The following is a 144,179-nucleotide window of genomic DNA, read 5'->3' as shown; positions in this document are numbered from 1 at the left end:
TCATCACTGAGCGCCAGACTGGATGGCTATTTAGATCGCCGGCTCTCACTCACATGTGTTCGTTCAAACTGCTTTGTGCCTTGATGCTAACCTGTCTTGAAGCTCACATGCTTGCAAGCATACTTCGCTGTCGGAACCACGCTGCGCTGATCCCTGTATCCCGCTACCGGATCATCCGCTCTTGCCGAACCTCTCCTCTGCTACATTGCTATTAGTGATAAGTACCCCACAGGGGAAACCTCTATAACCTTTATACTAAAGCTTACACTATCTAGCTCTGCATACTAAGGACTATTACTACATCTGCATTATCTAAGATTGCTAGCTCTTGAGCCTACTACCACCTGTTCTTGCACTGGGTTGATCTCTCTTGTATGTCCACCTGCTACTCTGTCATCTACTACCATACATGATTGCTAAACCTATCTGCATCCCATCTGCTACTATCTTATTTTCAAGAACATTTCCTTTCAAGTGTCTGTCATCTACCATCTCTACCCAACCTGTCTCTTCAGCCTATCATCACTGTGTTACTATATACATAAGTCACTCTAGGAAACATCTTATTGAGTCTGTGTATTTACTTGCTGAATTGAGATCATCCACACATGATGAGTCATTGAGAGTTGGGAATGGTGTCTCAGCGTTTCTCTACATGACTACTGAAGTGGAATATTTCTGCAGCTGAAAATCCACATCATACGTAAAACGCAGGAGCGTTACAGATTGAACGAACCACAAATGGATTCAGCAGAAATAACCACTCAGATGACACAATTAAAACAGCAAGTAACTGCGTTAATACACACACTTGCTGAATTAAAAGAAGACAATCAGGCTCTGTCGCAGCAGGTAATTAGACTGACACAACTTACCTCCAGTGTTAATTTCGTCGACTAAAACCGACTAAAACGTTTTCGTCGACTAACACAATTCAGATGACTAAAATACGACTAAAACTAAAATGGCATTTTAGTCTTAAGACTAAAATACGACTAAAACTAAAATGGCATTTTAGTCAAAAGACTATAACTAAAACTAAATTGAAATTTGCTGCCAAAAATTAACACTGGTGCATGCTCAAAGCATAAATAATAACATATTAGATTTTTCACTCCAGGACCAGCAGTAGTATATAATGAGTTTGGAAATTGTAGAGAAATGCTTAAATAATGCATTACAAATTACAATTGAACTACACCCATTTGATTATAGATGACTAAAATTAGTTTTAGTCGACTAAAATGTAGGGCGTTTTAGTCGACTAAAATATACTGGAGTTTTAGTCGACTAAATACGACTAAAACTAAAAAACTTGCAGAAGACTAAAATAGGACTAAAACTAAAATGCCATTTTAGTCCTAAGACTAAGACTAAAACTAAATTGAAATTTGCTGCCAAAATTAACACTGCTTACCTCTGCTCAGTCCCCTGAACCCAAAATAAATCCTCCTTTGGTATTTACAGGCGATCGCAAAAAATTTCGCGAATTTAAAAACGCATGTGAGTTACTTTTCTTGCTAAAACCCCGTACCTACCTTACTGATCACATTAAGGTTTGTACTATTATTTCTTACCTAACAAGCGATCCTCGGGCCTGGGCAGACTCTCTTTTTGAGAAAAAGGACCAGCTTCTCAACTCCTATGCCTTGTTCCTAGCAGAACTCACTAGCCTATATGATGATCCCAATAGGCAGAGTACTGCCGATCTTCAATTAAGATCCTTGAAACAAGGTAGGAGACCTGTAGAAGACTTTGTCGCAGAATTCAAGAGATGGACCCTTGATTCAGAATGGAATGATGCATCTCTGAAAACCCAATTTAGGCTTGGCCTATCAGAGGCCGTTAAAGACGAGCTCGCCCGAGCGGATCTGCCAAAAACCCTGGATGCATTGATACAACTCAGTATCACCATAGATAGAAGACTACGAGAAAGAAAGGCTGAGAAAATGGGAATGCCATTATCCAGTTCTTCTCGGATTTCGGCCGTTGACCCCGTTCCTATGGAGGTAGGAACCATACGCCCACCTCTATCAACTATGGAAAGAGCCAGAAGACGATCTGGTAATCTCTGCTTGTACTGTGCATCCCCGGATCACAAGATAAACGTCTGTCCCCTAGTCTACAAAAAGAAGGGTGAGTGTTCACATGTCCTCCTAGGGGGATTGACAACTTCAATCACTAACCCTTACCTTTCTGTTTGCTTAACATTACAGTGGGACCAGAACAGGATTACTACTAAGGCCATGATTGACACAGGATCTTGTGGAAATTATATTGACATACGTTTTGCTGCTTTAAATAAAGTTCCTATTATTTCTAAACTTAATCCTGTCTCAGTAAGTCTTATTAACGGTGTTCCTTTATCCTCTGGTCCGATCACTGATCAGACACAGGCACTCCTAGTCACTACTAACGGGTCTCATATGGAGACCACTACCTTCGATCTAATACCTTCACCCCACTTTCCCATTGTGTTGGGACTTCCCTGGTTGCACACACATCAACCAACCATAGATTGGAAGGAACGGACCCTGGCCTTCCTCTCTTGCTATTGCGAGGGTACGTGTAACCTCCCGTCTTTCGGGAAGATCCTGACTGTGGTGACAGATGAGATTGCACCACTATGTTATCAGGATCTCTCTGAGGTTTTTCTTGAGAAAAATGCTCAAGCACTACCTCCCCATCGAGACTATGATTGTAGCATTGATCTACTCCCAAATAGCAAATTGCCGTTCGGTCATGTTTATTCTCTTTCACAGGATGAACTTTCCCATCTCAAAGACTATTTGGATGAGAATTTGAAGAAAGGTTTTATTAGACCTTCCACTTCTTCCACAGCAGCAGGACTCTTTTTTGTCCGCAATAAGGACTCAAGTCTCAGGCCTATCATTGACTATAGGCAATTGAATTCTATTACAATAAAAGATCGCTATCCTCTACCGCTTATCCCTGAGCTCATTGAGCAGGTGCGTAGAGCTACCTATTTTTCAAAATTGGATCTGAAAGGAGCATACAATCTCATTTGAATCCGTGCTGGACACGAGTGGAAGACTGCATTCAGAACCAGATACGGATTGTTCGAATATCTTGTAATGCCATTCGGGCTATGCAACGCCCCTGCAGTTTTTCAACGATTTATAAACGATATTTTCAGAGACTTACTAGATGTCTGTGTTGTGGTATATCTGGACGATATACTTATATATTCACGATCCCTGTCTGAACACATAAGACATGTAAGACTAGTATTATCGAGATTGCTTGCACACAACCTTTATGTGAAACTGAAAAAATGCTTGTTTCATAAAGAAGAGGTACTGTTTCTAGGCTACATCATATCCAAAACAGGAATCGAGATGGACATGATTAAGATATCCTGCATTCAGGATTGGCCTACACCAACTACACGCAAGGCGCTACAGCGATTCCTTGGATTTTCGAATTTCTACAGGAAGTTCATCAGAAACTTCTCTGCCATTGTGAGACCCCTCACACAGCTCACTAGCATTAAAAAAACATTCAAATGGTCAGATGAAGCAAATAAAGCTTTTCACCTGTTAAAGACAAGGTTTACTTCTGCTCCCATATTACGCCATTCAGACCCATCCCTCCAATACATTCTGGAAGTAGATGCGTCAAACATGGCAGTAGGGGCAATACTCTCCCAACGACCAACTCACACTTCACCACTTCATCCAGTCGCCTTTTTTTCTAAATCCCTAAGCAGTCCAGAGATAAATTACCCCGTGGGTGAAAAGGAACTGCTTGCTATAAAATTGGCTCTGGAGAATTGGCGACATCTACTCGAAGGCACCCAATTACCAATACTTATATACACGGACCATAAAAATCTCCAATATCTTCAGACTAACAAAACTCTCTCTCACCGACAGGTACGATGGTCACTATTCTTTCTAAGGTTTAACTTCCTAGTGACCTACACACCTGCAGATAAGAACAAAAAGGCGGATGCACTATCACGACTAACTGAAGAAAACTACTTCGAAATCCCTTCCGTTCCTATAATACCTCACAAACGCATTATTGGAGTTGTCCGTTCCTTGAAGGAAGAGGTTTTGCATGGTATAAGTTTGGATTCACCCCCACCACAACTAAATACTGATGCAGAAGGCTTCCTCTACTACAACGACAAACTTTACATACCACCTACCATACGCACCAAGATCTTGGAATTATCGCATGATGTGCCTATGGCAGGACATATGGGTATGACAAAGACTCTTAATCTGATTACCAGACAATTCTGGTGGCCTGACATGAAAACATCTATACAAAAATTCGTCTCTTCATGCAATGTCTGTGCCAGGTCCAAAATTGACACTACGAGACCATCCGGTCTACTATGCAGTCTACCAATACCCCAAACTCCATGGGAAGTTGTGTCCTTGGACTTTATAGTGGAATTGCCTCCTTCCAAAGGATTTAATACCATCTTAGTGTCAGTGGACCATCTGACAAAAATGGCACATTTCATTGCTATTCGCAGACTACCTTCGTCCAAACAAACGGCAGAACTCCTGATGAAACATGTCTTTAAGTTACATGGTATCCCAAAAACTCTTCTGTCTGATCGTGGATCACAATTTATTTCCAAGTTCTGGCAAGAACTATGTCACATACTACGGATCGAGCGGAAGCTCACTTCTCCTTACCATCCGCAAACCAACGGACAGACTGAAAGAGTCAACCAATGCATCGAGCAATATTTACGTTGTTACACTTCTTACCAACAGGATGATTGGGTGGATCTTCTCCCTCTGGCAGAATTTGCCTACAACAACGCAACCCACAGTACGACCAAGCAGAGTCCGTTCTACTTGAACTATGGGTTTCATCCCTCTATTCTTCCACCACGCATCCTTCCTTCAAATAACCCAGTAGCCTCAGACTATCTTACCCAAATAAAGGACTCTCTGGGTTTGCTTAATACTACCATTGCACACGCTCATAGTCAACAAAAGAAGTACTATGATCTTCGTAGAAGACCTTCTCCTCAGTACGCTATCGGGGACCTCGTTTGGCTCTCAACAAAAAATTTAAGACTGAAAATCCCTAGCAAAAAGCTTGGACCTCTGTTCTTGGGACCTTTCCCAATCAAGAAACTTATTGGAAAAGCTGCAGTACAGCTTACATTGCCAATAGACCTCAAAATACATCCCATTTTCCATGTGTCGCTACTGAAGCCCCATGTTCCTGACCAAGGAATAAGGCCTACTCTCCCACCTCCTCCTCCTGTACAAGTTGAAGGTGGAGAAGAATATGAGATAAAAGAGATTCTGGATTCTCGTATCCACAGAGGAAGACTTCAGTACTTGGTTCGATGGAAGAACTATGGGCCCCAAGACGACACCTGGCTAAACACCTCTGACATACATGCCTCTAGATTAATCCGCAATTTTCATGCGAAGTACCCAGACAAACCAGCTCCAGAGGCCTTCAGGAGCCGGCCTTAAGGGGGGGGGGTACTGTAATGTTCTGGTACCTTTGGGTACCCTAATTACTCTTTCATAAGTGTATGCGCCCCACCATTCTCTTTTGGTAAGGTGCGCATACACCTTTAAGACTGATGCTGTCATCACTGAGCGCCGGACTGGATGGCTATTTAGATCGCCGGTTCTCACTCACATGTGTTCGTTCAAACTGCTTTGTGCCTTGATGCTAACCTGTCTTGAAGCTCACATGCTTGCAAGCATACTTCGCTGTCGGAACCACGCTGCGCTGATCCCTGTATCCCGCTACCGGATCATCCGCTCTTGCCGAACCTCTCCTCTGCTACATTGCTATTAATGATAAGTACCCCACAGGGGAAACCTCTATAACCTTTATACTAAAGCTTACACTATCTAGCTCTGCATACTAAGGACTATTACTACATCTGCATTATCTAAGATTGCTAGCTCTTGAGCCTACTACCACCTGTTCTTGCACTGGGTTGATCTCTCTTGTATGTCCACCTGCTACTCTGTCATCTACTACCATACATGATTGCTAAACCTATCTGCATCCCATCTGCTACTATCTTATTTTCAAGAACATTTCCTTTCAAGTGTCTGTCATCTACCATCTCTACCCAACCTGTCTCTTCAGCCTATCATCACTGTGTTACTATATACATAAGTCACTCTAGGAAACATCTTATTGAGTCTGTGTATTTACTTGCTGAATTGAGATCATCCACACATGATGAGTCATTGAGAGTTGGGAATGGTGTCTCAGCGTTTCTCTACATGACTACTGAAGTGGAATATTTCTGCAGCTGAAAATCCACATCATACGTAAAACGCAGGAGCGTTACAGCTCTCCAGGGAGCTGCAGGACAATCGCAAACAGGTGGATATTGTGGAGGACTGGGTAACGGACTCTGCTAATTCTACAGACACTGGAGGCTGACCAACAGGCACTCCCCTGCCAGCTCATAGATGTTCAGCTGCGCCTGGATGATGGTGAGAACCGTAGTAGGTAAAACAACTTGCGCCTAAGAGGGATCCCTGAGGCCACCATGGGACCAGACCTACGCCCCACAGTGACAGCAATCCTCAATCAACTATTGGGAACAACCGCCTACCGCCGAATTGAAGCTGGATCTTGTACACAGGGTGCAAGGCCTCCATGCACCCCCATCATTGCAGGGGGCTTCGAGACATGCGGCCCCTCCATATATGGCGTTCTCTGCAGAGTTAATTTTTTCGCAGTAAAGGAGGAGATTTTGAACCAAGCCGGGGCCAACGGTCCCCTTGACTTTGACGGGGCTACTATCCGAGTTTTCCCGGATATCTCTAGACATACCAGGACCATGCGGGGGATGCTTCGCCCATTACTCAATGTCATCCCTAAAGCTGATGCAACATATAGGTGGGGCCACCCCACCAGAACAGTTGCCTGCCCTGTTCGGTTTCCTTGATAAGCCCGCGGTGTCAGATCCCAACTGGCTGGACTTTCTACTAAACCCAGAACTCTACACCTTGCCCCCACCAAGGCCACAGCTACCCCGTTGCCAACACTCCTGAGCTTCTAGCCGAGAGTCCTGCAGACCTACTCTGGCTTCATCTGAGACCTAGCTGGTTGCAGGCTGTCGCTTGCGGAAATATGGTGTCCTACCCGCTCTAATCTTGTCCCCATTAGGTTTCTTTTTATTGCCTTTCTTTCCGGTTGCCAACTTAGCATTATTCTCTCTGATTTCCTCCCTGTTTTTATTTGTCCTAATTGTTTTTTCTACTCTATTAAGTTATTTTTGTGTGACAGTTTAACAGATGTTCCCCGCGACTCCCCTGGGTGCTGTGTGGGGGAGGTGGGGGGATGTGGGTCTGGGCGGGCCCAGATGATCCAAGTTTGGATCATTTCTTGCCGGTGTGCCTCTCTGGGTCCCCCGAACGTTCTTTTTTGTCCCCCTCCCCATTCTCTCCTTCCATAATTGAGGAGTTGGGCCTTGGCCTCTTGCAATATTTTTTCTTCTTTTTTCTCTGCGCTTCAGGCCTGGGGCGGTCGCAGTGGGCATCGAAATGTTACAGTCTGCGGGTCCTTGCCTGTTCAGGCAGTCAGCAGTGGACATTCACTTGAGATATTTGTCACTGTATTGATTGCGGGTGATCCCCCTGCCCCTCCTCACATTTTTTATTTTTATTGAGTATGCTGAGTCAGGTGCATTTGTTAGACCTGCTCACCCTCTCTATCAGAGGCTTTGCAGTCATCGACTCTGAACATTTAGATTATACTTATTTTGTTTCTCTGTGACTGGGGTGTTGGCATCTAATGAGGAGGCAATGGGACTCGTCTAGCGATTATCTTTGGCAACAGGACCAGGCTACGTTTCAACTTGCCACTGTTGTTTCATTCACTTAGCAGCTCTATGGCTATATTGAATACTAACTGTTGCTGTTTGTGTGTGTTCCCGTAATGTCTCCGTTTTATGCATCTCCACATCTAATCTCTTGTTGCTCTAAACACCCCCTGTTAGGATGGTCACTCGCTTGGGTGCCTTCAGTGCTCAGCTTGGGACCTACGTTTTTCTATTTTGTAGACTACTCCCTCTTCTCACATACCGCCCCCCCACCCCCACCTTTCTTTCCACCCTTTTCTCCCCCCTCTTTCTCCCCCCCCCCTCCCTCCTTTTTTTTCTCTATTCAGTATCTTCCTCACTCTTCTTCCTTCTTTTTCCGTTTATCCATTATCCCCTTTTACATCGCTTTTTCCCCCATTGTTTCGCGCTCTGTCACAACTCTCAATTCCCTTCCCCCGCAGTCTCTACACTGCCCTTTAGTACAGGATCACTTCCTTGTAGAACAAAATTCTACTTACCTTAATCTTTGTAAATCATTTACCCACTGGGAGCTCCATTTCACTCCAGGATTGTTTTACTGTATTTTCCAATGGTTTGTGTTACCAGTCACAATGGTTTCCTTAACGGGAATTACTGGAACTAAACACTGATATTAACTCCAACTTAAGGGCCATCGGCTTGACATGGACCTGTCTCGATTACTACTATAGATTGCCTTCTGTTACTTCAGCAGTTCTAACGTTGTTTACCACATGTTCACAGCAGTTGGACTCGAGTCATTGTATCCTCTTACATCGTTTTATTTTTGGCTCTGTACTTTCGTACTTTCAATGCAGTCTTTTGATTAAATAAAGAAATTACAAAAAAAAAGGTCTTGATAAAATGTTATACCTACCTTTTCTAGGACACGTGGTGTTCTTTTATGCAAATCATGACTCTTTGGAAGATAGTCAAGGCTAGCCTACCCGCCTCTTGATGGCACAGTCTCTATCTATCTATCTATCTATCTATCTATCTATCTATCTATCTATCTATCTATCTATCTATCTATCTATCTATCTATCTATCTATCTATCTATCTATCTATCTATCTATCTATCTATCTATATATACTGAAAATAAAATCAATGTGTATAGTGATGCACTGTAAGTGTAAAACACATATAAAATGTACAAAGCTTTCTGAATGTGCTACAAATAATATCGCTATAGCAAAAAAATTATTAAACATGTATTAAAACACAATTTATGAGACCCGTAATTATTAAAGTCCAAAAACAATCCGTGCACAAAGATCTGTGAGTGAAACCACATCAATGGCCTAAAAAAACTGTGCAGAGTGAAATCCAATAAAGAGTTAAAGGTAAGACCACCACCAGGCACCCCCAAGGGCATGTGCTCACCTCATATGAAGGTTTGCATTGCAAAGGCCAATAGAGCCTTTAAATCAAAAGCCAAGGGTATCAAATGGCTGCTGAAGGTGGCTGTCTTGTGAGTATATGGAGACTCTCTGTGGATGGTCAATGAAGTCAGTAGCAGACCCAGCCTTAGAACCAAGCTCAGCTGAAAAAAAAAAGAAAAGCCACGTAATGTACACCGTATATATCTATATGTAGCACCCTCCTAGGTAGATGCTAGTGAGTATAGTTTTTGGCTTTGTCTGCCTATCAGAGGAGCAGCAGGCAAATCTATATTGCTCTCTGCTTATTAGAGAGCAGGATCTGTTAGTGTGATCTGCTCATTGTACTCAGTATGCAATTCATTCTGTCTAGAGAGTGTTTCACACTGGTCCAATAGGGAAGCATGTTGGACAGTGAGAGGAAACCTGACCAATGGATGCATAGGCTTTCATACAGTCCTGGTGATTGGCAAAGACATGTTGTCTCAGTGCATTGTGGGATACTGTATAAAAGCCAGGAGCACATGTGCTGCGGGATCTTTGGCTTAACAGCAGAGTCCGGGGGGGAGGGTGTTGGCTGCCTCCTCCTCTGTATCAGTGGCACATGGCCTCAGGAGGACGTCCTGAGGGTCAGATGAATGTAGCTGAACCCAGAGGTCCAGGAGAGCTGACTGAGGGGGAGACACTGAAGACCCTGGAAAAATAGTATCGTGAGTACAGGAGATCGTGTCAAGGGGCCTGACCTGAGGGGGGCCACCCCAGGAGTGGGATAGTCAGTGGACGGGTGTCCGAGGCCAAGAAGTAGGATACTACGGAGAGTGTCCTGAAGATACACTTAGTTCATCAAGTCATCTAGAAAAGAGACTTAAAGCTAAATTCCCCTCAGTGGCAAGGTTGAGCCACAGCCTGGTTGTACCAAGAGATAGAAGTCCTCAAATCTTGTGTATAGTTAATTCGGAGTATCCCACTATTCCCTTCTCCCATCCCTAATTTATCAATAAAACACCAAAAACAACTACATACCCCTGGATTGTTATTGAATAAGCCAAGAAGGAAAGTGAGAGACTGCTAATGTTAAGGTTGCTAATGGTAACCCAGGGGGACCCCTAAGTGTGAAATCCAGCAGTCCACAAGGGGGCAGTGCTACATATATATATATATATATATATATATATATATATATATATACAGTAAAACCTTGGTTTGAGAGTAACTTGGTTTAAGAGCGCTTTGCAAGGCAAGCAAAATTTTCAAATAAATTTTGACTTGGTTTACAAGCGATGTCTTGATATACAAGTAGCCTCAAGTCACAGCTGAGTAGAAAAGAGAAGAGAGGCGCCTCTAAGTGTAGCAATATGGTTAAATTTAATGAAGGTACAAACTTTAGCAACTCAGATGGTTGATGATTGGAACAGGCACATCTAAGGATGCAGGCATCCAGGCTAAAGCTGTCCACATAGACCGTCCTCCACACCACCATCTACGTACTCCCTTCCATGCTGCCCCTCGCTTTCAGATCGCTTTACTGCAGGTTGGTCTTCCCGGTCAGGATTACAGACTGGCAGTCGGCGGTGCAGAAGATAGTCTATGTGGACAGCTTTACCCCGGATGCCTGCATACTTAGATGTGCCTATTTTATTCATCAACCATGTGAGTTGCTAAATGTTGTACCTTCATTAAATGGAACCATATTGCTACACTTAGAGGCGCCTCTCTTCTCTTTCATACTCTGTAGCTCCTGCTGGATTTTGCTTCTAATCCCCTTGTGGAAGCGGCTATTTGTGGATGGACTATTTATGGTTATATAACCTCTCGCAATGCTATAATCTTTTTATATGGACTATAAACTGAAGGACTTATGAATAAATGGTTGTGGAACGAATCATCTGAGTTTCCATGATTTCTTATGGGGAAATTTGCTTTGATATAAGAGTGCTTTGGATTACAAGCATGTTTCCGGAACGAATTATGCTCGCAATCCAAGGTTTTACTGTATATATATATATATATATATATATATATATATATATATATATATATATATAGAGCGAGAGAGAGAGAACACTCTCTGTGGGTGGTCACTGAACTCAGTAGCAGACTCAGCCCTAGAACCAAGCTCAGCGCAAAAAAAGAAAAGCTTCATAGAGTACACCATATATAACTACATGTACTGTAACTCAACATCAAGTCCACAATATGGCCTGTTTAATATACATGGTGATCATATCCCCCTTAATCGCTTCTTGTCAATTGTTTGCCTCTCTGCGTAGAACTTCCTTGTACCCATTCCAAACAACTTCATTTGAACAGACCTGCTTGCATTCTTCAAGATCCCCGGGCCTTATTTCAGTCCTCTATGCTTCTCTGAATAATCAATCTTTTTCCACCCCTCTCACATATGTAGCTCAGTGGGAATGAGACTTGGCAACTTAGATAGACTTGGCAGGTTGGAGCAGAGCCTGGTCTTCTGTGGCCAAATGCTCATTTAATACAGCTAACTTGGAGGCGACATATAAGGTGCTTCATAGTTGGTATTGGGTCCCTGCCCATATTGCCCATGCCAATCCATCCTACAGTGACTGGTGTTTCTAGGGCTGTAGCCATCAGGGTGACGTTGTTCACACATGACATGGTGAATGTGCCCTAGACTAATTTGTTTTTGATCCCGTGTTTTTGGCCTTTTATTAACTTTTTTCATCTCCCCATACAAAATAAAGTTTTCCCTATTACACTGCCCAATTCCGGGCCTGTTTGCCTACCAATGGAAGCTCGCTTCTTATCTATTTTTGTCAGCCAAAAGAATGATGGCCCAAGCCTGGAAGAAACTATCTGTCCCCTTTCAGGGGGTGAGATATTGCATGACTGCATTAATGCTTAACAAACAGATGTCTAGCATCCACAACGAAACTCATGCTAAGTTCCTAAAGGTTTGGGAGCCATGGCTGTCTTACGTCTTTCCTACTCTCCCCCAACCAGCTTGTGTCACCTATGATGGACGGCCTCAATGATCGATTCCTGAGCCCTTAACACTCCCACCTCTCTAGAACTCTAACCCTGGCCTCCCTTCCTCTCTAGCTTTCCTCATCCTCTCCCTGGCTCCCTAATGGTCAGGTGCACATTCTTTTTTTCCCTAGCATCACCTTTCTGCCTACCTTCTTCCTGGTTTTGATCTAACTCCTCTTCCTAGAATCAAAATATGTTACATGTAACAACCTAACCCCCAAAACCACATCTCACATTAGATCACAATATACTTTTTCCTCCATCAGCTGTATTAAACATTAAAAATAAAAAACAAAAATCATGCACGATGCTGGAAAATGATTGACCTTTAAAAAAGTAATTTAATTTGTAAGCAAAATACATAAAATCCACTGTTGAAACAATCCTTCCTTCACCATGTGTTCACTTTTCCCCCGGATTTGCTCTCACCTTTTATGACCACTAAATTATAAGGGTCACAATAAGCCTTTGCCCCTCTGGGGTTTCTGTAACACTCTCCACCTCTCTGTCTTCAAGTTTCCTCCTCCATACAAGTTTGATGTAGGTCAGAGTAAAGCATATCCTGGTTGAGCGTAATGACGTCAACTGACTCCGCCCTACGTGTTACATCACATCACGACTTCCTCAGTTCCTCAAGTAATACACCTTTCTAATACTGGGACAGTTTTCTATAATTAATCCTTTAAGTGGAATTCCTGCCTAACACTCTGTTTAGAAATGTCCCCTACCTTTAAAACTGTTGTATATACTTACCTATTTATAGTCCAATCCTCTCAGGTCACATTAACCCCTGTGTCAGTTAGTAGCGGCTGAAGGGGAGAGGAGGAAGTGCTTAACAAAGGCTGGGAATTCCGAGAACCATGATGTCACTCGTAGACTCCCACGTCCCACGGATTACATGACCAGAGTGGACTTATTCTATGTTCACACCCATGCATTTTTGGCTGCATTTTGTGTTTTGCAGAAATGTACCACAGTCCATTTAATATGGTTTCCTATGGATGTTGCTCACATCTGTGAGTTTTGCTGCCCTGTGTTTTTTTTTTTTAAAGGGTCAGGGACTTTTTTTCTTCCAGCAGATTGCGTTTTGCATTTAAAAGACTTCAATGAAGCTGCACCAAAAATACAAGTGTTTGCATTTTTGATGCATTTTGCATTTTTTTCTCTTTAAAACACTGTGTATAGCTGGTTGCTAAGGAGCAGGGCAGGAAGCCAGCCGCCGCATCCGTAACAACAGATGAGTCATCAGCTGTCAACAGGGCTCAGCTGACAGCTGAATATCAAAAAAAAGAATCGCTGGCAAAAAAAAAATCAGGAAAAAAGATGACATGGGGGTCTCCCCCCCCCCCCCCCAAATCCATACCAGGTACTTATCCGAGCATGCAGTCCGGCAGGTCAGGAAAGGGAGGGGAAGAGTGAGTGCCCTTCCCCCTCCTGAACCATACCAGGCCGCATGCCTTCAACATGGGGGGCTCTGTTGGCACCGCCCCCCCTTGACATCATCGACCGGTGCATGCTGGGCTGCTGATGTCACAGGGGGCAGGGGGCGGGTCACCAGCTGATGTCATTAGGTGGCCTCGCTCCTTCCTTTTTAGGAAATGTCAGGCGGGGGAGCGGGCAGGAGCTTTTTTTTTTTGGGTCTGGCGGGCAGCGTGATTGGTAATGGATCTACATCAGGGGACTTATTTTATTTCTATAAAAGAATTGTCAATAACTGTGTGTGTGTTTTTATTTCTTTTTGGTGAATGAGTAGCCCATACTCACTCACATAGGGGCCGCTGGGATCTGGGGGCCCCCTTGTTAAAGGGAACTTCCAGATTCCAATAAGTCCCCTGCCCGCAGACCCTCACAGCCACTGCCCAGACTTGTGGGGAAGAGGCAAAGGTGCTTTGGGGTGGCCCCGCTGCCCCAAAGCACCCCCCCATGTTGAGGGCATACGGCCTGGTATGGTTCAGAAGGGGGTGAGTGTTTGCTCGTCCCCTCCCTTTCCTAACCTGCTGGGCTGCATGCTTGGATAAGGGCCTGGTATGGATTTGGGGGGGACCCCACATTGTTTTTTTCTCAATTTTCAATGATTCATCGGTTGTTAAGGATGTGGTGGCTGGCTTCCCGGCCCGCTCTTTAGCAATCAGCTATACACAGTGTGTTAAAAGAACAAAAAAAACGCAAAAAGAATGAAAACTGCATTCAAAAACGCATCCAACATGCAGGTTTAAAAACGCAAAATGTGCCTGAAAACTGTATCAACTGCATCGATGTGAACCTAGTGTTAAAATAGGAAAGCATACACATCTTTTTTTACGCAGGTTAGGCAGCATAGGTAGCAGGAGAGGGGAGAAGACATTTTTAAACATATCTAGTGTTAGGAGGAATTCTACTTTAATGTGACGGCATCCAATAGGATATATCAGACATCTTTGGTGATCCCTTCCTTTACAGTTTTTGTTGAAGTTGCATTGCAAATGTTGTTAGTTGTTGTTCTATAAAGCAAGATGCAACTTAAGTATACTGGCCCTTTAAGGCACAGTCACCTTGTTAAATGTTTATATGATTTTATTAACGTGCCATTGTGTTTTTATATGAAGAGGTTTTTATATGAAGAGGGCAGGTGCTCATTAAAATTTTTATGCGTAAAGTCAGATTAGATAGATATATAAATATATATATATATATATATATATTTATATATATATATATATATATATATATATATATATATATATATATATATATATATATATTGTATACTTCATAAATAATAACCACCATTTTTTTTTAAATTATTGAAGCTATTGGATTGGCATGATAAATCATCAGCTATCATTTGTTAGAACAAAGTCGGCAGTGGCAACTGGCTTGTTTCTCTTTATATTGTAGAAATCACTCGATATAAATGTATAGATGGTATGGCAGGGTATAGAAACTTTCCCAAGCCATTCCACTTGTGCTATAGACAGGCTCTTTATTCAAAATTCGGAAAGTAGAAGGAAAGGCTAAATACAAAAATTATTTCTGTTGCTTCCAGGGCTGCCAACTGTCAGTAAATTTACAGACAGACAGTTTGTAAAAATCTGTGATTTTTTTACAACTGTCTGTAAATATCAGGGGCTGACAATTTGTCATGCTGTGTTGACTTTTTTTAAAGTATAACTAAAGGCAAAACTTTTAATTTTGTTTTGGGTAGAGTGGAGAGGGATTAGAATACCTCTCAGTTTTTGTTGCTGTCTGTGCCTCCGTTAGTGAGATTCACCCACTCTATTCACCCTGTTTACCATTATCATTGAAAGTATAAGTAAATTTTGGGTAGTCCCCAGAAAAGTAATAGAGGGAAACTCTTCCAATGGGTTCACTAGTTATGGTGACCTCGGGATCTCCAACAAATTCACTAATTTTGCAGGGATTTCATCTCACTTCCTGTTTGGCTATGGGACAGGAAGTAAAGGTAAATCTCCCCTATGGGACACAGATGGCGAAAAAAAATTCTGACAGGGGTTATAACCCTCCCTTGCTCTATCTAAGATGAAATAAAACGAAAAATTGTATCATACTTACCGTAATTTTCCTTTCCTGGTGCCTCCATGGCAGCATACCTGTGATAGAGCTCCGCCTCTACTCCACCTTCAGGACTAGTGAATAGCTTAAAAGAAAGACGCCCCCTACTCCCAGCATTCTCCTGTGATATAGAATACTGAGGGAGGGAGTGTATGCTTCCATGGATAGGCACCAGGAAAGGAAAATTACGGTAAGTATGAAACAATTTTCCATTTTCCTGACGCCTCCATGGCAGCATACCTGTGATAAATAACTAGCTGACAAAAGGGTGGGTAGAGGCTAAAAACACAAGGAAATGTTTTTTTTTTTTATTTAGATGAAGAAAGGGTTCCTGCATGGTCCTTCTTTCAATTTCTACAGTGGTGAGCATTCCAGGGTCAACTCTATAATGTTTTATAAATGTGTGCTGAGACAACCATGGGGCAGTCCTGCAGATGGTATCCAGGGAGACGTTCGCTCTGGCTGCCCATGAGGCAGAAATTGATCTCGTTGAATGAACCTTCACCTGCTCCGGAGGAACCATGCCTTTAGCCAGTCAAGAAGGCATGAGGAAAAAAAGGAGAATGCTGGGAGTAGGGGGCGTCTTTCTTCATTCACTAGTTATTCACTTTATTCACTAGTCCTGAAGGCACAGTAGAGTCGGAGCTCTATCACAGGTATGCTGCCATGGAGGCGCCAGGAAAAAGTTTTGCCTACAGTTCTACTTTAAAGCGGAGTTCCGGGCCCAGAAGCTGTGGAGGAATGCGGCACCGCACCGGAAGTGACGAGAGGGGCCGGTGCGGCGCATTCTGGGAGAAGAAGACGCGGAAGAAGACACAGAAGAGGACCGCGCCGGCTTCAGCTGCCCACAAGAGAGATGGAAACGCTGTGGAAGAAATTTTATAAGTAAGTATTTCTTCTAAAAGGTAAATGCGAACCGGGACAGATCAGAGGCTAGCCATTGTGGAATGTGCTAGCCCTGACTGTCCCGGGGGTATGTTTATTAAAAAATGACTTCTGTGCCTGGAACTCCGCTTTAAGTGTAAACCAGACAAATGACTTGTTATGGATATTGTCAGTGTTTCCATTTTAACCACTTAAGCCCCATCCCTATTTCGGACACTTTTTGTTCACAAGTTAAAATCAGTATTTTTTCCTAGAAAACTACTTAGAACCCCCAAACATTATCTATATTTTTTTTAGCAAAGACTCTGGAGAATCAAATGGAGGTAATTGCAATATTTTTTGTCACGCGGTATTTGCGCAGCGGTCTTTAAAACGCCATTTTTTTGGAAACATTACGAAAAATCACATTTCACTGCATTTAAAAAATACCAAACAGTAAAGTTAGCCCATTTTTTTCTATATTGTGAAAGATGATGTCACACTGAGTAAATAGATACCCAACATGTTACGGTCTAAAATTGCGCACACCCGTGGAATGACGACAAACTACGGTCAATAGAAATCTCAATAGGCGACGCTTTAAAATTTTTTAACGGTTACCAGTTTAGAGTTAGAGTGTAGCTCTTTTTTTTTTTAAATATTGCTCATGCTCTGGCGATCGCGGCTATACCTCACATGTGTGGTTTGAACAGCGATTTCATTTGCAGCTCGACTTCCGTATACATTGTTTTTCGTGCGCGAGCTAATGGCGTTGGGGGTGGCTAAAATTTATTTTTTTTTCCTATTTATTTTATTTTTTTTTTAACTTTATTACAGGTTTTAAAAAAAAAAAAAATCTGATCACTTTTATTGCTGTCACAAGCAATGTAAACATCCCTTGTGACAGCAATATGCAGTGACAGGTACTCTTTATGGAGGGATCGAGGGTCTAAAAGACCCTAGACCCCTCCACTACACTTTCATGTATGCAAAACGCTGAAAACTGCATTTTTGCATACAGCCATTTTTTAAATCTGCCGCCTTTTGCAGCAGAGTAACCCGGAAGTGACGTCATGGACGCCGCCTCCGGGTTACGTCATCGGAGACCCAATCAAAGCCGCTTCCGGCTTTGATCAGGACTCCATCCAGCCGGCGGACGCGCCGGCTGGGTGCTCGGGTCTCCCAGTGGGACGGGAGGCCCGGGCGAAGTCACGGAATGCGGCGGGAGGGGGGGGCGTCCCCTCCCGCTCACCCGGGTAACGATCGAGCGGCTCCTGAGCCTCATCGGTCATTACCGACGGAAAGCCAACCGTTGGCTGTAAACCACGGTACCGGGATGCACCATCCCGGTATTACACCGAAAATTTAGCCGACGTACCCCTACGTCACTTTGCGGTAAGTGGTTAAGTTTATATCGGTTGTCTTAGTTCTTAATCGGAGTTCTGTCATTTTTCAGGTTGTCAGTAAAAAAGGTGCTCTGTCAGTAAACTTTCCATGTTTTGTCGTTTCTAAAGACTACTTGTACTATTTTGAACCAACTTTCATTATTGTATATTGTTTTTTAACAGGCATAGTATATTATTTTTTTTACATTTCTTAATGATGGCACAGCACATCAGGATAAAAGAATGCAAGAAGTTTTCAGTCAAACTACACATTAACCGCTTGCCGACCGCCCACAGTAATATTACTGCGGCAGTGCAGCTCCCCTGGGTCCAGTCACGTAGTACTACGTGACTGGATTCGGGCCGTGGGAGGAGAGGCGGCGATTGCCGCCTTCCTCCCACGATCTTCTGGTAAACGGAGAGAAAACCCGCCTGCTTATGTAAACAAAGCAGGCGGATCTTCTCACTGACAGGCAGGGAGAGATTAGCAGTTTCAGCTATGCTGAAACTGCGATCTCGGTGCCTATCACAGAACCCCCCCCCCCCCCCACACACACACACACACACAAGTCAGTAAGCATTAGGCATACATTTAACCCCTTGATCACCCCCAGTAGTAACCATTCCCCTGCCAGTGTCACCATTACAATAACAGTGCATATTTTTAGCACTGATTACTGTAGTAATGTCACTGGTACCCCCAAAAGTGTCAAAAATGTCAGTTAGGGGTCCGATCTGTCCATCGCAATGTCACAGTCCTGCAAGAAATTGCAGATGGCCGCCATAGCACAGTCATAAAACTGGTTGTCAAGGCTAACTTTTTTTTACCATTCTCTGCAATAATGAAAAAAAAAAACTTCTGTTGTCAGCTCCCCCTCCCCCCCAAAAAAATGTTCTTACCTGATCCTAATCTCAGTCCAGCGGTGTTGCTCTCTCTCTCCCTCCTTACTGGACTCAGCCATTGGCCCCTGCTGCTGTCACACAAATCCAGTGATGAGGTAGCAGGGGACAGGGGCGAGCCACACTGTGTGTGTATATGGACACACAGAGTGTAGCTCAGGATCAAGTCTGCATGAGTGTCACCATAGGAAGTGGCTTCCTACATGGCACATGGAAAAGAGGATGAGCTCAGAGCAATGGTGGAGATCCCAAGAAGAGGGGGATCGGGCTTCCCTGCGTAAAACGATTGCACAGAGCAGGTGAGTATGAAATGTTTGTTTTTTTTTAATTAAAGGGATTGTAAGGTCTCAAAGTTTTTCACCTTAATGCATTCTTTGCATTAAGGTGAAAAACCTTTTTGTTGCAGCCACCCCAACCTTTCCTTTTTCTTACCTGAGCCCATTCATTCCAGTGCCGTTGCCAAGCCCAGCGGCCCCAACCACTGTCTCTCATCTCATTGGACAGATTGATAGCAGCAGGAGCAATTGGTTCCCACTGCTGTCAAACAAATCCAGGGACATGGGAGTGGGGCCGAGTCCTGTGTCTCCCAAAATTCTTGCACAGGGCAGGTAAGTATAACATGTTTGTTATTTATATTTTAAAAAACGGACCTTTACACCCCCTTTACCTTTACGATCATTTTTCTCTCATCTCTTTCTTGAAATCTAGTGGGGTAGATTTACTTAATACAAATAGGCTGTCCACTTTGCAAGGGATTTGAGAGGAAGGTAGGCTGCCTTCCATCATCACCCTTGCAAGCAAAAATTATTTTTATTCTTATTTTCCTCCAGTTTTCAAACAGTGTACAGTATCACAAAAATATTTCTCTTGATAAAAAGGAAATTATGTGGCGTTCTTGAAAAATCCAGAAGTGATTACATCTGCATTATATTTTCTTAGTTGCTTTTAGGTAAACTAAGTTGTAATGTAGGATTTTCATCCTTTCATGTTCATACAATAGTAGTGTATGGCAGTATATATCTACAGTGAAGGATGTGGTTGACTCAGATAAAGAATGTTATTGGAAGACATGGCGTTAGGTGTTTGGTGTGCTGTCCCTGCATGCATTCATATTGTGCTTTTTTTATGCAAAGTAGGCAAAATGTTATCATTTTACCACCTATGCCAAATATTAATCACAAGGGCTGGGGAACAGGCTAACAATAAGGCAGGGCAGCAATTTTTACTAGGGAGTCTAAGGTAAATTCAAGATCAGCAAATCAGATTGGGTCAGGTCTTTAAAGTAGATGCAGGATCTCTTTTCGGACATGGACAGTCAAAACAATAATACGTTAAATTTTTGATGGTGTTTTATGAAGAAACTGACTTATAAAATGTATTTATTTATCTATGGTACTTATATAGCACCATCAATTTACACAGTGCTTTACATATATATTGTACATTGATATCTGTCCCTGCCCTCAAGGAGCTTACAATTTAAAGTCCCTAACTCATATTCATACATCCACATACTAGGGCCAATTTAGACAGGAGCCAATTTGCCTACCAGCATGTCTTTGGAGTGTGGGATGAAACCAGAGTACCCGGAAGAACCCACGCAGGTACAGGGAGACCTAATTTAACCTAGATTAACACACACACACACACATATATATATATATATATATATTTATATGTATATGTATATATATATATATATATATATATAAAGTGCCTTGAAAAAATAATCCGTCTGAGGAAGACACGTTACCCTGTGTTGACACGCGTAGGGGAGGAGCAAGGATGGCGAAGGCAGGTGAACTTATACGATGTTTAAGAGTCTGATAATCCTAATGGTTGTTCGGCTTTGGAAACTTTTAATATTTGTTTGGCATTGTTTGGTGCGCTGGAAGCACCATGAGCATGTGAGTATTTAATTGTTTGAACAAATAAAGGCAATTTTTTAAACGGTAAAAGCACTGTTGGAGCCCTCTCATTTTTATGTATCATCACATCTGACTGGGAGACCGATGTATGTGTGAGCAAAGCGACCATGAGATCTAAATCCCATTGATTGAACCCAGGGAGGTTCGCAGGCGCATTCTGACCTAGCTTAATTGTGGGGTCACATCTCTTAAAGTGAGCCTTCAATCAGGAGGGGGAAGCACAAAGGAGGAGGCAGATCACTTTAATACTGGATCACAATATTCATTGGAGTACCAAATTGGATTAAAAACTTTGATCATGTTTATGTTGGAATAATCACTGCATACGGGAATATTTGAACTGTGCATTATATCACATTTATACTGCATGTTTAATATACACAATTTAAGTTACATTATATTTTTTTTATGCACAATTTTTTGTTGTATTGTTCGTTTTTTATGTTTGCATATCATTTGGAATGTAGCATGGCACTTATATGGATTTGGATGTGGAAGAAGGTGCTCTGGTCAGATGAGACCAAAATTGAACTTTTTGGCCTAAAAGCAAAATGCTATGTGTGGCGAAAAACTAACACTGCACATCACCCTGAACACACCATCCCCTGTGAAACATGGTGGTGGCAGCCTCATGTTGTGGGGATGTTTTTCTTCAGCATGGACAGGAAAGCTGGTCAGAGTTGATGGGAAGATGGATGGAGCCAAATCCAGGGCAATCTTAGAAGAAAACCTGTTAGAGTTTGCAAAAGACTTGAGACTGGGGCGGAGGTTCACCTTTTAGCAGGACAACGAACATAAACCTACAGTCAGAGCTACAATGGAATGGTTCAGATCAAAGCATATTCATGTGTTAGAATGGCACAGTCAAAGTCGAGACCTAAATCCAATTGAGAATCTGTGGCAAGACTTGAAAGTTGCTGTTCACAGACGCTCTCCATCCAATCTGACAGAGTTTGAGCTATTTTGCAAAGAAGAATGGGCAAAAAGTTCACTCTTTAGATGTGCTAAGCTGGTAGAGACATCCCCAAAAAGACTTGCAGTTGTAATTGCAGTGAAAGGTGGTTCTACAAAGTAGACTGACTCGGGGGGGCTGAATACAAATGCACGCCACACTTTTCAGATATTAATTTGTGCAAAATTTGGAGAACCATTTATCATTTTCTTTCCACTTCACAATAATGTGCCACGTTGTGTTTATCTATCACATAAAATCCCAATAACATAAATTTACGTTGTTGGTTGTAACATGACAAAATGTGGAAAATTTCAAGGGGTATGAATCATTTTTTTTATAGGGGCTGTAAGTGTTTTCTTTTTTTTTAAGTGAAGCAGCTAAGAAAGATTTAATCAATGACAAGTAAATTAAACAAAATGTAATAAAACCAAAAACATAAAACTGCTTTACAACAGGATAACAAAAGCTGTATAGAAAAACTATGTAAAGATATAACAAATTGATACATAGAACCATAAACTAGGCAGTGCATATACTGAATGAATTTAAAGACCAAAAAATCTGACCAGTTAGGGGTTTATTGATAATTTTTTCTATGATTAAATTTACTTAGCACCTTGCAATTGCTTGGGTTACATAAAAAATAAAAAAGGAGGAAAACAATTTAAATTAAAATGCAATAAAAATTAAAAAAATACAATGAAGATGAAAAAGTTACAGTAAATTAGAGTATAATGGAATTTGCTTTGTAGAACAGCCATTGATGTAAAGTGTCTCAGGGATGGCAGATAGACGACCCTTTTTCTTTTTGATATTTTTGTTAAAGCTTTACAAAATACAACATGTCCAAAAGGTTTGGCAATGGCAAAGTACATTTAAGAGAATAAAAAAGTGGTTGAATAGGGTAGGAACCATTTAAGGTGCAACTGAAGTATCAAAAATAGCATACTAAAGAAAAAAGGGAAAGGGTCATCCCAAAGAGAAAGAAAAACAATCTCAGGGACAATGAGGTGGCACAAAGCCAACCTTAATGGTGGGTGAACTGTAATGCAAGAAATACCAAAAAAAGGAAGGAGGAGGATGAACAATATCACAATACTCGTCTAAAGGCAAAACCTCTATAGCGGTCAATTACTTTTGTTAGTTAAAAGTGTACAGTCAAAACAGGTTACTCTGTAATATATGTGATTGTTGTTACAATTATCATTACCTAACAGGTTATGCGATTTGCACACTGTTTTGAGGCTTTGCCGCCTTATTTCATTGTATATATATTGTATGTTTGTCATTTTATATATTTCTCTTCTGTCTTTGTCATAAATGTTTTTTTTTTTTGTGAATTTTTCAATAAAAATATACAATTTTAATATTGGTGCCAATAAAGTCCAAATTCCTTTTCTTCTATTTTCTTTATTCCATGATTCAGGATGTGGCACCCTGAACTATCCTCCTTTTTTTGCGCCTAGGTACCCTGTGACCTAGGAGCGCATATACAAACTATTTGATTGAATTTAGGGTGGTAGCACCCGCTGGTGGTTTCACTAGCAAGCAGGACTTTTATATTTTTCTTACCTCTCTCTCTCTATTTGGCTGCCTGACTGTACTATAAACTTGAACCAATAAGTAATACTGATTTTCCTCCTACTTTTTTGTTTTTCTTGGTTTATTTTTTGCTTGGTTTACCCAAGATTAACATCATCTTTCTCCGGGTTTGTGTCTAATCCTTTGTGGCTTATCTATTACTCTATCATTTAGGTTTGGAACCAATGAGTCAAAACATGGAGTTTGTAGGCAATTCATGGACAGGCTACATGGCCGAGATCCAATTAAGCTGTAATACCCCTGTTAGAAATGATATCGGATTAAATCAATATATCAGTACTGCCAAGAGACTGTTGAAACGCAAATCCAATCTCTATTGGCATATAGAGTTCTTTTTAAAATATATCAAAGAGGGGGTCTGCCCATTAGGCCTTAGAATCCAACTTTTCCCCTCTTTTGACAACGCTTCCAATGCCTTTAAAATACAGTGGGAGAACACTCTTACCAAGTGCAGCTTGGAGTTATGTCAATTCCTAGTTGTTCAATATCAATCGGACCTTTTGGCCCTGGACTCTGAACTTGCCACACTCTATACCAAGAATGAGGCAATCAAAAATCATGAATCCTATGAAAAAAGGTGGAATGAGGTGAAACAATATCTTACTAAATTAAATAAGGATATCATATTAATAAGAAGCAAACCAAATTCCTCAAAGACCAACTTGCCTTTTCAGAAGGATTTGCATACCGATGGCAGGGCCCACTTCGGTCCCGAAAATCTCGCCATCCACATGGTCCATCTGATTCAACTGTTGCCTCTGATCAGAGGGACACTGAATGGGAATCAGATTCATCATCAGTATCAAATACCTCACACCAATCAATACACTCTAATATCATTATGACACGTTCTAAAACCAGGGGTGGTCCACGTGCACGTACACCCCATGGGGGCAACCACACATCATATCCTAAGAGAGGACATGACCCAGCTGCCAAATTACATACATCTTTTAACCCACGGGATACACTAACCCACACACAGGATACTTATTTGGGGAATGTGGCCATGCAAGCTCTGCAGATGATGCAACCTGGCCCGGCTGCGACCGAAGCCAGACCATCGAATACTAATGTATTAGGACAGGCTACTAATATATTACCTGGTCCTATACAACCCACACAGGGCACATCAGCACCTTTGGTATCTGTACCCCCGAATATAGGTACCAAACAGACCACCCTTGATACACACTTCAATCTTTCTCCATCACAGGCTACAAATTATCCGTTAAGTCAGACTCCCACACCACCGACCTAAACTTGTCAATAATCAATCTCACTCCATATAACCTGTCAAGTGAGGAAGATGAAGTCCTCAAACTTGGCCTTATGTTCTGCCCAACAGCGCCTCTGGACAGATATGATGTCATCAAAGACCTATATCTGTTCTGTAGGAATTTGACGTACAGATATATTTTTGATCCTACAAACATTAGAGCGAATCAAGAACGTCAAATCTCTGAAAAAGTAAAACATTTTACAATGAAGGAATTTCGCGCACTCCGGGATCTAATCCTCCTCTTGGAGGAGAGTGACCCCGAGGTTTGCAGTTCCTCAACTAATGGGATCCCTACCAGTGCACTGTCCACAGTACAGCCCTCCCCATGAATACCTAAAAGAAAATTCAAACCTAAATCCACCCAGTTCCCGGAACCTTACAACGAATCCAAAGATCTGGGCATTCCTAAATGCGTGTGTCAGCGAACTCAAACGCTGCCACCTACCCCCCTCTCGCTCTAACCTCTCTCCTGAACAGAAACGCATCATTGATAATTTACAAAACCATCCTGATCTGATCATCAAGGCATCAGATAAGGGCGGGAACATAGTCCTAATGACTAGGGAAAACTATGAGAAAATGTGCATGGACATACCTAGTAATGAATCATGGTACAAGAAAATTCATCCATCCCAAACGGTCAAATTTAAGTCTGTCTACAAGGACCTGATTGGACAGGCTTTCCAATCTGGCCTTATCGACCAAGATACTTATAATTTTCTCAACACCCGTTCCCCCAGGGAGGCCACTTTTTATGCTTTACCCAAAACCCATAAGAATTTATTTTCTCCCCCAGGCCGTCCCATCATTTCCGGTATAGGCAATCTTACCGAGAATGTGAGCCGCTTTATTGATTTCTTTCTAATTCCCCATGTCCTTGCACTTCAGTCCTATATCAAGGACACCCTTGATTTTTTGAAAACCCTGGATGGTTTGGTTCTCCCTCCCGATGCCCTGCTCGTGACATTGGATGTGGAGGCTCTCTACTCCAGTATCCCTCACGAGCAGGGTGTCGGATGGTCAAAACCTTCCTCCAGGAACAGGACCATCGGACCTGGCCGCTCAACGACTTCCTCCTCAAATTGCTATCATTTATTCTTACCAACAATTGGTTTTCGTTCAACGGTTCCCACTACCTCCAGGTACAGGGCGTGGCAATGGGCACGTGCTGTGCCCCTGCCTACGCCAACCTGTACCTGGGGGGGTTGGAACGCCATATCTTTTCCGACGAGACACTGGCTCAATATATTAACTATGTTGAGATTTGGTTAAGATATATTGACGACGTATTCATGGTGTGGACAGGTCCTCGTCAGCTCTTGACGCACTTTGTCCAACACCTGAACGTCAACCACTTTAACCTACAATTCACGTTCTCTGTGGATGAACATGAGGTCAATTTTTTGGATGTGACAGTTAGGAAGGATTTGAGCGGCCAGGTCACCACCGACCTTTTTCGCAAAACCTCAGCAGGAAATACTATTCTGCATGCCACCAGTGCACATCCACCAGCACTGGTTCGCAGCATTCCGTACGCCCAGTACATCAGGTTATGACGGAACTGTACATCACTTGCAGACTACAAGAGACAAGCCAACCTATTGCGCATGCGTTTGTTGAAGAGAGGTTACAGCAAGAGTATTCTTCGCAAAGCCTACAATTTGGCTCTGTCAAAGGATAGACACTCCCTCCTTTATCGCACCAAACCTACCTCCCCTAATCACCCTGTTAAATTCATCACCAAATTTTCTAGTCATCAGGGCATACTGTGCAATATCCTCAACCGACATTGGCATCTTTTGCAAGAAGACCCAATAGTTGGCAAACATGTGAACGCAGTGCCTCAGATCACCTTTAGGCGGACTACCTCCTTGCGAGACCGCTTAACCTGTAGCTTCTATAGCCATAAAAAGACCATAGTCTCTGGGTCACGAGGCATTTACAAATGCCGCAATTGTGATATGTGCCCTTGGGTAGCCGAGGGCAACAAATTTATCTTACCGAATGGGGAGACATTTATTCCGACCTTCAGAGCAGATTGTAGCACTGAGGGGGTGGTCTACCTCATGTTTTGCAAATGCAACATGTTTTACGTAGGAAAGACGTTTTGCCAATTTCGACGACGAATAAATGATCACATCTACTACTCATCAGGAGGTAAAATGATCACCCCAGTGAGTAGGCACTTAGACCTTTACCATCGGTTTAATACCACCAATGTCAACTTCATTGTTTTGGAGGTAATACCTCGCGACCCAAGGGGCGGTGATTGGAATCAGCGCATCCTCCAGAGGGAATCCCTCTGGATCGAGCGTCTGAACGCCAACACTTGCCCAGGTCTCAATGAGGCGCACTCCTATAAATGCTTCCTGTGAAGGAATATTAGCGCAGTTCTTTCCCTCTCTGACCTGTAACTATAGATCCCCAGGTCCAACTTCTCTTTTGCCCTTTTCCCCTCTTCCCCTCTCTGGTAACCCCTCCTTTCCCTTCCCTTCTCCCTCTCCCTTTCCACCCTCCCAGTCCCTTCCCTTCCTGTTCAATATGGTTCAAGTTTTTTAAGTTTCATAATCACTGTTTGATATATACAGTGTAGCTAATAGGCACTATATGTATTTTATCGGGTTCAATACTCTTGTACTGATCAACTGCACCGGGTGTCCATGGGTTTGTGACCCTAGCTGCCCCCTTTTGGGACATCTTCGGTCCAACACTTGGTCGGGGTGGCACTCAATCTACCTTATGTACTTTGTAAACATGTCTGCATGTGATAATATGTAGGTATTTTGTCTATGCTTTAAAGTGTTCCGTTCATCTAGGCTGTATTAACGGTGCACTTTATATGTAACTTTGGTTTTGTCTTGTTGGGGGCTTTCTTCCCTTTTATTACCCCCGCTTTTTCTCCTTCTTGTTTTGTTTCATTTTTATTTGTATTTTTATTTTTGCCAATTCCTTTTTCCCCTTGCCCACAGGGTGGCGCTGTGTGTGTGCAGGCGTACACTCCGTTCCCGTGGACTGTCCTGGAGCTGACGTACGGCCGGGTAGCCACGCCCAATGGTCAGGCTGCCAATCGGCGCCCCTGTTGGCGTGGTTAGTAGGAAGCGCTGTGGGTCGTCCAGACTCACAAGGGCTCCCTCACCCCAGCCATGACACGGCCGGCTCTGTGCTGGGTCACCATGGTGACGCCCGTGGCCCGCGCATGCGCGGGGAACACCGGCCGGGGTTGATGACGTCACATGGATGACTCATCGCCCGGGACCACAGCGCTCAAATAGAGCGCGTTACACGCTCTAAGCATGGCGGTATCCCCATCCGGGGGGGTGCATATGTAGTCGTTGGATCGGGAGCAAACTCTTGCCTGAACATACCAGGGTAAGCCTACTTTCCTCATTGGGCTAATATGTCACCACATATTTCCGTCTGTGGACTCATTATTTCCATCGTTCTATAGGTCCTAGGCATATGAGGTCTACCCACCTCGCCTTCCCTCACTTGGATTTGGAGGCCGGGGTTTCCCTCTCATCTGGCCCCTTTATACAATCCTTCTTATGATTGGATATCTATGACAGGGAGTCCTTGATTTGATCAGGATCTATGTGACTCCCTAATGAGTTTGCATAGCTCCTAAGATGCTATTTCTTGTTTTGCTATACTCTGGTGTGGAATGGGGTGTTAAATATAATTGGGATTTTCACATTCATTCTGTGCATTCGACCTTCACTCTTTATTTTGATATTGCATGTTGCTTTACTACCCTGGTCTATCCCTAGACTTGTACCGTTGCTCTCAATGGTTAAGGCATATGTCATTAAACATATTGGACTAGGTGGGACTTTAGATGAGACCCAAGCTGGTGTTGCCCGGCGTCTCCATCCCTATAACAAAACACAAAATGAGGTTGAAACTTTGTACCAAGAGACAGGTCTTATTTGGTTGGTGACAGACTGGAAGGTGAGTACATCAAACTGGGGGCTGGCTGACTTTCATGCACCTCTTACAATCCTTCAACCTCATTTTGTGTTTTGTTATAGGGATGGAGACGCCGGGCAACACCAGCTTGGGTCTCATCTAAAGTCCCACCTAGTCCAATATGTTTAAAGCAACCAGGGATGGAGACACCTTGCTTACAGCTTGGTGCCTCATCTAAAGTCCCACCGTGCGATTTTCGTGCGTTTTTGGTGGATGCAGTTTTGATTTGACCCTAGTGTTTTCCGTATACAGGGATGGAGACCAATAGCATGACCTGCTTGTCTCATATAAAGTCCCAAAGGAAATAAGGGATTTCAAAGGCAGTGTGCTTTACAGGCCATGCCCCATATATAAAATCCCTTCCTATCCATATACTGCATCCACCAAGGGGATGGAGGTGTAATGCTTTTCAGCTGGTCTTCTCCAGTTTGCACCATGGTTATATTATAACCTAATTATTTGAATTTTTTGAGACAACAGCCAGTCGTGCATGGGGATGGGTTGGGGGAGGTTGGGCTGTCTTCCTCTCACCTGTTCCCCATCCACCCATTAGCGGCCATGTGCCTCCAGTGTGAGGACACTAAATTAAGAGTGTAGGACTGCAGATTTAAACAGGGTGCCGTGACGTGGCTCTGCAGCTTTCACATGCGTTTGCAAATGTGTGTCAACTAAACCCCTGTTCTTTGTACCAAGAGACAGGTCTTATTTGGTTGGTGACAGACTGGAAGGTGAGTACATCAAACTGGGGGCTGGCTGACTTTCATGCACCTCTTACAATCCTTCAACCTCATTTTGTGTTAAGGCATATGTCATTAGTCCCTGCATGAACATTGTTGTCTTTTGCACTGGTCTTTCAAGTCGCACTGTAGGTGAGGTCCTGGGTGATGAGTCTCTATCCTGGCCCCCCTTTCAATTCCATCAATATCTAGCTGGTTGATCACCCTACTTACCATATTATCCATTTCAGGTCATATGACAAATTATGTTCCATGTTACTTTTGGCACATGTACTAGGCAGTTTGTACAACGTACAACGTACCGACCCCCTCGTTACTCTCTTTAGCCCACCAGGCTTAGTCTATTACAAAGTCTTATCACCTGAAGTTCTTTTCAGGTATGTATTTCTGCTAACATATGACTATAGTTGTGGTGTCTCTCATTAGAATACCCCATCACACTAAATCATGCAGCCCTGGTCCCTACGTTTGTCTCCATTTGTGTCCGCGGGCCCGGTTTGCACGCCCAACATTCAGGGCTGTTCCCCCTTTTCCTCTTTCCCTTCCCCCCCTCCCTTTCTCTTCCCTTTTCTTTCCCTCCTCTTCCCTTCTCCCACACCCCCCCTCCCCCTTCCCACCTTGGTCACCCTTCTTCCCCCTTTTCCCTGTTTGTTTTCCCTCTCCCTTCCTCCCTGTGGTATGACAAGGGCATTGAACCTAGCCTCAAAATGTAATCATTTATTGGCTGGTTGATATTCCTATCTAGCTGTATGGCTATACAACAACCTCCATGTATATGTTAGGCCTATTTTGTATGTTTGTATATTAGGATATTTATTATTATTGTTTTGTCATCATGCAGATGTTTGTTTTCACCACGTGCTCCAGAGGAAGCTTACTATGTTAAGCGAAACATGTACGGCAACTAGGATTCAACTTAACATCTGTTTATCTACATTGTACAGACGACCTCTAGAGACGGTCACCATCCTTCTCTATGGCCGCCTTATGAATCTGCCAACATCTCCAAGATTCCCAAATTTCCATAGTGTCTTTAACACCTTTTATATTTAAACCTTTCAGGATGCAGCAATAAGTTAACAATGCAGTAAAGATAAAGGTAAGATAAAGGTAAAGGTAACAATTACATAAATTGATACTAAGAGGAAAAAAAAATGACAAAAAAAATTTAAAAAGTCTGAATTATGTAAACTAATCATGTAGCTAGAACAGTGATACCCAGAGACTAATAGCGATGACATAGAGAGAGCAGCTGATGAGGCAATGGGACAGAGAAGAGACAGTGCACTACATGCATGATGACACAGAGGTACAAGCTGACTGGTAGACGAGGAGACGAGGAGCAGTAGATGAGAAAGTAGTATCGGAATCTGGGGTGATTCACACATCTCTCCACCCTATAACTGCTGGGTAGCATGTTTTGGGATAGACATAATACCAGAGCCATAAACAGACGCACCCATGGGTGTCAGCTCCCTGTGAGTCTCTCACACCCTAGTGAGGCATGCGTTGTCAGGCTCATCCTAATTCACAAGCCAAACCAAGAGCTGCCTATCTCCTCCTCCTCACCCAGTCTTATAAAGGCAATCATTTGGTGATTCACGGATCCTGTTCTGAAAAAACAAGTGACCCTCCAGCAGCCAGGATGAGCAGGTCAGGTCCATCAAAGGTCCTCCTGTGCTGGGTAGCTCTGCTAAGTGTCTGCAGTAAGTATCTGAAATAATAGGATAGGTACCTATATAGGATGAAAGGAGATAACTGTATTATAACTGACTGAATGAGATGCTAAACGATTGAGTTACCCAACCAGTTCAAAAGATTTTTGTTAACAAGCAAAAGCCTATTAATAGATTCTGAAGAACATACATAATGCAACTATATATATAAATATTATATGAGTATTGTAGTCATAATTTTAGAATTATATTTTTTATTATTTATTATTGATTAGAATAATATTATGTATTTTTATAATAGCAAATAATGCTTATAATAATATCAATTATATAATTTGTAATGGTGCAGTTATATGTTCATATTATATTTAAGGATTGCAATAATAATTAGAGGATTACAGATATATAGTATTATTACTGTAAGTAGCAGTGGTAGTAGTAATATGTTCTATAATAATAATAATACTCTTTTGGTTATAGTAGTAGAGTGCATATTAACAATTATTATTATTATTATTATTATTATTATTATTATTAATAAAAAATCATCATAACGTTAATAATAATTATAATAATAATGATAATAATGGCAGTAGTAGTATTTGTATTAGTATTTGTAGTGATATAGCAGTATATACCAATAATCACAATATCAATCAATAATAATATTACTGAATAATAATAATTTAATAAATATAATAAATATAATAATAATATTTTATTACTGAATTAAAAAATAATTATTGAACTCAAATGATAAAATTCAAACATATAGTTACACATTTACAAAAAAAATGTAGTAATAATAATAATAATATTAATATGGTTATGATAATTACGATTATAATTCTGTAGTGCAAGTGACCGCTGACCAACATTTGGTTTAATGAAATGTGCATGACATTAAATTGTAAACCGATAAAGGTGTCTGTCCACAGTGATGCTGTAGTCTTTCTTCAATTCCGAGGCTCCCCAGGGATGCTCACTACCCCACCCTGAAACACAAAATTGTATATTGGTGTTAAATTGATGTCTGCATTCAACATCCATATACACGCCACTCATACCAAAAATTTTGTTTTAAGATGTTTTTATTTGTCTTTGTTTAAAAAATTAATAACAGTAACTATCATCTTCATCATCATCATCAAAATCATAATATATTTATTATGCTTTTTTTTTTCTTTTTGTCCTATGGTACAGCACATCGATTCGTAAAGTAATAGGGCTTACATTTATTGATTTATTTATTTATTCATTTATTGTTAATCTTCTGAAAACAGAGTATCATTTATTCTGCTAAATTAATTCATTGGAAATTATGTCAAGAATCTATAATACTACATAACCCATCATCTACTTTAGTGTATTAATTTAATGAACAAAATAGTATGCAACTTATATTAGAAAATGTAGTAATCGTCTCCAATTTATATGGATAGTGGCAAAATAAATATATGAATAAATAATTATATTAGTATGGTTAATTGGTATACCGTGTTGACAAATCGCTTTCAACTACCTTCTTTCTAGAAGAAAGAATCAGTGGTGAAGGGCATTGATATACTGGAGTTTTCTATTGAAATTTGTTAATGGCTTGTTCACAACAAAGTTTCAGCATTCCAGATGTGTTTTTGCCTATGCAGTTTTAAATGTTTTTGATGCATCTGTATATATTTCCAGTGCAGTCCAGTGCATTTTTTTTCCTCCTTTTTTTTTTAATTTTTTTATTTTGACACTTGAAAAATCCTTTTTTTCATTAGGACACGTGTGTTCCAATGCAGTCTGCAGCATTTACAAGCGTGTTCATGCAATCCAGAAGAACAAAATGCCGCAGCTTGTACTTTCGTTAAAAGGACTGGACCTCACCGCACTGGTATGAACTAGGGCCCTAGGGCTGGTTCACACCATATGCAGTCCAGTGCGTTTTATATTCTGCATCAAAAACACATGGACTGTGTTTACAATCAATACCAATGGCCCTATTTCACACCAGTGCAGTCAACAAAAGTAGAACATGTTGTATTTTTTCTGTATGGAACACATCTGGAACACACATGCCTTCAAATGAGATGAAGAAAAAAAGAGGGGAAAAAAATGCACCGGAACGCATCCAAAAAACATAAAAAACATGCCAGCACAAGTGCATTCAGAACGCAGGGATTGTGGTGTTAACCAGCAATACCTCTTGCACACAGAAGAAGTAATTAACTGATGTTCATACTCAGGATCTTATGGACAGAAAGATCCATAAGGACCTTGTGTAAACACGTATAAAGGTACATATGCGTATACATGTTCTTCATCCTGTTCTAGTAGCCAGTGCTGCAATATACACGCATATACACACGTATGTGCATAAATGACTGCACTCAAACATAAAATGCTCTATTTTTATTTTATAGCTCTGCACTCATTGCTGTATTACTGCAGAAGAGCCCTTGGGCCATCCTAGATTTATTAAACAAAATTTTGAGTTTTAAAGTCAGAATTCTGGGCATTTGATGTCTCCTGTTCTACAGATTAGGGATCGACCGATTATCAGCAAAGCCGATATATTGAGAGCCGATATGCACTTTCCCCAATATATCGGAATCGCCCCCAGAGGTTACCGATATTACCGATATTACGGGAAAGTGCTTGTACCGGAGTGATGCCTGCAGCTAAAGGCATCACCCTGGTACTGGCGTCCATAGCCGACGGTCGGCTGTCTTGTCATGAAAACCGATGCGGCTGAGAAGCTGCTCGGCTGTCATTACAAGGAGCTGGAGGGGACGTCCTCCCCCCCTCCCGCCACCTTCCGCAGCTCGCCCGGGTCTCCAGTCCCACCAAGAGATCCGGGCAACCAGCCTGCACGGCCACCGAAGACCCGATCAAAGCCACATTTGGCTCTGATAGGGTCTCCATGCAAAAACCCAGAAGTGATATCATGACATCACTTCCGGGTACTGGCACCAGATTTTTAAAAATGACAGCGTTCAAAACAGCTAAACTTGGCGTTTTAAATGCTTTTAAGTGCAGAGGAGGGGTTTGGGGTCTTTTAAACCCCCAGATCCCTCCACAAGAGTACCTGTCAAGTAAAAAAAAATTTTAAAAAAAATTTTTTTTAAATGTACGAAAATATCGGCCCATATAGGCCAATACTGATGCGTGATGACCAAAATATCGGTATCGGCAATGAAAAAACGATATTGGTCGATCCCTACTACAGATTGCAGCCTGTCAGCTCTTAGTGTGGTCAAAGCAGACATCTCTTGTTCTCTGTCTATGGTGCTGGGTGAAGATGAAATTATTTGAGAATATAGTAGAATGTCTTTCAGCTACTGAGGATCCAAGCTGTAACAGAAGCATTTAATACATGCCAGGACTTGGGGTTCCTCAAGAGCCAAAGGCGTGCAGATTAGCCAGCCTAGTCTGTATATTTGTGGTTGGATGCACAGCCAGGTTTGTGGCCAAGCAGTCAGCATTTTGGCCTTGCAGTTCTGTGGTCCTTGGTCACTATGTACATGAAGGATGTGTGTTCTCCATGTTTGTGCACAAAATCACTGCTGAGAGACCAGAATAAACTATACAGAAGGGCTCCTGTTTGGTTCTACTCTCGGCAGACCAATAGATTGGCATGGAGGAACAGTAAAGTGCATGCACTGTGCAGCACTAGCAAAGATGTCTGCACTCGTGTACATATAACTGCAAATAATACATTGAAATAAATACAATGTGCTGTGTAATATGAAATATTATACAATAATATTTTGTATGCTAATCAGCAGGTGAGGCTCTAGGCTTTCATACAGTATATTACAAATGGACCCTTCTAGTCCTTTTGTATTGAATTGTATTGTAATTGTACTCCTTCCTGTTATTTTGTAAAGCACTGAACAAACTTTTGATGCAATATAAATCCTACTATATAATAATAATATTAATAATAATAATAGCAGACTATCCTTAGACCCTTTAACATCTTGCCACCCACCCACAGTAATTGTACTGAGGGCTGGCAGCAACTGCAGGCTGGGCAACACATTGGTATGTCGCGGCCTCTTATTTGGGTTTGGGGCACGCATGTGTGCGTCCCCAGCTGACTCGTGCTGTGATTGGACACCTCGTGAGTTTGACAGCTGATTTCAGCTAATCGGCTGTGGCCAATCACACACAGGAACAGAAAACTGTACAGGGAACAGCGATCTGGCTGTTTCTTCTCCCTAAAAACAAAAGGAAGAAAAAAAAAAAGCCAGATAGTAAAGTAGAAGCAGCACATAATACACACATTACACATTGTTAGGCACACACAAGTTAACCCCTTCCCAGCCAGTGTCAGTACAGTGTCAGTGTACAGTATTATCACTGATCACTTTATTAGTGTCACTAGCGAAGTCCGTATCAGTTATTGACCCTGCCAGATAATGTCTGTTAGCGCCAGATTGCCTGCCACCCTATCACAGTCACACTATAAGTCTCTGATCACCGCCATTACAGTATAGATTCTATAGCTGTGCAAATTTTGTATATAAACCATAGTTTGTAGAAGCTAGAACTTTCGCACATACCAATTAATATACACTTTTTGGGATTTTTTTTTTCAAAGCCATGTAGCAGAATACATTTTGGCCTAAATGTATGATTCGATTTTTTTTTATTTTTTTATCGGATATTACTTTTTTTATTTATATTGCAAAAAAATAAAAAACCCTGTGGTGATCAAATACCACCAAAATAAAGCTTTATTTTGTGAAAAAATGATACAAAATGTCATTGCATACAGTGTTGCATGACCGTGCAATTGCCAGTTAAAGTAGCACAGTACTGAATGGCAAAAAATGCGTTGGTCATGAAGGGGGTAAAATCTTCTGGAGCTTAAGTGGAAATGGAAAAAGTCTGTTGTTTACAGATGTAAATAGCTCGTAACATAACGAAAAGTCAGGGCAATGAGATGAGTGTTCCCTTATTAGATGGCCGTCTGAGATTTCAGTGAGACAAGATAAGCCTGAAAGGATATCAGTACTGCTATGCTGAGAATCCGTCAGTTTCAAAACATATGAAAAAAAATATAAAATGGGCAAAACACCTCTCCCTATGATTTATTAAAATATATCGAAATATATTAATTAGCCAATTTTCAAGATAATTTTATACATATTCAAAGCTTAAAAAAAAATCCTACACATTCTCATTCCATAGAATAACAATATTGACGACATTGCATTGTATTGCGTTAGTCATCGACAAACATAGAAGTTTGAGGTTAAGTTAATACCATTTATTGGCTAACTAGATTAGTAGTGCAAGTTCTCCAGCCATGCTGACTAGCGTACTTTGAAAGTTTGCATTACAATCTATTTAGTTAGTCAATAAATGGTATCATCCTAAACCCAAACCTCTAATATATTAACCATATAATAAACAAATATTGTTGCTGAGATAAATCACAATACTTGCATCTATGTTCTCATTCAAAGTTGTTTAATATCTGGTTCTTCAATGTCTTTACAGATGCTTCTCCACTTAAATTTTGCAAAGATCCAGGCTACAGGCCCTCTGGTCCTAATGGTAAGTCACACTTGAATATTTCAAAAAACTGTCAAGAGGTAAACAAGGACACTGCCATCGTTGACCTCTGCTTTCAAAAGTGCTAGTTGCATGCTATTATCTTGGCCCTCTGGCTTCAATATTTTGACTCAAACATCGAAACAAGCATAAATAAGGACATCTCCATGATTTCCATGTTTATTCCCAGTCAACGATTCTGAATGAGCTGAAGCCAGAGGGTCAATTTAACAGAATATCTGAAAGAAGGCCAACAGTGGTAACCCCCAAATTTTTCTCACAATGAGTTTTTATTAAGGGTCAACCTGAAATTTACACTCCATTGATTTATAGAGTCTGGTCTGCTGATTCAGCTTTTGGCTTTATATATCTGTACTTTATCTCCCAGTTATAGTTCCCAGGTTTGTTCCAACCATCTATGGAGTTTAACTCCACCTGCTACAAAAATATGTTTTTTGAGACATTGCTATGGTCCACAAAGACCCAGGGCACCCTTGGGCACATCCAGAGTGAAAAGTAGCATGGAGCCACACTTTTCCTTGTTCTGTATATCTCTTCTGTTTTCCCTCTCTTTCTTCTCTCAACCTTTTTTCACAGTGTCCCTTCTTCTCCATTAGTATCTTGAGTATTTCTTATCATTAGACTTCATGTTTGTCTGATCTTTAGTCTCAGACAGGAAGATTCTACTAATTTTCCTCTCCAACACTTACCTGCTCTGAGAAATATCTAATATCTTATTTTCAACTACTAAATGCTCCCTTAAACACAAACAGTTAACACTCTTATCCATCTTAGGAAGTAAGGCCTGCATGCCTGAAACCCAGGACACTTGAATTTGGACCCGATGCCAGTGTTTCACAGGCCAGGTTCCAGCAGCACCCCCTGGTTGTTTACAGTCCTCCTTTGTCCATGTCCATGTTGTTGCCAGTGAATAGGCCTGGGAGTTCATGCATAATTCTCAACACTGTTTATTTCCTGAAGAAACATGTAAATGATCTGCACGGCCCTCCATCAGTTCTCGAAAATGAAAATACCATCTTTTTTGTTGCACCAACCTTTTTAATGCCATATGTCAACTAAGGGTATACAAAGTAACCCATATAAACCAATATGGACTATATTTAAATTGATGGACTCTGAAATGTAAAAATCCTACTGTATATACAGTATCTCACAAAAGTGAGTAAACCCCTCACATTTTTGTAAATATTTTATTATATCTTTTCATGTGACAACACTGAAGAAATTACACTTTGCTACAATGTAAAGTAGTGAGTGTACAGCTTGTATAACAGTGTAAATATGCTGTCTCCTCAAAATAACTCAACACACAGACATTAATGTCTAAACCACTGGCAACAAAAGTGAGTACACCCCTAAGTGAACATGTCCAAATTGGGCCCACCCACATGGAAGAAAAATATATTTAAAATATATTTTAAAAAAATAATTTTAATTTATTTTTCCCAAATATATTGGAAATATATTTGAAATGCTACAATTTTGGCCATATTCTATATATTTCTAAAAAATTTTCCCTAAATATATTGGAAATATATTTTTCTTCCATATGGGCAATTAGCCATTTTACCTCCAAAGTGTCATGTGACTCATTAGTGTTACAAGGTCTCAGGTGTGAATGGGGAGCAGGTGTGTTAAATTTGGTGTTATCGCTCTCACTCTCTCATACTGGTCACTGGAATTTCAACATGGCACCTCATGGCAAAGAACTCTCTGAGGATCTGAAAAAAAGAATTGTTGCCCTACATAACGATAGCCTAGGCTAAAAGAGGATTGCCAAGACCCTGATACTGAGCTGCAGCACAGTGGCCAAGACCATACAGCGGTTAAAAAGGACAGGTTCCACTCAGAACAGGCCTCGCCATGGTCGACCAAAGAGGTTGAGTGCATGTGCTTCATATCCAGAAGCTGACTTTGGGAAATAGACGTATGAGTGTTGCTAGCATTGCTGCAGAGGTTGAAGGGGTGGGGGTCAGCCAGTCACTGCTCAGACCATACACTGCGCACTGTATCAAATTGGGCTGCATGGCTGTCTTCCCAGAAGGAAGCCTCTTCTAAAGATGATGCACAAGAAATCCTGCAAACATTTTGATGAAGACAAGCATACTAAGGACATGGATTACTGGAACCATGTCCTGTAGTCTGATGAGGCCAAGATTAACTTATTTGGTTCAGATGATTCAAACGTGTGTGGTGGCAACCAGGTGAGGAGTACAAAGACAAGTGTGTCTTGCCTACAGTCAAGCATGGTGATGGGAGTGTCATGGTCTGGCACTGGGGAGCTACAGTTTATTGAGGGAACCATGAATGCCAACATGTACTGTGACATACTGAGGCAGAGCATGATCCCCTCCCTTCAGGGACTGGGCCACAGGGCAGTATTCCAACATGATAACGACCCCAAACACACCTCCAAGATGACAAATGCCTTGCTAAAGAAGCTGAGGGTAAAGGTGATGGACTGGCCAAGCATGTCTCCACACCTAAACCCTATTGAGCATCTGTGGGGCATCCTCAAATGGAAGGTGGAGGAGCACAAGGTCTCTAACACCCACCAGCTCCATGATGTCATCATGGAGGAGTGGAAGAGGACTCAAGTAGCAACCTGTGAAGCTCTGGTGAACTCAATGCCTAAGAGGGTTAAGGCAGTGCTGGAAAATAATGGTGGCCACACAAAATATTAACACTTTGGGCCCAATTTGGACATTTTCATGTAGGGGTGTACTCACTTTTGTTGCCTATGGTTTAGACATTAATGGGCATGTGTTGAGTTATTTTGAGGGGACAGCAAATTTACACTGTTATACAAGATGTACACTCACTACTTTACATTGTAACAAAGTGTCATTTCTTCAGTGTTGTCACATGAAAAGATATAATAAAATATTTACAATTTAAAATATGAGGGGTGTACTCACTTTTGTGAGATACTGTATTTTGAATTTTTAGGAATGTAGTCAGTACATTGGTCTTATGAGCTACTTACCTAGGGTAGCTATCTTCTTGCCCAAAGTTTTTAGCTCTCCACTGAAAGTAGCATTATGTATCACGTGGATTATTTTGTGTTAATCACAGTTATTAAATTCTGTTTATAACCACACCTCATGCATGAAATTATCCAGTTGTGCCATTACTCCATGGCAGACCAGAGATTTTATTGCATGTGCACAGCCTTTTTGGCATTCAAGTTGTTGGTGTTTCATCTTTTTGACTGGCAAGGGTGTGCCGCCACCCAGATGACTCTAGACTCTGCCTGGAATGAGCCTGAGCAATATGATGATTAAAAAAGTCAAGATATTAATCCAATTGGGATTCCACCCAAAGGTGAGTACACAGGAGAGATTTTTGAGCCAGGTCTTTGTCAATTAAATTGAAATACAAAAATATTAATAGCACAGGGCATGGCATAATTACTATAGGTGTTGGTGGCACAGAAAGATGTTGTTTGTGCACACTGCTTATCGCCTTAGTAAATAATCTGGAGCATTAGAGTATCCCATGAGAAATCAGTTCCAATCACGCTACAAACAAATGAAATCAGTTTATTAGGGTTTACTGCACTTCGTAAATCATCCTTATTAAAGATCCTTGACGTATACCTCAAATCTGAACTTTATTTTAATTATTTTTAGATAGAATATGGAAAGATTAGAACCCCTGTTAAGTCTTTATTTATGTGCCTTCCCCCCTGTTGAGACTCACCCTTTGTATTAGTCCTGGTGACCATTTTCACTGGGATAGAATGTTATGAGAAAACTAAACTTTTATAAGAGTCACTGGAATAGGAATAGAGGGGACATTTTTCAATTTAGGCTACTGCTTGAGAGGGGTTTTTCTCATTCCCTGTTGTGTCTCTGGCGTAGAAAGTGAAAAGATAACTTTACCTTTACAAAAAAGTCCAACCATCCATTTTCTCTAGGCACCCTGACAAAATCCCAATAGCCCTCCCCCTCCACAAATCTGCACTTAGAAAATGTAAAGAAAGAGGACGCACTGCCTAGTGCAGTGGTTCTTAACCTGGGTTCGATCGAACCCCAGGGGTTCGGTGAGTCAGTCTCAGGGGTTCGGCGGGGGGGCAACAGGGCTATTGCTCCCCCCGAGAAATACTGATTGTGAGGCCAACCCCCCCCGGGAAATCAGAGCTGCGGTCGGGACGACTCACAGCCATTACACATAGACACTTGACGATCTGCGCCCTGTACCTCCCCCAGCAGGTTTCCAGCCTATCTCCTGCAGGCTGCTTGCTGCTTGAGTGGGCGGGATGGGGATGTACCTGACCACGGAGATCGCGCCCGCCTGGAAGAGGGAAGTGTGAGCAGCTGAGAAGAGGGAGCCGAGTGAATTTTCCTGGAGGTAGGCTCAGCTAGCTGTACATGGTGGATTAGTTTGCAAGCACCTCTATGCTAAGTCTGCTGAGTTACTGCAGCTTAGCATAGAGGTGCTGTTAGCTGACAAATGGAAATGCATGTCCTTTTCATTTAGCTCAATAAGCATTGTGAATGCCCCCTGGTGTGTGCCCTCCTGATACCCCATGGTATGCCCTCCCAACACCTCCCCCCCAGTGTGTGTCCTCCTGACACCCCATGGTATGCCCACCCAACCCCCCCCAGTGTGTGCCCCCCTGACACCCCATGGTATGCCCTCCCAACACCTCCCCCCAGTGTGTTCCCTCTTGACACCCCATGGTATGTCCTCCCAACCCCCCCGTGTGTGCCCTCCTGATACCCCATGGTATGCCCTCCCAACACCTCCCCCCAGTGTGTGCCCTCCTGACACCCCATGGTATGCCCTCCCAACCCCCCACCCCAGTGTGTGCCCTCCTGACACCCCATGGTATGCCCTCCCAACCCCCCACCCCAGTGTGTGCCCTCCTGACACCCCATGGTATGCCCTCCCAACCCCCCCAAGTGTGTGCCCCCCTGACACCCCATGGTATGCCCTCCCAACCCCACCCCATTGTGCCCTCTTGACACCCCATGGTATGACCTCCCACCCCCCCCCCCAGTGTGTGCCCTCCTGATACCCCATGGTATGCCTTCCCAAGCCCCCCCCCCCAGTGTGTGCCCTCCTGGCTCCCCCAGTGTGTGCCCTCCCAACCACTGATGTGTGCCCTCCTGACACCCAGTGTGTGGCCTCCTGACTCTCCACTGGTGTGTGCCCTCACTACCCTCCCCCACAGTGTGTGTCCTCCTGACCCTCCCCCCAGTGTATGCCCTTCCAACCCCCTGGTGTGTGCCCTCATAACCCCCCGGTGTGCCCTCCTGACCCCCCCCCCCCCAGTGTGTGCCCTCCTGACCCTCCCCTGGTGTGTGCCCTCCCAGCCCCCTGGTGTGTGGCTTTACTGATCCCTGTACACTGTCCTATCCTCTGTCCTGTCAACTCCTGTCCTCTGCCCTATTCTCTGTACACCGTCCTACAGCCTACTGAGCACTCTATACTTCCCTACAATCAACTGACCCGTATACACTGCCCTACATGCTACTGGCCTCTGTACACTGCCCTACATCCTACTGACCTTTCTACACCGCCCTAAAAACTACTGACCCCTATACACTGCCCTACATGCTACTGACCTCGCTACACTGCCCTACAAACTACTGACCACTGTACACTACCCTACAAACTACTGACCACTGCACACTGCCCTACAAACTACTCACTACTGCACACTGCCCTACAGCCTACTGACCTCTGTACACTGCCCTACAGCCTACTGACCTCTGTACGCTGCCCTACAGCCTACTGACCTCTGTACACTGCCCTACAGCCTACTGACCTCTGTACACTGCCCTACAGCCTACTGACCTCTGTACACCGCCCTACAGCCTACTGACCTCTGTACATTTTACTTTGTATGATACGTTTAATTCAGTTCTGTAAACAACACCTTTTTTCTGGCAGTGCACCTCCCGAGACTAGACTCATAAAATCATATTTTATTTTTCCAATTAAGAAGGGTTCGGTGAATGCGCATATGAAGCTGGTGGGGTTCAGTACCTCCAACAAGGTTAAGAACCACTGGCCTAGTGCATTATCCAACATGTATTTATTGCAAAATATAAAAACTACCCGCAAGCATGAGATAATCAGTGCAATTAAGAAAGCCACTTTTACGTAGCTTGAATGTTCCAAGATCGATTGCCTCCAGACCATTGGAGAACCATGCCAGGGCCCCTGGTGGTTGACGCATTTCAAAGGGTTTTCCTTCTTCCTTAGAGCCTCTGAGGAAGAAGGAAAACCCTTCGAAGTGTACTTGGATGTGTACTTGTGTTGGATAATGCACTAGGCTGGTGCTCCCTCTTTCTTTACATTTTCTAGAGGTGATAAGGACACTACCAGTCCTAGAGCGCAGCAAGGCTTGAAGCAATATCCTCTGCAAAATGGACTACCACTCGTATCTGTGCCAGGTCACCATACTTATACTTACCCTGATAGAACCGTCACTTAAATCCTATGATATGTTCATCCACAATCTACCGCCTGTATCTTTTTTCATAAAACCTCCCACAATATGTTATTCAGCCCCCATGTACTTTTCCATTATAGACTTGGTGAACAGCCACCACATCCATCCAGCAAAACTGCCTATTGGTGGTACAAGGCACGAAAACCCTCGACATAATCCACTTCTTCAAGAGCCAAAACGGGGGTGACAAGACATTTCTAAACCCCCAATTGCTGGTCATTATTTTATGTGCAGATGCACTTTCATGGCTGTGGTTACCTGGTGCACAACAGGGGGAGAGATGGTACCCACACACCAGGAAAGACCCACAAGGGGTCCATATACTAAGGGATAAAACCACCCCAGACAGCATACCACCCAGAGACATCTACAGCCTTAGGCTGGCCATACAGTACATTAAACGATTTTCTTTTACAATTTTCCTTTAGAATGACCAAAAACAATTAATATGAGGTCAAACATAAATACTTTTAATTTTTATGCAATCAGGCAGACCCTGGCACTACATGGTTGAAAGTAAATCTAAAGGAAATTGAATAAGAAAATTGTATAATGTATGACCAGCCTTAGATACTGTAGTTGACCTTGTATGGTCCGTCTAAAAAAGGAATTTAGGGAAGCACTTAGTAAAATCCCTCAAAAGATGGTATAGACCTACATTATTCCTAACATAGTCTCAATCTAAACCCATGAAAGGAGCACATTGCAATTACTTTTGCCAATATCCTCTAAAGGGTTAAATTGCTTCCAAAATTTCAAAGAGAATTCAAAGACCTGTAATCTGTAAGAAAAGGCAAAAAAAAAGACTATAGAGAGTTTTATGGCAGACCAGGGGGCTCACATCAAGGCAGCAATTCCAAACCATTGTACATGTATGCCAAGTCTCATACCTAAAAAGGAGGTGATCTCTGGTCCAATATCCTGGTCCAGAGAGCTCACTTAAGAGTGCCTGGTGAAAGTTGAAAGTTGAGAACGAGTCTGGCTGTCCTGCTTACCTCTCCCTCACTGAAGAGTGTCCAGTGGATACTGGAAGGAGGCATCTGGTGATCCTGTGACATTTTGAGTACTGACCTGGGTTCAGTGTTCTAGTGACTGAGTGCTGTATCCTTTGGGTGGACAAGCCAGCATTACTCCTGACTGGTATAGCTTCTAAAAAGAGAATAAACTCTGACAATTGTATTTGTTCCTGCATAGAGACTGCCAAGAGAGACTTAGCAAGGTGAAATCTGGAGTATCCCATACCACCCTACACCCCATCCAATTCTTCAGAAATAAAAATTCTAAAAAGACATCCCCTAGACCAGTGATGGCGAACCTTGGCACCCCAGATGTTTTGGAACTTAATTTCCCATGATGCTCATCAACTCTGCAGTATAATTGAGCATAATGGGAAACTAAGTTCCAAAACATCTGGGGTGCCAAGGTTCACCATCACTGCCCTAGGCCGATTACTGAGCCAGAATGAGTGAAAGGTTGCTGTGTCCCTGGCTGCTTCTGGGGAAGAACCAGTTAAATTACAGTGGCTCCTTCAGGGGTAGCGCTACAAATATAGTATTAATGTGACTATGATTATCATTTATTTGCTATGATTTTGAATCATGATCTATATAGTACAGAGAAAATGTGTTTTCCTTGTTCCAGAGTGGGTTAGAACCCTCTGCCAGGGAGATTTCCCTTCACTTCCTGCCAGGTCACAGGTCACTGGGATAGGAAGTAGGAAGTCATCTCTCCAACAGAACACAGACCCCCCCCCCCCCCTCCAATTAAAAAGATATTTAATTGTGGAATGGTGAATGACAAAAAAAAACTTTGTCAGGGTTTTATTACTGTTCATATTATCACTAAGAAGATTCACCCTCATTTTCCTGTCTTGTTGGTGGTTGTGGCTAGGACAGTAAGCTTAGGAATATCTCCCTATACCCTGGTACACACCATTAATATTACTAATATTAAAAAACCAAACAGCTCCGGTCAGAGCCGCTGTACTAACAATTCGATGTTAGTATAACACTCTCCCCCGCTAAGCTATTGGGTTCTGACAGGGGAATGGCTGCCCAGCCAGAACACTGGGGTCAGCGTTCTCCACCTCTGGCTGAGAGTGCTGATCGGGAGACAGTCAGCTGCTGGTTTTCGGATGGTTTCTGTCAGACCGGCTGCCATACACACGGGCCAAATGTCCACCGGTTTTTATTGAACTGGCTGATGTCGCCCGACATTCGGCCCATGTGTATTAGGCCTAAGGGAGACAGACAAGAGTAAATTAGTAGCAAAACTTTCAAAGGTTTTTTTTTTTCCCCCCTTTCAGTTTAACTTATATTATTCTGGTGTGTAGATGGAGTATTATATATTTATTGTTGTCACCTTCCACTCCTCTAGATGCCAATTCTCTGCTTCCAGTATGTGATGGGTCTCCAGGATTTGTTCGGGTTTCAAGTGGATCCGGCAGTAAGTACCTATTTTAATCTATAATTATTGTTTTGTCTTCAGGGACGAAAAATATTTTTAGCCCTTTTCTGTTTCTTTTGAAGTTCCTGCTTTGTAATTCCTCACGGTGTTTTAGCATTTCTCCATTTTTTAATTTGATCTTTTATTGATTTTACATATTTCACCCATCAAATAATATTGCAAGCAGATAATACTGCATATAAAGATGCTCTGCTAATACTGTTCAAAAGAGATGTGGAAAATAAAAGCTAAATAATTCATCTATTATATCGGATTAATTAAAGGGGGGGGGGGTATGATGACTTTGTATAAATTCATAAATGCTCCATATATAATAAACTTGGTGCAAACTTGGTGTTCACTTTAAGGTCATTGCATATGACAAGAGGGCACTGTTTAGACCTGGAAGGAAAGACATTTATCCTCCATGTGTGGAAAGGCTTCTTTAGACCCCATTCACACTAGCGCGACTTGACAGGCGACTTGGTCGCCTGACAAGTCGCGGTGGGTCGCCTGCCATTGATTAGCACAGGACCCGTTCTAATAGGAGCGACACAAGTTGCTCCGACTTAGAAAAAGGGGTCCTGTACTACTTTGGGGCGACCTGGAGGCGACTTGCATTGACTTCAATGATATGAAGTCCGTGCATGTCACGCCGAGGTCGCGGTGCACGCTGTGCACCGCGACTTCACAGGTCGCCCCAGCAAGTCGTGTCGCCCCTGTGTGAATGGGCTCTTACAGTAAGAGCTGTTAAAATGTAAAATAGACTTCCTCAGGTGTATGCTCTACCCAAGTAAATAGATTGCTTTATAAAAGTGCTAAATCAGTTTCTAAATTCACAAAGAATACTGTCTATTAAAACACAACTAAAGGCTTCTGTGTGACAGTCTAAAGTTAACAAGTCCCAAATTCGGTTACAATGTGATGCACCAGTCTCAAAAAGAAAAGAAAAAAACATCCTTTGCCTTCTGTGACAAATCCTCCTTCATTTGTGTCTCACATACTCCCCTTCCCAGACACTGCAGCTCACATTGGGAGGCTTTCAGCAATAGAGACAGTGCTGCCAATACAGAAAGCAGTGGGAAGAACTAGGTGCGCTCAGGTGCTGATTGACAGGCTACAAGCCATGACAATGCTGATAGCCCCACCGTCTGTGACATTTTTTCATCCCAATGTAGGGGAACCAGGCATGAGTGTGGCAACTCTGCTCCGAATTCAGGAGCAGTACAGCAGTGTTGCCATGCTATCACAAAAAGTTGCATTAGGTGGAATTTTCCGGCAGGATCAAAAGGTATTAGTGGGACTTTGCAGGGAGCTAAGAAAAACTGTAAGTGCAGATGTAGCTATAATCAAGGCTTCATGCAAGCCGCAGCTAAAAAAAAAAAACACTTATTTTACAGGCACTTTACTTTTTTTTCAAACACCCCTATGTGTCCATGCACGCACAGGCATTTACAGATGTTTAGGGGCAAAAAGCTGGATGTACCAAATTAAGGAGTGGAGCGAGCTTTTGGGCAGAAATAATGCTCAACACGCCTAATTACATGTTAACGCATCTAAACGTGCCTAAACTCTAGGCGTATTCAGGGCTTCAGCGTTCATTCATTTCATTGGCCAGAAAAAAATAATATTTTGGCCAATGAAAAGAATAAAGGCCCAAATTCTTGAACAAATCTAATTCTGCCTAAATGCATTTAAAGTGGTTTTAGGTGCATTTGTAACGTTGCTTTTCTCCTGGCTGGAGAAAGACGCTCAGAAGAGCTGGGCAAATGCCCAGTGTGCATTAGGCTTAAGGCACCATGCACACTAGCGTTTTTTAACCACTTCTGGACCAGAAGGTTTTCCCCTAATGACCAGGCCATTTCTTACAATTCCACATTGCGCGGTCGTGCGATGTTGTACCCAAATAAAATTGATGTTCTTTTTTTTTTTTTTACCCACAAAGAGCTTTCTTTTGGTAGTATTTGATCACCTCTGCGATTTTTCTTTTTTGCGCTATAAACAAAAAAAGAGCAACAATTCTGAAACAATGTTTTTTACTTTCTGCTAAAAAAAATTCCCAATAAAAAAAAAAAAAAAATAAAAATCACATTTTTTCATCATGTTAGGCCAATATGTATTCTGCTACTCTATTTTGGTAAAAAAAAAAGAAAATCCCCATAAGTGTATATTTATTGGTTTGCACAAAAGTTGTCATGTCTAAAAACTAAGAGAAAGATTTATGTCATTTTTATTTATTTATTTTTTTACTAGTAATAGCGGCAATCAGCGATTTTTAGTGGGACTGCAACATTGCGGGGGACAGATCGGACAGCTAACTGACATTTTTGCCACTTTTGGGGGGGACCAGTGACATTACTACAGTAATCAGTGCTTAAAATATGCACTGCTACTGTACTAATGAAACTGGCAGGGAAGGGGTTGACACCAGGGGCGATCAAATGGTTAAATGTGTCCCTAGGGAGTTCTTTCTAACTGTGTGGGGGATGGGCTTGCTGAATGAACACAGAGACCTCTGTTCCTAGATAGGAGGAACACAGGATTTGTGTGTTCATTACTGACAGAGCGATTGCAGGTGCCCGGCGGACGTCGTGGCCGCCGGACCCTCTGTAGCCAATTGGCACATGCGCCCCCACTAGCGGTCTGCAAAATGATGTACAGAAACTACAAAAACTATTTTTTTCTGCTCCTAGACGCTGAAGCTGAAAAATGCAAATAGCCCTTAAGTAGTGTGCATTGGGCACATAGGATAACACTGTTTAGCTTCTAGGAGCAGAAAAAAATGCTAAAAATAGATTCTAGCTTAACCGGTTGCCGACTGCGCACACTATATTTACTGCGGCAGTCAGCCCCGTCGATCTACGTCGCTAGCCTGTCACCGGGTTTTGAGCCAATAGCGGGCGAGCGCGCTGAGGCGCACGCCCGCCTCGGCTCGTTCACAGAGGAGTGCGGGTCACACTACGATCGTCGGTAGAGCGGGAGAAAGGCAGGCGGCTTATGTAAACAAGCCACCTGTCATTCTCCCCTGTGTAAAAATGGAGATCAGACGGTTCTACTATGTAGAACCATTGATCTCTGTTTTTACACTAGGAGACCTGTCCCACTACAGTTAGAAACACGCCCCTAGGACACACTTAACCCATCCCTGTCCAATACAGTTAACCCCTTCCCTGCCAGTGTCATTTTTACAGTAACAGTGCATATGTATAGCACTGATTACTGTAGTAATGTCACTGGTACCCCCAAAAGTGTCAAAAATGTCAGTCAAGGGTCCGATCTGTCCGCTGCAATGTCGCAGTACCGTAAAAAAAATTGCAGATCGCCGCCATTACATGTTAAAAAAAAAACATAAAAAATGACAAAAATCTTTCCCTCTGTTAGTAAACGCGATAACTTTTGCGCAAACCAATCAAAATACGCTTTTTGCGATTTTTTTTACCAAACATATGTAGCATAAAACAAATTGGCCGAAAATGTTAAAAAATTTAGATTTTTACATTTTTTTGGGGGGAATTTCATATTAAAATAAAGTGAAAAATATTGTTATTTTTTCAAAATTTACGCTCTTTTTTTGTTTATAGCGCATGATCAAAAGATCGCACAGGTGATCAAATACCACCAAAAGAAAGCTCTGTTTGTGGGAAAAAAAGGACGTGAAATTTGTTTAGGTACAGCGTCGCACGACCGCGCAATTGTCCGTTAAAGTCACGCAGTAACAAATCGCAAAAAAAACCCTGGTCAGGAAGGGGGTAAAATCTTCCGGGGCTTAAGTGGTTAAAAAAAAAAATCGAGCATAAGGCTTTTTTTTTTTTTTTTTTTTAATGGAGGCCATTGTTCTACTTTATTATTTATAAGAGATAACTGCATAGATTGTTAATCCATGAAATATCAGTTGCCTTTGGGGATCAGGGTTTTTTCACTGTTGCAATAAATTGGACCATGCTTTAGTGATTTGCTTTCCTCTGGATCAGCCAAAGCTTTTTTTAATTAATTTAACTTTGTCCTTTGGTTAAACTTAAGTGACATACTTCTTTTTTTTTTAGCCCAATTATAAATATATTACCCACTGACTAATATATGAAAAAGACAGTCTATGAATTTGTCGGAAATAAAGACAAGCACAAAAAATGATAAAAGTTGTGTCAAACTGTAAACTCGGGAAAATAATGCAATACTAAAAATAATTTAAAAATAAATACATAATAAAATGAGTATCTAACTTTCCTTTGTTTCTTGTATTTGATATTTAAATCCCAGAAGTAAATATTCAGTTAGATAGATACTGCATTAATACTCCTGTTTTCAAAGTTTTACTTCTATTTTTCCGCGAAGCAGTTGCGTAGTGGAATTAAATACGATTGTGTGGTCCAGTAGGCACTGGTGTTTGACTACAGTGCACTCAGCATTCTGAAAGACCTGGTCATATAACCACCCAAAACTTCAAGCCTGTGTGTGGACCCTTGAGATGATGGGGTGTGGGCAGGATGTACAATTCCAATAGGAGAAAAGGGTATGTTAAGGCATTTCCAGGTAAGAATCAGTTAGATATCATAACAAGCACAGTGCAGTAGCTATCATAACAAGCACAGTGCAGTAGCTATAAAGAGACAAAAACTTGTGAGACCGTATTGAAGCTTTAGCCCTAGCTCACACTGAAGCCCCCCGAAGTCACCAAAAGTAGTGCAGAAACTACTTTTGGGAATCAGTGCGGAGCCGCAAATTCGGCATTGCACTCATTTGGACGGTGCAGTTGCCGGCTCTAATTTGGTACGGGGGCTAAAGCTTAGAATTGTTAAATTAATTATGTACAGCTCATAGGATTTAATTACACACAGGCACATGGGAAGAAATTATCAAAACTGGAACAGACAAAATCTGTGCATGGTTACCAATCAGCTTCTAAATTCAGTTTGTTCAGTTAAGATTTGAAAATGAAAGCTAGATGCTGATTGGTTGCAATACACAGCTGCTGCAGATTCAGGCTGCTTTGGTCCTGATAAATTCCCCTCTTAAGAGTTTAAACGAGCTAAATAAAGTGTGTTGTTTTTATTTGTACTCTTATTCTTCATCTTGTATGTTGCAGGCCAGTCTGGATCTATGAGTGGAGGAAGCAGCTCCCAGTCTGTCTTTAGCGGCAGCATGTCAAGTGGTGGAGGTGGAGGCTCTGGTAGCCAGATTATCTCTTCTGGAGGAGGTGGAGGAGGAGGAGGAGGAGGTGGAGGAGGAGGAGGAGGCTACAGCATTTCTGGAGGAAGCTCTGGAGGTGGAGGCTCAAGTAGCCAGAACATTTTTTCTTCTGGAGGAGGAGGAGGTGGAGGAGGAGGAGGAGGAGGAGGAAGAGGAGTAGGAGGAAGCTACAGCATTTCTGGAGGAAACTCTGGAGGTGGAGGCTCAAGTAGCCAGACCATTTTTTCTTCTGGAGGAGGAGGAGGAGGAGGAGGCACATTTGGCCAGTCCAGCATGTCCGGTGGCAGTTCATTTTCTGGAGGTGGAAGTTCAGGTAGCCAGAGCTTATCTTCGATCCAATCAGCGGGAGGAAGCTCCCAGCACAGCAGTGTCATCGTTGGAGGAAATGTCAACCGTCCTCAAAGACCAGGCAGTGGTGGAGTGATTGTAGGTTCATTCGGCCAAAACAGTATGTCGTCATCTGGTGGAAGTGGAGGACTCATTTCAAGTTCATCAAGTGGAGGAGGTGGCTCATCTGGGCAAGATCAAGTCGTCCTTGGAACAATAAAATTTGTCCCTGTACAAGGAGGTGCAGTTGGTGGAGTAGCAAGTGGAGGTTCATATGGTCAGGGCAGTTTAGTTTCTGGTTCTTCAGGTGGGGGAGCTTTTGCAGGCTCATCCATGGGAAGTGGCAGCAGCCACCAATCATCAAGTGGAATGGGAAGCTCATTTCATGGATCTTCCAGTGGATCATCAAGCTCTTTTCATGGATCTTCAAGTGGATCATCAGCTGTAGGCACAGGTTCATTTCAAGGCTCCTCAGGTTTAGGCACAGGTCAATTTCTAGGATCATCGGGTGGAGGCACTGGTCATTTCTTTGGATCTTCAAGCGGAGGCGGAGGTGGACATGGAGGCGGAGGCGGACATGGAGGCGGAGGCGGACATGGAGGCGGAGGTGGACTTGGAGGCGGAGGCGGAGGTGGAGGCGGAGGTGGGGCTGGAGCTGGAGGCGGATTTCAGCAAATTAGCAGTGGAGGATCTGTCGGCGGTGGTGGTGGTAGTATAATAAATCCACCTAGACTGCCAGGTAAAGTATAACAGTTTATTGATTGCACTATGTTTACCATTTATTACACACATTTTGATTTATATATAATTTGAAATTTCAGATAATGTTGGTTCATGTGCACTTTTCTTTATATTTTTTAAAAATTAGAAATGACACCATATGTTACAGGCAGGGTAAGGGCTTGTGTTAGTGTTTCAGGGAGGGTTAGTGTTACAGGTGGTGTTACAAGTAGAGGTAATACTAGGGTTACATTGAAGGTGGGTTAGTGTGTAGGTTTTAAGCACCTGACCTCTGGAAGATTTACCCCCTTCATGATCAGGCCATTTTTTGCATTTTGGTACTGCGTTACAAACCTTTTGGGTGGTAAAACAAATTACATATATTGACAACTGTGCAGGCATACAGCGCTGTACCAAAATAAAATATATGTCCTTTTCCCCCCCCACAAATAGAGTTTTTTTTTTTGGGGGGGGTATATAATCACCTCTGCATTTTTTTATTTTTTGCGCTATAAACAAGAAAAGATTGTCAATTAAAAAAAAATACATTAAAAAAACAATATTTTTGACTTTCTGCTATAAAACCTATCCAATAAAAAATTTAAAATTTCTTCATCATCAATGTAGGCCAATATTTATTCTGCTACATATTTTTGATGAACAAAAATCTCTAAAGCATATATAGATTGGTTTGCGCAAAAGGTACAGTGTCTACAAAGTATTGGATTATTTTATTGATTTTATTTGATCAGTGACTTATAGCAGGAATGCTATATTGTGGCAGACATTCAGACACTTTTGACACTTTTTGGGGACCAGTGACACTAATAAAGTGATCAGTGCTAAAACTATGCACTATCACTGTACTAATGACACTGGCTGGGAAGGGATTAACATCAGGGGCAATCAAAGGGTTAACTGTGTGCCTGACCAGTGTTTTACTATACTGTGTTTGTCTTAAAGTTGGGGTTACAGGGAGGTTTGGCATTAGGGTAAAAGGCAGGGTTAGGTGCAGAGTTACAAGTGGGGTTAGTTTTAGGGTTACAGGGAAGGTTAGTGCTAGGACTAATGCCAAAAATCTGAATCAGAATAAGGTGAAAACACCTTGCACTGTTAAAATGCATTCATGTGAAATATTGTACCTGCCAACAGATTGAAATTTCTGTTCATCCAGTCTTGTGATTAACAGGGCCCTGCTATTTATATATATACAGTGGGTACGGAAAGTATTCAGACCCCCTTAAATTTTTCACTCTTTGTTATATTGCAGCCATTTGCTAAAATCATTTAAGTTCATTCTTCTTCCTCATGAATGTACACATAGCACCCCATACTGACAGAAAAACACAGAATTGTTGACATTGTTGCAGATTTATTAAAAAAGAAAAACTGAAATATCACATGGTCCTAAGTATTCAGACCTTTGCTATGACACTCATATATTTAACTCAGGTGCTTTCCATTTCTTCTGATCATCCTTGAGATGGTTCTACACCTTTTTGAGTCCAGCTGTGTTTGATTATACTGATTGGACTTGATTAGGAAAGCCACACACCTGTCTATATAAGACCTTCCAGATCAAAATGCATGTCAGAGCAAATGAGAATCATGAGGTCAAAGGAACTGCCTGAAGAGCTCAGAGACAGAATTGTGGCAAGGCACAGATCTCTCCAAGGTTACAAAAAGATTTCTGCTGCACTTAAGGTTCCTAAGAGCACAGTGGCCTCCATAATCCTCAAATGGAAAACGTTTGGGACGACCAGAACCCTTCCTAGAGCTGGCCGTCCGGCCAAACTGAGCTATCGGGGGAGAAGAGCCTTGGCGAGAGAGGTAAAGAAGAACCCAAAGATCACTGTGGCTGAGCTCCAGAGATGCAGTCAGGAGATGGGAGAAAGTTGTATAAAGTCAACCATCACTGCAGCCCTCCACCAGTCGGGGCTTTATGGCAGAGTGGCCCGACGGAAGCCTCTCCTCAGTGTAAGACACATGAAAGCCCGCATGGAGTTTGCTAAAAAACACCTGAAGGACTCCAAGATGGTGAGAAATAAGATTCTCTGGTCTGTTGAGACCAAAATAGAACTTTTTGGCCTTAATTCTAAGCGGTATGTGTGGAGAAAACCAGGCAATGCTCATCACCTGTCCAATACAGTCCCAACAGTGAAGCATGGTGATGGCAGCATCATGCTGTGGGGGTGTTTTTCAGCTGCAGGGACAGGACAACTGGTTGAGGGAAAGATGAATGCATCCAAGTACAGGGATATCCTGGACAAAAACCTTCTCCAGAGTGCTCTGGATCTCAGACTGGGCCGAAGGTTTACCTTCCAACAAGACAATGACCCTAAGCACACAGCTAAAATAACGAAGGAGTGGCTTCACAACAACTCCGTGACTGTTCTTGAATGGCCCAGCCAGAGCCCTGACTTAAATCCAATTGAGCATCTCTGGAGAGACCTAAAAATGGCTGTCCACCAACGTTTACCATCCAACCTGACAGAACTGGAGAGGATCTGCAAGGAGGAATGGCAGAGGATCCCCAAATCCAGGTGTGAAAGACTTGTTGCATCTTTCCCAGAAAGACTCCTGGCTGTATTAGATCAAAAGGGGGCTTCTACTAAATACTGAGCAAAGGGTCTGAATACTTAGGACCATGTGATATTTCAGTTTTTCTTTTTTTAATAAATCTGCAACAATGTCAACAATTCTGTGTTTTTCTGTCAGTATGTAGCAGAGACGTAAGCCACAAGCCTGGGCGAGGAGAATTACAAACCTTTTGGGTGTTCAAACAAATGACATAAACATATTTCAATGAGGAATCTATCTATCTATTGACCTGGAGTTCCACTGAGCATGCTAAGTACTTTAAGGGCCAGTTCACACCACATGCAGTCCAGTGCATGTTTTTTTTTTCTGCATCAAAAACACATGGAAAGTAAGTTATATGGCTTCCAATGACATAGTTCACACCAGTGCGGTCAGTTCCAGGGCCTTCCAGTTCCAGAAAAAAAAGGCGAACATGCTGCATTTTTCCTGCACTGGACTGTCTGGCATGTCTGGCACTTAAAACGTATTATCACTCTCAAGCAATGTTGTTAGTCCAGCCCCATTCTCTGTAAATTACAAAACCCCTCTGTATGTTATGGAGATGAGGAGATGGCGAGGTGTTCTGTATTCCTAACAGACGTTCTGCCTTGTGACAATGCTGCTTCTTCATAAATATAGTGAAGTAAGGGGGCTTTGTAACCCTAGGTCAGCAATTGTGGTCCCCATAGGATCACCAGATAAAAATAAGGGTAAAAAAGAAAACGAATGTAGCCACTACATCTATGGACTGTTATTGCTATTATTACAAGTACCTATAAAGCACTGTCAATTTATGCAACACTTTACATCTATAAATATTGTATATTCACATTCGTCCCTGCCCTCAAGGATCTTACAATCTAAGGTCCCTAAGTCACATTCATACATACACATTCTAGGGCCAATTTATACAGGATTCAATTAACCTACCGGTATGTCATTGAAGTATGAAGGAAGGAAAAACCAGAAGAGAGGAAATCCATGCAGGTACGGGGAGAATATGCAATCTCCAGGCAGGTAGTGTCATGGTTGGGAGTCAAACTGACAGTCCCTAGTGCTGCTAAGGTGCTAACCACTTAGTCACTGTGCTGCCCATTCAGAACCTTGCAGCTAGTAAGCTGCAATATATTATTTTATTGTTCTTGGGTTTAGAAACACTAACACCTAGTTGGCCCAGTTATATCAACAGATGTTTAGATGCCACCATATTTGCTCACCAGCTATTTGTTCTAATATCTTGTCTGACCTTTTTTGTCTATAGGTGGAATAAACCCACATGATATTCCAGTGTCTAAAGGCTGCAAGAATGTAGGAGGGGGTGGATGTGAGTATTATTTTTGCTATTTGTTTATCTGTTTCAGTAGGCTAAATAATAGTTTCAGCTTTAGAGAACCCAAAACTCTAAGGTGATACGGGAGATATTCCAATCATGATCCTTATTGAGTCACTGAAAAATTCCATCAACTCAAACTATTGACATGTTGAATAACACACAGTGGGGGAGATATACTAAAACTGGTGCACACAGAACCTGGTGAAGCTACGTATGTAACCAATCAGCTTCTAACTTCAGCTTGTTCAATTAAAGCGGAGTTCCGGCTTCAAATACCTTTTTTAACTAAAAATACCCCTATAATACTAATCGATCGCCCTTTACAGAACCGCTATTCTCATACTTACAAGGTGTACAGTATTGGATTTTAGTCAAAATCGTACTTTTAAAAACGCTGTCTGGGCGCGGCCATCTTGGATGTGGGCATCTGAAGCCGCAGTGTAATCTGCTGTGTCCTTCTTCCTGATTCCAGGGAGTGTTCTGGGAGTACTTCCTGATTCCAGCCTCCTGGGAGTGATGACAAACAGCTCCCAGGATGCAATGCAAAGGCGGAAGTGATGTTGGTGGCCACGGCCACAGAGGGGGTTGAAGGAGGAAGTACAATCAAAAATGCCCTGAAAATAAGGTAAGGGACCCCCGAAAAAAATTGAAAATGCCCAACTGTTGATCAGCATAGCGAGCTCTCCAGGAATCACTAAAGTTGCAAAATAGGCCGGAACTCCACTTTAAGATTTGACAATAAGGTCCCTTTCACACGAAGGTTCCAATCAGGTCCATCTGTCAATTTTCTAGGTGGACCTGATTGGACAGTCCATTCACTCCATGGACCAGTGGGTGTCCTTTTACACCGCCTACCTCCGGTCTGGTCTGGTCTCCTAAAAGAAAAAAAAAACAGAAAGAAGGGGATCCGTCCTTCTCCGTCTAGGAGGAGCAGATCGGAGGGCAGTTGGGTGCAAACAAAAAAAATGGAGTCTGTTTACTCCCGGCCACCCATAGAGCAGAGTGGGCTCTGTTTGTGTCTACTCTGCATAAACTGTGTGGACACGGACGGCTCATCCAACCGCTCTGCTCTGATCAGCAGACAAATCCCCTGCTGATCTCAACAGAGTCCTCCCCATGTGGAAGGGGCCTAAAACCTAGCAGCTGATTGGTTATTATACATAGCTGCACTAGATTGTGTGTGCACCAGTTTTAGTAAATCTTCCCTACTATGTTCTTTGGGTCTTGGGGGTTTCTGCATTCACCCTTACCACAACTGTTACTTGATGTACTTCTGTGTTGATGTTACATTTTGGATAGTGCAGCAGACAAAATAAGAAGACCTTGCTTGTCTTCACAATGGCCGCTGAGAGAAATATTACACAAAAAAGGCTATGGGTTAGCTCACCATCCTTCATCCATTCATCCTGAATTATCAGTGTGAACATAACTAACAGTATCTAACAATGTTTTGCTTACTATTAAGGAAAGCAATACCCCACACTGGACATGCTTGAAGCATACTTTGCTTCATTTGAGAACTTAATGTATGCATATATCCTTGTTGCAGCTGGCCATGGAACCGGAGGAGGAGGAGGTGGCCTCTCCCAAAACCAGGTGTCCGGTGGTGGTACTGGAGGTGGTACTGGAGGTGGCTTTTCCCAAATCTCCCAATCACAAAATCAAGGCTCCAATCGACCAGGTGGAGGTTCATCTGGAGGTAAGAATTCATGGTTTCAACCGACACCACTCTTTCAAAAGATACTTGCATTCCTCCTCAAGAGATTTTGGAATATCTCAAATGAATTCCTACTCACCCTCATAACAATCTGACTATACAATCTCTGTGTAATGTGAAGTCTAAAGGCCCGTACACACGTACCGATCATCGGCCGAAAAGCTTCGGCCGACGACCGATCTGCCGATTGTTAGTATGATGCCTCCGACAGCCGACAGCGCACATTCGGCCGAAAAGAATCTGTCATGCAAGCATTAAAATTTTTGTATGCCGACACCAGAGCGGCCAATTGTTCGCCAGTCAGTACAGAATTCGGCCGACAGACAGCAGATTTGCAAGACTGGGCATGCTCAGAAAAGAAAAAACACAGGGAAAGTTAACCATTACATAACATCACTTCTGCAGTCGGCGGACAAAATTCGTGTGCAGTCTTTTGCACTTTTCAACAGACACCGACAGCCCTGGACAAAAGACGGCCGATACGGGGCTTAAGGGTCAACTTCAATAACCAAAATGTTTCCAACCAAGAAGGGCTTCACATTTCACAGTTGTCAGTAAGTCTACATTTTGAAAAATCAGGTAGTAACTTGTGTGTGTCCAACGATTTCAATAATTTGACAGTTAAGCCTCGTACACACGCGTCGAAAATTTTCGTCCGACGACCGACCCGCCGATTTTCGGCTTGTTAGTATGATGCTTCCAACAACCGACTCCGACTTTTCGGCTGAAAAAAATCTGGTGTGCAGGCTATAAAATTTTTGTCCGCCGTCAACACAACGGCCGATTTTCGTGCAGTCAGTACAGATTTCGACAGGGAAAAATCTGATGAGCAAGACTGGGCATGCTCAGAGAAGAAAGAACACAAAGAAAGCAAACCAACACATGACATCACTTCTGAAGTAGAATTTTGTCGGGCGAGAAAATTTGTGTGCAGTCTAGGCACATTCCAACCAACAAAACACCACTCTGGACAAAAGACGGACGATCGGTCGGCCGATAATCAATGCGTACTAGGCTTTAGGCTTTTTAGGCAGAATTTGTAATACTGTTTTGTGTTTTTAAAATTGCTGCATAGTACAGAAAAACACCAGATAATCCGCCAAAAGACCAATGAACTCCTAACTTCCTGTTTGAACAAATGATGTCACCTCTGCTGCACTGAAATTCCAAGAAGTGTTGTCAACTCTGCTGGGGGTATTACGTTCTGGACTACAAAACACCCCCTCATATGTAATAGGGACACAGAGATTGGAAGTGTTCTGTAGTCCAGCAGGGGAAAACGTCCGTGTAGCAAAGGTCCTATGGTGTCAGCTCACTACATGATGTTAGAATAGAATCTTAATGCTTTTCACAACAGCATGCTACATTACTATATATGTATATATATATATATATATATATATATATATATATAGCCATACAGTTGTTAAAAGACCTATAAATAAAATCACAAAGAAAATAGGTACATTGTACAGTACAGAGTATATTCACTCACCTATGCAGCCTGTCAAACCATGTTTATATCTAATGCTGGGTTCACAGTTATGTACATACTTATGCAAATTGGATGCAGGTTTTCCACCATCCAAATCGCATGATGGGAGAGTGTAACCGGCTTTCAATGGAGCCAGTTTACACAGCTCCTGGGTGGCCGCGGTCCGCACTGGAAAAGGGTCCTGTGTGTCTTTGGCTCCGTTGCAGGTCCAAATTCAGGCAAAAATTTGGACCTGATACCCAACCGAAACGGAGAACAGCAGAGGGAATGCGAGCCGCGGGCACAGCTAGTGTGAAACCAGCCTAAAAGTCCCTGTCTATGGGTCGTGCATACTTAAAGGGATTGTATAGTGTTTTGTATGGACTTTGTTCTTTTTTTTTTTTCTTTAAAAAAAAGAAAGTGGCTTTTTGTTAGTTTAGTTTTAGATAATAAACATGTTATAGGAAGAAAATGTGTATGAGGTGCTGCGCTGTAAATCTGGTAATGTGCATAAAGCAATATGTGAACATGTGAAAAAAACTTGATGATAAAAATCAAGATAAAATCAAATATCTAATACCTCCTACTAAAATGATGGTAAATTACATGTATGTGACTCAATGTATAAAATAAATACAAATAAGCATACATAAAAATGACATGCATGTAAAAATTTATAAAAATGTGCTTTATGCACATTACCAGATTTACAGTGCAGCACCTCACACACATTTTCTTGTATACACTGTATTAGCCTGGGTTTGCTATATTGGTGTTCGCCGTCTGTTTTGGTTGTTGTTTCCCACTATAGCGATAGCGCGAGAGTACCACTAACCTAATATAGGACTATTTTTGTACTGACATATGGCACTTTTCCACTGCAAATACCGGCTCGGCTCTACTCGGCCCTGCTTGCTTTTCCACTGCTGGTACCGCATGGTACGGGGTTGGAACGGTTCGGTACGGTTTGGTATGGTTTGCTTTTCCACTAAAGTAGTACTAAAGTTAAGTGGGTGGGATAACAACGGGGTGGGTGGGATTCTCTGACTAATCAGTGGCTAGTAGTGACTGCATGCAAAGGATTGTGGAATATGGTACCGGGTATGGTACCTCTTGGAACCACAATCGAGGTGGTACTGTTTTTGAGAGCCGTACCGTTTGGTTCCATGCAGTGGAAAAGCGCCACCGTACCGTACCGAACCGTTCCTACACTGTACCATGCGGTAGCAGCAGTGGAAAAGCACAAAAGCGAGCCGAACCATTCAGTTCCATGCAGTGGAAAAGCACCAATATACCACCAACAAACAGAGCTCTTCACCTCTTTTCATGTGTTTTATAAACTCTCCTTAGTGCATCTTTAAAAACAAAAACAAAAAGTCCCCTGTTTACAGAGTTCAATAGCTCAATTTGAGCTGTACACACACTAGTTTATTAGTGCAGATTTTCTTCTCTCCCTTACATCAATTAGCTCCATAGTGTGCTATAAATACCACATCACAGCTATGTAGCGTGTGCAATTTTAAAAGACTATATATGTATTAGTATTTTTCCTTAACATGATGGGTTATGTACAATATCTATTTTGATTATTCAGAAAAACATATCAGTTTTATGGGCACTCATCTCCAGTATACGTCAAAGCATCCTAACCTATGGGAAAAAAAAGGTTGGTAGAACTGTAAGCTAGATTGTCTTATCTGTGATGGGAACAGATTGGGCAAGAGCCGAGACAGGTCAAGATGAAAAGTGGATTCCTTGAACGTGATTACCAGTATCAAAATATCTTACATAAAAGTGGCTAGTCATGGGCAGGACCAAAAGTTGTAGCCTAGTGTGGCTTCTTTTCTGTCCTCCAACACTGTGATGAGACAGAATACCTCTGTTGGAGAATTGTATATTATCATATCACCGGAACATTGTATGCGTTTTCTATGCTTTTTTTTTTTGCCTTCTCTCTCAATAATAACCAGTTGTAAATTTCTCTTTCTCCTAAAAGGTTTTTCCCAGCAGTCACAATCTGGAAGATAGATTCTTAATGGGCCATACACAATAACTACGGTACTTAAGTGGTAAGTCAGTGGACATTATGACCCATTCTATGAGAAAGGTTTGGGATCACTATCAAAAAGGAATTAGTTAAAATCAGATAAAATAGATAAATAAATAAAAAAAAAAGCTAATTTATGAAACTAAAGCTTAGCTCTAAATGACATTCAGACAAATCACACAATTATGTAAAGACATATATATATATTTTTTCCATTTTATTCTTGTGCTGTCTTATGATCATAATGGCTCTTGCCAGGTCCTTTAGATCAGTGGTCCTCAACCCTGGTCCTCGGGGCCCACTAACAGGCCAGATTTTAAGTATTACCTTGGGGGGATGCAGACTAGAATACTGCAATCACTGAGCAGCAAATGAGATCACCTGTGATGTAATTTAGTTATCTTGCAAACCTGGCCTGTTAGTGGGCCCCGAGGACCGGAGTTGAGGACCACTGCTTTAGATGACTATATTCTAGAGTTGCTTTACTAATGAACAGGAAATTAAAATAAACAGGGGTCATACAACTAGCATATAATAAGCCTTACTATGGCCATGTTTGTTTTTTTTTAGTCTGGGATGGTGGGGTGGGGTGGGGGAGGGGTTTCTACCTCACTTCCTGTCCTTATGACTCCCATTAAAGAAATAAGGGGGCAGTTGTAAATGTGGCACAAAGGTTCGGACATCAGTAAAGACAATGTCATAAGTACTAACCCTTTCTCACTCTATTAAAAATGTGGGAGAAATCTCCCATCACTTCCAGTCCTCACAGGAAATGTGGATAAATCTCCCCAGTAGAGACACTAAAAACCTGACCAAGGTTCTAAATTATCCATGCTCTAAAAATAGTTTTGCTACTTGCTGATCCTGCCAGTAGATTGCTTATTCTTCCACTTCCAGTAAAGGGGGGACATCTACAATGAAATAAATAGATCCCACAAGCAACCAGACTGAGGTTAATTGCTGCGAGCACTCCACTATCTCATAAGTGCATAAACAATTTATTTTTTGGATATAAAGGGGGGACATCACTGTTCATTCTGAGATTAAATCATACAACAATGCAGTGACCCTCTGGACAGGGTAGTCTTAGATGGGCTTTTTTATTTATTTTAACCATTTTACACTTTATCCTCGTTAATATGATGGGAAAAACACTTGAAAAACCATGTGTCGTAATAATTATGTCTCTTTCTTACAGGAAATTTCAACAACTGATGTAACGAAATACAAAAATTGCTGAGAAGCTAAAAAAGAAGGGATTGTAAATAATTTATTTTTGTACCAATTGTCCTCCCCACCTCTATTCACTACCCAAAGATGTATTAAGTGACCCATTTACAGATGCATGGGTGAATCTTGGTGCTTGGCCTCTGGTCATCTCAGGATTTCCCAAATACAACTTGCTCTGATCTTCTCAATAAGCTCTTGTGAAGAGCAATTTTGTGCCATACAAAGTGTGTTTTTATATCTCTTTTTAAATACAAATGTGAAGTCTTAATTTCTACATGTGCAATAAAACTTGCATAGGATGTGTTCTAACACGGCTTGGGCTCATTATGTTATAAATATTGTTTTTTTTTTATTTTTTTAGCAGAGACTTTACTTATTCACAGTATGGGCTGCGTTAGCACAATGCATAACTATGTGCTGTGTTGAAGAATTCCAGGCATGGTATATTTTTACAGTTACATTGGTCCAGCTTGGACCAACGTGACTATGTAAATACCATAACTGGCCAATGCCCCTGGAACCCGGAAATCACTGAATACACCACTACTCCAGTGATCTCCACTTACTTCCAGGTCACACTGAAACTGCAGCGATCTCCACTTACTTCCAGGTCACACCGCTACTCCAGTGATCTCCACTTACTTCCAGGTGACACAGCTACTCCAGTACGAAAAGAAACGGCCACACATCCAGGAATTCCAATTACCTTTAATTTCCAAAGTGCTGACAAAGTGATGATCATTATCATAATCATTTGGTAATGATTAAGCACAAGATGTATGTGGGAAACGCGTCTACGTGACCCTATGTTGGTGTCTTTGGTGTCATCACTTTGTCAGCACTTTGGAAATTAAAGCCAATTGGAATTCCTGGATGTGTGGCCATTTCTTTTCTTACAAGTTTTCCACGGAGGCGGGCCGGGGCTAGCACTCTGTGGGATATTCCACCTCCAAGCTACCATCACACACCTGGAGCAGCGTTTTCTCCCTTCAGTAGATCAGCTACCCCAGTGCTCTCCACTTACTTCCGGGTCACACCGCTACTCCAGTGCCCATCAGTGAGTGCTTATCAGTGCTCATTAGTAACCTACAGTGCTATCAGTGAGTGATCATCAGTGCCACTAAAGTGATCATTAGTGCCACTACAGTACCCTATTAGTGCATTTCAGTGGGTGCTCATCAGTGCCACCCTATCATTAGATCATCATCAGCGCCCGTCAGTGCCGTAAAAATATGTAAAAAATGCGTTTTCATTTTTTTACACATTTTCCAAAAACTTGAAAAAAATGACATTCAAAAGACTCATATTGTCTCATAGAATATACGTTGTGGTGTTTTCTTTCCAAAATGGGGTCATTTTGTGGGCGTTTCCATTGTCCTTGTGCTCCAGGGCCTTGAAAAGTGTAATAGGCAATCAGGAAATTAGATGTGTAACTTATGTCCCTAGAACACCTGACGGTGCTTCCTGCATGTTGGGCCTCTTTGTGGCCAGGCTGTGTAAAAGTCTCACAAAAGTGGTATCGCCCTACTCAGGAGGAGTAGCATAATGTATTTTGGGGTCTAGTAGCAAGTATGCATATGCCATGTGAGAGAATTAACCTGGTAATATGACAATTTTGTGAGTACAAAAAAAAAATCTTCATTTTGCAAAGAATTGTGGGTAAAAAAAAAATCACAATTTCAAAAAATTTACCAGGCCTCTTACTAAATACATTATAATGTCTACTTTCCAAAAAGGGGTAATCCCCAGGTATTTGTACTTTCCTTTTTTTTTTTTTTTTAGTGTCTTAAGAAATGAGATAGTCCATCAGTACATCAGGTGTGATTAATTTTCAATGATTGGTACCATAGCTTGTAGACTCTAAAACTTTCACAAAGACCAAATAATATACACTGATTTGGGTTATTTTTACCACAGAAATGTAGCAGTATAACTTTTGGTCAAAATTTATGAAGAAAAATTACTAATTTGCAAACTTTTATAACATATTAATAAAAATGCATATTTTTACAAAATTGTTTATTGTGCAAAAAAATAAAAAAAATTACCCAGTGATGATTAAATACTACCAAAAGAAAGCTCTATTTGTGTGAAAAAAAGGAAAACAAATTCATATGGGTACAGTGTTGTATGACTTTGTAATTGCTATTCAAATGTGACAGCACTGAAAGCTGAAAATTAGCCTGGTTAGGAAGCAGAAGGAGCTGTGAGCTCTGAGCGCACAGCCTCGCCTCCTTGTGTGATACCCCATGGTCTGGACTTCCACCCCACACTGGTGGCGTAATTTCTGCTTCCGCAATCCATGCTGGTTAGCGTGGAGGTGTCTCTGCTGGATACCTACAAGCCTACAACCTTCTCTTGGTGTTTGGGGAGATTGTGAAGCCTACTGGACGACCACAACCATTGGGACCACACATTACATGACTGGCATGAATTGTTTTTAATCTTATACAATAAAGGTCTACATTTTAATACTACCCTTAGTGGCGCCTCCCTCCTTCTTTGCTTCCCACATGATTCTTCACAGCAACCAGTATTTCATTTTGTGGTAGAAAATTGTTGATTGATGAAGTTATAACCTAATTGTACGTAAATGAGGACATTTCATTTAAAGACCCCATTCTACAGTTTATTCCATGGGAACAAAATCTGAAGCTGGAGAGCAAGTGGCCTGGAATCTGAGCTGAGACCACTGCCTGTCACAGTCACACTGGGGTGATGGAGATCTTTTTGTTGGGCCAGAAGGAAAACCTTGAGGGGGATTAGAATCATGTCCTTCTTTGCTCCATTCAGACACAAGAAGCATCATTTCAGTATATTTATGATCTCATGTTGTACTGCACAGTCCAGGGCTGATTTAGTTCTGTAACATCTGCTGCAAAGTCCTTATTGTTTGCTGAAGTCTGGAGATTTTCAGGTGTATGGAGGTATCCTGCAGATGAAAACATGATTTTATTACACAAAAGAAGGTGTCTGCATAATTCTTGACCATTAAATATGACTTGAGAGTCAACTACACAGTCTAAAATGTGGCACACAGACACAGGATGAAACACACATATAAAACACCATCCCCAAGGTACCTCATTGTCTTCCTCCTCACGTGACTTCTTGCCCTGAAGTTGGCGCTCTAACTTCTCAAGTTTAGGTTGTAGCTTCCCGAGCTCTGACTGCGGGTCAACAAATCCCTGAAGAATAAAGGACACAAATAGTCAAGGATTTACAGTGGTGAAATATCGCCCTCCATTTATCAGGGAGAGAGATTATGTTGTGAAATGTACTTATTTGTGATCTTTGATGCATGAAATTATTTTAGGGTATGCTTACTTGAGCACCAGAAAAACATACAACTGACATGTGCGAGTCTACCTAACCAAGGCATATCATTTTCATCCTTGCATTACTTGAGTGCCCCATAAATTAGGTACATGGGTACACTTTGCTTAAAAATAATTTTTCACCCTCCCCTCCCATTTTTTTTGTTTTGGACCCCTACTTACCCGGTGGTGAGTTCTCCACATTTCAAATACTCATTTACCCAGTGGATCCAATGCTATCCAGGTGAGATCCTCCTCTCTTCTGGCAGCGCTTGGTCCTGCACCGCCATGTTTCCCACGACACCATTGATAGGCTGCCCGCTGTTCCAGGTTCAGCCAGAACATCTCCCGAAGATGTGGCGCTAGGCCTGCCCCCTGCTCTTTTAGCGAATGAAAGGCTTTACCTCCTGGAATATGTGATGTGCATATCCCAGGAGGCAAAGGGAGGACAAAGTATGCCATTCACCTAGGCAAATGACGGGCAAGTAATGGGCAAGACATGTATTGGAAAAATAAGGGAGGTAATGGCGCTCGAGGGTAGTGCTAGGGGGGTAGATCAGCTGCAATGACAAGGGGGGGAGTTGGGTATCAAAGGGAGTATACCGACATACAGGAGGCGTCATGTAATGAGCCAATGGAGTTCAGGGAGTCCTAGGCACAAGGGGAGGATGAAGAGTCCATGTGCTAGTCTCTGAAAAGGAAAATAATAATAGTAGATGGACCTGGGATCCAGTGGGGGATGAGCAGATCCGGGATGATTCCAGGGATGGATGGATGGATAGGCACTCAGGGCTGCTGACTGGAGGAGTGAAGCCAACTCTAGTAAACAAGTAAAGGAGGGGAAAGCGCCTCTTGAGTGTGATAAAGTAATTTATTACAGTAACAATAGTAGCAACTTACATAGAGGTAAGTGGATTCAAGTGTCCAGCGTGTCCTGCTCCGGCGGTAGGTGTAGCTGTGTGCAGCATCCACATGAGGTCCGGCAACTCTGAAGAACTCGAGAGGCCCGCTCTATAGTCCTCAGGGTCGCGGTGGACGAAATGGAAGGGCTGGTGCGGCGGCCGGCGGGAGCGTCTGACTTCACTGGGAGAAGAGGGCAGTGTGGGCAGTCTGGGCTCACTACGCATTTTGGAGCATGCGCCGATGTCTGGTACGGACACGCGCACTCCTTTGTCAAGTCTTGACCGCCGGAACAGGACACGCTGGACACTTGAATCCACTTACCTCTATGTAAGTTGTTACTATTGTTACTGTAATAAATTACTTTATCACACTCAGAAGACATGTATTGGAGGGTGAAGATCCGCTTTAATAACAATAACAAAAGCTAACAGTGCTACCACCCTGCAATCCTGTTTCAAATGAAATTAGATACCTTATTGGTGCCCCACTCAAAGCCACTGCAAGCTGTAGGTATACTACAGCCAGAAGTGCCAGCAAAAAGATGTTGGGGTAAAAATCCAAGAACAAGACAGTTGACAGGGCCTGCATAGGCTGAACCGCATCACCTGTTTTGTTCCTGGATTTTTACACCAACATTCGTTTCAATAAAGAAGTTTGAATTTCAACTTTTCAAGTAGTTGGCTCCTTTGACTGTCGTATATCTACCGCTTTAAAAACTGTTTTCGCAAAACTCTCCAAGTGTTCTGCACACCAAAAATAGTCTCATATAGTCTATGTTTCTGACCTGAAGATTTATATAAACGCGGCAGTTATCTGTTACTTCCTCCATGGCCCAGCCAATTTGGTCACTGCCCTCTTGAGATGCATCACTGGACAGCTGAATATGAAGAGATCCTGACAATGACAGCGTCTGCAGAGGGGAGAGGAAAGACTGAAGAGATGCCAGGTCCTCTTTCTGGGAACAGAAGATGTGCACTGTTTTGATAAAAAAAAAAAAAAAAATCAAACATGAGAAAAAATGTAAAATGACTGCTGGACCACTTACAAGCTGCTTTCCAAAATGCATGCACTAGCATTCAGAATAGACACAAACCAAGAAATTATCTTAAGGTGCAAGTAAACCCGACAATTGTTTTCCAATAGGTCTCACTGTTTATTTCATCATGCCTCATTGTATACAGTTTTCTTAAAGGAGTTATAAATTTGGAAGGTTTTTCCCCTTAAAGCATTCTATGCATTAAGATAAAAAAACCCGTGTGTAGCAGCCTCCCCAGCACCCCCTAATACTTACCGGAGCCCTATCTCTGTCCAGCGATGTCCGAGACTCTCCCTCCTGATTGGCCTTTAACTCCCACGGCTGTAAGTCAGTTAGCCAATCAGGATAGAGGGGGCGGGGCCAAGCCACAGTTCTGTGTCTGAATGGACACACAGATCTGCAGCTCGGCTCGGGTGACCCCATAGCAAGCTGCTTCATGTGGGGGCACTCGACAGGATGGAGGGGCCAGGAGCAGAGAAGAGGAGGATCCGGGCTGCACAGTGGAGGTAATTATACCATGTTTGTTTTTTGTATATTAAAAAAAGAGACTTTACAATCACTTTAAGCAAATCATTTTTGTGCCTCTTTCCAGTAAAATATTTTCCTGTTGCAGGCTTACAATGCTACTCCACTGAATTTCATTTAGCATAGGCATTCTCAGATTGCCATGTGCAAGGCTTCAAGTGGAATCTGGGTTGTCTATCAGGTCTGCAGCCTACTAAATGAGGGTGCATAAAAAGTGATTTACTTAAGAAAACTGTATACAGTGAGACATGAAGCCAAACATAAGGAAATAAAACAAAATGTTCAAATTGTCCTTAACACCATGGTGGTCAGTCTGCTAAATGTCTGTGTGCAACTATGTGTTCATTTGAACACAGCATAAACAAATGTTTCTACAGTTCCCACATGGAAACTGTAGAACATCGGTGCATGCTTGGTCGGTGATGTCACATGGGGCGGTGCCAATGAGTGATGTCACCAGGTGGCCCCCTTACCTATTTAAGAACTGCCAGATGGCAGAGCATGCACACGACAGTTAGCCTTTGTTGGGTCCAGCGGTGGTGTCAGGCGGCGTGACGGACGATGGAGCTATATCAGGGGGGCGTTTTTTTTTTTTAATTAGGAATTTTTAAGTTATTACTTTTTTCACTTGCAATCGGTAAATGAGTAGGGCTACAGTGTACCGTTCACACGGGGGGGGGGGGGGGGTAGTTGTGTGGAAGAAGCTCTTGTTCCCATCAACATGGGGACAACGTGGTTTGGGTTGGAGGCGCCCCAAAGTACATTGCCCCCATGCTGATGGGCATGTGGCCTTGTATGGTTCAGGAGAGGAGGGGGGGGTTGCTTTTGCTTGTTCCCCCTTCTTTTTTGACCTGCCAGGCTGCATTCTCGAACAAACCACCTGGCAAATTCAGGTGTTCACCGAACAAGCAATGTTTGGGCCGAACGTATTCTCCGCCTGAACCACTCGCCCAACACTAATGGTAACATGCAAAACCTGAACATTCACTAGACACAATGGAAACTTCAAAACCCCGTGAAACATAAAGTAACAAATATTATTCACAAAGATTATTTTTTTTTAGCGCCGCTGGCTAAAAACATTAGTATCGATTTCCCTTATAAAACTTTCATTTATAAAAAAAAAAAAAAATTGGAAATTAACAAAAAATTGTCTTCTAAAACCACGTGACATGATTGTGCTGTCCTGCCTCTTCAGATTATGTACTCTAGGTGAAAGGGAAACTGGAAAGGCTGTAGTTAGTGACGCGATTTTGTTACATGACACAGGGAGAGGGGTTGCTTCTCTGCGTGGCCCAGGGGAGGTAATATACCTTCAACCAGTCTCTATGAGGCAGGGTGGTGATGTTACTGAAGGGTTTCACCTCCATTATGAGCCCTGATGGTAGTGAAAGTGGTCGAACTGCTGATTTTTTACTGTGGGACCACAACTACACCCAACAGGAACAGAAGATGAGCCTGAAGAATACCAGCTGTGAGATGTGAGATTTGTTACTTAAAAATGTAAGGCATGCTGATTAGAGAGAAGAGGGGTGGTCTGGGCACTTGTATTATTATAGGAAAGGAGAAGTGGATTGTGAAAACAAGGAAATCATGATGGGAAACCCGATAATGTATCTCTCAAGAAACAATCAGAATACTCCGCAGACCATGCTCACCCCTATCCACTCACCTTCAGGTCTTGCCTTAGTCAGGCTGAATTCATTCCTCAATTTTCGTAGCGTTCTGATTACTGAGAGAACAAAATCAAAAGATTCTTCTTCCTCTGGGTAATTCCAATGAGCCTAATTAGTAGAAGAAAAAAAAAACACTAATAACAAACACAAGTAAAATACCAAGACTTCCCATTTGGCCAGCACCTGATGAAAACTGGGAAAAACCCTGCTGAGAAGTCTCAGGTGTACGGATTTAACCGCCTGCACCGATTACTACATTCATATTCTACTGAGAACTTCAAGTCTGTCTGCTGCGGTGGAATATGGGACATGTAGTTCATTTATTCACAGATCCTTGTGAAGGAACGATGTGGTTGTGTGGGCCTAAATACGGGTGTAGCATGTAACATATTGCTAGAGGTAGAGTTAGCCTTTAAAGCACTGCTGCCTCTGACTGCTAATGTCATGAGATTTGGTGATATCACAACTATGCTGCTCATTATTCTACTTGCTGGGGGGTCTTACATGAGGAAGCAAAGGCCTGCCTCTGCCAAGATGGCTGCCTCCACACCAAGACAGAGTGCAGCACCAGGCATGATAAATCAGTAATGGAGAAAATATCAGCTGCAGGGAGGCCACAGGGAATACTGGTGACCAGTCCTTTGCTGTATGCCTGCTTTTTTGGGCACGGTTTCCAGAGTTCAGTTCCTGTTTAATAAGGTGTCAGTGTAATTCTAAACAGGTATCAATCCTCCTTTACGGTGTGCTCTGACTTTGGAAAACTTTGTATGCTAGATTTAAAATTGAGTGGTTGCCATTGTTGCTTTGTTGGATTTGTTGCACATGTGCTTCTGGTGTGTTATAGATTATACCTATAAGGGGGAAAAGGATGCATGCATGTAAGCTTGGTCTCAGTTCATGCTCAGATAACTTTGAGCTAGGGATCACGCTTTGTAAAGGTGCCCTGATGTGGTAGTGTGGCTTTATATATATTTGCAAAGGTTTTCCTTTGAGTTGGAGCTTTTTTTTGTAAGGTATGCGATCTCTGCCCTTTAAAACTGTCTAAGCGTCAGATATATTTTCTCACGTTAGGAGCCTGCAGCTAAATAATGTGTAAGTACAACACTACACAAGTAAAAATTCTCCCTTACCATCTGTCCAGGTTTTGGATACTCAGCAACACAGACGCTGGGAGCATTTTGTGAAGCAGCAGCTGGAAGACGTTGCCACAGCTCCTCTGACAGGTAAGGCATGAATGGGGCAAGAAGGCGAAGCATGTTCTCTGCTCCCCAGTAGAGTACTTGTTTGGCGTCAGCAGCCCCGGGTCCATTCAAGATTGGTTTTACAGCTTCCTGTGTTGGTGGAGAAGATAGTAGACTTCATGTATGGGTATGCAACTAAGGCTTTCAATATAAATGTTTTTTTTTTTTTTTTTTAATTTTTATTGGAATTTTAATTTAACAATTTCAACAATAACATTTACAATTCATTGTTACTTCTGACTCATTGCTTGGTAAATGTAACAACAGTTAGGAAAATGAAGAAAATGACGAGAATTACAGGAGTACCAGGTAACAGTTAAATTCAATATGAATTTTTTAACAGAGATTTCTTTATGGCAAAGCTGAAATATCACTGAAAATAAGCTTAACTACACACACAAAGTTCAAATCCTTTTCAGCCAGTACTGTGATCCAAGCATTCTGCCAGACAGCACAGCCCAGTCATAGAACCCTCTTAAGACTTTACTGCAGTATGTAATAGAGCCTGGTCTAGGGCCCACTCCAGCCTGTGAATGGACAATGGAAAAGCAGCAGGGCACTAAATAGGTCATCCCTCTACTCTCTCAGTTCAGGAAGCTAGTCTGAACTGTACAATGTAGTACAGCCTGATCTGACTCACACCTTCCTAAACCCAGTATAAGTGCTCTGCAGGGAATGGTAGGAAGCCAATACAAACACAACTTCAGGTACTTACATTAGCTGCACACATTTTCAGTTTAAATATCTACTGTACCATAGTATTAAAGGAGAAGTTCAACTTTTGGGAAATAAAATAATAAATGCATGTATTTTTGCAGGGAAAAAAATGTGCATTTATTATTTTTTGTCCCAAAGGAGCATGGAAAGCATTGCATCCATGATTAGTGGATCAAGGGTGCAATGTCAGACTCCTGCAGACAAGCCCTGCACACAGGCTGACTGTTTACAAGCTGCACGGATGTGAATGAACTACGAGCTTGCTCACCAGTGACCTCCATTCAGAACTACAATCCGTCAGCCACAATAGCTGATATGTAAAACAATAAATTAATACCCGCGCTGTGATGAATAAATAGTGAATTATAAAAATTATATATATATATATATATGTCCCGAAGCTGCTGCTCACCAAGTAAAAAACCAGGAAAAACTAGAAAACATATATAGGCAGCGCTAACAGGTAAATCTATAAATAAGTGCTAAATGATCAAAAAATGGTATACTAAAATGAAGTGCATATAATTCAGTGAATATCTAAATTCATAAATACATAAAATCCAACAGTGAATATGGTTAATTATATACACAAATCAGAAAATTCATAAGGTGCAACAATAAATATGATCCAGTGTCCAGAAATGCAAAGGAATAAAGTGCAAAATGTATATAAGGTGCAATCCAAACTTATATTTCTTCCAAAGAAGTTTATGGTGCCAAAAGGTGCTCAAAATCCAAATAAAGTGCTCAAGTGCTCTTCAAAGAAAATCCCCCTATGGGGATGCACTCACCAGACTTGGGATGTAAATGAGCCTTGAATATATATGATATTCCGTTTAGGAAGTATGAGCAGCCACACGGAGACTTAGGATTTCCCTTGCCCGGATGGATGGATGGCTGCAATCCTATACTTTGGGCTCCTTACTAGCTCCTCTCCACTCTCTCCCCAATGATATATTTAGAAGGAAGGAAAGAAGCCAGACATCGTGAAAGCCCGTAATGTCTTTATTTAAAAGTATTAAGAAATATTGGTACTCACAAAGGTGGAATATGGTAAGGCATTAATCGGCATATACAGCGAGATCTTTCTCTTCCGTGTCCGTTGCCGGCGTGCGGTTCACAGGAAATGACGCTGTAGCGTGCCGCTGCCCAGAAGTGCGTCGACACGTTTCGCCCGCCTTGTGGGCGTTATCAAAGACCCAAAGGAGCATGGAAAGCATTGCATCCATTATTAGTGGATCAAGGGTGCAATGTCAGACTCCTGCAGGGAAGCCCTGCACACAGGCTGACTGTTTACAAGCTGCACGGATGTGAATGAACTACGAGCTCGCTGACCAGTGACCTCCATTCAGAACTACAATCCGTCAGCCACAATAGCTGATAGTTGTAGTTTGCATTTCTCAGGAAACTGTGAATGAATGACGTGGCCCTGGGGTTGGAACACTGCATAGCCGCATAATTTCCAAATAGTGCCATCGGGCAGCGGGAGAAATTCCCCGCTCACAATCCCAGAGGGAGGGAGAAACTGCAGCTGCTATAACATGTTACATGTTCCACGCTAAATACGGGGGAAACATGTAATATGTCCCAAAAGGTGAACTTATTCTTTAAGACTTTATTAGTTAACCCCTTTGCACCTAAGAGTAAAACAAATCTTAATGCCTAAGCCCAATTTTGCAACTTTGACATGTGTTAGTAAAACTGTACATATCATCACAACTACTTAGTGTATCCAGGTGGATTATACCTTGTTGTTTTCAGGACAAATTGGGCTTTCAAATGGTGGTAGATGGTAATGGATATGTACTGATTTTTTTTTTTATTATAATTATCCAAGGAAAACTGGACCAAAATAGTTAAAAAAAAAAAAAAATAAATTTAATGTAACTGTATATTTCTTGCTACTACCATAACCTACCACCAAAAAATAACCCAAAATAATTATTCTGCTCCTAACGATCGCAGCGATACCACATATGAGTATGTTTGTTGTTTGTACCCATAGTACAGTCCAGAAACAATAGTGCGCATTTTGCTTTTCTTTTTTTTATCCTACCTAAAAACAGACTGACACTGATACTAATTTAATGAAAAAAAAAAAATCCTATCCTGTCCAAAAAAAACTGACCCTGACCCAAACACTAAGCCTGGGGCAGACCTAGATCCAACCTTGATCTAGGTACATTTTCTTTTTTTATTTAATACTATTAATATTATTTTTTTTTCTACACACACACTTTTCACTTTTCTTTTCCATCTCTGCAAGGGCAGAGAAAGATACAATATATCTGCCTTGTCCATTCTGAGAGACAGAAAACACAGGGACGGGCTTCAAAGCGACTGATCACTGTGTAAGCCAATCAGAGGCTATCACAGCGATCAGGTGACTCAGAATTGGGCGTTCCGGTTCCCGATTGTTAGAACAGGGACTGGGGCTCTCGGTGAGACCCTGGTTTCTGTGCTGGGAGTGCGCCGTGCTGTGCCGTGCCATGTGGCATGCTTCCAGCACAAAGGGAGATATGCAAATATGCGGCCCCACAGAAAAAAGCCTGGTCCAGTGGGGCTGCATATTTGTGTATGGTCGGCGTTAAAGGGCTAAACAGATTTAAAGACTTTCCCTCTAGTGCAGTGGTGTCCAAACTTTTTTCAAAGAGGGCCAGATTTGATGAAGTGAACATGCATGAGGGCCGACCATTTTGCCTGACATTTGAACCATTAAAATAAATATACACGCACACACATATATATATATATATATATATATAGGAAATATTAAGCATCAGTACTTTATGAATAAAATCACACTTACAGAAACAGGCAGTGGGATTGTAGAAGTGACACCTCCTTGCCAGCTCCATACATACACACATACATACATACATATACACACACATATATCACACTTACAGAAACAGGCAGTGGGATTGTCAGCTCCATACATACACACACACACACACATACATACATACATACATACACACACACACACACACATACACACATACATACATACACACATCACACTTACAGAAACAGGCAGTAGGATTGTAGAAGTGACACCTCCTTGCCAGCTCCATACATACATACACACATACATACATACACACACATACACACATACACACACACACACATATATCACACTTACAGAAACAGGCAGTGGGATTGTCAGCTCCATACATACACACACACATACACATACATACACACACACACGCACATACACATACACACACACACACACACATACACACATCACACTTACAGAAACAGGCAGTAGGATTGTAGAAGTGACATCTCCTCGGTCAGCTCCACAAGATCCTCGGTCGGGCTCCTACAGGTGGCTGTGTGCGGTGAAGGAGAGAAGGCATGCAATTTTCAAATTCATTCTGCACTCCCGCGCAGTCGTGGGTGACACGGGGCAGATAGAGCCGAGCGGGGGGGGCGGGGGGTTTTCGGGGTGGGGTTTGGGGCGGAGCGGGACTCGGGAGCAGCCGAGCTGCCGAGGGAGGCCAGAGGCCCCACCCCTGAGCCATCTTATTGGGGCGGGGATGTGAGAAGTCTCAGAGAGAAAGGCTTTGACAAAAGTCAGCAGTGTCTCAGGGGGCCAAATAAAACTAAGGGAAGGGCCGCAACTGGCCTGCGGGCCGGACTTTGGACATGACTGCTCTAGTGGTTATTTTTATGCCATGCAGTCCAACTTCCCTGCAGACTGCTATCACAATTAACTACACAGTTACCTCGAGGTGTAGCTTGGTATACCCACCACATAGATATCACAGTAGCTCTGTAACCAGAATGAATGAATGGCCCCAGTAGCTCCATGAATCTCGAAGGTCTGGAATTTCTTCTCGCACTCCTCTGCCGTTTGCCGCAGACGATCCAGAAGCCATCGGTCAATAGGGGCATGGGGCCTTAGCTAGCATGAAAAGCATATGGTTCAAAGTCTTTTCAACATGAGTTCAGTCTGAGCAGCACATCAATAAAAATGCAATTTCACTAAATTCAGTACATAGAAAGCAAAATGTTACTGGGCTCTGTGGAAGGAAATGTCTTGTATATTAACCACTTCTGGATCGGAAGATTTTTTTCCCCTTACTGACTAGGCCATATTTTGCGATTCGGCACTGCGTTATTTTAACTAACAATTTCACGGTCGTGCGATGCTCTACATAAATAAAATTGATGTCCTTTTTTTTCCCACAAATAGAGCTTTCTTTTGGTTGTATTTGATCACCTGTGCGGTTTTTATTTTTTGCGCTATAAACAAAAAAAGAGCATCAATTCTGAAAAAAAAAATGTAAAAATCAAAATTTTTTACATTTTAGGCCGATTTGTTTTCTGCTACTTATTTATGGGGGGAAAAAACGCAATAAGCATATTTTGATTGGTTTGTGCAAAAGTTATCCCAACTACTAAATACGGGAAAAGTTTATGTAATTTTTATTGTTTTTTTTTTTTACTAGTAATAGCGGCGATCTGCGATTTTTTGCAGGACTGCAACATTGGGGCGGACAGATCGGACCCCTGACTGACATTTTTGACACTTTTGGGGGGACCAGTGACATTACTACAGTAATCAGTGCTACAAATATGCACTGTTACTGTAATAATGACACTGGCAGGGAAGGGGTTAACAGTGTGGGTGATCAAGGGGTTAAATGTGTACCTAGGGGCGTGTTTCTAACAGTGGGGGGGGCGTGGCTTGTGAAATGATCATAGAGTTCTGTAATCCTATATAGAAGGATCACAGGGGCTCTGATCATTTCAGGGAGAAGAACGGTCGGCTGTGTTTACATCAGCCATCCGTCCTTTTCTCTCAGCGGCAATCGGAGCTGGGAGCGCACCGCCGGCGGCGTGTGCTCTCCCCCTAGCAGCCTACGCGTGACCGAGGTATACCTACGGCGGTTTGCACAGGAGCAGCTGCCTGCTGCAGTATAACTGCGGTGGGCAGTCGTAAAGTGGTTAAAAACAATTGTTTGTAAAACAAAGGCTCAGTGTGCATTGTTGGCCCGAAAGTGATAGAAGAGCCCTGATGTCATGTGACTTCAGGAGGAGAATATACCTGATCCTTCGGCAGTGGAGTAAAATCTTCACCCAGAGCTGTTAATGTAAATTTCACTCCGTTCCAGATTTTATTGCAGAAATGGCGGACGGCGAGGACAGAGGCAATATCTAGATTAATATCATCACCTTAAGCACAGTAAGGGAATATGAAAGAAAACAATTAAGCAAAATCAGAGGAGAAAAAAAGTTGCAGCATGATATAGACAACCTCTAAGGTTTAGTTGTAACCCGAATAATAAACTGGCCAGCTTTGGTTTCCACAGCACTCTGGAAATGAACTGAAGCTACGTACAGCTACCATGTAACTTCTATACAGTCCAGAGGCTGAGTAACCATCTTTGAAGATGCCAAAAGGTTTTCAATAAAGTAAATGTAAAGCTAAAACTTTTCTTTTTGCTTTTGATGGCATAGGGGAGGTTTAAACCCCTATTAGGTTATTTTATGCTGCCTGTGTCCTGCTAGGCAGATTTTCTTAAACTTCCTGTCCCCGAGATGCAAGAAAATGATTGGAAATCTCTACAAAGTAGTTGGAATTCTGATTGTTGTCACAGGAAGATGTCCCAACTGGAGGGTTTTGGTGACAACCCAAAAGTGTTGGATTACCATTACTTTCCCCACTCTGTCCAAAGCTAAGGAATAAACATTTTGCCTTTGCATACAAATTTTATCAGAGCTTGATTCATCTATATTTCTTTACTATACTGCATTAAATTATCTGTAAAATAACACTAAGGGGTTTATTTATAAAAAAAAATGAACTATTTCCAAAGCTATTTTTTTCAGTAAACGGATGGTATATTCACCCTTTGCGAATAGGGTAACATCAAATGTTGTACTTCTATTTCCTCTACAGGTCAAATGTTATTCATCCAAATAAAACCAGAGTGGATCAGAAAAATACCATAATATGGCCACTAAATGGAGCTTATTTTCTATGGATCCTTTTTTCTATGATCCTCAGCTTCATCTAGATGCCATTAAGAAAATGAATATTTCTTCATGCACATCTTAGCTTAAAGTGGTTCTAAAGACTGAAGTTTTTTACCTTCATGCATAGTATGCAAAAAACACACAAAGTGGGACTCGGGAGCAAGCACGCACGAGTGTCCCCGTAGCAAGAAATGGTGAAGCGGGAGGGAGGAGCCCAGAGTGTTGGTAGGGGACCTGAGGAGTATAGGGGCTGCTCTGTGCAAAACCACTAAACAGAGCAGGTAAGTTTAACATGTTTGTTATTTCCTTAAAGCAGGGTTCCACTCATTTTTGTGTTTATTAAAAGTCAGAAGCTACAAAAAGTGTAGCTGCTGACTTTTAATAAACACACACTCACCGGTCCCACAATCCAGCGATGTGACCGCCCAAACCCTTGATCCTCTCCTCTTGGCGGCTCTGGCATCTCTAGTGTGGGTACCCGGCTGTGACAGCTTGGGGCTTCACAGCCGTGTGCGCACTGCGCATGCGCGAGTCGCGCTGCGCATTGTGAATGGCCGGCCAATCTTCTGGGACCTGTAACATGTCCCAGAAGATTGCAGGGAGTGAGGGGGAGAGGAGAACTTCTGCTCCAGCCGCCTAGGCGGCAAGAGGGGAAGTGGGAGCGGGTACCTGGCAAATATAGGTACCCGCCCCCCCTAAAAAAAAAATGACATGCCAAATGTGGAACTCCGCTTTAAGCATTCTTTACCTTTAGAGCAACTGCTATTAGGAAAATTTTGCTATTGGGAAAATTTATCAACATGTACATCAGTCCAATTACTAACAAACATTTAGTGAAGTGAAGTGTAGAGTGTTCTGTAGAGGATTCTTCTCACCTTGTACTCTATGAGAGCAGAGAGCGAATCTAAGGGCATCCGTACCACACTCTGGGATCCCGATGGGGTAATCTTTTAACTGGTAAGAAATAGACATATTGTTATAAAGAATCTTCTCCTTGTATAGGCAACAGCAAAAAAAGGGGGGGGGGATTCTGATGCAGTCTTACCATCAATTACTGACTTTGTTTTTATGAATGATATGATGTTATTTGGAAAATATGCAATGTACTTACCTGTTGTTTATGCCATTTTATATACTGGTTTACTCTCTCAACATGCCATTGTTCTTTGTATATGCAATGGTTTTCCTGTCCTTATATTATATGATTCAATAAACTCGATTTTACATTTTCCATCAGCTGCCTACCATTGCCTCATTCAAAGTCCCACCCCTCCCCCATTTTGGTCATTGTATTGGCAACATGGTTTCCATGACCCTCTGAGAATCCATTCTTTGACCAGGACAGAATTATTATTCACAGAGCAGTTTGAACACAGCTCATCAATGCTGAATATGGAGATCCAGCTGATATTTAAACCCAAGAAGAAATACGTAATATATTGCTGCTTAAGTGCATTTTCTGCAAATACAGAACATTTTCTGTTGATCCTGACAGAAAGCCAGTGTCCTTATACGTTCCTGAAGACTGAACTGAAATCTCAAACAATGTTATCAGCCATCTTCTGTGAATTACAGAACACCTCCTCCTATGTAATGGAGATGAGGAGAGTAGGATATGCTGTAGTTCAAACCAGATCAGCTTAGGATGACAATGCTGCCCTTCCATAGATACAGTGCAGTGAGCGAGCGCTGTCATCCTAGGAAAGGAAGGGTGTTACGGGCAGGATTACTAGGTGAAAACAAAAGAAAAAAAAAAAACATAAAAAGAAAATGAATGCAGCCACCACATCTAATGATTGGTAAGCTGCAATGTATTCCATTTTTGTTTGGGAGTTTAGATACAGGCACTATACCTTAAAAATATATCTGGCCCACAATTTTCAACAGTGATCTTGTCTGTAAGATCGAATTGCGTTACCTTTTACCTACCATCGTACTGTGTCTTTCACTTGACAATAAAAAAAAAAAACATTTCCACCATATATTGTGGCACAGAGATAGACATAGACAGGTAACAGTCGAAGTTAAAAAGTAAATTTTTACTATTTCTGTGATTAAAGTGGTTGCAAACTTTAGACATGAAATATGAACAAAGCAAATCCCTCTATAGTGTGTACTTGTCTCAGTTAAGAGCACTAAGTGTCATTTCTGGCTGCTGCTTCATTCCTCTGCTATCAGCATTAGTATCTTTTGACAATTTTTCCTGACACCAAGAGAAAAGTGGTGACAGGGGAGGGAACTCCAGATGATTGACAGCCTCAGCTCTGTTCCTGTGTGCAGGGGATGTGTCTCTTCTAATCAGCTCTCAGAGCTCTCCTCACTGAGCTCTTCAGAGTGTAACCACCTGAGCTCTCCACCTCCTTTTTTTCTCACAGCGCAAACAAGCTTATAAATTCTGGACTTTGAATGGATGTAGAGAATAGAAGACTGCAGAAAAACAAGTACAACTTATGTAGGTATATATGTGAGGGTTTACAACCACTTTAATTCTGTCCTCCAGGATTGATCTGTATTGCCTGGACCAATGTAAGTATGTATATCTCATATCTAAAGGAATGTTGGGGAAGCTGACAATTACTGTAGTAGTCAGGCCTACTACATTGATAACCGCAATCTTCCAGGTCCTGTGCCAGCGGACTCCCCCCTGCACACTGATCACAGGGGACGTTTAATCAGCACTGCAGCCATTCATAGAACTTTTCTTGTACTACTTGTAATATTTTCTTTTCCAAAGAATAAAAGGCATTCGCTAAACTGGACCAGGTGAAGAACATGACATTGCTGCCCCTCCTCCCCACCTTGTCTAATAGGAGGACACCTTGTATTTTATTGAAAAAAAAAAAAAATACAAAGCATTCTATGAATGGCAGCATAGATGCTGCCATTGTGATCGGTGAGGACCCGGAAGATTATTAATATCACTGTAGTAGCGCCAACTACTAAAGAGACTATGAGCTTTCGCAGTTGCCCCTCGGGTATGAGATCAGCATACTTACATTGTGCCAAGCTGAATTTCAATCTGTATTTCCAAGAGGGATTTAAGAAAAAATTAAAAATACTGAAAGCTCAGCTAGCTGCCATCTCAGCTTTTCTTATTGCCTCCTAAAGAAATAAAATCTATTGGACAGACCTCCTAAAAGCGACAAACATTGTAACAAAACACTTCAGGCACACAAGAATTTACTATACGTGAAACTTGGCTTTTCTTACTAGTCCAGCTTCTGCCACTTTAAACTCCCGAGGATCCAAATTCCCTTCCTTTAACTTCTCCCTCAAATGCTAAAGAAAGAGGAGAAGAGTTAGAACACGGAGGAACATCGGTGGTCAGAAGAAGTCTCTCCCAATTATCTTTGTACCTCTAGACTTATTCCAGTCATCACATCCAGAGGATCAAGAACATTTCCCAGAGACTTGCTCATCTTCCTTCCATGGGCATCTCGGACCATCGAATGCAAAAATACCTAAACACATATACAGCCATATTGTGTTATGCTGCCTTCCACAGTATGAAGCATAGCAAAAAGCTTAGACCTCGTTCACACGGGAGTATTTAAACATACAGTACATACGTGCAAAGGGCCGTGTTTGCCCACATGGGATGCACAGATGTTCCTTGTATCCCCATCTAGGCAGTCCTATTCATGTCTTTTGGGGTTCAGCAGTTGCACGGAACAGCTGCTGCTCTCAATGTCACATCCTTATGGGTCGGTGCGTGTCACTGAACGCAGACCGTGTGAGTTGAGGAACACGCACATGCACCCACAGGGATGGAAAATTGGGAGCAACAGCTGTGTCCATGCAGCCATGCAACCGCTGGGCCCCAATAGACATGAATGGGGTTTCCTGCATACCTGTGCATCCTGGGAGACAAAGACAGCGCTTTGCCTGGATGTACGCTTAAGTACACCCGTGTGAACGAGGCCTAAGGGCTAATGACAAGAATTAAGTTGCTGATGTCATTTAACTATATCTGAACTGATAGGCTGCCAGTCATTAGATGCCGGCTCTGTGAGTGTGTGGGATTACACAAAGAAAAAAACTTTAAAGAATAATTGCACTTTCAAAGGAAAAAAAAATAGCAAATAAAAAAATAATAATATACCGTATACAATTGAAAAGCAAGTCATGTTTTTCTTGAATGTTATTACAAATTACCTTTCCATTTCAATCTGCAGCTTTGTAATGTTTTGTAAATTGCAATGCAATATGGCAACCTGGAGGCATTCTGTACACAGATGGTGTACAGAATGCACACCCCCCCCCCCCCCCGAAATGTAATGTAATTTCCTCCTTTTGTGATTGGTTTACTGATTTTCCCAGAATTCTGCCCAAAGATACAAGTTAGATTTTTGGCATCCCCTGCAACAAGAATGTCATGAAAGCGAAATGTCATACTCACAAAGGGAAATCACATCTAAAGGCATGCAGACCTTGCCACTTTCCTCATTAGAGCCCAGCAGGTGCAGCAGCTGATTGATAATTATACAATCCCTGCCATACAGATTCACTCAGCACAGGAGCACAGACAAACCGCTATTTCTTCAAAATAACAAATGGTAGGGATCTGCAGCAGTGTTTGCTAAAGCAGAGTTCCAATAATGTTTGTGTTTATTAAAAGTCAGCAGCTACAAAAAGAGTAGTTGCTGACTTTTAATAAACGCACACTCACTTGTCCCACGATCCAGCGATGCGGCCTCCCGAACCCTCGGTTCTCTGCCCGGCATCACAAGTGTGGGAATCCGGCTGTGACAGCTTGTGGCTTCACAGGCGGGCGCGCACTGCGCAGGTGCGAGTCACGCTGTGCCTCCTTAATGGCCAGACAAGCTTCTGGGACCTGTGAAATATCCAAGAAGATTGCAGAGGGAGGGGGAGAAGAGAACTTCCTATGCAGCCCGAGCAGAAGTGGGAGCGTGTACCTGTCAAAACTAGGGACCCGCTCCCCCCCATAAATAAAAAAATGACATGCCAAACGTGTCATGTAAGGGGGTGAGTAGACCTTAAATTGGAATTTACACTTTTGGGTGAAACTTTACTTTGAAATCCTTGCAATGTGCATAGATCACCCAGAGGGGAATGTTTTTTTCTAAACAAAAGTAGAGTTACTCAAACTCCATCTTCCATAATTCTCCTCCTAATGAATCCTATTGCTAGGATTCCAAACACTTGGAAACATCATTTAAACATTTTTTATTAGATATTGTCACAAGTACATGCTGACCTTTATAGAACTGGGTGGGTCACTAGGTAAGGTCCCCTAATGCTCCTCAAGCTGTCAGATACCACAGGTTCAGTCACAAAGCTGCATCTGGCCATCGGCATCTGCAGCACGTTCCCCCAAACAAAGCCCCGCTCAGTCTTTATGCATAGATTACCATCAGATCTGTACCTTTACCCAAACTTTCCTTTATGAAACTCTGATCTCTGCAATTCTTGGGGCACAGTCACATAGGATCATTTTTTGTTGACTGCAAAATGCAATGTCTTGTCCATCTCATGAAGCAGACCCAGAATTGCCAATTAAGTGTATGACATTGTATGGCCCATGAAATGCACAGCGTTATTATGACTTACCTCTTTAAATGGTAACTGTCCTGTCAGCTGCTCTCCTAACATAACCATCCGGGCCACCCAGAAGAAAAGCAGATCGCTGCCCGTCTCCAGCAGAGAGTTGGGATAAAATTCTTTCAGGTCTCTTGTCTGTGGAAGGAACAGACCAAAGTTTAGACTGGACCTCAAAAAGTGAAATTTTGCTCTCTTTGGGGGAATTTCTAGAACTGTTCATTTTGCAGAGGCAGTACCTTGAAAGATTTACCCTTTGTTTTCAAATCCCCATAAAATAGTGGGCATCTGAGTATGTGAGGATGCCTAGCCTCATAGCTCTATGCCAGCAGTGTGAGTTCATCTAAAGCAGGGGGTGTCCAACCTTTTAACTTTACTGGGCCACATTGGAAGAAGAGTAATTGTCTTGGACCACACATAAAATACACTAACAGTAAGGATAGCTGATGAGCACAAAAAGTCGGGCAGATCTCAAGTTAACGATCACCGATTCAGATAATGTACATATGCAAGTAATAAAACTTCATTTAAAAAAAAAAGAGGGGCAGCAATGGCAATAAGAAGCAAATCCCTGCTCATTTATCAATATAGCCACCTCCAGACATAAACACAACACCGAAGGCATGAAAAATCAGTACTGGGGAAAACAAATTTGTTTGGGGCTTCCGAAGTGCAGGTCTTACAAACAACCAATGGTAAACAGAAGTAAAAACTGCAAATTGGGTATAAATATATGATAAAATATAACTTTATTGAACTTGCAATCACCTTCCTTTAAGCTCGGTTCACACTTGTGCGATGCGGGAACGTTGCGAATATGCAGTGTGTTCCTGCATCGCATCCGCACATCTGGCAGTTCACACTGCCATATGCAATACGCAGGGGGTGTCAATTAAATGTTAACGACACCCCCAGTTTGATCGCATATCGCAGTGCGATCTGCAAGTACGCACAGAATCGGATCGCACAAGTGTGAACCACAGTGTGATCCGATTTTGATGTGGCTCAAAAAATGCCTCCTGTGCGTCTTTGGTGCGGATGCAGTGCGAATTCCGCAATAGCACAAGTGTGAACCGGCACTTAATCACATTCAAATCCATCATGAAAGCTTAAATTAGTTAAACAATGTCATCACTAGGTCAGAAAGGGAGGGTGAAATGTCCTTAACAGGGCTACAAACAGCAATAAATACCTAAAAAGATCTAACCCACCTACTGTACCTAAGACTGAAAAAGAACTGGGGTGCCATGTTATTGCCTTTTTAAAAATGTATTGACATTTTTTACACCACATACTATTTTTCTGTTTGCTTTAGCTAACGGCTCTGTCTGTTAGAGAAGATTAGATGTCTGGGATGAGGTTCTTCTCATGGCATTAGTATGAAATCCTACTAGAAACAAAAAGCAGCCTTGTTCATAATACACATCCTCCTGATCTCCTGAATAGTAGTTTGGTAACTACCTGATGACACCCCAGGACAAAAGAAGGAATCATACTACACAGACAAGGGGTAATACTCACATTCTCTGGCCATCCCAACATGGCAAATGGGAAGAGAGCAGATGAAAACCAAGTGTCCAGAACATCGTCATCTAAGATGAATAGGAAAAATGAGAATTAATTCTAGCTGCATATTTAAATATAAAATTGAGGCAAAGGTTGCTGTTTTAACAGGTGCAGAGCAGCAAAAAAATAAAAAATAAAAATAAGATCTGCTTTAAATATTCATTTAAAGTTTAGCCATATCACGGGATAAACTAGGGCTGGAATAGGAGCTATGCCAGGAGATACATTTTCCTTTTTGATGGACCAAAATTAAAGTGGTTGCAAAGGCAGAAGGTTTTTTTTACCTTCATGCATTCTATGTATGAAAGTAAAAAACCTTCTGATTGCAGCCTTCCCCCCCAGCACCCCCTTTTATTCACCTGATCCCAAACTCAATCCAGCGATGTGTATCAGAGCCAAGGCTCTCTTGCTTCTTATTGGCTTAGAGACAGACATTGACTCCCACTGCTGTCAATCACAGCCAGTGAGGAGGGAGCTGGGGGGCGGGGCCAAGCCACGCTCTGTGTGTCATATGGACACACTAAAGTGGCTTGGAAAAGAGCATGCATGAGTACTCCCATAGCAAGTGGCTTGCTATGGGGACACTCAGCGGGGGAGGGGGAGTCAGGAGTTCCCGCGGGGGACCCAAGAAGAGGAGGATCGGGGCTGCTCAGTGCACAACCATTACAGAGCAGGTAAGTATATTATGTTTGTTACTTTAAAGAAATAAAACCCCAAACCTTCAGAAACACTTTAAGCAAATACTTTAAAGCTGAACTCCGGGGAAATGTAAAAACTAGCCTTGCAGTGGGGCTACACCCACACTGCAAGGGTTAAATATTCGCTTTTGTTAAGAGAAACCATAAAAAACACTAATACTTGTCTAATCCCTTGTTCATGCAGGCTTCCTTCTCTCTGTCCAATCGGTCCCTGGAAGCCTCTTCTCTTTGGACATCATTAGGTATAACCACAGGAGGCTAAACGCCTGCCCACAACCTGGAGCATCAGATGGATATGAATGTTGGCTGCCAAGGGAGTGAGGGGAAAAGAAAGTCATTTATTTTTCCCTAGACCAGTCTTCCACAATCGTTTTACCCCAGGTGTCAGGGAGACACTGATCAAACAAATTCTTTGTATAAATCCTGTATTAGAAGAATAATAATAATAATAATAATTGGGAGGTCAGTGGATAAATGAATTTGGTGGCCAGTGGGAAGAATGTACCTTACAGTGGTGGTTAGAATGCTACCCATACAGACAGCTAAAAATATTCCTGGTGTCATGAAGCTGGTTCTGCCAAGTGGCGCTGGCCCCAGAACTATGCAGGCACCATCAAATTGATGCGTCATTAGCTCCAGGAACCTCCTAGAAACCTCTTAAGGGCCGTACACACTTGACGAAAATCGTAAGAAATATCCTCCGATTTTTTCTCTGTCTTCTCAGCGTTCATTACCGTTTTTAGTCGAGAGTGCATAAATGTTCACGAAATTTCTCGTCCGATTTTTCTTTTTTTTTGGCATATTTGTTCCTAGACTTCCGGGTTGTCAGCAACTTCAGATCATGCTCGGTCTTTCGTATTTTCACGGACATACTGCATACACATTAAATGAAAATCGGTCGTCTGGGGACGGACGAAAAAACGTTTTGGTGTTTGTCCCTCCATTTTTTTTTTTTCGTTGAAAATGTCGGCATCGGCTGCTGAAAGTTGTGTACACACTAGGTGAAAATCAGACGATTTCACATCGGGCGGGAATTTTCGGCACATTTTCTACTAGTATGTACCCCACTTTAGGGAACCCTGGTTGAGAATGGCTGTCCTAAGCAAAAAACAAGCATTTAACCCTTGCAGCGCGGCACTGCAAAGCCAGTTTTTACATTTCCCAGGAATTCAGCTTTAGATTGTAGCCATCTCAGATGCCAACCTGCAAAGTAAATAAAACACTGGAGGAGGAATAGTGACATCTTGTGGCCTTATACACATCTGACAGTAGAACAATCACCCAGCAAAGGCAGTTGAAGTAACACACAATTACTTTGTCTATTTATTTTATTCTGTAGAGAGGAAATGATCTGACTGAACGTCTGCAAGACAATGCAGGTACAAGTAATTATTGACTAGTCACGTGCCAACACTCTATGTGTATATAAACATGAACTGTCTGCCGGGTTCCAAAAGACATTATCACCCAGTCTCTGGAAATCTGGGTTTAAATGTAGAGCTAGCATGCTGACAAATGTGGGCAAACTGCTGAAAGAGGAGAAAGAGCATTTCTCCTGCTGCACAACAGCATTTGGGTTATGGAAGAAAAGGAACACCATCTCCAGGTAGGTCAACTGAAGACACAGTTCAAACCCTAAACAGTCCTGATATGCTGGAAAATAACTCTGTTTCAGTCCCTACAGAAGACAAAGTACCAAAGTACCAATGTATTGGAAAGAAAAAACAGCGTGGTAGCAAAAACCTAATAGATAAAACTGATAGTTGCTGTACACCAAGTGTGCTGAGATAAGGCATGACAAGAGGCTTCTTTGACTGCTATTAGTGGTATGATGTTGGAGAATATTTAATAGTAATGCTGCAGCAGACCTATGGAGCGGAGGATATAACTAATTATTTTGGAAGCCGTATTGAAGAGTGGAATACTGTATAAAGCTAATGCAGACCCACTTATTAATTTAGGGACTGGCACTATCCATGATGTGGTGAGTATATTTACCTTTGGGCTCTGAGCATTGCTGAAGAGCAAGGAGGTGTAATAAAGTCCAGCTTAATGTGAACAAGAACCACAGTGAAGGCCCAAGAAGGAGACACTATTCGATCACATATTAAAGTAATAATACTCCTAAACAATCATAAACTAAAAAACACAATGTGAACATTTTAGAACTTAATGTGCTGCTGCTGAATCTAGGGGGTATATTTAGAGGTATCACAAGCTCTAAAAGATACACCCTAGACTTCTATTCATTTTAAGACTTTAAGTCACCCACCAGAGGTCAGAGAGAGGAAACTGCTTGCTGCTCCCCAAAATCAACCTCAAACAGGTGTAAAAACTAACGAATATGGCCCAAGGGACTTTAAAATATAAACAATACTTTCCGGGACTGAGATACACTTGTCTTCTGTACATGTCAGCCCAGCTCCTGGACCAAAAGCCCCCCCAAACCAAACTGCTTTGGCAATGCTAAAATGTAATTGGTCCTACCAATAAAGCTTATTTGAATTGAATTGAGAGGGGGGGGAGAGGAGAGAGAGAGAGAGAGAGGAGAGAAGAGAGAAGAGAGAAGAGAGGAGAGAGAAGAGAGAAGAGAGAAGAGAGAAGAGAGAAGAGAGAAGAGAGAAGAGAGGAGAGAGGAGAGAGGAGAGAGGAGAGAGGAGAGAGGAGAGAGGAGAGAGGAGAGAGGAGAGAGGAGAGAGGAGAGAGGAGAGAGGAGAGAAGAGAGAGAGAGAGAAGAGAGAAGAGAGAAGAGAGAAGAGAGGAGAGAGAGAGAGAGAGAGGAGAGAGAGGGAGAGAGAGAGAGAGAGAGAGAGAGAGAGGAGAGAAGAGAGGAGAGAGAAGAGAGGAGAGAAGAGAGAAGAGAGGAGGAGAGAAGAGAGGAGAGAGGAGGAGAGAAGAGAGAAGAGAGAAGAGAGGAGGAGAGAAGAGAGAAGAGAGGAGAGAAGAGAGAAGAGAGAGAGAGGAGAGAAGAGAGAAGAGAGGAGGAGAGAAGAGAGGAGAGAAGAGAGAAGAGAGGAGGAGAGAAGAGAGGAGAGAGGAGAGAGGAGAGAGGAGAGAAGAGAGAGAGAGAGAGAGAAGAGAGAGAGAGAGAGAGAGAGAGAGAGAGAGAGAGAGAGAGAGAGAGAGGAGAGAGAGAGAGAGAGGAGGAGAAGAGAGGAGAGGAGAGAAGAGAGGAGAGGAGAGAGGAGAGGAGAGAGAGGAGAGAGAGAGGAGAGAGAGAGGGGAGAGAGAGAGGAGAGAGAGAGAGGAGAGAGAGAGAGGAGAGAGAGAGAGGAGAGAGAGAGAGGAGAGAGAGAGAGGAGAGGGGAGAGGGGAGAGGAGAGAGGAGAGGTGAGATAGAGGAAGGGAGAGAGAGAGGAGAAGAGAGAGAGAGAGAAGAGAGAGGAGAGACCTTCATAAGAAGGTTTCCGAAAATCGATGGGAGCATGAGATGAGGTCTAACACAGAGTGAATGGATCACATATTTTCCTTAAAGGGACAGGCATTTTTGACTAAAAGTTAAGTAGGTCTCAGTTGGTCTCAAGGTGAGCGGCTAGTGGTGGTGTAATAAAAGTCATGAGGAGTGGTGCTATTACATAGAATCTAAAGGATTGACGAACAAATGAGATCAGCCTTTATTATCTTGGTGTGGAGTCACGATCACTAAGCACTATATATCAAGTTTTTTGGACTTCATATTATTTATTTTGGATGTTAATAACATTTTTTTTTTCTGACTTTGTTAATATGTTTGTGCAGCGCTATATTATTACATATAGTTTATTGTTTGGGACTTATTGCAAAAATTTTTTGGGGAATTACTTTATATTTCACTTAAGGAGCACTTTATTGTGGCATGGTACAAATACATTTTTTTTTTTTTACAGAAAATTACATTTTAATTATATCACACATATACATTTCTCAGGTAATATCTTAGGAGCGTGGCACTATTTTGTTGGTTTGTATTTAAAAGCCTAATGCTGGCCTTACACTAGAATTCTGTTCTGACGAGAAAGGATAGAAATCCTTGTCCTTTTTTCCATTAGCTCTAGTAAAAAACGATTGTCATTGCACAAACGCTCTGGCTACAAATTCCACCAGCAGTTGAAACCTGGGATTTTGCCCCATTGTGTGAATTTTTTTTAGGGTAACATTATCATGATCTGCATTTTAGCAGGCAGAAAAATTGTTAATGTACTGTATCATGTTCTGTGGCCGATCTAATGAAAGATTTTTAAAAGAACAGATAAGGACTGATATGTTAAAAATGCATTTACATTTTAATACATACATTGTATAATACATACTAGAATTTGCCAGGTATCTTTTAAATTCTGCCTGTCCAGCTCTGGAGTTCCTTTAACCACTTTAATACAGGGCACTTCCCTCCCTTCCCGCCCAGGCCAATTTTCCCCTTTTAGCGCTGTTGCATTTTGAATGACAATTGCGCGGTCATGCAACACTGTACTTACACCAAATTTATATCATTTTCCCCCCCACAAATAGAGCTTTCTTTTGGTGGTATTTGATCACCTGTGCGATTTTTACTTTTTGCTAAACAAATAAAAAAAGACAGAAAAGTTTGAAAAAAAAAAAAAAAAGTTTTTTTGTTTATGTTATACAATTTTGTAAATAAATACGTTTTTTCCTGCACTGATGAGCACTGATGAGACTGCACTGACAGGCACTGATGAGGAGGCAATGATGGGGTGGCACTGATGGGGTGGCACTGATGGGGTGGCACTGATAGGCGGCACTGATAGGCGGCACTGATATGTGGCACTGATAGGTGGCACTGATATGCAGCATTGGTGGGCACTGATAGGCGGCACTGCTGGGCACTGATAGGCGGCACTGCTGGGCACTGATAGGCGGCACTGACGGGCACTGATAGGTGGCACTGACGGGCACTGATAGGCAGCACTGGTGGGCACTGATGGGCACTGATGGGCGGCACTGATCGGCACTGACGGGCGGCACTGATGGGCACTGATAAGCGGCACTGGTGGGCAATAATGGGCACTGGTGGGCGACACTAAAGGATGGCAATGATGGGCACTTGTGGGCAGCACTGATAGGGAGGACACTGGTGGGCATCACTGATGGGGAGGGCAATGGGGGGCTCCCTGAGCCCTGATTGCCATCCCTGGTGGCCATAGTGGGCATCCCTGGGGTCATAGTGGGCATCCCTGGGGTCATAGTGGGCATCCCTGGTGGTTCTAGTGGCATCCCCCCCCCGAGGGTCTGCACTGGTAATCAATGATCTGATTACCAGTGCCGACCCCCCCCCCCCCCTGTCAGGGGAGCCGACGATCAGCGCTCCTTTACTCGTGCCTGTCAGGCACGAACTAAGGAAAGCCGATCAACGGCTGTTCCTGTTTTACTATGTGACCAGCCGTGATTGGACACGGCTGATCACATGGTAAAGAGCCTCCGTCAGAGGCTCTTTACCGAGATCGGAGGTGCAGGGTGTCAGACTGACACCTCGCATCACCGATCGCCGCTCTGCGCGCCCCCGGGGGGCGCCCAGAGCGGTGTTATCCTGCCGCCGTCATATGACGTCCGGTCAGGATAATTCAACCACATTCCCGCCGTCATTTTGTAATAGGGCGGGCGGGAAGTGGTTAAAAGAGTCTATACACCCAGAGGACACAAAGGATAGGCCGACCTTGTGGCCACAGTGATTGGCTGTCACAGAGGTCACATGATCGGAATCCAGTCCCGATGACTAGCAAACATTAGTACGGACCAAAAGCGTTTTTTGACAGCTTGGTTACTGTGCTGGGAGCATACAGTGTGTGTGCTCTCAGCACAGAAAGCTCTGCTGCCTATAGAAGCATACAAGCAGCACATATGCGTTATGTGGGTGGCAAGAGGTTAAAGTGCATTTTCACTTTGGCACTCAAATTGAACAAGTCCCACTATATGTTTGTTATGTGTTCCTATTTAAACAGAATACCTACAAATAATTTATTTTTTTACTTTTCCATCTTTTTCTAGATACTATATATATATATATATTATATATATATATATGTTTAAATATATATTAAAGGGCGCAGTAAGTTCCAATAGGGGCGCCGGGGGGGCGGGGCCCAGGCCAGCAGACCTTGAATGTGAAGGATTGGGGGCCCTGCTTACATTACGATTCAAGCCAGTATTCCACGGTTTACATTTTTATACTTGATGTTTTAAAGATGCTGTACCATTTCTTATTGTATGGCCGTGCCTTGACGGTACATTTTGCACTGTTGTGACTTTTGTTTTTTTCATGAAAACTCAATAAAAATATTGAAATATAAATATATATTAAAAAAATAAATAAATATATATATATATATATATATATCATTTCTCTTTTAATTGCATCACCATACAATGTACTAGTCAAGCCTTCTTTAAACCTTTTGCTAAGACCGACAGTGTAGATGTCTAAGTTACAACTGATAATGAAGATCTGCCAGCACAGTACGGACAGGGATAATTATAATAAATACTGTAACTCCCTGGCCCCCTCCTAACATTATATAGAAGGGGAAAGGTAGTAGGATTTTTATGCAAATAAAAATGTATTGTAATCAACAATTTTTTTATATTTTTTTCAATAGGAATGGGAACATGTACAAAATATAAAGTGGGTGTTGTCCCAACTTGGCTGCAAAAGTGGAAATACACTTAAAGGGAGGGAAGATACTACACAAATTAGTGGATGCTGAAAAGTCAAACATCCATAAAATTGTATACGTGTTCAGAGACCGTAAAACTCGCTCCTAACCTCTCTTCACGCTGAGCTCACTTTCCGCCTTTCCCAAGGCCTTAGCAGCTTTTTTCCTGGCCTCCTCCTCAGTGAGAGCAACTACCCAGAGTCCTTCATTCTCACTAGTGATCTACGGAGAGAAAGTAGGACAAGTTAGAGGTCAAATTCAGAGATTGTGTCAGTGGCTTTTTCCACAGGGTACAGAGAAGTGCAATTCAATGGAAAACAGGTTCTATTTGCCTTCATTTGAAATGCATTTACCTGCATCTCCGGAAGAGTCACAAGATAAGCAGGAATCTGATGTCCCCACCATAGCTGCCGGGACACGCACCAGTCACTTAAAAGTGGGGAAAAAAAACAAAAAACAAACAATCACTTTTTGAAGTTTATCTAAACCCCCTGGAAAAAAATGCAATACATTTACAGTTTACCAGACCTGGAATTAGTATTTTTTCAGGCTTTTTATCCTTTATTTTTACCTTGTGATCCTGCCAATAACACAATTCTGTCCTAGGGTGACAACACTTACTGTACTGTAGCTATGGAGGAGGAGTGTTGTCCGCCTAAGGCAAGATGTATATTATGACTACAGAACAATTCCTGCTCTCCTCTCCATGGCATTGGAGTTTACTGAATTCCTGGCATATCGACAAATATTTTTTACTTGCTTACAGTGTTTTTAAAAAGACAAAACATGGAGAAATATGCATGCTTTGGAGGGATGTATCAATTTTTGGCCCGGATATTTTTTTAAACAAAAGGCACCATCTTCAGTAGTAACCGGCCAAGATTAGAATTATGTATGGGCAGGCTGAATGCACCAGGTTGATCGACCGGTCAACCTGGGTACAACCAGCCTACTGGATTTTACTTGCGATTGTCGCTATCGGCTAGTATAGCCGCTAGCAGGGATGGCTTCCCCCTCCAGGAGAACACAATAGCTCAGCAGGAAGGACTCTTGCATCAACACAGGTGCTGATAGGGGAATCAAGCCAATTACTTACTTATTACTTACCTGTGGTTGCAGGAAAGAGTTTCGCACCCCGTATGGCCTGCCTTACAATAGCAAGAGTAAAGCTGATATAGCAGTAGACAATGATCCAGTACAAAAGGTAGTCAGTCCCTTTAGCCCCTCCCTTTATGTTAAGCCTGGTGCACACTAGAAGGTTTTTTTTTTTGTTCAACCCAGCGGGCTGAACGAAAAAAAAACTGAAGAGCTCAGGAGGAGCCCCTGTACTAACAAAACTGATGTTAGAACAGCGATCTCCCCCGAAAAGCCATTGTGTTCTGACAGGGGGGCAGCCCCACCAATAGACAGGGGGACGGCCCCCCAACACACTGCTGATCTGATGCTGATCGGCAGACCTTTTTTGTCATGCCCCAAAGGGCCAGCTTCTGTTGGACTGGCCTGCAGTACACACGGGCTGAACGTAGGCTGGTTTCTATTGAACAGGCAGATGCTGCCCTGTGTACTAGGATGTACAGGGCAGACACTATGACTACCAGTTTTTATTACCGCTTTTTATCTTCTGTATTGCAATTAATTAAAATCAAAATGCCTTGACAGGTGGAAGCCACTTTGGGGGAGTCTGCATCCCTAGGCAGGCTGGGTTTATATATATATAGACGTCCTATGATGAAACGCGTAGGGTAGAGTTTCAAACTTCAACGTCACTTCCGGTTTTGAAGTTTGAGCCGTGGAACGCGGAAGCATCCCAAAGCCAGGAGCGCCAGTAGGGGACCCCAAAAAAAGAGGATCAGTGCTGCTCTGAGCAAAACCATTGCACAGGCCAGGTAAGTATAACATATTTCTTATTTTTAAAAGATAAAAAAAGGAACCTTTATAATCACTTTAACCTAAGTATGGCAGCAATGTTTTTCATTTTTTTCTTTTATAACTATGCTGGGTTATTTACTATTAAAAAATTATGAAAATGGAGTTCTGCTTTAAAGGATAAGTTCACCTTTGGGTGTTACATGCTCCATCTATTTTTAGGGTGGAACATGTAACATGTTCCCAATGCCGCAGCCTCTCCCGACCCCCCCCCCCCCCCCTCCCTGTGACAGCATTACAGGGAAGAGTTTCCCGCACTAGCTGTCACTTTTTAAAAACATGGCCGCATCATTCATATACACATCTCTGTGTGTGAATAAACTTCAAGCCCCGACATCCTTTGCAGATGTTGGCCTGTAGTTCTCAATGAACTACCACAGTACTGTGAAGTTGATTCTTCCTGTCAGATTGTATCTGCCTGTCCCTAAGGGATATATACACATATACACTGACAGATCTGAAGGAGACCTGCATGGCACCAGAGATCTGCTGATCGCTGTGCAATGCTTTACAGGCTCCAAGAAAAGAAATAAGAATAAATGCACATTTTTTTACCTGAAAAAAAAAAAAAATGTGCATTTATTATTTTTTTCTAAAAAGTGAACTCCTTCAAGAATGAACATTTCAGTGCCAGAAAAATGAACCTTCCCAACAGTGGAATGTTTGCAAAACTGCGTGAAGACATGTGAAACACGCTCAATTTCCACCTGATATTTGAGAGCCAATTCCTCCAGTTCTTCTGGTGATAAGATGGAATGATTTGTAACTGTCCTAAGTCAACAGCCTGGAAAAAATAAAGAGCAAACATACGTGAGAAACAACATACACAGAGATTCACACAGTACAAGCACATAAGATTAAGTTGCAAAGTCTAGATTTTTTTTAATTAAAATAACAAATATGTCACACTTACCTGCTCTGTGCAATAAGTCTTGCACAGAGCAACCTCCAACCTCCTCTTCTGGGGTCCCCCACCAGTGCTCCAGGCTCCGCCCCTTCTCTGTGTGCCCCAACAGCAAGCCACTACCGTGTTTCCCCAGAATATAAGACCTACCCTGAAAATAAGACCTATCTCCGTTTTCTATGATTGCTGTAATACAAGCCGTACCCTGAAAATAAGCCCTAGTTGAAATCCTTGCAAAATCATGTAATCCACGCTGTAAAGGTATTATATAGTGTCCAGTCCTCCTCCTCCTGGCTGTATGTAACATAATAATACCTTATTAACAGCGCCGCTGGGCGCTCGTGTGACCCGCCGAAGCTCTCCTCCTCCTCCCAGTTGACATCAATGGCCCCTCCCCCTGCAGTGCTCGGAGCAGGGCTGACGTCAGCGGGGATCCCGGCATCTCCCTCGGCACTGCTCGGAGCTGGAAAAAAGAGCTCCGGCGGGTCATGTGAGCGCCCAGCAACGCTGTATATAAGGTATTTTCTATAACATTACATAAAGACACATACTGGACATTATATAATTCATTTACAGAGCAGATTAAATGATTTTACAAGGACTTTACCTAGAGTTCATTTTGGAGATTACAGGGATGGTGACTCCTTTGCTTACAGGGAGGGAGAGGGGGAGAGAAGACAGGGGACAAATAAGACATCCCCTGAAAATAAGCCCTAATTAATTTTTTGTACCTAAAATTAATATAAAACCCAGCTTATTTTCAGGGGAAACACGGTAGCTATGGGGGGGGGGGGGGGGGAACACCTACAGGCTGGCTTCACAGACACACAAAGCACAGCTCGGCCCCACCAATGGCTCCTACTGCTTGCCAAGTCCCTGAGAGAGGAGGAAAAGAGTGGGGAGAAGACTGCAGCCATGCACATCGCTGGATCACTGACAGGCTCAGGTAAGTATTTAGAGGGGGGAGGGGAGGGAAATAGTTAGTGGGGTGTTTTTTAACCTTAATAAAGGGAAGGCATTAAAGGAAAAAAAAAAAACAGCCAGCCTTTAGAACCAATTTATCCCGACACACCTTTAGAGCCCTCTGTGCCATCTTCTCACAGTTCACAAACCACTGGTTCTTCAATAAATGTTCAATCACATCACTGGAACGGCTGCCAAGCACAGGAATAGAAGAGGAAGAGATAAAATGATAAGCCATCAGGCAGGAATAAAAAAAAATGCCAACTGAAAGATTTATATAGGCATGATCTATATCTATATATCCTCAAACCTCCCTCTCTCCCTTTAAAGTGGTAGTAAACACCACCTGGTGACTTGAACCTACAGGTAGGCTTATAATAAATGTGCACTGGTTTGAAGATATTCACTGTTTCTGCAGCTGGTGACATCCCCAGTGCATGCGCTGCGCACTGGAGGGACGACATACTGAGTGCAATCAATGCTCCCATGCGCATGCACAGGAGTGACACCTTCATGGCTCAGCCATTCAAACAGCTGGAGCCCATGAACATAGAAGGAAGACCAGGTGAATATGAAAGCCCTGTTAGCAGTGACAGCGCACTGCTGGTGGGCTTCATTTTAAAATAAAGCCTTTTATAATGTGCTAGTATGCAATGCACACTAGCACACTATGCTCTTAAATTGCCTGTAGCAAGACGTAGCTTTTAAAACTTTATCATCAACAGGCTTATAAAATTTTGCATGGGTAGTTGCTGGGAGATCCGTTACGACCATTGTAGATACATCCCCAGGACTACACCTCCCAAAAGCCCATTCCATACAGTGTGTGGACAGACTCTTGGGATTAAATGCAGCAGCATTGCTTTTCTGTAAAGAAATCAATGTATGCATTTGCAGGGACAGAGAGGGGTGGTCACATGATTGGGAAGTCCGTCCTTCCACCAGGCGTATAGACAAACACACCAGGCTGTGCACAAAGGAATTCATATAAAAACCTATATGTACAAAAACACCGAAAATAGTATTCATTACTTTACACCAAGGATCTTCAAACGATGGCCCTCCAGCTGTTCAGGAACTACAATTCCCATCATGCCTAGTCATGTCTGTGAATGTCAGAGTTTTACAATGAATTATGGGATGTGTAGTCTTGCAACAGCTGGAGGGCCGTAGTTTGAGGATCCCTGTTTAACTCATTACTATTGTATAATAGAGGGCTAATTAGCAGAATTTATAGTGTTTTACCCTTTAGGGCCTTTCCAGCATACATACACACATAACACACGTGCAATAAACTGATCAGGTAAGTGGCTGAAGAGGGACTCCCCGCAGGTCATTGACACACAGAGGCATTCATCACAGGTTTTTTATTTTGGAGTTTTAGGATTCTGTGTGTGTGAAGTTTTTTTTTTTTTTAGACGAAAGTTCATCAAGGGAGAGTATACATATTTGGCCAAATATCCCCTTCACCACATAGTAGGGTAAAGTCAATGAAGTCGCTGCGTACTTTAACTCTCATGTTCATTTGCTGATGAGCATATTGTTAGGGAACTCCCATCCATTAGGCATTAGAAGGAGATACTGACTATAGGTGAGTTGTGTGGCATGGCTTCCTGTAGTAAGAATGTTGGTGTGCATGATGGCAATGCTACCACATCAATCAGCATTGCACACATACTCCGGTAGAGGCAGGTGGTGGCAGACTCAATGAGAATTTCTAAGCATGCATCACCTACCCAGTAAAATGCTTGCTGTTGAACACGTAATACTAAACAAAGAGTCATTTTTAGGGCAATTCAGTTTTTGGGTTTACAAACATCTTATGCATGAAGCAGATACAAACTTAATAGCTGAATCTGCACACTGCGAAATGGCAAAATGTGATGTGGTCGTTTATGGGGCAAAGGTCGACTTTTATGACTTTATACACATATCGGATTGTAGGTTGGTTTGTGTGCAGACAGACCGCCCATTACAGAAGGTACTCACAGGGGCTGGATCTCTAGGGGGGTGCTGGGATAGGCCATGGCCCACCAGATTTTACTTGTGCCCCTTCAAGTCTCTGAGAGTGTATTCACTGATTTATGAGCCAGTCTGATGCAGATACTTGATGTAAGGATGACACACTGATGGGGACAATCCATGTAAGGGGGCACTGGCATGGGGGACACCTGATGTAAGGGGGCACTCTGATCATTTTTAGGGGGCACACTGATGGGGACAATTGATGGAAGGGGGCACTCTAAAGGGAGACCTGATGTAAAGGGGGACACTGATGGGAACCTGATGTAAAGGGGGACTCTGATGGGAACCTGATGTAAAGGGGGACTCTGATGGGAACCTGATGTAAAGGGGGACTCTGATGGGAACCTGATGTAAAGGGGGACTCTGATGGGAACCTGATGTAAAGGGGGACTCTGATGGGAACCTGATGTAACGGGGGACTCTGATGGGAACCTGATGTAACGGGGGACTCTGATGGGAACCTGATGTAACGGGAGACTCTGATGGGAACCTGATGTAATGGGGGACTCTGATGGGAACCTGATGTAACGGGGGACTCTGATGGGAACCTGATGTAATGGGGGAATCTGATGAGTGTTCATGTTGCAAACAAGGACTCTGACAGAGACATAGGCCCCTAATAAATACAAGTGTTTCCCAGGTCATGACGCTGTGTGACAGATTGTCACTAACTCACACACAGGGTTGAGATTATGCCCCATTTTTTTTTTTTTTTTTACTGTACCCCAAGATCAAATAGGCAAGATATGGCCCTGGTGCTGATCTGGAATAGTGTAGTAACCAAAAATCTATCAATATTCTTTTCAGGTTAATGTAACACTGTCGCAAGGGAGAATTTGCAAGTTAAAAGGTTTCTAAAAAGGCAGGGAGAACTCTTATCTTCTTTCTATGTGCCACTCCTTCGTAGGCTTTGGAACAGAGGTATCACTCCCTCGTAAGCTTTGGAACAGAGGTATCACTCCCTCGTAGGCTTTGGAACAGAGGCAGTGTTGTATCTTGGCCTAGGCCAACAAGGCCCAGGCCTAGGGCGGCACTTTGCAGGGGGGCAGCAAAAAAAAGCTGCACCCACGCGCACAAAAAAAAAAACAAAAAAAAAAAAAAAAAAAGCCTCCTCCCTGCTCCCACACGAAAAGGGTCCCTGCCGGCTTGCGCTACACTTTTTAGTATTGTGCCAGTCTTATGGGGTGAATTGGGCCAGAGGGCAGGATCCAGGAAGCAAATAAGTCTGGCACCCACATTAAGCACTCACACTGCTACCTGCCGGTTTGATACCAGCAGGTGAGGACATTCCGCCAACCCCACCTAATACAACTGGCCTGACGGCCCCTAATGCTAATAAGTGTGGCACTGCAGCCTAATGCTCCGCCTACCCTCCTCCGCCTCCAGGTATGGCAGGCATTATGTCAATAATATAATTTCATTTCTTTAAACATCCTTGTCCTTGAGTGAGCATACTGAATTCCATCATATACAATTAAGACGTTTAATTGTATAAGATAGCAATAATATTTTGGACCCGCTCACCTCACACGTGCTATCGCAATATGTCACAGGATGAGTACGATTACTCCAATCCTATAAAGATATTTGGACTTATGTTTGCTGCCACTGATTATTTCACTATTTGTATAATGACTCTGGATGTCCCAGTCATTATACGAATAAGTGAAATATTACTATGATTACAATCAGTGGCAGCAAACACAAGTCCAAATATCTTAGGCTGCACTAATGGCCACTAATAGGCTGCACTGGTGGCCACTGATCGGGCTGTACTGATGAGGCTACACTGATATGCTGCACTGATGGGCATAATGAGGCGGCACTGATGGGCATAATGAGGCGGCACTGATGGGAACTGATGAGGCGGCACTGATGGGCACTGATACACTGTGGTTGTGGTATGTGGTTTACAGATGACAGAACGTGTCAGAAACAGGAAGGGGTGGCTCATATTTAAATAAGGGGGTGCACAAGTTTAGTCAGGCCTAGGGCAGCACAAAACCTAAATACATCACTGAACAGAGGTATCACTCCCTTGTAGGCTTTGGAACAGAGGTATCACTTCCTCGCTGCTGACAACTGTTCAAAATGTAAGTTGTCAGCAAGAAAGCGATGCCTTGCTTGTCCAGCGGGCAGGAGAGAGAGACACATGCAAGTAGGTAAGTATACCACTGCTCACATGTCCATAGTGATTTTGCCACTGAAGAGTTCTCACCAGCAACAGGATTGCTAACTTGTCACTAGTGTGACGTTAGTCTAACACTGCTGTCCCCACTGTCACCGGTTGTTCTGGTAACATTTTGGATTTCCAAACACTTTCAGTCTTAGGGTCGGTTCCCAATGGCTGCTCATGAATTGCGCTGTGCGTTTCTGTGCAATTCACATGCAGTTCTGTGTGGTGAGGTTTCGCCCCATTCATTTTGAATGGGCAATAATCGCACCACACCACACCAAAAGCAGTGCATGCACTACTTTTTAAAACACACTGCAACCGGATCGCATGGTAAAAAAGTACCATATGACCTGGTATGGGCAAATGCATTGTGTTTGCAATCTGCATTTGGGGTGTCATTAAACTTTGTATTGACAACCGCTGCAGATCGCAAATGGGTGTGCATTTTGCATGCGGTTCCTGTGCGATTAATGTGCAGGCATGATGTGAACTGACCCTCAATGACAATGTTCACTAGGATAAAAAAAAAAAGGCGTTAAATCTACCTAGTTGGAACACCAATAAAAACTTAACAGGGGTTCCAATTCTTTTTTTCTTCCACCCAAAACTAAAAAAAAAAAAAAAAAAAATGTTGTCTGTACTTACACTGTACCTCTTGAAATGTAATATCATTACTAGACACCCTACATCATATTCTAGTATATAAAATAAAATATTAATGTGAGCACCACAGGGTGAAATGTGTGGTCCCAGAAGAGGAGGAGAGTAGGGACAATCTTACCTGCAGACGGGAAGAACCATGGAGTGTTCGCTCTCCCCTCTATAAAGCTTCTTTTCTTTTAGTGCAGCCACAATCTTCTCTCGGGCATCAAATCTTTTCACACCCTGACAGACAAAACACATTGATGATGCAAGTATCTCCATAATCTAAACCTGGCCACACATGTTACAGTTTGAATGTACAATCTCCTTTAGACTTGCTAACCGGTATATATATTTGTAGTATGCACAGCCTGTCTGGCTGGATATCTATAGAATAGAAAAAAGAGAACCAAAGTAATGGGACTTCAAATGAGGCAAATTGGACAAAGATTTTATTCATGTTTCTCGATGGATCAATAAAGATATACGTAAACCCCATTAAAAACCATTCATATAAATATGGACAAATACAAAAAGGTTGTGGGGATCCCCAGAGATCCTATTTTAGATCCTTAAATAATGTACCTATTTTTTCAATATGAACTGTATATTGTGCTGTATGTCATCTTTTTGTATTTGTCCACATTTATATGAATGGTTTTTAATGGTGTGTACATATATCTTTATTGATCCATCAAGAAACATGAAAAAAATCTTTGTCCAATTTGCCTCATTTAAAGTCCCACTACTTTGGTTCTCTTTTTTCTACATATATTAGGGATGGAGGCAATTCGATATTTTTTCCATGTGTGGCAGACCAGAATTTGTTTATCTATAGAATAGATCATACTACATATAGTAGTTACTTCAAGATCTAAAGAAGATACAATCAGGCAGTCCTGTGTGTGGCCAGTTTAGGACAACAAACAGAACTCGGAAACGACAACAGTGTCTTGAAACCCAAAATGATCAAAAAAATCTTGAACCTGGATCCAGTCTCCGCTGGCTTCTGTCATTGTCCCATCTTCCCCGATCACAGAAACTAAGGGCAAAGCCAGATCCTTCGCCATCTCAAAATCCACCAGGCTGTGGGCAGGGGTGACCTTTACAGCTCCTGAAATACAGGTCAGAAGATACGTCTGTGCTGCTCACAAGTAAACAGATGCATTTTTGCTTTTTCCTGGTTCTGACAGCTACACGAAGGAGGAAACGAGCAGGAGTGTGAAATCACGAACATACAAATTCAGGGCTGTGATAAAGGGATTCTAACCAGAAATCAGTTGACTATCCAGGAAAAGAGATCAATGTTTTCTGCAAATCACTTATCACTAGTGACAAACACCAGGGCACCCAATACTGACCTGTGCCAAACTCAGGGTTGACCAGGCTGTGGGTGACAACAGGAATTAAACGTCCAGTGAAAGGATGAAAGAGATTCTTTCCATGGAATTTCTGTGAAGATAATAAATAAAACTATAAAATCTAACACCATATTTTAACAAGATTTTTATAATTACCAATAAAGTAGAAGCTCCCCTAGTAATAAGGGTGTATCACTGCGACCCTGAACCTGATGTGGCCCAAAGCTTTAAATCAGAAACAAGTGAGCAGCATAATCCTTTCTTTACCCCCCTAGTCAGCAATGGAAGCTTCCATATTCTAATCCTGATGAGTTTTCCTGAAATTTTAGCAATTTTTTTCACAAACTAAATACATAATCAAGTTCAGAACAAAAATTTGATGAAAAGCATTTATCCATTAAAGTTCACCCTTGTGAAAAAAAAAAAAGAATGCACATATTTTTGCAAGGAAAAAATGTGCATTTATTATATTTTTCACTGGAGCAAAACATCCACAGGCTCTCTCTACACACTGCCTAGAGCTCTCTGCCCATACCATAAAACAAGCAGGTAAATCCTGAGCTGTAGGCAATGTGAGCTGTAAGCTGATTAGTGAGCTCGCAGTTCATGGATACCAGGGTGGATAAAAAAAAAATCTATGATTTTTTTATTTATTTTTTTATTGTTTTTTTTATTTTTTATTTATATATTTTTATTTAAAATTTTAAATGTAATTAATTTTAATTTAATTATAATTTTTTTTTTTTTTTAGATTTTTTTCAAATGTATTTTAATCAAATGCTTTTGGAGTAACAATCTATCTAAATATAGATTTCTATTTAAGATACATTAATAATTTAGTTTATTCAGCATGAAATGAAGCTTAGTTATGTAGCATGAGGCTGTTTATTCTGCAATATTTACATACTCATTCAATGAATCCAAGCTCTGCAAGCTGAGAGAACATGCACTGCATTGATGCATTCATACAATTTCACATCAACTACCAGCAAGATTGAGTCCTTGCATTTAAAGAGCACCTGTCAATTCAGATCCATCATGGCACGCCTGTTAGCGGGCATCCACTCACCTGCTGCCACCATGTCCCTCACCGATGCATCAACAGCTGTCCCATTAAAGTGAATGGGACTGTCGGTGAGTCAACAATGACAGTTGCTCTTTAAAAATTATGATTTAAATCAAGTTGATTTGAATCAAGCCTTTTTACTAGTGATTTCAAATCGACTTGATATAAATCAAATCCACTGTGATTGATATTACAAGTCCATTTGCCATGGCTTTGGAGAGGACAAGTATTTTTTTCATTCAGATTCCCCACACAGCCGTGTTGTTTTCAAAATGTGACAGTGGGTGTGGGGAGAGGATCCTCCCCGCTGTCACAGAAAGGGGGACTCTGGCGGCAGAAAGTGGGTGCATAAGAGCAGGTTACCCCCTAAATATGGGTGTAACATGCTTCCAATGGTGAACTTATCCTTTAAAGAGGACCTGAACTCTGGAAGCTGTGCCCAAAGAAAGGCAGGCATGGGGCAATGGACTAGTGGCCAGCATTACCTGCATCTGCTAACAGCTGATCTGTCCTCAAGTCTTACCGTACTTTGTTTTGTACTGTGTCTGTGTGTGGTGGCAGCCATCTTAGTAGAGGCAGGGTTTTGCTTGCTCATGTCAGATTCCCCAGGTAGGTGAACAGTGAGCAGCACAATAGTGGCATTACTAGATCTCACTCCAAATCTCCTGAGACTAGCGGTCAGGGGCAGCAGTGCTCACTGCAGATACACAGTTTTGAGGCTTTTGGCACAGAAGTGCCTAGGTACCCACACACAGCAGGAAAAATGCGGATATCTTCAGGTGTAATTTGAAACAAGGGGTACATTTTTCAGGGTACTTCTTATGCAAAATTAACATTTCTAGATGTTCCCAAGGAAAATTTTCACTTTCAGAGTTTCATATTCACTTTAAGTGAATGTAAGGCAGGGAGCTAACCTGGTATCTTTTGTCATCAGGATGGACAGCAACAGCAGTGTCACCCAGCATGGTCTCCGGACGTGTGGTGGCCACTGTGATTTCATCACCTAGGGAGGACACATTGATGAAACAGTAAGAGGAGGTGTAATAATGCAAAAAAATAAGGAAACATAAAGGCAAAAAAACAAGTTAAAGATCTTACTTCCACCTTCTGTGGGATAAGCAAAGCTGAAGAGAAGCCCAAAAGGAACTTTTCTCTCATATCCCGGCACGGTAAGGTAAGTTTTACCAGTCAGTTGTCTGTTCTCCACCTGCAACCAAAGAAAATAGACCATGCTGCACAATACAACTGAGATATCTTCTATATAACAGCAAGGTACTGTGTGCCAAATGAGCAAGAGGCAAGAAGCCACTAATAATACAAAATGATACTTAGTGACTTTATAACTAAATTGTAATACAACTCTATGGGATATCCGGTACCATGTAAAAAACTTTTGTGAAAGAAGGGGAGGGGAAGGGATGAGGGGGAGAGGAGGAGAGGGTAAGGGAAGGGGAGAGGGTAAGGGTAGAAGATAGGAGGAAAGGGAAAGGGGAGAGGAGGAAAGGGTAAGGGAAAGGGAGAGGCGGAGAGGGGAAGGGAAAGGGGAGAGGCGGAGAGGGGAAGGGAAAGAGAGGGAAAAGGGAAGGGAAGGGAAGGAGAGAGAGAGAGAGGGAAAAGGGAAAGAAAGGGAAAAGGGAAGGGAAGGAGAGGGAAAGAGAAGGGAAAGGGGAGGGGAAGGGAAGGGGAGAGGATAAGGGAAAGGGGAGAGGCAGAGAGGGGAAGGGAAAGGGAAAGGGGAGAGGCAGAGAGGGGAAGGGAAAGGGGAGAGGCGGAGAGGGGAAGGGAAAGGAAGGAGAGAGAGAGGGAAAAGGGAAAGAGAGGGAAAAGGGAAGGGAAGGAGAGGGAAAAAGAAGGGAAAGGGGAGGGGAAGGGAAGAGGAGAGGATAAGGGAAGGGGAGAGGGTAAGGGAAGTGGAGAGGAGGATAGGGGGAAGGGAAGGGGAGAGAATGAGAGGGGAAGGGAAGGGAAGGGAGGAGAATGAGAGGGAAAGGGAAGGAGAGGGGAAGAGAAGGGGAAGGGAAGGAGAGGGGAAGAGAAGGGGAAGGGAAGGGGAGAGGAGGAGAGGGTGCGGTAAGGGAAGAGGACAACAGAGTAAGGGAAGGGGAGAGGAGGACATGGTAAGGGAAGGGGAGAGGACAGGGTGGAGGGAAGGGGAGAGTGGAAGGGAAGAGAATAAGAGGGGAAGGGGCGGAGAAGGGAAGGGAAGGGAAGGGAAGGAGGGGGGAAATGAAGGGGAGAAAAAGATAGGGAAAGAGAAAGGAAGAGGAATAGAAAAATTAAAGCAAGAAATTAAAAGAGAGAGAAAAAGGCAAAAAAAAAGAAACGAGAGAAAGGGAATGGGCAAGAAAAAAAAATAAAAAAGAGATAGATAGAGGGAGAGAGAGCATGAAAGGAACAAGAAAAGAGGAGAGAGCAAATATAGCAGAAAGGAGCAAGCAAAGCAGATTAGAGAGAGAAAAAAAAAAAAGAAGAGAAAAGGAGGAAGGAAAGACACAGATCAGTGGAGATGATTGGGTACTGTGCCACCTGCAGGAGAGTAGGATGCTAGGTACAAACAACTGATTAAAGAACAAGCTAGGGTGGCCCCCTCTGGTGGCCAAATCCCTCATCTGCAATAGTCATTCACTTAGTAGCCAGCAGTATTAGACAGAACCCAAGAAAAGGAGCCAGTAAAACAGGGCGGGTGCTGTTTCCTTCAATGCACTCAGAACAAGATTTTTTGGCGAGTACAAAAATAACATCTCCACTTCACTTTTATTCATTGAAGGACACAGTTGGATCAGTAGAGATCATTAGGACGTCCCAAAGCAGTGACAGTTATTAGGGTGGGTCAGAATAACTAACCAACAGGCAGGAAGCCTTACGACATACTCAGATTGGCGCCTGTAAAACCTTCCATCCAAAACTAGCATTGGCAAAAGCAGTCACATCGACTTTACAGATCTTGGTAATGGTGTGAACAATTGATCAGGTAGCTGCCTTGGAAACTTGAGAAACAAAGTGATGAAAAGCCCAGGATGCATTCAGAGACCTGGTAGAATGGGGGGGGGTTGGCCACCAGCAGCGGCCGCCCTTGAGTTGTGCTTTAATTTGTTGGTTGTACCTAGCATTCTACTCCTGCTGGTGGGGTAAGAAATGGCTTTGTGAATTAAAATATATTATTAAAAAAATATATAAAAATATATATATTTGTAGAGAATGTAAGCCATATTGGGTATTATTGCTGATAATCTTTGTATATAATGTTTATGCCTCTATAGTGTTGTTCTATATAATATTTCCTTACCAGTAGCTAAGCTGTTCATGTTTCATTCCTTTTACAAAATACCCCTATCAAACAGTGAGAAGTGAGTGTTGATTATTAACCACTTGCGCTCCGAAAGGTTTTACCCCCTTCATAACCAAGCCATTTTTTGGGATATGGCACTGCGTTAATTTACCGGACAATTGCGCAGTCGTGCGACACATGTCCTTTTTTTAGCACCAATAGAGCTCTCTTTTGATGGTATTTGATCACCTCTGTGGGGTTTTTTTTTTTTTTTTTTTTTTTTTTTGTGCTATAAACAAAAAAAGATAGACAATTTTGAAAAACAGTATTTTTTACTTTCTGCTATAAAACACATCCCATAAAAAACATGTAAAAAAAAATCTAATTTCTTCATCAATTTAGGCCAAAATGTATTCTGCTACATATTTTTGTTAAAAAAAAATCTCAATAGGAGTATATTGATTGGTTTGCGCAAATGTTATAGCATCTAAAAGCAATGGGATATATTTCTGGAATTTTTTTAATTTGTTTTTTTTTATTAGTAATGGTGGTGCTCAGCAACTCATAGCGGGACTGCCATATTGCAGCAGACAAATTGGACACCTGACACTTTTGAGTTTTGGGAACCAGTGACACCCATACAGTGGTCAGTGCTACAAATATACACTGTCACCATACTAGTGACACTGCCAGGGAAGAGGTTAACATCATGGCGATCAAGTGGTGAAATGTGTGGCCAACATGTGTTACTGTGTGTGCTGTTTTTATTATTTTATTTCACACTTTGCAGGAAGAAAAAAACAACAGCACATTGCTGCTGTCAGAAGAGAGCCCTGTGTTATTTTACCTACACGGGTCTCTCTTCGGTAATGTTCGGAGCCGATCGTTGGGTGCTGGCAACCAATCAGTGGCTGGCACCTGCTAATTGATTCATGCTGCAGCCAAAACGCAGCACAGTCGGGCGGCGGGGACGCTCCCTACCCCAGCGTGTGGATCACGTACTAGGTATGTGATCTGACACAGGAGAGCCGCCTTGCCACCATATATGTACTGTATACAATCGGAAAGCTAATGTCTGTATTATTACTTGTTTAATCAACATTTTCTTACAGTGGCCCAATATCCAATGATCTCCACTGATCTCTCTTTAAATTTCAATAAACAGAACAGAAAACAGAAATGTTTTGCAGCATTTTACTGAAGCCAAATCATATTTCAGATTTCTATTAATCTTACCTCGATGTCAGAGATAGCTGAGCGCAAGGCACAGGACCAGTTAACAAGGCGACGTCGGCGAGAGACTAAACCATCCTCATAGAGGTGAATAAACGCTTCAGACACCGCCCGGGAGAAACCCTGGACAAAGGGAAAGCAAAATCACAAACCGAACAAATATAAAGCAGACTGAGATCAAGTGTGTTACCTTCTATGGAAAGTGAGCCTTTCTTCACCTCTATTTCTTTATGATGTCTTCCAAATATTATTGTTCATTTTAGATCCAATCTTATTTTAGGGCTGACAATTACTGTCATAATTTGTAAATACTACTAATAAAATATATTTCCTAACAATACTAAAAGATAAAAAGTAAAGAGGGTTCTATGGCAAATAACTAAAATAAATAAATACAACACATGGATAATACCCATGTAATAATATATGGATCAGATCTTATTTAAAAATGGTCTGAGATTTTTTTTAAGTTAAAGAAAAATCCTGTCAACAAATACACAATTATTTGCTATTCTGTTCAGTCATTCTAGTGATCCACCTCTGTTTACCAACTCAGCCTTGTTACTGTGTCCCCATTTGTCACCTGCAAAAATGAACTAGAAAAATGAGGTGTCACCTTCCTGGACATTTATTGTGGCAGAGGTGTTTTGAATCAAAAGAGTGGTTAAACAGAATTACACATTTTGGTAGGTAAAACAGTCCATGTACATTTATTTGGAATTGTGTATTAAGATGTTAGCTAAGAGGTATATTTTAAGGGTTTGTGTGTATGTCCATTGAGCTGAGCTGATTTGCATTGATCAACTGGCTTAAAGCGATCATTGGCTTAAAGAAATTGTAAAGTCTCGTTTTTTTCCTATAAAAATAACAAACATGTTATACTTACCTGCTCTGCTGCAGTAGATTTGCACAGAGCAGCCCTGATCCTCCTCTTCTCGGGTCCCTCTTCTGCTCTCCTGGCCCCTCCCTCCTGTTGAGTACCTGTTTGCTGTGGGGGCACATGAGCTGAGTCACAGCTCCCTGTGTCAATTCAGACACGGAAACCTGACCCGGCCCTGCCCTGCCTCCTCTCTCTTCTGATTGGCTAGCTGACTTTGAATGACAGCATTGGCAGCCAATCAGGAGAGAGACTCTCAGGGGGCTGAGACACTCGTGGACACCGCTGGATAAAAGAGGTCCTCAGGTAAGTGTTAGGGGGGCTGCTGCACACAGAAGGCTTTTTATTTTAAAGCATAGAATGCATTAAGATAAAAAAAAAAATTCTGACAACTCCTTTAACGCAAGGGCAAATATAAAAAAAAAAAAAAAAAATTCTTTGTGTCCTGTTCATACTATACATGTTCGATGATGTGTTCTGGATAAAAGTACAGCATTTGTGGTGGTGTGCATTGCGCAAAAAAGCAGTATATCTGCATTTTTATGCATCACACAATATATCATAGTACCATAGCACACGGCAATGCACTGCAGTACATAGAGTTGAATGAAACTTAATTTTGTGACATTTCGATAAAGATAAAAACAGAAGAAAAAAAAAAGGTAAATGCTGCATTGTACTGCTCTTCACTCTGCACACCAGTATGCGGAGTTATAGGGAGCATACATTTAATTTTTCCCATGGTTTAAAATGTTTGGTGCTAAAGCCCTGTACACACAGGCCGAATATCAGGCGGTCTCTATTGAACGGGCCAACATTCGGCATGTGTGTTCGGCAACCGGTCCAACAAAATGGCATGACCAAAAAAGGTCTGCCAATTGACATCCGATCAATGCTCTCAGCCAATGGCTGAGAACGCTGATCAGTGTGTTCTGGCGGGGGGCGTCCCTGTATCAGAACTCAATAGATCAGCATGGAGATTGCTGTACTAACTGAGCTCCTCAGTTCTTTTTTGTTCAGCCCGCTGGGTCAAATGAAAAAAAAAAAAACGGATAGTGTGTACCAGGTTCAAGTGGACAGGGCTTATACAAAAGGGTGGTCCTCAGATTTCTCTACATTTGCCAAGTCTGTCCTGCAGTCAGGGCCAGATTAACGTAGGGGCTATTGGAGCTGCAGCTCCAGGCCCATACCTTTATATAGGCCCCGGGTTGGCCATATTCACTGTTACCGCTCTTCTGTCACTTGTAAACACAGAAGTCTGGCTTCTATGCTCGCTTCCCCAGGCAGCTCCCTCAGAACCTCCCCACACAGCACGAAGGCCGGACAAGGAGGGACAGTTGCCGATGCATGGATGTGTTTATGGGCTTCAGAGACAGCATCCCATGTTGAATTAGGCATGCATAGCTGCACCCTTCCTCCTCTGGGTGCATGCCAAGGCACGGCCCTTAAGGCCCTTCAAAATCCTCAGCACCAAGCCCATGATGCTCTTAATCCGGCCCTGCCTGCAGTTGCTTTAAGCTAGATTGTGGCTGAATATAAGTTTAGGTGAGTGAGGGGAATTTCAGAGGGCATAGTGGTAGGGTAAACAATGGGCACAGTAATGGAAATCATTATAGGAATGGTGAAAGAAAAGGAACCACATAAACTGAACACAATTACAACAATTCATATGTAAAGGGTTTAGTATTCTCCTATTTTTTCGTAAACAAGATATGGCGTGAGGAAGTAACAAAATAATGGGAAACTGATTCTCTATACAAACACAAAAACAAAACACCTAGAACTAAGAAAGGATAACTACTAGTGGTGCACCGATCCGACTTTTCTTGTCCCGATACCTGGCATTGTGTATCTGCCGAAACCGATCCGGAACTGCACACATACACAATATGCATGCAGGTGCAGTACAGAGCAAAGCCGCTGCTTCATGTGTACGGCTCCTCCATTCACAGGCGGAGTGCATTTGATATCACTCCGCCTGTGAGCCGGACCTATACAGGAAGTAGCGGCTCCCATACTACTACTACACCAAGTAAGGGATGGCTGAGCTGTGACTCAGCAAAACCAGATCGGCCCGTGGATCGGCAGCTCCGTGCAAGTAAGGGACAGCTGAGCCGGGGCTCAGCAAAACCGGATCAGCCCGTGGATTGGTTCATTTTACCGATCCCCCGATCCAGCTATTGCGGCAGTATCGGCGCCGATATCCGATCCTAATATCGGATTGGTGCATCCCTAATAACTACAAGGTTCAGCAAGTACCTCATCCATAGTAAAGCAGGCTCGGTCCCAGTCGAGTGAGGCACCAAGAGATTTAAGCTGATGATAAATTCGATCCCCCTTCCTAGAAAGAAAACAATTATATAAATTAAGACAATTTTTTTTGTAGTATTGCAAAGAGAAGGAAAAGGTTAAACCCCACGTCTATTTTTTGGAATCTGGGAGCACACATTACTGTATGCAGCACAAGCTGCTGCACTGTATTACTGGATACACAACGGCTGGAGCCTTCTGTAACAATGAGTAATCAATCAGACCATGCTAGTCCAAAGTAAACTTTTATATGACAACCAAACATGGAGTTCTGGTTTGAAGGGGAAACTGTCCTAAAAGAAATAGGAGAGGTGCCACTGCCAGCTTGAAGATGAATGTTTCAGAACTGTCATGCTTATCCTTCCCTCGCTGCCTGGTGGTCACAGATCGGAAACAAGCACGTGACCATCCATCATGCAGACTCCTGATATTCACATTCATGTTCTGGGTCAGCATTTCTCTAAATAATGAAAAAATATCTAAACCCAACAAAAAAAATGAAATTCATAGCAGCTAACCAGTCCTTAGATGTGGTGGTTGCATTAGTTTTGTTTTTTTAAAGTGGTTGTAAAACTTTACATATACCCATTGAAGAGACTGGCCTCAGGAGATACACAGAGATGAAACAAATCTTCCTACCTAAATTGTACCTGTCTATCTGCAGTCTTCTCTTCTCTACATCTGTTCAAACTGCTGAGTTTATAAAGCTTGTCTGAGAGTTCAGAAAAAAACAGGTGGGGAGCTGAAGTTACACTCTGCAGAGTTCAGTGAGGAGAGCTCTGAGAGCTGATTGGAAGAAAGAGACACAACCCCTCCACATAGGAACAGAGCTGAGGCTGTTAATTCGCCGAAGGTCCCTGCCATCACCTTTCTCTTGGTGTCAGGAAAACTTGTCAGCAGTAATTCATGCTAATAGCAGAGGGACAAAGCAGCAGACAGAAATGCCAAATAACTGCTCCTAACAGAGACAAGTACAAACTATATAGGGATTTGCTTTGCTCGATTTCATGTCTGAGGTTTATAACCACTTTAAGGCTATGTGCATTTTCTGCCAGCACAGGAAAAGCCATTGTAATGTCCTGTGTGCAAAACTGAATTCCCAAACAATGTTCTCAGCTGTCCCACATATCTTCAGTAAACTACAAAGCAACACCCCTCTGTAATGGAGAAGAAGAGACCAGGAGGTGTTTGTCGTCCTAATCAGGAGATTAGCCTAGAGTGACACTGCTCCTCCATGGACACAGTACATTGTGTGGGCGTTGTCAGCCTAGGACAGGAAGAATGTTAATGGGAGGATCTCAGGTAAAAACAAAAGAAAAATAAAGAAATCGAAGAAAACCAATGCTGCCACCCCATCTAAAGACTAGCAAGCTGCAAAATATTAGACTTCTGTTTTTGAGATAGGATACATATGAACAAAAATTTGGAAAAGGTATTTTGGCAAAAAACAAAAGCATTAAATCGCCCACTCACTCTTCCTTCCACTTCCAGACGGCCTTTAGGAATTCTTCTCGGCCCAGATCGTGTCGCGAAAGTCCGTGCTCTTTCAAAAGTTTCTTCTCCACCACAGCCTAGAAGACAAATGACTAGACTAAGCCTTTTCTTCACACAGGGCGTACTACACCATATGCCTGTGCAAGGGCTGTGTTTACCCATCCCAATGATATCAATGAACACAGCCACTGTTCCCAATCTGACATCCCTGTGGGTATAGGTTCACAGCTCTCAACGCAAGACAGCATGCATTTTTCTGTGCAGCCACTGCATCCCAATTGACATCAATAGGACTGCCTGCATGAGCATGCAAGGAACACCGGTGCAACTCCGTGCGTGTGAACGGTCCTCGCATGAGTGTAGTGAACAAGGCCTAACAAAGTTTGCACGGAAAATGGATTCTTCATTTCAATATCTAGCCTGCCCTGAATCAGTGAGAGCTGGCTTATAACTAGTTGCTACAGGAATACAAATACGCCCACTGAGGGCTATGCCTCCCATGAGGCCTCTAAGACACTCAAGGGAGACATATTGGACGGTAGCACCAACACTAATGTCAATACGGAGCATTACGGAGCTCCCTGTCCAGCTACTGTGCTACAGCGATCTTACCACTTCAGTGATGTGGAGTCTGTTAAATGTGCAGTTTCAGTATGATGGTCACAGAGACATGGCGTAGAAGGCATAGTGGCCAGACAGGGAATTTGCCCAGTAACGCTGAACCTGTACGATTACCAGACTCAGCATCACTTTGCTTTTTGTGCTTTGGTATGTGATATACTGTAAAGGTGCATCTCAAAAAATTTGAATATCATCAAAAAGTTATTTTATTTTTGTAATTCAATTAAAAAAGTTAAAATTGTATATTATATAGATTCATTACACACAGAATGATATATTTTAGGCATTTCTTTCTTTTAATTTTGATGATTATGGCTTACAGTTAGTGAAAACCCAAAATTCAATATCTCAGAAAATTTGAATATTGTGAAAAAGTTCAATATTGTAGATTTATGGTGTCACACTGTAATCAGCTAATTAGCGCAAAACACCTGTAAAGGTTTCTTAAACATTTAAATGATCTCTCAGTCTGGTTAAGTAGGTTACACAATCAGTGGAAGACTGCTGACTTGACAGTTGTCCAGAAGACAGTCATTGACACCCTCCACAAGGAGGGCAAGTCACAAAAGGTAAAAAAGCTGACTGTTCACAGAGTGCTGTATCCAAGCATATTAACCGCTTGCTGACCGCCGCAAGTAAATTTACTGCGGCGGTCAGCCCCGGCCAGGCAGAGTGACGTTAATTAACGTCACTAGCCTGGGAGGGTCTGGGGAGCGAGCGCGCGCCCGCGGAGGCGTGCTCCCACGCGGTCACGGACCCCCCCCCCGCGCGTGTGACCGGCGGAGAGGGAGAAAGTCAGGTGGCTTGTGTAAACAAGCTGCCTGTCATTCTCCTCGGTGTAAAGACACTGATCACACGGTTCTACTGTGTAGAACCGTTGATCAGTGTCCTTACACCTCAAGCCTCTCTCAAAGTGTCAAAAATGTCAGTCAAGGGTCCGATCTGTCCGCCACAATGTCGCAGTACCGCAGAAAAATAAAAAAAAATCGCAGATCGCCGCCATTACGCGTTAAAAAAAAAAAAACAACAAAAATGACAAAAATCTTTCCCTTTGTTAGTAAACGCGATAACTTTTGCGCAAACCAATAAAAATACGCTTTTTGCGATTTTTTTACCAAACATATGTAGCATGAAACAAATTGGCCGAAAATGTTGAAAAATGTTGATTTTTACATTTTTTGGGGGGAATTTCATATAAAAAAATGTGAAAAATATTGTTATTTTTGCAAAATTTACGCTCTTTTTTTGTTTATAGCGCAAAAAGTTAAAGGCGCACAGGTGATCAAATACCACCAAAAGAAAGCTCTGTTTGTGGGAAAAAAAGGACGTCAAATTCGTTTAGGTACAGCGTCGCACGACCGCGCAATTGTCCGTTAAAGTCACGCAGTGCCGAATCGCAAAATACCCCCTGGTCGTTTAGCAGCCAAATCCTCCGGGGCTTAAGTGGTTAAAGTTTTAGTCCACCCTAAAACTAAAATCTCTGCATCCATAGACCTCCACGATTTAACACTAATCTATCTAGCTCTGTAAAGAAGAAATCAATGTACATACCTTTTTTGAATCCGGTCCTGTTTATAGCAGCCGAAACTCTGCAGAGGACACAGCCAACAACTGCTGTGAAATGAATGGGGAATGACATCACCCATAGACTTACTATGGGGCTTCCGTTGTCGGATGTGTCCTCTGCACCCACCTCAAAGCAGTGAAGTCGCTGCTGACAGCTCAGTATGGGATCGGTTAGGAAAGGCATGTATACTGATTTCTTCTTTACAGGACTAGATAGGTTAGTGTTAAATCGTGGAGGTCTTATAGATGCAGGGATTTTAGTGTTAGGGTGGACTTCTACTTTAATAGAGAGTTGAGTGGAAGGAAAAGGTGTGGTAGAGAAATGTGCACAAGCAACAGGGATAACCACAGCCTTGAGAGGATTGTGAAGCAAAGCCCATTCAAGAATTTGGGGGAGATTCACAAGGAGTGGAGTATGGCTTGTGTCAGTGTTTCAAGAGCCACCACACATACATATCCAGGAGATTGGCTACAACTGTCACATTCCTTGTTGTCAACCCACTCCTGAGGAAGAGACAAGGTCAGAAGCGTCTTACCTGGGCTAAGAAGAAAAAAGGACTGGACTGTTGCTCAGTGGTCCAAAGTCCTCTTTCGGATAAAAGCAAATGTAGCATTTCATTTGGAAATCAAGGTCCCAAAGTCTGGAGGAAGAGGGGATAGGCACAGAATCAAAGTTGCATGAGGTCCAGTGTGAAGTTTCCACAGTCAGTGATGATTTGGGGAGTCATGTCATTTGCTGGTGTTTGTCCACTGTGTTTTATCAAGTCCAAAGTCAGTGCAGCCCTCTACCAGGAAATTCTAGAGCACTTCATGCTTCCCTCTGCTAAGCAGCTTTATGGTGATGCTGATTTCATTTTCCAGCAGGACTTGGCACCTTTCCACACTGCCAAATGTACCAATACCTGGTTTAATGATCATGGTATCACTGTGCTTGATTGGCCAGCAAACTCGACTGACTTTAAACCCCATAGAGAATCTGTGGGGTATTCTCAAGAGGAGAATGAGAGACACCAGACCCAACAATGCAGACGAGCTTGTCACGGAACCATGAACCAGACGTACAACAACAGATAAGTGAAAATAAGAAAGCTTTATTGAAAAACAAGCTGTAAAGCAAAAGTCCAAACGGATGGCGAAACTGATGCAGAGTCTTTTGCGAAGCCAGGGGTCAGGAACCAGCAGGGTAGTCAGATGAAGCCAGGATCAGGAACCAGCAGGGTAGTCAGACGAAGCCAGGATCAGGAACCAGCAGGGTAGTCAGACGAAGCCAGGATCAGGAACCAGCAGGGTAGTCAGACGAAGCCAGGATCAGGAACCAGCAGGGTAGTCAGACGAAGCCAGGAACAGGAACCAGAAGCAGCAGCAGTCTTGGAAGCATGTGAACACAGGAGGACCAAGCAGGGAACTGAAGCCACAGACCTCCTATATATATGAGCTAGGCATCCAGCTCCTCCCAGTGGGAAGGAGGAGCCGCAGGGTGGGAGGCTACAAGAAACCCAGAAACCAAGATGGCCGCCAGCACATGTCAAACGAAGGAGAACAGCAAGAAGGTAAGACCATGACAGTACCTCCCCCTCATGGGCCCCTCCTCCGCGGAGTAAAGAACGGTTTCTGAGGGAAGCGTGCGTGGAAGGCTCGGAGCATGGACATCTGCGGAGGGAACCCAGGAACGCTCCTCTGGACCATAACCACACCAATGAACCAAAAACTGCACCCGACCGCGGACCAGGCGTGAGTCCAGGATATTGCTCACCTCATACTCCTCACGATTGCCCACTCGGACCGGACGAGGCAGAGGAACCGAGGAAGTGAAACGATTACACACCAGTGGCTTCAACAGGGAGACATGAAACACGTTGGAGATCCGCATGCCAGGAGGAAGCGCAAGGGCATAGGCTACCGGGTTTACCCTGCGAAGCACTCGGAAGGGACCAACAAAGCGAGGCGCCAGCTTGGGAGTGGGCACTCGAAGGTTGAGGTTGCGGGTGGACAACCATACACGGTCTCCGGCCTGGTAAAAAAGGAGCAGGCGCTCGTCTGCGATCAGCCTGGAGTCTCTGGCGCTGCGCAGAGACCTCAAGGGACCTCTGGATCTGTACCCAAGAAGCACGTAGGACGGAAAGGTGATCCTCCACAGCCGGAATATCCTGGGGAGAGAATACCTCCGGTAACACGGCAGGTTGGAACCCATAGTTGGCCATGAAGGGAGACGTCCCAGAGGAAGAGTTCACCGCCGTGTTCCTGGCAAACTCAGCCCAAGGCAGGAGGTCAACCCAATTGTCTTGGTGATCGGAGACATAGCAACGAAGGAATTGCTCCAAGGCCTGATTGGATCGTTCTGCGGCCCCATTGGACTGAGGGTGGTAGGCCGAGGAGAAGGAGAGATGAATCCCCAACAGGGAGCAAAAGGCGCGCCAGAACCTGGACACAAACTGACTCCCCCGATCCGACACAATCTCCTTGGGCAAACCGTGCAACCGGAAGACCTCCCTGGCAAAAATCGTGGCCAACTCCTGTGCAGAGGGTAACTTCTTGAGAGGAACACAGTGGCACATTTTGGAAAACCGATCCACAATCATGAGAATGACCGTATGGCCTCGGGATGCAGGGAGGTCCACAATGAAATCCATCCCCAGGTGTGACCATGGGCGCTTCCCGGTGGCTAAGGGTTGCAGAAGGCCCAACGGAAGGTGCCGAGGAGACTTACTCTGGGCACAAACGGAGCATGCCGCTACATATGCGGCGATGTCGGAACGTAGGGAAGGCCACCAGAACAGACGTGAAACAGCCCAGGACAGCTGATTCTTTCCAGGATGCCCCGCGGTCTTGGAGTTATGGTAGGTTCGCAACAACCGAGTGCGCAACTCCTCAGGCACAAAACATCTGCCGTTGGGTCTCCCAGAGGGAGCACCAGATTGAGCCGCCAAAATCTGCTCACCCAGGGGAGAGGTCAGGCTGGTGCGAATGGCGGCCAGGATCTGATTCGGAGGTATGACCGAAGTTGGAATCGACTCCTCCCTGGACAGGTCGGAGTACTGCCGTGATAAGGCATCCGCCCTGATGTTCTTGGAACCGGGTAGGTAGGAGACCACGTAATTAAAACGTGACAAGAACAGAGCCCATCTGGCCTGACGTGGTGTCAATCTCTTGGCCTCAGAGAGGTAGGTCAGATTCTTGTGGTCCGTCAGGATGAGGACCGGAACCACCGAACCCTCGAGCAAGTGCCTCCATTCTTTAAGAGCCTGCACGATGGCCAATAACTCCCTGTCACCAATCTGGTAGTTGCACTCCGCGGAAGACAGTTTCCGGGAGTAAAACCCACAAGGAAGCAGAGGACCCTCTGGTGTTCTACGCTGAGACAGAAGGGCGCCTACTCCCGTCTCAGGCGCGTCCACCTCGAGGACAAAGGGCAACCCAGGGTTGGGATGCGACAGAATCGGAGCTGACACAAAGGCGGACTTTAGAGCCTCAAAAGCTTGGATGGCCTCGGGCGGCCAGACCTGGGAATTACTGCCCTTCCTGGTCAGATCCGTGAGAGGCTTGGCTAGCATGGAAAAGTCCCTGATGAACTTCCGATAATAATTGGCGAAGCCCAAAAAGCGCTGCAGGGAGCGAAGACCACTGGGCTGGGGCCACTGTAAGACAGCCGAAACCTTCTCAGGATCCATGGAGAACCCCTCAGCGGAAATGATGTAACCTAAGAAGGTTACCTGGGATCGGTGAAATTCGCATTTCTCAAGCTTACCGAACAGCTTGTTCTCTCGTAACCGTTGCAACACTCGTTTGATATCCAGAATGTGGGTCTCCATGGACTCAGAATATACCAAGATGTCATCCAAATAGACCACCACACACTGCTGCAACAGGTCACGGAAAACATCGTTGATGAATTCCTGAAAGACTGCGGGCGCATTGCACAGCCCAAAGGGCATAACAAAGGATTCATAATGACCGGTCCTGGTGTTAAACGCGGTCTTCCACTCATCGCCCGCCTTGATCCTTACGAGGTTATATGCCGCCCTCAGGTCGAGTTTGGTAAAGACCGTGGCCCCTTTAAGGCGATCGAACAGCTCGGAAATCAAGGGTATCGGGTAAGCGTTCTTGATCGTGATGCGATTGAGACCCCTGTAATCGATGCAAGGCCTCAACTCACCGCCCTTCTTTTTCACAAAGAAAAATCCAGCCCCTGCCGGGGACGAGGATTTGCGAATGTGTCCGCGTGAAAGCGCCTCCCTCACGTACTCCTCCATGGCCTCATTCTCCGCTACCGACAGTGGATAGACTTTGCCACAAGGAGGAACGGCACCAGATTGTAACTCGATGGCACAATCGTATGGGCGGTGCGGAGGTAGGGCAACCGCGCGCACCTTATCGAATACATCCCGGTACTCCTCGTATTCAGGGGGCAACAGAGAGTCCGAGGAAGTACACAGCAACTTGACAGGCCCATGGATGCAACTAGCCCCACACTGCGGTGACCACGAGAGGATCTCGGCCGATCTCCAATCGAAAATCGGATTATGCTTCTGGAGCCAGGGGTACCCCAAGACCACCAAGTAGTGTGGAGACGAAATAACCTGGAAGCAGACCGACTCTCTGTGGACGGCACCAATGGCTAACCCCACTGGAAGGGTCTCATGAGTCACGTGTGGCGGCAGAAGGGGTCTGCCGTCTATCGCCTCAAGAGCCAGAGGAGAACCTCGAGCCTGCAGAGGAATGGAATTGGCGGCAGCGAACACACTATCAATGAACAAACCACCAGCACCATAGTCCACCAACGCCTGGGTCGTCACCGAGCCCCCGACCCAGGAGAGGACAACAGTGATCAGTGGTTTGTCAACACGGGAAACCGGGGACGAGGAGACTCCACCCAAGATCTGCCCCCGACAGGATCTCAGGTGCGAGCGTTTCCCGGACGGTTCGGACATGCCAACCGAAAATGCCCACCGAGACCACAGTACATGCATCGGCCCTCGCGTCTCCGGAGTACCCTCTCCCCCTCGGACAGGCGAGCAAACCCCAGCTGCATGGGTTCACCCCCAGACAAGTCATCCCCAGGAGGCGTGGGAGGAGAGGGAGGCACGGGTGGGACAACAAAGGTAGGCGCCAATCTGTTAGGAGGCCTCCGCAGACTCTCCTTAAAGGAAGGTCTCTCCCTGAGTCTGGTGTCAATCAAAATCAGGAAAGAAATAAGAGACTCGAGCTCCACTGGTAGGTCCTTAGCTGCAACCTCATCCTTCAAGGCATCCGAGAGACCATGAGAGAAAGCAGCGACCAGAGCCTCATTATTCCAGCCCACCTCTGCTGCCAGGGTACGAAACTCAATGGCGTATTCAGCTACGGATCGTGAACCCTGTCTGATGGACATAAGGAGCTTCGCAGCAGAGGCAGCACGAGCCGGCACATCGAATACCTTCCGAAGAGAAGCAACAAAAACGGAAAACTCGGCAACCGCCGGATTGTTGTTCTCCCATAAAGGGCTGGCCCAGGCCAAGGCCTTGCCCGAGAGCAGCGAGATTAAGAAGCCCACCTTTGATCTCTCAGTAGGAAAGGCATGTGGCAGCAACTCGAAATAAATGCCCACCTGGTTAAGGAAACCTCGGCACTGAGTTGGCTCTCCCCCAAAGCGCTGTGGAAGGGGGGCAGAACCGGACATACCCCGAAACACCGCAGGCGCAACAACAGGTGTCGGGGTAGACTCTGGCGCAACAACCGGAGCGGCAGTAGGAGCGACAACCAACCCATCGGCAACGGGAGCGAAATGAGCCGTGCGTTCAAGCAGGGTTTGCAACGCCACGGCGAACTGACCCAACAGGTGATCCTGCTGATCAAGTCTGGCAACCAGCGAGGGTAGTGAGGATGGCCCTGTACCGTCAGAATTCATGGCCTGTGGTACCGTGCGTTCAAGCAGGGTTTGCAACGCCACGGCGAACCGACCCAACAGGTGATCCTGCTGATCAAGTCTGGCAACCAGCGTGGGTAGCGAGGATGGCCCTGTACCGTCAGAATTCATGGCTTGGTCCTAATGTCACGGAACCATGAACCAGACGTACAACAACAGATAAGTGAAAATAAGAAAGCTTTATTGAAAAACAAGCTGTAAAGCAAAAGTCCAAACGGATGGCGAAACTGATGCAGAGTCTTTTGCGAAGCCAGGGGTCAGGAACCAGCAGGGTAGTCAGACGAAGCCAGGATCAGGAACCAGCAGGGTAGTCAGACGAAGCCAGGATCAGGAACCAGCAGGGTAGTCAGACGAAGCCAGGATCAGGAACCAGCAGGGTAGTCAGACGAAGCCAGGAACAGGAACCAGAAGCAGCAGCAGTCTTGGAAGCATGTGAACACAGGAGGACCAAGCAGGGAACTGAAGCCACAGACCTCCTATATATATGAGCTAGGCATCCAGCTCCTCCCAGTGGGAAGGAGGAGCCGCAGGGTGGGAGGCTACAAGAAACCCAGAAACCAAGATGGCCGCCAGCACATGTCAAACGAAGGAGAACAGCAAGAAGGTAAGACCATGACAGAGCTGAAGGCCGCTACCAAAGCAACCTGGGCTTCCACAACACCTCAGCAGTGCCACAGGCTGATCACCTCCATACCATGCGCCATTGATGTAGTAATTCATGCAAAAGGAGCCCCAACCAAGTATTGAGGGCATACTATACTGCACATGGACATGGACATACTTTTCAGTAAACCAACATTTCTGGATTAAAAAAAAAACTTTTTTTTTTTTTTTTTTTTATGAGTCTTACGTAATAATCTAATTTTCTGAGATACTGAATTTTGGGTTTTCACCCGCTGTGAGCCATAATCATCAAAATTATAGGAAAGAAATGCTTGAAATATATCACCTTGTGTGTAATGAATCCATGTAATATTTAAGTTTCACTTTTTGAATTGAATTAGTGAAATAAAATACATTTTTGATGATATTCCAAATTTTTGAGATACACCTGTATATTGATTTGAAGAATGACAAACCATAGCTTACCTGTGTTGCAATACCAGCATGATCAGATCCAGGTACCCAGAGAACTTTCTGACCCAGCATTCTCCTCCTTATAGAGAGAAAATCCAAAAAGAGTAAAACGTGATGAGCAAATTTAAAGTCAGCAATCTAGTCCACCATGAAATAAAGGTAGGTACACAATGGGGTTTGGCCTGTATTTTCCATCAGCATTTGGTATGTTTACAATTGGCCCATTTAAAGATGATTACTTCTATGAATATTGGTGAAGCACACTACAGAGTTCATCCTGTAATAAATGGTATGTCCAGCCAAAGTTTTTCTTGGCATGGGAAAAGGTAAGCATCAAAAATTCTTTGCTTGCAAATGCTTTGAAAACATACTGCACATTCAAATTAGTTTTTTCAATGTCATTCCGCATAACGCATATTACGGTCCTTGGGTTGGGACTTAACAGGCAATGGTAACACTGGAAACACATCACACAGGCTAAAAGCACAATTAAAGCACCAGCAAAAATTCCTTATTTTTTAGCGCTTAATGTATTCCCATAGATACATTGTTAAGCGGTTTCTTGTTTATAATATTACAGTGGTTCTAAAGGATCAAGGTTTTTTTTACCATCATGCAATCTATACATGAATGTAAAAAACCTTCTTTCTGCACTCCCCCCTAATACTTACCTGAGACCTACCTTAGCCTCATTGCAATCCAGCAATGTGCACAAGACCCTTGTCTCTCTGGGCACTCTCCTTCCTCATTGGCTGAGACGGCAGCCATTGCCTCCCGCTGTTGTCAATCACAGCCATTGAGCCAATGAGAAGAGGGGGGGCAAACCCCGGCTCTGTGTCTGAATGGATACTCAGAGCAGTGGCTAAGGAGTGAGCCTGCTCAGGTGCCACCAAGCAAGCTGGTTGCTCTGGGGGAACCTGGCAGGAAGGAGGGGCTAGGAGCATCAGCGGGGGACCCAAGAAGAGGAGGATTGGGCTGCTCTGTGAAAAACCATAGCACAGAGCAGATACATAGAACATGTTTGCTATTTAATTTAAAAAACGCATGGGTTTTGCTTCTGCCAAGTTTGTGGGCACGTGACCACCCCAACAAGTATATGGCCAAAATGATGTGGACATTCCAATAAATGACTGGGTTCCATTGTTTCCAGTGAAGGGTCCTGTTAAAGTGATTCTAAAGATATAACTTTTTTTATTTTTAATAATAAACATGTTATACTTAACTGCTCTGTGTAATGTTTTTTAACCAAAGCAGCCCTGAACTTTCTCTTGTGGGATCCCCGCACTGGTGCTCTCAACTCCTCCTCCCTTCTAAGTGCCCCATAGCAAGCCACTTGCTGTGGGGGTACTTATGCGCACTTGATCCTGAGCCAGGCACTGTGTTGACACAAACACAGTGCCGCTCAGCCCCACCACCACTCCCTCCTCACAGGATTTTATTGACACCAGCAGGATCCAGTGGCTCTCGATGCTGCCTGCATGTCCAATGAGGAGAGAGAGAAGTGTGCAGCTGCTCTTGGGCACAGCACTGGATTGAGATCGGGCTCAGGTAAGTATTTAGAGGGGTTCTTCTAAGCACAGAAGGTTTTTTATCTAATGCAGAGAATGCATTAAGTTAAAAAACCTAAAGCCTTTAGAACCACTTTAATGCTACTGCATACAAAGACATGTTAGATAACTGTGCTCTTCCAAACTTGTGACAACAGTTTAGGGAACACCATTTTCTAACAATAATAAAGAACGATTGCGACTTGTGTTTCAGGCAATGTAGGAATAATGCAGGGTTTGAATTCAGGGTCCTAAAATACACTGAATATGCAGCCCCTTAGCTTAGCTGGACTGGGAAGATCCATATATTGTAGAGAGAACATTATAAAAGAGAACAAGGTGAAAGGTGACCTTTGTGCAATAAAGTCATAAACACTTTATTGGGCTAATACCACCATGCACTTACAAGCATATGGGGTGGAGAAGCTTGTCACACTCACAAGCCAATTCAGAAGACCTGACAGCCTTCTGTGGTCAGCGGAGAGAAAATGTGGCAAGAGAAGCCTGTCCTGTAGCCTTGCAAAAAGAGCAGAGCCTAAAGCTGGATACACACTATCCAACTTTTGTGGTTAGATTTCCTTCAGATTTACCTTTTCTATGTAGTGCAAGGGCCTGCCAGATTGCATACAAATTGAAAGTGTTTAGGTTTGACCTCATATTATATGGTTTTGGTAAGTCTAAAGGAAAAAGTCTTCAGAAAATCTTATAGTGTGTATGGCCCTTTAGACTTGCCAAATGCTGGAAGGATTGTTGTGTCTTCAGCATCTTTGTGGCTTTTTCACTTAAAAAAAAAAAAAAAAAAAAAGAAGGGGAGCCCCGGAAACACTTACCTATGTCAGCACCACTGCCTGCATGCAACCCAGTAATGTAACCTGCTTCCATGCCATGGGAATGCTGAAAATGCACTACTATATGCTTGCGAGTACATTCTGTTATCCTATTAAAATGTTTATGCTTTTAATGCACATTGGTCACCTTGTGACTGGTCCTCCTCTTATGAAGGCCATTTTCTGTTCTAGCATGACCGAGTCCCTGTGCACAAAGCCAGGTCTATAAAGACATGCAACTATTGAAATAGTGCTGCTACCCCAAAATAGCCCTTAATGATAAACAGGATAAGATAGAGGCTCATGTGCTCAGATGGCTCCAGTACTCAGGCATCCAAACGTCCAATAAAAAAAAATAATAAAATCTGGCACCGCGTCTTAAAAATAAAATGTATATGATTTTTTTTTTTTTAATCTATTAAATAAAAGGAATCAACACCTGTAGTTATAGGCATTTCAGCCTCTTACATAGGTCAGTTTTATGACTAAGGCCTATGTAACCAAGAGGCTGTAAGAGGCTACTCTCCTTGATTGGATGTCTATAAAGACATGGTTGGAAATCTTTCGTGAACAGGAGTGTCCTGCAAAAAGCCTCGACTTCACCAATACTGCACACCTTTGGAATAAATTGTAACACCAATGGTAAGCCAGGTCTTCTTAGCCAACATCAGTACATGACTTCACAAATATTCTTATGTGTGGGCTCACCAGCGTACAAGAGAGTCCTCAATAGCCACAGTGAGAGCATGTCCGAGGTGAAGGGAGCCGGTGACATTTGGAGGAGGAATGCAGAGAGAGAAGACCTCTGGAGTAGACTGAGGGAGATGATTCTGGAAAGGCAAAAACATTCCGTGACCGGTAATGCAACTTCAAAAACAAAATGTTCTTACTTCATTGATAAAGCCCAACTGAATTTTTAGCCTAAATCAGCTAAATATATTTCGGATACATCAAAACATGTCTTCCAGTTGGTTTTCTTTATAACGCAGCCACAGAGTAGAAAAGCTGGTCTTTGGACAACATGCTGTAGAAAAGGACCCCTGCTCTCTTTGTGGAAGTAGTGGTCTCTCTGCAGGGGTCTGGCACACCCTCTGCTGAACCAGCAATAGAGCACCAATCAGCAGAGAGCACAAACTTTGGTGATTGCAGAGCCATATATTCAACTCAGTAGGGGTGCGTTGGACCTCTGCAGTGAGATTACTGCCTCTAGGGCTTCTTCCTGCCACTCTATGCAATGACAGTACTCTTGCCCAACACTGGAATAGGTTGGGGGGCTTATTCCTTAATCCAGAGCTTCTCAGAAACAGATAGTTGTTTTTAAAGAGACCCTGTCAACTTCCAACTGCGTTAGAAGAATAATTTACATAGTACAGCCTCCTCCCTCCTTCCACCTCATAGCCCTCTCTTCTCCTGGGAGTGTCACATTACTGTTTGTGCTGGCCCAGCTCCTCAGCCCCTTCACTGCCTGCACAACCTTTAATGTAGCAGCCAGGGGGAGGCGTGAAGAGGAACACTATACAGTGTTACTTGAATGACACTGGGTCTGTTGAGGCTGTGGACATGACACCTGAAATAGGGACACCCAGCAAAAGTCTCTGGGCTTTTAAAGTTCTACACAAGGGAGGCTTTTACATGTAAATAATATGGCTAAAATATGTTAAAATGCATATATAATCATAAGGGAAAATTGTTGTTGAAACAAATGGTCTGGTAGCAGGGTCTCTTAAAGCTAATACAGTTACTAGTACTCTTTACATAAAGGTTGTTGGTCCACATTGATTGTACATTTTATCAATCATCCAATCGAGAGGCAATATGTAAGGCATAAAATACAATATTTACACCTACTTCACATTTGGGTGTCCAATAATTTCCATGAGTGGTGCAGACAAAAAATGCCAACCCTTCAGTATCCTTACCTGGTACTCCGGCTTGAAGAAACCTTGCTTCACCCACCAAGCATACCAGGCAGCTTCTACATAACGTGGGCTGTAGGAGGAGGGCAGTGGGCATGTTGTATCTGAAAATGAATAGGCATATATTGACAATCACAGCTGATACATCTATATTGAAAGTAATAACTGCAAATATAGAAGTAGCCAGTGTAGGGGTTACTTTACAGATAAGTAGCTTTGAGAATCATACTGCTGGTAGGTCTTGACTCAATACTGTGGGGATGTGACACCAGTTCTCCCAGTGCAAGGCAAGCATAAGAGAATATTTGGTCTTGGGGATTCATTAGGGGTTTCCATTAATGTACATATCACATAACAGGGGTTTGGTTTAACTTTTACTGGTAAAGTCTACACTGATTTGGCAAAGCAACAGGTTCACTTTAATGGCAGGCTCACCAGCAGCTTAAAGAGTCCCTGTCACCCACCTAAAAAAGTGTACAGAAAAATCAAATCTTTCTTTTCCTGCAGTGTTTTTTCCTTTCTATAAACAATGTACTTAATTATGTACCCATTCAGACAGGGGGCGACACGACTTGCTGGGGCGACCTGTGAAGTAGTACAGGACCCTTTTTCTAAGTCGGAGCGACTCGTGTCGCTCCTATTAGAACGGATCCTGTGCTAATCAATGGCAGGCAACCGACCGCGACTTGTCAGGCGACCTGACAAGTCGCGCTAGTGTGAATGGACCCTTAAAGAAAGGAGTGCCCAGTGTCCAGAGAAATGTGACTTCTAAAATCTGGTTCATGGATCTTTATCAAAAATTAGCAACATTCTGTTATTGGAATAAAATGAGCAACATTCTGAATGGCAGGATTCCAGCTTTTGTTGTATAGGCTGCCCACCAAATAGTACGCAGCAACAACCCTGAAGAAGGGGGAGACTATTCTCCCGAAACATGTTGGCTTGATGTACATGTTTTGCTAATTTTAAATAAAGATCCATGAACTCGATTTCAGAAGTTACATTTCTCTGGACCCCGGCGCTCCTTTCTTTTTGCCTAAACAACCTTAAAGTTACACAGAAAAGGCAGCACCCCAATCCTCATGAGGGCCCATCACTACCATCCATCACTGGGCACTATCCACCGGGAGGCATTCCCTCCTTTTTTGTCTAAACTCAGGACCAGATAATAATTTACTGCCTTGCACATTGCCTCTAAACGGGTTAGCAAATATGACAACTTCAGAAGAATCAATTCCCTGGCAAAGACCCTTTGCTCCATGCACCATAGTCTTCTGCTCTTCTGGGAGTGTCTAAGTATTGTCTGTACTGGCCTAGTTAATCCACCCCTCCCTTCACCTCTCTACATAACCTTTTGTGTAGCTGCCTGGGGAGGAAAGAAGGGAAAAATTGACATCAAATCCAAGATGGCGGCACCCAAAAGCAGTCTCAGGGCTTTTGCATGTTTACACAAGGGAGGCTTCTACGTATGTAAGTAAATAACATGCTAAAAAAAATATGTTAAATGCACATTTAATCAAAAGGAAACAGGCATAACAGGTGTAAGATCCTGGTACTTTCAGTACCTTTCTAGCCTCTTACTTCCGCATTGCGTTCCACCATTCAGGTAGGTGGAACGCATATAGCTGCATGTCTCTTTAACATCTGATGACATCATCACTAGGCGCCGCTCTGAGCGGCTATTTCAACCGACGCTGTGCACTCACAAGGTGTTCGTGCAACCGCTCGTTATACATCCCTGTCTGACGCTGCCGAATCCTCCAGCTATCTTCCTATACCTGGATTGACCTGAGCCTCGCTACCTGATCCTTTACCTCGCTTACCAGCTAGTGATAAGTACCCCGCAGGGGATCCCTTCCTATCAAGTCAAATGTTATCTATTCTTGCATATTAAGAACTGTTGCTAAACTCTAGGATATATGCACTACAATATCTATCACCTGCATCGTTACTTAGATTGCTAGCTCTTGAGCCTACTACCACCTGTAACTTATATCCTTGCATTAACTTAGCATCTCCTGTACACTTCATCTGCTATCCCCTACCACCTGTTACTTGTACATGATTGCTAACCCTCCTGCATACTATCTATCACCATCTGCTACCGCTCCTGCAACATTACTACCTGAGTGCCTATCATTAATTGCTATCACTACTCAAGCCTATTCATTCAGTATATCACCTCAATACTATTGCATAGATATCTATCACTCCAGCAACATCTTATCTGAGTGTTTGTGTATGTGCATACTGAAGCGGGCTGAGCCACTATGATGAGTCAGGAGAGTTGGATAAGGTGATTCAACACATCTCTACAAGACTACTGAGTGGAAATTCTGCAGCTGCAAATCCAGTTCACTAAATCAAACCCCAGAGCGTTACAACAGGATGGTGAAGGAGTGAAGAGAAGGGAAGTATAAGCTACTAATGGGGCCGATATTGCTGTAAAAGCCAATCCCTGCTCACAAAAAGGCATTATATGCTGAAAAAGAAACACCTTTAGGGAGGAAATAAAACATATTATACTCACCTTTCCTCCAGCTCCCTTGGTGCAGGCCAGGGGGTGACATCATCGTCCTGCTGATGAGTTCTTGGGGAATGGCGAGCACTCCAAATTGCACAAGATCAAGCAGCAGCACATCTGAAGTGCTCTACATTCCCCAGCGCTCACTTCGCCGGGAAGGAGGATGATGTCACCCTTGCCTAGGCACCACAGGCAGAAGCTGGGGAAAAAAGTAAGGATATTAACTTTTTTCCCCATCTACAGGGTTTACTAAAGGATTATGTCGCTTTTTAGAAGGTGGTCGTGCCCATGCTGCTGCGTCCCCATACACTTACACATGCTGCCTGCAAGGCCTGATGGCTTAAGCCACATAGACATATGGCCCTTTCACAGACTAATGGTGCTTTTCCACTGCATGGTACGGATCGGTTTGGCGCTTTTCCACTGCATGGTACCGCATGGTACGGGTTAGAACAGTTCGGTACGGTTTGGTACAGCGGCGCTTTTCCACTACATGGTACGGCTCGCTTAAACAGTACCACCTCGGTTGGGGTTCCAAGCAGGCCGTACTGATACCATATCCCACAATCCTTTGCATGCAGCATTGATTATTTGTCACTACTAGCCACTGATTGGTCAGAGAACCGTTGTAATCCCACCCACTTACTACTAAGTACTAGAACAGTGGAAAAGCAAACCGAGCAGAGTAGAGCCAATACAGTGCTGAAAGGTGCCGACTCGTACCACGCAGTGGAAAAGCAAACTGAGCCGAGCTGGGCCAAGCAGTGCCGAGTGGAGCTGAGCCGGTACTCGCAGTGGAAAAGAGCCATATGAAGTCTCAACACCTGTGTGAATGAGGCCTTAGATGAAAGTTCCACTTTAATATTTGCCCGCTGACCTTTCTTATCTCCTGGCACAGTGGAGATTTCATACTTGATCACTTCTTTCTCTTTCCAGCGCTGACCTTTAACTTGTGCGACCTGTCAAATGAGAGGAAAATGGCAAAACACATGACTGCAGATAAAAGAATGAAAAATAATAACAATTATATACAATGGAGAAAATAAATATTTGATCCCCTGCAGGTTTTGTAAGTGCACCCACTTACAAAGAAATAAAGGGTCTATCATTTTTATTACATGTGTATTTTAAATGATAGAGACAGAATATCAACCATAAATCCAGAAAAAAACACGATACAAATGTTATAAATTGAGTTGCAGTTCAGTGAGTAAAATAAGGATTTGATGACTTCGTACTTGGTGGAGAAACCCTTGTTGGTAAGCACAAAGGCAAGACGTTTCTTGTAGTTAGTGACCAGATTTGCACACATCTCAGGAGGAATTTTGGTCCACTTTTCTTTACAGAACTTCTCTAACCCCTTAAGGTTTCTTAGCTGTCGCTTGGCAACTCGAAGTTATAAGCTCCCTCCATACATTTTCTATGAGATTAAGGTCTGTAGACTGGCTAGGCCATTCCATGACCTTGAGGTTCTTTTTCTTGAGCCACTCCTTTGTTGCCTTGGCGGTATGTTTTGGATGATTGTCATGCTTGAAGACCCATTAACGACCCATCTTCAGTGTTCTGGCTGAGGGAAAAAGGTTCTCATCCAAGATTTTACAATAAATGGCCGTGTCCATTGGCCCCTCAATGCAGCATGTTCGGCCTGTACCTATGGCAGAGAAACAGCCCCAAAGCATGATGTTTCCACCTCCATGCTTCACTGTAGGGATGGTGTTCTTAGGGTCAAAGTCCTAATTTTTCTTTCTCCAAACACAGCGAGTCGAGTTAATGCCAAAGAGCTAAATTTTGGTATTATGTGACCACACCACTTTCTCCCAATCCTTCACTGAATCATTTAGATGTTCATTGGCAAACTTTAGATGGGCATGTACATGGGCCTTCTTGAGGGGGACCTTTCGGGTGCTGCAGGATTTCAATCCATGGCGGCAAATTGCGTTACCAATTGTTTGTTTGGTAACTGTGGTCCCAACTGCCTTGAGATCATTCACAAGCTTCTCCTGTGTAGTTCCCTGGCTGATCCCTCACTTTTCTCATGATCATCCTTACCCCATGAGGCGAAATCTTGCACGGAGCTCCAGACCGTGGGCGATTGATGGTTATTTTGTATTTCTTCCATTTGTGAATAATTGCTCCTACTGTTGTCTCCTGCTTCCTGCTGATGGTTTTGTAGACCATTGCAGCCCTATGCAGGTCTACAATCTTGTCCCTGACGTCCTTTGACAGCTCTTTGGTCTTGCCCATGATGGTGAGGTTGAATGGAGGAAAGAGATTGTGTGGACAGGTGTCTTTTGTATACCCAACGAGTTGTCGTTAGGAGCACCTTCTTAAATTGATAGAACTAGTCTGTGTACCACATGAGAACATACTGCAGCCAGTCTGTGGGAGGCAGAATTATTATTGGTTAGTAGGAGATCAAATACTTATTTTACTCATTGAATTGCAACTCTATTTATAACATTTGTATATATTTATTTTCTGGATTTTTGGTTGATATTCTGTCTCTATCATTTAAAATACACCTATGATAACAATTGTAGACCCTTCATTTCTTTGTAAGTGGACAAACTTTCAAAAAGTCTTCATTTTCTGTAAATAGAATAAAATACATGATGGTACCAGATGTGACATACACTTTAAGAGCCAGTTCACACCAAAACACAGTATTGGAACAGCGTGCTCTGTGCGCATTTTCAGCACCACATTAAAACACCCTTGCGATCTGCATGCAGGTGCCAATGTACTGTTAACGGCACCAAAAACGCAGATCACCCATGCAGTGTGTTTGTGGGCACCAAATCAGTACATTGGCACACAGCTATCTGCTGTCATAACCCTGGTATTTAACTTCAAAGTACCGACGTATATTAAAAGTGGGCGGTCCGGACATGTAAACACTCCCAAAACAACCCATACAGTTTAAAGTAGAAATGAAGGGTAAAATATTCGCGTATAGATATAAAAACATTCTAAATATCTTTTTTCCCTTTTTAAAAGTGATCACATACCCTGTGTTCTCAGCTGCTTAAGGATCTAAGAGAGTTTGGGGAAACGTACACTGGTCTTCCCAGTGAATGGTTGTACATGGGGGGGGGGGCATTACAAAGCTGATCATTGGAGGAGATCAGGCTGAGTACTCTCATGCTTAATGTGGTCAGTTTTTAATAGGAAAGCAGAGGGACTGGCAGGAACATCAGGGATTTTTACACAAAGGAAGCGATACAAAGAGAACAGGATGCTTTTTCAAACAAGTACACGGTACAGCAGGCATATATCAGGAATATTACATATTCTTTAATATAACAAGGTGTTTTAGACTATTACCCGAGCAGCGCCCTCTTCCTGCTGAACTCGTTGCCTTTGCCTACGTTCGTCCCTCTTGAGGCGCTCTGTGATGTTGGAAATACCCCTGCGGGGCAATCTACCAGCAGCATTATGACTTGTGTCAAGAAGGAGGCGGAGCATGGTTTGGGAGAGGGATGTGGAGACCTAGAGAGGATCAATGGTGAAACGTTATAATGGAGAATCCGAAACTTTTTTCCTATTAGGCCAATAACATTGAAGTTGCATTGCCATTCATTAGACAAACTCAGATTATAAAAAGAAAACGTAGGAACATATTACTGATTTACAGAACAATGTCCTGTCCTGGGGCACCATACAACGGTATGTAGAATAGAATTTCCTTACTAGAGGTTTCCCTTAGCCACTTGCTAACCCACATTTACAATGCTCAACATAAAGGAGTACACCGCTTTGGAAAAGTAAGATTTTATTCACTATCTCAGTGGACATAAAAACAATTTCAAAAATTTTGACAAAACTGAGTTTTATAAAAAATTTGTTTAGCTCATTACATGAAAGTAAGGTTAATGCTTTAACTTTGATTACAAAATCTTCAGTTTTACTCAAACTAGTTGATGCAAAAATGAATACACCCACAACAAAAACTACTACATCTAGTATTTTGTATGACCACCATGAGTTGTCTTCTAGGCATGGAATGAACAAGTTGGCGACTTATTGCAACATATATCTTTTTCCACTATTCAAGAATGACCTCTTTTAGACCCCGTTCAGACTGCGGCGACACGACTTGGTGGGGCGACCTGTGAAGTCGCGGTGCACAGCGCGCAACTTGCACGGACTTCATATAATTGAAATCAATGCGAGTCGCCTCCAGGTCGCCCCAAAGTAGTACAGGACCCTTTTTCTAAATCGGAGCGACTTGTGTCGCTCCTATTAGAACGGGTCCTCTACTATTCAATGGCGAGCGACCCACCGCGACTTGCCAGGCGACCAAGTCGCCTGACAAGTCGCGCTAGTGTGAATGGACCCATAGAGCCTGGATGCTGGATGGAGAGTGATGCTCAACTAATCACTTCAGGTTTTCGACTGGGATCAGATCAGGAGACATACTTGGCCACTGAATCACTTTCACCCTGTTCTTCTTCAGAAATGCAACAGTGGCCTTAGATGTGGGTTTTGGATCATTGTCATGTTGGAAAAGTGCACAACGACCAGCATCTTCTCTTTCAATATAGAGCAATACATCTGTGAATTCATGATACAATCAATGATATGTAGCTCCTCAAAACCAGCAGCACTCATGCAGCCCCACAGAAGGACACTTCCACCACCATATTTTATTGTAGGCACCATGCATTTTTCTTTGTACTTCTCACATTTGCCACGCCATACAGTTTTGAAGCCATCAGTTCTAAAAACATTTATCTTGGCCTCATCGCTCCAGAGTACAGAGTCCCAGTAGTCTTCTTTTTCAGCATGGGCCCTGGCAAATTCTAGGCGGGCTTTTTTGTGCATGGGCTTTAGGAGAGGCTTCCTTCGTGGACCCATGCATGCCATTTCTCTGCAGTGTACGCCGTATTGTGTGACCAGAAACAATCACCCCAGTTTCACTTTCTGCTTCTTTAGCTAACTGCAGTGAATTTGCATGGCGATTTTCTTCCACCCTTCTTATCAGAGGATGCTCCTGTCAAGGTGTTAACCTCGGTGGACGGCCTGGATGCCTCTGTGAGATGGTTGCACTTCCATCTTTGTTTATTTTTTGTATCACTTTTGCTACACTGTTTTGACTGATAAGTAAGGCTACATTCACATGTCAGCGTAGCGATCGCGGGCCTGCGATCCGGAAATCATTGCAAATTGCGGGATGCCTGTGTGTTGCCCGTGATTTGCAATAGCACCCCAAACGCTGTGCGATGTTGCCGCGATTTCCGCCTGCCGAATCACGGTACCATCGCGCAAAAAAGCTATTGTACCTTTTTTGGGCGTCATGCGTCCCATGTTTTTTTTTGCGCGATGGTACCGCGATTCGGCAGGCGGAAATCGCGGCAACATCGCACAGCATTTGGGGTGCTATTGCAAATCACGGGCAACGCACAGGCGTCCCGCGATTTGCAATGATTTCCAGATCGCGGGCAGAATCGCGGTGATTCTGCCCACGATCTCTACGCCGACATGTGAACGGTGCCTAAAGCTTTGCTGATCTTCTTGTGGCCTTCACCTTGCTGGTGTAAAGAAATGATTTTCTTTCTCAGGCCGTGTAAGCTTTCTCTTCTATGTTGTGCCATTTTTGACAGCATGAAATGGGAAGGGGTTTTCTTTGTTTAGTAATGCCCTTTTATAATCAACTGTCTGCTGGACACCTGTTTAATGAATAAATTACACTCGTCTGTAGTTGCATTTTGTTAAATAGGATTTTGTTGTCTAAAATTTAGCTTTGCTCCATACACACGATCCGAAAATCAGACAAAAAAATACCACTTTTGAAGCGAGCCTATATGATAATCGGATCGTTAGTACAGAGCTTTCGAGAGCCAATCATGACAGTTCATCCCATATTATCCAATCGGACAAGCACAAAAATGTTTCTCGTATGATACCAGATTGTACGATTTTCGTTTAATCAGTACAGTTGTCGTCCAAAAATACAATACAAATACACTGCAACACATTACTTCACATCCGAATTTTTATCCTGTCATATGAGAATTTTGGTAACTTTAGTAACCTCTCCATTTTCGATATGCGACTAGCATGCCAAAAAAAAAAAAAAAAAGATGATCTGTCCTCCGATTTTCAGATCGTGTGTACAGGCCATAAGCCATTAGCTGCACAGCGAACCAATCACGCGTGCCTGCACACCTGATTGGTTCCGCTGTGCCGCTACTCACGGCGTGATTGGCTTCCTGAATGTGCCATTGAAAAAACTAGGGAGGAGAGTAAGACTCACTGAATGTGTGGGGCGGGCTGCAGTGCACGAGTGAGTAATGTATGTATGCGGCTGTGCTCCTTTCCAGGCTCCTACTAGTCCACCTCCAGCCTCCTACTACCACCACTATGAGAGACTGTCTGTCACTGTATAATCTGATCGAGTCCACACTGACACTGACTGACTGTCACTGAGTAATTGATGTTACCACATTAACCCTGACCTGCCCTGTATCTGCAATTAAAATTTACAAGGCTGCCTGCATGCTTCCTGATTTCCATTCCCAGCATCCTTCCCAATCCCTACAGTGTCACTAACATTAACCCTATGGTACAAGGCTGCAGTGTGCACTGAATCCCATTCCCTACAGTAACATTTAGGGAGAGAGACATGAGAGGACAAGAGAGAGGACAAAAAATTGGCAAAATAAATGGAAAAAATGCGAAACACCGCGTTCAGTATTCGGCCTTCGGCCAAACATTTCATTATTATTCGGCTTCGGCCAAGAATTTCATTTCGGTGCATCCCTAGTCTTGGTACTGTTTATTTTTCAGCTAGCAATCAGTTGCTTTGTAAGATGATCCAGGTGGTTGTAAACCCTTCTTGCAATGATGTGAATGGACGCCACCCTCTCAACCCCTGTCCTTGTCGTCACCCGCGGTGGTTACTGGGCTCTACAGTTCCTCTGAGGATCCCGAACCTTAGTAGGCAGTTGGGAAAGCTTCCTACAGAGGAGATAGAGGAACATCCATTCCCTGATCTCCTCTGTGAAGAATGATCCCGGAAGCCATGAGCATTTTGTCACTTTCAGTTTCAGAGCCGTCATTTCATGGCTGTAACAGCCAGGGAAGCAGCTAATCAAGCTGGATCTCTGCTTGGTTAGTTGCTTTGGAGGACAGGGGAGACATAAGGGATTTAATAGAAGAAAAATTACCTATCACCTGTCCAAAGCTATCACAAGGGGGCAAGTTAGACTACTTGTGATAGCAATAAAATTAAAGGATAAGTCCAGTCAAAACCTAACACTAAACCTGCTCTGTGCCACGTTCTAAGACCATTCTATTTAACCCTGTAAAGCAAAAATCATTGTACTTACCTTTTCTACACCCAAACCGGTCCAGTCCTGCACTGAACTGTCAGCAGCGGCTTCAGCGTAGAGGCGGGTGCAGGAGAGGCACGTGACAACGGAAGCCCTGTAGTAAGTCTATGGGTGACATCACTCCCCATTCATTTTACAGCCTGCACAGAGCTTCCGCCACTGGAGATCGGATAGAATCCGGTGTAGAAAATGTAAGTACAGCAATTTTTGCTTTACAGGGTTAGATAGAATAGTCTTAGAATGTGGCCAAGAGCAGGTTTAGCGTTAGTTGGGTTTTTATTGGACTTATCCATTAAATGTAAAAAAAAATGTAAAAAATTAAATTTAACAACTTGACCTCCCGATGGTTTACCCTCCTTCATGACCAGGCCATTTTATGCTATACGGCATTGTGTTACTTTAACTGACAATTGCGCGGTCGTTAGATGATGTACCCAAATAAAATGTACATCCTTTTTTTTCCCACAAATAGAGCTTTCTTTTGGTGGGGTTTGATCACCTCTGCGGTTTTTATTTTTTTGCGCAATAAAAAAAAAAAGACCAAAAATGTTAAAAAATTTCTGTAGCTGCTGACTTTTAACCACTTAAGCCCCGGAAGATTTTACACCCTTCCTGACCAGGGCCTATTTTGCGATTCGGCACTGTGTGACTTTAACGGACAATTGCGCGGTCGTGCAACGCTGTACCTAAACAAATTTGACGTCCTTTTTTTTCCCACAAACAGAGCTTTCTTTTGGTGGTATTTGATCACCTGTGCGATTTTTTGATCATGCGCTAGAAACAAAAAAAGAGCGACAATTTTGCAAAAATAACAATATTTTTCACATTTTTTTATATGAAATTCCCCCCAAAAAAATGGAAAAATCTAAATTTTTTAACATTTTTGGCCAATTTGTTTTATGCTACATATGCTTGGTAAAAAAAAGAAATCTGAATAAGCGTATTTTGATTGGTTTGCGCAAAAGTTATTGCGTTTACTAACAAAGGGAAAGATTTTTGTCATTTTTGTTGTTTTTTTTAACAAGTAATGGCAGTGATCTGCGATTTTTTTGCGGGACTGCGACATTGCGGGGGACAGATCGGACCCTTGACTGACATTTTTGACACTTTTGGGGGTACCAGTGACATTACTACAGTAATCAGTGCTATACATATGCACTTTTACTGTAAAAATGACACTGGGAGGGAAGGGGTTAACTTTATTGGGGAAGGAGGGGTTAAGTGTGTCCCTGGGGGCGTGTTTCTAACTGTGATTGGATGTGGCTACTAGTGTAAGAACGGAGATCAACGGTCCTACATAGTAGAACCATATGATCTCCATTTTTACACAGGGGAGACTGACAGGCGGCTTTGTTTACATCAGCCGCCTGCCTCTCTCCTTTCACGGCGGACATCGGTCCGCCGGTCACACGTGCGGACTTTTTAGGTAACGAGCTGGGGAGCGCGCTCGCCCGCTATTGGCTCAGAAGCTAGTACCGATACGTCACTTTGCCTGGCCGGGGCTGACCGCCGCAGTATATGTACTTGCGGCGGTCGGCAGGTGGTTAAATAACAGCCACTCACCTGTCCCACAGTCCAGCAGTGAGCTCATCGCTGCCGTCTTCATCCTCTGTCCTCCGTCTGCGGCACCGTCATCTTCATTATGGGCACACGGCTGTGACAGCTTTTGGCATCACAGCCGGGTACCCACTGTGCATGCCCGAGTTGCGCTGCGCATCCTGAATGGTGGATGCAGTCTTCTTTGGAATTGTCAGTGTCCCAGAAGACTGCAGGGGGAGGGAGGAAGGAGAACTTCCATTGCCGAGTGCAAACGAAGTGGGAGAGCAGGTACCTGTCAAAATCTGGTACCTTCCCCCACTCCTCAAGAGTGCCAATTGTGCAAGAGGAGTGGGGGATGAGTACTTAAAGCAGAACTTCCCCTTTTGGGTGGAGTTGCGCTTTAATGAGTAACAGGGAACTGGCATTTTCAGTAAGAGACACCATTAATGGTTTAGGAAGCACAACATTTCAGTAAAAAATATACACAAATGCAATAAATTACCCAATTTTTTTTTAGAAAAGATGAGGTTGTGCTGAGTAAATACATACTAAACATGACAAACTTAAAATTTCCTGTGCCAGTGAAATGGCAACAAACTTCAATATCCTATACTATCCATAGGCGAAACTTGACCTCTGGAAGGTTTTAGCCCCCCCTCACGACCAGACCATTACTTGCTATTCAGCACTGTGTGCTCCTTTAACTGGCAATTGCTCAGTCATGCAACACTGTACCCAAATTAAATTTAAATATTTTTTGTTCACACAAATAGAGTTTTCTTTTGGTGGTTTTTGGTCCCCACTGGGTTTTTTATTTATTATAATGTTGAAAAAACACACATTTTTCTTTCTTTGTTATAAAGTTTGCAAACAAATAATCTTTCTTCATAAATGTGGGCCAAAATGTAGTTTGCTACATTCCTTTGGTGAAAATGAACCCCAGTGTATACTATTGAGTCTACAAAATATGGTATATACTGTATGTTTAAAACTTGGATCAGTCTTAATGTACTGACGGCCTATCTCATTTCTAAAATGCCAGAACAGTACAAATACCCCCAAATTACCCCTTTTTGGAAAGTAAAACAGTCTAAGCTATTTATTAAAAGGCATGGCAAGTTTTTTGAGGTTGTAAATTTTTGTAAAAAGAAATGTAATAAAATCTTTTTTTTTTTTTTATACAATTATTTTTACATACTGTCACCAGCGCAGTACAGAGTAATCATATAACTGGTGTGTCGGTGATCAGGAATACTGACTGGTGACAGTAAAGGTGCATCTCAAAAACTTCATCAAAAAGTTAACTTATTTCAGTAATTCAATTCAAAAAGTGAAACGCATATTATATAGATTCCTTACAGAGTGATAGATTTCAAGCACTTATTTCTTTCTATTTTCTTTCTAAAACTCTAATTTTTTGAGCTGCACCTGTATGTTAAAAAACATGTAACTATTTTTTAAACTTTTCTTTGTTTTTTTACATATATATATTATTTTTTTATTACATACTCTCATCAGAGTAGTTCATTGTCACCATAAAGACACTGTACTAGTCTGCAGGGTGGTCAGGGTTTATTTATTTTTTTTTTAGCACTGATTACTGTAACTGCAGTCGTTTGAATTGTTAGGAATGGCTTTCATTCATGACTCATTGTTTACTATTGTGATGCAGTGATTGACCACAGCTATCACATGGTACAGGGTGCGGTGATTGGCCAAAGTACCATGTAATCACTGGTGACCAATCACAGATCACACACACAGTAGTAAACAATTATGTAATGAATAGATTCCATTCATGACTGTTATTTACTAGGTGTCATGCGATCGCACAGTGATCATGTGGTATCTGGGCTGCTCACAGCGGCCCTATACCGAGCATCGCAGACACAGTGTACTGTTCACAGATCGTGTCAGTGCCCATGGGCAGGGCAACATACGGGTACATCACGGGGTCTGCTCAAGCCACCGGCCAGCAGTTAAATTATGGCTAACCAGTTGGCAAGTAGTTAAAAGCACTTACAGGTTGTCAGTTTAGAGTTATCCTCATCCGTAGGTGCCCCTGAATCGTGCATTTACGTTTGTACATGTGTGTGTGGTATATGTGGGGGTCTCAAGTACTTGGGGAGGAAGGGGGGGTTTAAGTGCTTGGGTGGGACTTTGAACTTTTTACAATTTTAATTTTTTTTTCCATCACATAGGGGGCAAAGAGTCCCCTGTGTGGTAATATTTTGGTGACAGCAATGGGACACCAGGAATCCTCATAGACCCTTGATGTCTCCCATGCTCCCCATAAAGGCTGGAGAAGGTGAAAGGGGGACCCGAAAGTGACATAGAACGTCACTTCATGGTCAGCAAGAAGAATGGAGAAGACTGGACAGAGGTTTGTTCAGCTTTCTCTACTCAGCAACACCCAACATGCCCGTCCCTGCTGCGTTGATGGGCGCGCAGAGCCTGGGATACATGGGGGGGCTGAGTTCTCTTGTTACTGCAGATGTGTGCAAAGCCATCCGATCGCTTCTGGCAGGTGGCAGTCGGGTTGTCAGATATACACATTAATGGTGGCTGAAGGGACTAGCAATGTGTATAACAACCCCCCACTGTCAGGTCTATAAAACATACGCACCTGGCAGGACAGGGTTAAAGCACTGGTCCAATCAGGATGTGCACTGTGCAATGTCTGGGAGATCATCTTTTGTACTCTGATGAGTTGTGTGTACAAAACAATAAGAATTCAGGTTAGAGATGAGTACAAAGGACATCCCAAGCTCATCTCTAATCCAAAGAATCTCTCTGAAGGACTTTTTCTACCACTCAGTGTGATGGCCAGCATCATTTAATCCACTTGCTCTGAGCCCAGGTCATCCTGAGCCCACCCCAAGCCTGTTATAGGACTGAAAGGAGAAGCAGCACAGTGCTGAGCTCATCTGTCACTCTGCTATCTCCTCCTGTCAGCATGCACCTTGTGCTTCTTCCAGTCTGGGCTCTGCTGTATCAGGTCACACTCAGGTGCTTACAGTTCTGTATTTAAAAAGTATGTTTTATGAATACAGAACTGTACTAATCTGTCTCTTTTATATCTCCCTGGAGATCAGCTTTAAGAACACGGCAGTCTGATTAGTTGTAGCTAAAATCTGATTGGCTGTTATGATTCACCAGGTAAAATGGCATTTTAAACCCAACCCAGTGCTGACAGGTTCTCTTCAGTGTCTCTGCTTTTCTTGTCTATTCCTCCCTGCCTCCCAGTCACAGCTAACCCAGCCCTCCTCCCCTCCAGCCCGGGCTGACCTTGCCTCTGCTTCCCCGGCATGGAGACCCAACACGAGCCGCTCAGCGCTGTCAGCAGAAAACCGGAAACAGAGTGCGTTCCAGCGCCGGCCTCCACCAATCACCGAGCGAGCCAGAGGCCACCCTGAAACATGGTTTGCGTTCCACCAACGAGCTGCACCAATCGCGGAACAGGGAAAGGAAGACCTGTTGTAAAATTTTGTCGGACCCGTGAAAAAATCGGACCTCGTCACTTCCGGTTATGGGAGTCTCAAGTGCGCATGCGCACCAGACATTATCTTGGTTTGGTAAACTTATAACACAGAGTTGAATGAGAGGAGGCGGGGCTGAGGTGGGACGGAAGACACCGCCGCGTCATCTGCAGAGCTGAATAGAGGAGGCGGGACGGAGGTGCGACCGTGTAATAAATGCAGGACTTTAGCGACTCCTTATGTTTTATTATCTTTACTAATTATCGTATTATTTACCCTTAGGATTTCATTACATTTAGTATTTCTTATTTTGCATTATAGAAATACTAAATGTCATGAAATCCGAAGGATAAATAATACGATAATTACTAAAGATAATAAAACAGGGAGTCGCTTAAGCCCTGCATATATTACACGGCCGCACCTCCGTCCCGCCTCCTCCGCCAGCTCTGCATATGTGCCTCCGTCCCGTCGCACCTCAGCCCCGCCTTCTCTCAATCAGCTGTCCGTTCTCTGTTATAATTTTGCCAAACCTCGAAAAATGTCTTCTGCGCATGCGCACGGACGACTCCTATCAACTGTTTTGTGACGCTCTGTCACCGGAAGTGACGAGGTCCGATTTTTTCACGGGTCCGACAAAATTTTAGAACACCGGAAATAAAGCGTGAGTTCAAGCAGCGAGTTTCACCAATCACGGGAGGATTTTAGGGCTACTGAGCCAATCACTGCGCGACTATCTTACTACTTAACTAGCAGTGTCTCTTGTATTTTCTCCGTACCAATCAGATTCCAAGTGTGAGTTAGAGTGCAGTAGGAGGAGGAGGGGGGAATTGCATTCTCTGATCATTCGTTTCTGCCCTTTCCCCAGCGTTGCATGCTCTAATCATTAGTTTGTATGGAGGTGAGCGGTGTCTCTGCCCTTTCCCCAGCGTTGCATGCTCTGATCATTAGTTTCTATGGAGGTGAACTGTGTCTCTGCCCTTTCCCCAGAGTTGCATGCTCTGATCATTAGTTTCTAGGGAAGTGAGCTGTGTCTCTGCCCTTTCCCCAGAGTTGCATGCTCTGATCATTAGTTTCTAGGGAGGTGAGCTGTGTCTCTGCCCTTTCCCCAGAGTTGCATACTCTGATCATGAGTTTCTATGGCGGTGAGCTGTGTCTCTGCCCTTTCCCCAGAGTTACATACTCTGATCATGAGTTTGTATGAAGGTGAGCTGCGTCTCTGCCCTTTCCCCAGCGTTGCATGCTCTGATCATTAGTTTCTAGGGAGGTGAGCTGTGTCTCTGCCCTTTCCCCAGAGTTGCATACTCTGATCATGAGTTTGTACACGTCTCAAAAACATTAAAGGAACACTTTCTAAATCCGAGTATAGCGTCAAGTAAACTCCTGGGATATTGATCTGGTAGCAGAGGGGGTTATTACTCAGTTTTAGCTGCTTTGGTGCTAAGCAAAATTACAGGTGCACTAGATGGGCAACAATGAGATGACTTCCAAAACAGGGATGGTTTTACAGGTGGAGACTGTTGGTGCTCGGCTTGACCCTTCTATGGATAGTCCCTGACTCAGGGCCGATCCTAGGCGGGTGCTTAGGGTGCAGTGCGCCCAGGCGCCGCCTGGTGGGGGGCGCACTATCCTCTCCCGGCCGCAAGTCTCTCACTGCAGCCTCGGAGCTGCTATATCCTTTGTAGTTGTGAGCTGACGGGAGGGGCGACAGTGGGGGAGGAAGACAGGACAGAGGGAGATGCCGGTGTTCCGTGAGAATTGCCTACCCGTGAGAAAAACCTACCCTTGTCACTTCCAGTGCACGGCAGTGTGTGTAACGCGGCGGTTACATTAAAACAGCTCGGCTGAAATAGGAGTTATCTCTGCTCCTATCCCTGTCACTTCCCTGATCTCGGCTAATAACTATAAAAGCGGCGGCTGTATGAAAAGATAAATCACGGAGCCGAGAGCCGCTTTTTATATTTACTAGCCAAGATCAGGGAAGTGACAGGGACAGTAGCGGAGATGACTCGTATTGAAGCACAGCTGTTTTAATGTAACCGCCGCGTGGGTAGTTTTTTTTCGCGGAACACCGTGATCATTCCATACTAGTGCGCATGCGCACTACTCAGCTCCTCAGCTGTTCCATTACGTATCCGGGGCTGTGAGCATGCGCACTGCTGCGCTGCTCAGCTGTTCCTGGCTGGAAGTGACGAGGGTAGGTTTTTCTCATGGGGTAGGTAATTCTCACGGAACACCGGGTTTCCAGTTCCAGCTTTAAAAAGGCAAGCACATGACAATGACAGATGATCAGGTGAGGTGGGATGTGTAAGCATTGATGGGATGGATCGCTGAGTGTAGTGTAGCAGCTGCCTCTCCTTACAATCTTCCTCTGTCTGTTACTGCAAGCAGGCTGGGGGCTGCTCAGAGATTTCCAGTCCAGCCCCTTTTTCCCATGCGGAGCTGTGGAGGAAGAAGTCTCATGGCATGTTTGTGAGTGTGAGTGACCCGGCCATGCGATCCCACATCCTGAGCCTGCTGAAGTTTTAGTGCGTCCTGGCATTGCTGATCTATCAGTGTTGCTGGCGGTTGTGGGGGAGCAATCAGTGACAGGAACTGATGACATCCTCTGAGCTGTGTATCTGTCATGTGTGATCGCAAAGTTCTGGTGTCCTCTGTGTGTGTGAGTTGCCTGCTGTCAGTGTTTTATCTTCCCCCCCCCCCCCACTGCCTGAGAAATTCAAGCATGGTCAGAGGCACTTCACCCTGTCTGCCACAGATAAAGTTTGTGACACTGATTAGCAGAGCCTGGGAGGGAGGCAGACTTTACCAGGGGACATATCTCAGTCTCACACTGACAGCTGAATTAAAGTGCCTGCCTGTGTATGGGCTGATAGTGTGATCACTGGGTTTGATAAGTTACAGTCAGACCATGTAGTGTAGTACACTACACATACACTTCCAAAACATGATGGTGATGTCACATTACCATTATGGAAGTGTATGTGTAGTGTACATTACATGCTCTGACTGAAACTTAGGCTTATGGAAGTGTATGTGTACTAATAATGCGCATTGTGCCGCACATTCACGAGCATATGGGGGGGCGGCAATTTTTATTTTGCCTAGGGGCCAAAAATCCTTGCACCAGCCCTGGAGAGGAGGAGCCATACAGAGGAAGCAGCGGCTTTGCTCTCTACTGCAGCCGCCTGCTTTCTCTGTACGGCTCCTCCTCTCACAGGGGGAGTGCATTTGATATCACTCCGTCTGTGAGCCGGGACTATGGAGGCGCCGTTCTCACAGTGACAGCCGCAGCCCCGCTGAGATATCACACGAGCTTTGCACCACAGAGCCCAGCATACCACAGAGACCGGCACACCACAGAGGAGCCAGGAATCAGGACAGGCAGCCAAGAATCAGGACAAGCAGCCAAGAATCAGGACCAGAAGCCAGCCCCAAGGCCCCAGCAGCCAGACCCCAGGACCAGCAGCCTGAATACAGGACCAGCAGCCTAGCCTCAAAAACCAGGACCAGCAGCCAGGAATCAGGAGGACCAGCAGCCAGACGCCAGGACCAGCAGGCCAGCTCCAGCAGCCA

The 144,179-nt window shown here is 43.2% G+C and overlaps 2 protein-coding genes across 2 annotated transcripts; one reads left to right on the top strand and one right to left on the bottom strand.

Moving 5' to 3' along the window:
* The first annotated feature begins 30,931 nt into the window (after nt 1-30,931).
* LOC309560190 (uncharacterized protein) lies at nt 30,932-60,974 on the top strand. The gene is made up of 8 exons (XM_082263763.1): nt 30,932-31,080; nt 36,544-36,600; nt 45,461-45,529; nt 50,613-51,596; nt 51,663-51,782; nt 55,605-55,667; nt 57,226-57,375; nt 60,864-60,974. The coding sequence occupies exons 1-8, from the start codon at nt 31,020-31,022 to the stop codon at nt 60,893-60,895; spliced, it is 1,536 nt and encodes a 511-aa protein (XP_082119889.1). The 5' UTR covers nt 30,932-31,019; the 3' UTR covers nt 60,896-60,974.
* Nucleotides 60,975-64,735: 3,761 nt separating this feature from the next.
* VARS2 (valyl-tRNA synthetase 2, mitochondrial) lies at nt 64,736-140,483 on the bottom strand. The gene is made up of 30 exons (XM_082262674.1): nt 140,413-140,483; nt 131,576-131,740; nt 129,129-129,210; nt 125,731-125,831; nt 124,520-124,641; nt 121,450-121,516; nt 112,251-112,348; nt 110,727-110,808; nt 107,594-107,713; nt 104,188-104,296; nt 104,004-104,092; nt 102,024-102,114; nt 101,649-101,776; nt 100,802-100,905; nt 95,929-96,010; nt 94,660-94,736; nt 92,380-92,455; nt 92,137-92,248; nt 84,637-84,707; nt 83,128-83,253; nt 80,913-81,017; nt 80,767-80,835; nt 78,432-78,510; nt 76,625-76,752; nt 75,326-75,478; nt 70,732-70,932; nt 69,598-69,709; nt 67,149-67,339; nt 65,228-65,332; nt 64,736-65,076 (listed from the first exon to the last, which is right to left on the bottom strand). The coding sequence occupies exons 2-30, from the start codon at nt 131,714-131,716 to the stop codon at nt 65,002-65,004; spliced, it is 3,096 nt and encodes a 1,031-aa protein (XP_082118800.1). The 5' UTR covers nt 131,717-131,740; nt 140,413-140,483; the 3' UTR covers nt 64,736-65,001.
* Nucleotides 140,484-144,179: the final 3,696 nt, after the last annotated feature.

The sequence above is a fragment of the Pelophylax lessonae genome, assembly GCF_965119305.1.
Source record: "Pelophylax lessonae genome assembly, chromosome: 7".
Lineage (NCBI taxonomy): Eukaryota > Metazoa > Chordata > Amphibia > Anura > Ranidae > Pelophylax > Pelophylax lessonae.
The sequence above is the reverse complement of the archived record's forward strand: the minus strand, read 5'-3'. Positions and strand labels throughout refer to the sequence as shown.

What these genes read in the sequence shown, in the direction of transcription:
- LOC309560190 (XM_082263763.1), top strand. Translation starts at nt 31,020, where the DNA reads ATGAGCAGGTCAGGTCCATCAAAGGTCCTCCTGTGCTGGGTAGCTCTG. An exon ending in AAATCCACCTAGACTGCCAG is followed by an intron (nt 51,783 to 55,604) that starts GTAAAGTATAAC and finishes TTTTGTCTATAG; the next exon opens with GTGGAATAAACCCACATGAT. An exon ending in GAATGTAGGAGGGGGTGGAT is followed by an intron (nt 55,668 to 57,225) that starts GTGAGTATTATT and finishes TCCTTGTTGCAG; the next exon opens with CTGGCCATGGAACCGGAGGA.
- VARS2 (XM_082262674.1), bottom strand. Translation starts at nt 131,716, where the DNA reads ATGCTCCGCCTCCTTCTTGACACAAGTCATAATGCTGCTGGTAGATTG. An exon ending in ATGGTTCTTCCCGTCTGCAG is followed by an intron (nt 96,011 to 100,801) that starts GTAAGATTGTCC and finishes TGTGCTTGGCAG; the next exon opens with CCGTTCCAGTGATGTGATTG. An exon ending in TGACTGGAATAAGTCTAGAG is followed by an intron (nt 80,836 to 80,912) that starts GTACAAAGATAA and finishes CTCTTTCTTTAG; the next exon opens with CATTTGAGGGAGAAGTTAAA.